The sequence below is a fragment of the Coregonus clupeaformis genome, unplaced genomic scaffold (genome assembly GCF_020615455.1).
Source record: "Coregonus clupeaformis isolate EN_2021a unplaced genomic scaffold, ASM2061545v1 scaf1120, whole genome shotgun sequence".
In the NCBI taxonomy this organism is placed as follows: domain Eukaryota; kingdom Metazoa; phylum Chordata; class Actinopteri; order Salmoniformes; family Salmonidae; genus Coregonus; species Coregonus clupeaformis.
In genome coordinates this window covers 1-143038 of record NW_025534574.1, presented here as the reverse complement: position 1 = coordinate 143038, position 143038 = coordinate 1, and the positions used below count along the sequence as shown (strand labels likewise).

The 143038-nt window shown below is 51.7% G+C and overlaps 1 protein-coding gene, 2 non-coding genes and 1 pseudogene across 3 annotated transcripts; all 4 read right to left on the bottom strand.

Moving 5' to 3' along the window:
- Positions 1-29606: 29606 nt before the first annotated feature.
- LOC121565121 lies at positions 29607-90664 on the bottom strand (annotated as a pseudogene).
- Positions 90665-104010: 13346 nt separating this feature from the next.
- Positions 104011-137009, bottom strand: LOC123486301 (nucleolar protein 58-like). The gene is made up of 12 exons (XM_045217564.1): positions 136911-137009; positions 136181-136257; positions 135983-136035; positions 115085-115346; positions 114737-114801; positions 113280-113687; positions 112916-113079; positions 112666-112800; positions 108380-108441; positions 105397-105539; positions 104580-104713; positions 104011-104495 (listed from the first exon to the last, which is right to left on the bottom strand). The coding sequence occupies exons 1-12, from the start codon at positions 136953-136955 to the stop codon at positions 104439-104441; spliced, it is 1605 nt and encodes a 534-aa protein (XP_045073499.1). The 5' UTR covers positions 136956-137009; the 3' UTR covers positions 104011-104438.
- Positions 112535-112617, bottom strand: LOC123486304. Its single transcript, XR_006659330.1, has one exon. It is a non-coding gene; the product is annotated as a small nucleolar RNA SNORD11B (small nucleolar RNA).
- LOC123486303 lies at positions 113160-113239 on the bottom strand. Its single transcript, XR_006659329.1, has one exon. It is a non-coding gene; the product is annotated as a small nucleolar RNA SNORD11B (small nucleolar RNA).
- Positions 137010-143038: the final 6029 nt, after the last annotated feature.

Below are 143038 nucleotides of genomic sequence, written 5' to 3'. Positions count from 1 at the left end.
ATCATCACGAACTTCAAGGAGAGAGGTTCAATTGTTGTGAAGAAGGCTTCAGGGCGCCCAAGAAAGTCCAGCAAGCGCCCGGACCGTCTCCTAAAGTTGATTCAGCTGCAGGATCGGGGCACCACCAGAGCAGAGCTTGCTCAGGAATGGCAGCAGGCATCTGCACGCACAGTGAGGCAAAGACTTTTGGAGGATGGCCTGGTGTCAAGAAGGGCAGCGAGGAAGCCACTTCTCTCCAGGAAAAACATCAGGGACAGACTGATATTCTGCAAAAGGTACAGGGATTGGACTGCTGAGGACTGGGGTAAAGTCATTTTCTCTGATTAATCCCCTTTCCGATTGTTTGGGGCATCCGGAAAAAGCTTGTCCGGTGAAGACAAGGTGAGCGCTACCATCAGTCCTGTGTCATGCCAACAGTAAAGCATCCTGAGACCATTCATGTGTGGGGTTGCTTCTCAGCCAAGGGAGTGGGCTCACTCACAATTTTGCCTAAGAACACAGCCTTGAATAAAGAATGGTACCAACACATCCTCCGAGAGCAACTTCTCCCAACCATCCAAGAACAGTTTGGTGACGAACAATAACTGTCCATTTTCCAGCATGATGGAGCACCTTGCCATAAGGCAAAAGTGATAACTAAGTGGCTCGGGGAACAAAACATCGAAATTTTGGGTCCATGGCCAGGAAACTCCCCAGACCTTAATCCCATTGAGAACTTGTGGTCAATCCTCAAGAGGCGGGTGGACAAACAAAAACCCACAAATTCTGACAAACTCCAAGCATTGATTATGCAAGAATGGGCAGCCATGAGTCAGGATGTGGCCCAGAAGTTAATTGACTGTCACGGTTCAGACAGACGACAAGAGGACCACAATTGCGTCACACCAGAAAGTTTATTTAAACTTAAGGGGAAAGGGATGTAGGGAGTGAGTGAAGGCTCCAGGGGTTATCCCGTCCGATGTGCTGGGTCTGTGCCTCCCCCCAGTGGCAGCGATGCGTCCGATGACGCCGGTGGTTGGTGGTCCAGAAGTCCTGGGGGGGGGAGGAAACACAGACACAACGGGGCGGATGAAAACAGGCAGAAGTACAGTTCAAGGGAAATCCAAATACGTTGTAGCAAGGCAGAAGGCTGGTCAGAGTTACCGGGGTCGAAGAGTAGTCAGGAGTCGTAATGGCAGGAAGCAGGTCTGGTTCTCCTGGGGCAGAAGAGTATCCAGGAATCAGGCAGGTCCGGGGTCACAAAACAGGGGTGAGCCAAAGCGCGAGCACACAGGTTCGGGTGTGAGCTTTGCAGACGATCTGACAAAGGAGAGCTGAAAGACAGGGCTATAAATACTGGGAGAGGTTAGTGGGTAATGCAGCGCAGCTGGCAGAGTAATTAGAGCCGAGCAGAGCAGGGACAGGTGGAGCTAGTTAGGCTGAGTAGAGAGAGAGTGGTGAGCAGAGTGGAAACAACTTAAGGTGGTAACCCAGTGGAGTGAGAGGGCTCATGACAGAACCCCCCAAGGGACGGCCCAGAAGTCCCAAGAGCAACACCACGCCGGGCGGGAGGAGGGGAGCCGGAGGAGGGCTAGAACTCCTCCGAACGGTCCGAGCGAACGTCCTCATCCTCGGAGGAAGCCGGAGGGCCGTGGTCGGGAGATGGGACAGGTCCCGAGACAGGATCAGGCACAGGACAGGAAGCCGAGCGGGCAGGACGGTTAGGGATCCCTCTGGGGCGGCCCCTACGGATTGCAGGTTGATCAGGATGCCGTTGGTGGAAAGCGGTGATGAGAGTCCTATCCACAATCCGACTAGCTGGCACCCAGGTCCTTTCCTCAGGTCCATAGCCCTCCCAGTCAATGAGGTACTGGAGACCCCTACCCTTCCGTCTGGACCGAAGCAGGCGGCGGACGGTGTAAACCAGACCACCATCGACGAGCCGTGGAGGAGGAGGACAAGGCGCAGCAGGGACCAGCGGACTCTCATGGACGGGCTTAATCTTAGACACATGGAAAGTGGGGTGCACCCTCAGGGAATTAGGCAGTTGGAGCCGGACAGCAGTAGGGCTAATCACTCTTATGATAGGGAATGGGCCAATGAACCGAGGTGCCAGCTTCTGCGACTCCACCCTGAGTGGCAGGTTCTTCGATGACAACCACACCCTTTGACCAACATGGTAGGTGGGAGCAGGAATTCTCCGACGGTTGGCCCCGGTAGTGTAGCTGGCAACGGATCTGAGGAGTGTGGCTCTAGCTTTGTTAAACACCTCTCTGAGACCATGGTAGCATTCTGGGACATTGGAGAGGTCAGGAGCGGAGTTAGTAGGTACTGGCCGAGGGGGTAGTGCGGCAGCAAGCAGGCAGGTTCGGTGGCAGTCCTCTCCCCCACTCCCTGATCACCCCGGTCACCCAGTCGAGCTGAGGGTTGTGCCGGGCGGAGCCATGGGTAACCCAGGATGAGGGGTTGGCCTGGAGAGGGGAGCAGGTGAAACTGGATAGTTTCTTGATGGTTTCCGGACAGACCCATCGAGACCGGGGCCGTGACATGAGTGACCGATCCGAGTAAGTGTCCGTCCAGTGCCCGGGCAGGAATAGGAGGTGTCAAACGGAGGTTCTCCAGTCCCAGTTGGCGTGCCAGCTTGATGTCCATTATGTTGGCTTCGGCGCCAGAATCCACCAGAGCAGCCAGGGTGTGAGTTGAGTCAGAGAGGCGGAGGTGAACTTGCAGCAGGGGTTTGCGGTCGGAGGACTGGATGGTCATTGAACTCAACCGGACTCCCCCTATGCCCGGTGAGCTTCGGCCCTTTAAAGGGCAGGTTACCACCACGATGTCCGTCACCTCCACAATAGAGGCAGAGGTTTGAGGTGAAGCGTCGCTGGCGCTCTGCAGGAGTGAGAGAGGCTCGCCCAATCTCCATAGGCTCAGACTGATCAAGCTGACCTGGGTGAGTGGCAGTAGATGACAGGAACCCAGTCGGATCTCTCTCGAATGCCGGTAGTAGGTGGACCTTGGCGCCCCCCTCTCACGACGACGGGTCTGTATCCTTCTGTCGATCCTGACAGTCAGTGCGATGGCTTCATCAAGAGTGGAAGGCAGTTCCTGGGAGACCAACTCGTCCTTGATATTGTCAGCCAAACTATGGAAGAACGCGTCCACCAACGATGGTGTGTTCCAAGAACTTCGTCTAGCCAGGGTTCGGAAGTCGATGGAATGGTCTGCGACTGTACGTCTGCCTTGTCGAATACTGAACAGTTCACGAGACGCCTCTGCGGTTGGTGAATCCAGGTCAAACACCTTCAGCATCTCCTCAGCAAACAGGTCGAAGGTTGCACATGCGGGGGTTTGACGTTCGAACTCTGCTGTTCCCCAGAGTCGAGCTCGGCCCGTCAGGTGAGTGATGGCATACCCAACCTTAGCCCCCTCCGTGGCGAAGGTCCTTGGCTGCAAGGAGAACTGAAGTCGGCAGCTAGTCAGGAATGGCCGGACCTGGGTAGAATCGCCGTTGAACCGCTCGGGGTTTCCAATCTTGGGTTCGAGCAGCGGCTGCAATGACCGGGGCAGGTAACTCGGGGGGCAGGGCTGGTGGGCAGACTGGCTGGGGTCAGGTTGGTGAGGAGTTGAATGATCATGGCGAGTTGTTGTTGCTGCTGCTGGGACTGCTGCTGGTGCTGCTGGAACTGCTGATGCTGTTGGTAGCCGGCCTGAAGCAGAGAGGTGATGTCGCCGCTCATGCGGCCTAGCTCTCTCTCAGTGTGTTCCAGGCGTAGCATGGCGGTGGGTTGCTCAGGTTCTTCGGTTTCCATGTCGGGGGAAGTGTGCGCTGAGTCCATAATGGTCAGATCGTACTGTCACGGTTCAGACAGACGACAAGAGGACCACAATTGCGTCACACCAGAAAGTTTATTTAAACTTAAGGGGAAAGGGATGTAGGGAGTGAGTGAAGGCTCCAGGGGTTATCCCGTCCGATGTGCTGGGTCTGTGCCTCCCCCCAGTGGCAGCGATGCGTCCGATGACGCCGGTGGTTGGTGGTCCAGAAGTCCTGGGGGGGGGAGGAAACACAGACACAACGGGGCGGATGAAAACAGGCAGAAGTACAGTTCAAGGGAAATCCAAATACGTTGTAGCAAGGCAGAAGGCTGGTCAGAGTTACCGGGGTCGAAGAGTAGTCAGGAGTCGTAATGGCAGGAAGCAGGTCTGGTTCTCCTGGGGCAGAAGAGTATCCAGGAATCAGGCAGGTCCGGGGTCACAAAACAGGGGTGAGCCAAAGCGCGAGCACACAGGTTCCGGGTGTGAGCTTTGCAGACGATCTGACAAAGGAGAGCTGAAAGACAGGGCTATAAATACTGGGAGAGGTTAGTGGGTAATGCAGCGCAGCTGGCAGAGTAATTAGAGCCGAGCAGAGCAGGGACAGGTGGAGCTAGTTAGGCTGAGTAGAGAGAGAGTGGTGAGCAGAGTGGAAACAACTTAAGGTGGTAACCCAGTGGAGTGAGAGGGCTCATGACATTGACAGCATGCCAGGGCGGATTGCAGAGGTCTTGAAAAAGAAGGGTCAACACTTCAAATATTGACTCTTTGCATAAACTTAATGTAATTGTCAATAAAAGCCTTTGACACTTATGGAATGCTTGTAATTATACTTCAGTATACCATAGTAACATCTGACAAAAATATCTAAAAACACTGAAGCAGCAAACTTTGTGAAGACCAATACTTGTGTCATTCTCAAACTTTTGACCACGACTGTATACAGCAATAGTTGAATAGGATGGACATGACTAGAATACAGGATATACATATGAAATTAGTTTAAAAGGATGTAAACATTATTAAAGTGACCAGTGTTCCATTATTTAAATGTACCAGTGATACCATGTCTATGTACATAGGGCAGCAGCCTCTAAGGTGCAGGGTTGAGTAACCGGGTGGTAGCCGGCTAGTGACAGTGGCTAAGTTCAGGGCAGGGTACTGGGTGGAGGCCGGATAGTGATGGCTATATAACAGTCTGATGGCCTTGAGATAGAAGCTGTTTTTCAGTCTCTCGGTCCCAGCTTTGATGCACCTTTACTGATCTCGCCTTCTGGATTATAACGGGGTGAACAGGCCGTGGCTCGGGTGGTTGATGTCCTTGATAATCTTTTTGGCCTTCCTGTGACATCGGGTGCTGCAGATGTCCTGGAGGGCGGGTAGTGTGCCCCCCGGTGATGCGTTGGGCAGACTGCACCACCCTCTGCAAAGCCCTGCGGTTGCGGGCGGTGCAGTTGCCGTACCAGGCGGTGATACAGTCTGACAGGATGCTCTCAATGGCGCATTTGTTAAAGTCTGTGAGGGTCTTAGGGGCCAAGCCAAATTTCTTCAGCCTCCTGAGGTTGAAGAGGCGCTATTGCGCCTTCTTCACCACATTGTCTGTGTGGGTGGACCATTTCAGATTGTCAGTGATGTGTACGCCGAGGAACTTGAAGCTTTTCACCTTCTCTACTGCGGCCCCGTCGATGTAGATGGGGGGGTGCACCCTCTGCTGTTTCCTGAAGTCCACGATCATCTCCTTTGTTTTGTTGATGTTGAGTGAGAGGTTATTTTTCCTGGCACCACACTCCCAGAGCCCTCACCTCCTCCCTGTAGGCTGTCTCGTCATTGTTGGTAATCAAGCCTACTACTGTTGTGTCGTCTGCAAACTTGATGATTGAGTTGGAGGCGTGCGTGGCCACGCAGTCATGGGTGAACAGGGAGTACACCCACTTTGCTTTCCTGGGTACAGGAACAATGGTGGACATCTTGAAGCAAGTGGGGTCAGCAGACTGGGATAGGGAGAGATTGAATATGTCCGTAAACACTCCAGACAGCTGGTCTGCGCATGCTTTGAGGACGGGGCTAGGGATGCCGGAAGCCTTGCGAGGGTTAACACGCTTAAATGTCTTACTCACGTCGGCCACGGAGAACGAGAGCCCACAGTCCTTCGTAGCTGGTCGCGTCGGTGACTCTGTGTTATCCTCAAAGCGTGTGAAGAAGGTGTTTAGCTTGTCTGGGAGCAAGACGTCGGTGTCCGCGACGGAGCTGGTTCTCCATTTATAATCCGTGATTGTCTGGAGTCCCTGCCACACACGTCTTGTGTCTGAGCCGTTGAATTGCGACTGCACTTTGTCTCTATACTGATGTTTGATTGCCTTGCGGAGTGAGTAGCTACACTGTTTGTATTCTGCCATATTCCCAGTCACCTTGCCGTGGTTAAATGCGGTGGTTCGCGCTTTTCAGTTTTTGCGCGAATGCTGCCATCTATCCACGGTTTTTGGTTTGGGTAGGTTTTAATAGTCACAGTGGGAACAACATCCTTTATACACTTCCTGATGAACTCAATCACCGTGTCATTGTATACGTCAATGTTATTCTCAGAGGCAACCCAGAACATATCCCAGTCCGCGTGATCAAAACAATCTTGAAGCATGGATTCCGATTGGTCAGACCAGCGTTGAATAGACCTTAGCACAGGTATTTCCTGTTTGAGTTTGTGCCTATAGGAAGGGAGGAGCAGAATGGAGTCGTGATCTGATTTGGTGCAGGGAGAGTCGGGGGAGGGCCTTGTAGGAAGGGAGAGTAACAATGGGCGCGAGTACTACAGGCAATGTGTTGATAGAACTTCGGTAGCGTTTTCCTCAAATTTGATTTGTTAAAATCCCCAGCTACAATAAATGCGGCCTCAGGATATGTGGTTTCCAGTTTGCACAAAGTTGAGTGTAGTGCCTTGAGGGCCGTCGTGGTATCGGCTTGAGGGGGAATATACACACCTGTGAAGATAACTGAATAAAATGATCTTGGGAGGTAATAGTGTCGGCTTTCATTGGGAGGTATTCTAGGTTGGGTAAACAAAAGGACTTGAATTCCTGTACGTTATCACAAGAGTAATTAATCATGAAACATATACCTCCGCCTTTCTTCTTCCCGGAGAGTTCTTTATTCCTGACTGTGCGATGTACTAAGAACCCAGATGGCTGTATGGACGGGGACAGTATATGCAGAGACAGTCATGATTCTGTCAAACAAAGTACGTTACAATCCCTGATGTCTCTCTGGAAGGAGATCCTCGCCCTGAGCTCATCTACTTTATTTTCCAGGGACTGAACGTTAGCGAGTAATATACTTGGAAGCGGTATATGGTGTGCATGCCTCTTGATTCGGACTAGAGAAAAACAAAGAAAAACAAAGACAGACAGAGACAGAGAAAGACAGAGACAGAGAGACACAGAAAGACAGAGGCAGAGAAAGACAGAGAGAGACAGAAAGACAGAGGCAGAGACAAAGACAGAAAGACAGACAAAGACAGAAAGACAGAGACAGAAAGCGGTAGAGAAAGACAGAAAGACAGAAACAGAGACAGAAAGACAGAGAGAGACAGAAAGAAAGAAAGAAAGAAAGAAAGAAAGAAAGAAAGAAAGAAAGAAAGAAAGAAAGAAAGAAAGAAAGAAAGAAAGAAAGAAAGAAAGAAAGAAAGAAAGAAAGAAAGAAAGAAAGAAAGAAAGAGAGAGAAATACAGAGACACACAGAGACAGATAGAAAGACAGAGAGACACAGAAAGACAGAGAGAGACAGAAAGACAGAGGCAGAGACAAAGACAGAAAGACAGACAAAGACAGAAAGACAGAGAAAGACAGAGACAAAGACAGAGACAGAAAGACAGAGACAGAAAGACAGAGACACATTGATAAGAAACTACAAAAAGCCTTCATAGTGTGATTCCACAGGGAAAACTCTCAAAGCAAAGAGTCAGGTTGCATGAGGCCATCTGATCCCTGGCTGCAGCACAAAGCTGATCTAATGTACTATACAGACAGAACTGCAGACCTCCTGTTATACCTGCTAATGTACTATACAGACAGAACTGCAGACCTCCTGTTATACCTGCTAATGTACTATACAGACAGAACTGCAGACCTCCTGTTATACCTGCTAATGTACTATACAGACAGAACTGCAGACCTCCTGTTATACCTGCTAATGTACTATACAGACAGAACTGCAGACCTCCTGTTATACCTGCTAATGTACTATACAGACAGAACTGCAGACCTCCTGTTATACCTGCTAATGTACTATACAGACAGAACTGCAGACCTCCTGTTATACCTGCTAATGTACTATACACACAGAACTGCAGACCTCCTGTTATACCTGTCTGCTAATGTACTATACAGACAGAACTGCAGACCTCCTGTTATACCTGCTAATGTACTATACAGACAGAACTGCAGACCTCCTGTTATACCTGCTAATGTACTATACAGACAGAACTGCAGACCTCCTGTTATACCTGCTAATGTACTATACAGACAGAACTGCAGACCTCCTGTTATACCTGCTAATGTACTATACAGACAGAACTGCAGACCTCCTGTTATACCTGTCTGCTAATGTACTATACAGACAGAACTGCAGACCTCCTGTTATACCTGCTAATGTACTATACAGACAGAACTGCAGACCTCCTGTTATACCTGCTAATGTACTATACAGACAGAACTGCAGACCTCCTGTTATACCTGCTAATGTACTATACAGACAGAACTGCAGACCTCCTGTTATACCTGCTAATGTACTATACAGACAGAACTGCAGACCTCCTGTTATACCTGCTAATGTACTATACAGACAGAACTGCAGACCTCCTGTTATACCTGCTAATGTACTATACAGACAGAACTGCAGACCTCCTGTTATACCTGCTAATGTACTATACAGACAGAACTGCAGACCTCCTGTTATACCTGCTAATGTACTATACAGACAGAACTGCAGACCTCCTGTTATACCTGTCTGCTAATGTACTATACAGACAGAACTGCAGACCTCCTGTTATACCTGCTAATGTACTATACAGACAGAACTGCAGACCTCCTGTTATACCTGCTAATGTACTATACAGACAGAACTGCAGACCTCCTGTTATACCTGCTAATGTACTATACAGACAGAACTGCAGACCTCCTGTTATACCTGCTAATGTACTATACAGACAGAACTGCAGACCTCCTGTTATACCTGCTAATGTACTATACAGACAGAACTGCAGACCTCCTGTTATACCTGTCTGCTAATGTACTATACAGACAGAACTGCAGACCTCCTGTTATACCTGCTAATGTACTATACAGACAGAACTGCAGACCTCCTGTTATACCTGTCTGCTAATGTACTATACACACAGAACTGCAGACCTCCTGTTATACCTGCTAATGTACTATACACACAGAACTGCAGACCTATTCTACTCTGATCCAGACAACAGTTAGTAACACAGAGAGAGAATTGGATAGGAAACAGAACGCTTGAGACTCTCACTCTCTCTGACTGAGTAACAGTGGGTGAAGCCACCACGTTAGGGTTAGGGGTTTAACAGTGGGTGAAGCCACCACGTTAGGGTTAGGGGTTTAACAGTGGGTGAAGCCACCACGTTAGGGTTAGGGGTTTAACAGTGGGTGAAGCCACCACGTTAGGGTTAGGGGTTTAACAGTGGGTGAAGCCACCACGTTAGGGTTAGGGGTTTAACAGTGGGTGAAGCCACCACGTTAGGGTTAGGGGTTTAACAGTGGGTGAAGCCACCACGTTAGGGTTAGGGGGTTTAACAGTGGGTGAAGCCACCACGTTAGGGTTAGGGGTTTAACAGTGGGTGAAGCCACCACGTTAGGGTTAGGGGTTTAACAGTGGGTGAAGCCACCACGTTAGGGTTAGGGGGTTTAACAGTGGGTGAAGCCACCACGTTAGGGTTAGGGGTTTAACAGTGGGTGAAGCCACCACGTTAGGGTTAGGGGTTTAACAGTGGGTGAAGCCACCACGTTAGGGTTAGGGGTTTAACAGTGGGTGAAGCCACCACGTTAGGGTTAGGGGTTTAACAGTGGGTGAAGCCACCACGTTAGGGTTAGGGGTTTAACAGTGGGTGAAGCCACCACGTTAGGGTTAGGGGTTAGAGGTCAGGGTCCTACCTCCAGCTTGGCGTCGAGGTCGGCATCAGAAGCCACCACGTACTCATCCTCCTTCTTCCCTGTGGCCTTGATCAGAACCTGCTTTGTCTTCCAGAACTTCTTCTGCATGCGGGCCATGACCGAGCTGTCGTCGCCTAGCAACGCCCGGCCACCACTCAGTATCTCACCTGCTAACCTGGAGGGGCGTGGTCAGGGTTTCCCCTAGATTAGAGTCTAGGCATCTTCTTTAACTGATTTAACACTTTTAAAGACAGTGACTTAAGTAATGATTAGCTGCTTCATACCCGTCCATCTAATCTTCAGCTCTGTTCTGTTCCGGTTGTTCTGTGACATCAACACACAGCCTGAAATAGTGGAGATTGAGAACATTGTGAATGTCAGATGCGTATTGTTTTATCCCCACACTGTAAGATAGCCTTAGCTAGTTGGCAAGATACGAGAGGTCATTGTTGTGGTGGTTGTGGTGCAAAACTTCTTCAGTAGGCAAAAATACAAAAGGGTGCGGGCACACGCTTATTGACCTAACCCTAACCCTTATTGACAGGTTAACTGCTGTGGCCGTGGTATTAAAATAAACAGGTGAAATAACTGTCCATTACGGGGCGCACGCAAGATGGCGATCAGTGCAGATGCCCATATATGACCATTTGGTCATTTCTAAGGTCATAAAACCTTGTATGAATATGATTGAGTTTGTTTACCAAAGTCATTGATTACTTTCTGCAAGTTATTCACCTCTAAAACTCTTAAGTTAGCGACAAAACTAGATAGCCAGATCAGCTAGCTAGCTCAAAAACTAGCTTGTCTACATGGAAACTTCCACGACCAGAACCAAAAGAAAAGAAACTGAGAAATCATCAGATGGACAATTAACAGGTGGTTTGGTCTTGGGAACTCCTCTTCAGAATGTAACTGTGGGGGAAATACTGCTGTGGGTGATGAAAATGTGGTGTGCACGGACAACAATGCTGACAACCTGCGCCCAACCAGTCCCCAGTGTAGTGTTTAAACACTTTATGACTTTGCTAATGGTTTCAAGTGGTTTTAGAGGATGTTGACTAAGCTTAAGGGGAGCATCTGGAGAGTAGCTCTATAGGGGCACCCTAAAGGCGAGGGAGTCTGTTAGGTGCAGTCCTGGGATTGGTTTATGGGAAAACACCCATATTATGTTACATAGGGCATAGGATATAAATACCACAGTTAAGACAAAGGAGGTCAGAACAACTTATTATTTTGGGTCGTTGGTCTGCAGATGCCTGCAGACGTCTGTAAACTTATGCTGAAATCTTGTGATATAAATAAACCTTTATAATCAAAGTACAGTGTAAGCGGACTCCTTGGTCTCACAGCAAAGATTAGCATAATTTTTTAGATACAACACCAGCTCAGGCCATTACGTTACGACCCCGACACTCCAGCCAAGCCCCAGGGGAAAAAGATGAGGGCAAGAGGGCATGTCACTTCTTGAGATGCAAAACAATATTGTGATGCTTTTGACAGCTAAGATGAATGAAAGGGCAGATGGCTTGGAGGACATGGTTAGGAGGAATACCATGAAAACTGAGGCCATAAACAAATCTGTTGACTTTATCTCTGGAGAAGTGAAAACCCTCAAAAGTGACATGAAGAAGGTGGAAGTTATCTGCCAGGAAAATGAAAAGAAGGTGGCTGAACTCGAGCAAAAGGTGAATGATGCGGAGAGATACCAGGTGGAACCTGAGGCTCCATGGAATTCCAGAGAGATACCAGGTGGAACCTGAGGCTCCATGGAATTCCAGAGAGATACCAGGTGGAACCTGAGGCTCCATGGAATTCCAGAGAGATACCAGGTGGAACCTGAGGCTCCATGGAATTCCAGAGAGATACCAGGTGGAACCTGAGGCTCCATGGAATTCCAGAGAGATACCAGGTGGAACCTGAGGCTCCATGGAATTCCAGAGAGATACCAGGTGGAACCTGAGGCTCCATGAAATTCCAGAGCTGGCGGGTGGTCTAAGGCGCTGCATCGCAGTGCTAGCTGTGCCACTAGAGATCCTGGTTCGAATCCAGGCTCTGTCGTAGCCGGCCGCGACCGGGAGACCCATGGGGCGGCGCACAATTGGCCCAGCGTCGTCCAGGGTAGGGTAGGGAATGGCCGGCAGGGATGTAGCTCAGTTGATAGAGCATGGCGTTTGCAACGCCAGGGTTGTGGGTTCGATTCCCACGGGGGGCCAGTATGAAAAATAAAAAATAATGTATGCACTCACTAACTGTAAGTCGCTCTGGATAAGAGCGTCTGCTAAAATGACTTTTTTTTTTAATGAGGACATCAAACGCAGAGTTGTTGACATCTGTGGAGCTGTCATTCCCGAATCGAAAGCCAAACTTCAGGAAAATGTGAACATCGTTCATCATTTGGGAAGACTCAAGGATCAAAACAAGAGTCAGAGGACAACAATCATCCGGTTCACCAACAGATCTACACGGGATCTTCTCTGGAGGCGAGCAAAGAACTGTGAGTTCTTCATCAAGCAAAACTGGAGGTTCACGGAGGATCTGACCTCTGCGGACAAAGTGACACGGGAGAAACTGTGGCCGATGGTGGCTGCAGCTCGAAAGGCAGGGAAAACTGAATTTTTTTGTTGGTGCAAGAGTGATCATCGATGGGAAAGAAATGCGGCCAAATCAGATCATTTGAGCGAGAGCCAGAGTCTAACTGGGACAGAACTGATACGGCTAAACACTGCCTAACTGCCAGGTGAACAGCAGCCTTTTATAGGAAAACATGGACACAAACACTTGAATAAGAAAAGGCTGACCTGAAAACTGGTCAACTAAACACTAACTATTGGTGAATAACTGCTTATTGTAAGGTCTACACAATGTCTCCCCCTTGTTACTTTGGTAACTTTAATGACCAGTATTTTTTAGTTTTTTGTTGGAGGGTTAAATAATGGGATGTAAATCCTTTGTGTTCCATATCCTTGGGAAAAGCTTATAATAGCATAACAAGGTTGTTGGTTGAACTTTATGTCTTTATCTCTTTGTTCAATTAATGTCAGGGGTATTTGTAATTTACTCAAACGTAAGGCTATTTTCCTGTATTGCAAACGGTTTAATGCAGACTTTTACATTCTACAAGAGACTCATGCTTGTTCTTCCGATCTAGCATTTTGGAAAAATCTATGGGGTGATATCTGGTAATCATATGGCAACAACCAGGATATCTGGTTTTCATATGGCAACAACCAGGATATCTGGTTATCATATGGCAACAACCAGGATATCTGGTTATCATATGGCAACAACCAGGATATCTGGTTATCATATGGCAACAACCAGGATATCTGGTTATCATATGGCAACAACCAGGATATCTGGTTATCATATGGCAACAACCAGGATATCTGGTTATCATATGGCAACAACCAGGATATCTGGTTATCATATGGCAACAACCAGGATATCTGGTAATCATATGGCAACAACCAGGATATCTGGTTATCATATGGCAACAACCAGGATATCTGGTTATCATATGGCAACAACCAGGATATCTGGTTATCATATGGCAACAACCAGGATATCTGGTTATCATATGGCAACAACCAGGATATCTGGTAATCATATGGCAACAACCAGGATATCTGGTTATCATATGGCAACAACCAGGATATCTGGTTATCATATGGCAACAACCAGGATATCTGGTAATCATATGGCAACAACCAGGATATCTGGTAATCATATGGCAACAACCAGGATATCTGGTTATCATATGGCAACAACCAGGATATCTGGTAATCATATGGCAACAACCAGGATATCTGGTTATCATATGGCAACAACCAGGAAATCTGGTAATCATATGGCAACAACCAGGATATCTGGTTATCATATGGCAACAACCAGGATATCTGGTAATCATATGGCAACAACCAGGATATCTGGTTATCATATGGCAACAACCAGGATATCTGGTAATCATATGGCAACAACCAGGATATCTGGTTATCATATGGCAACAACCAGGATATCTGGTTATCATATGGCAACAACCAGGATATCTGGTTATCATATGGCAACAACCATGATATCTGGTTATCATATGGCAACAACCATTCTGCAGGTGTAGCAGTTTTAAGAGGTGCATTTAAAGGGAAGGTCATCAAATCAAATCACGTTTTATTTGTCACATGCACCTAAAACAACAGGTGTAGACCTTACCGTGAAATGCTTACTTACAAGCCCTTAACCAACAATGCAGTTCAAGAAATAGAGTTAAGAAAATATTTACTAAATAAAGTAAAGTAAAAAATAAAATAAAAAGTAACACAATAAAATAACAATAACGAGGCTATATACAGTGGCTACCGGTACCAAGTCAATGTACAGGTTAGTCCAGGTAATAATGAGGCTATATACAGGAGGTACCGGTACCGAGTCAATGGGCTGGGGTACAGGTTAGTCCAGGTAATAATGAGGCTATATACAGTGGCTACCGGTACCAAGTCAATGTGCAGGTTAGTCCAGGTAATAATGAGGCTATATACAGGAGGTACCGTGCACCGAGTCAATGGGCTGGGGTACAGGTTAGTCCAGGTAATAATGAGGCTATATACAGGGGTACCGGTACCGAGTCAATGGGCTGGGGTACAGGTTAGTCCAGGTAATAATGAGGCTATATACAGGGGGTACCGGTACCGAGTCAATGGGCTGGGGTACAGGTTAGTCCAGGTAATAATGAGGCTATATACAGGGGGTACCGGTACCGAGTCAATGGGCTGGGGTACAGGTTAGTCCAGGTAATAATGAGGCTATATACAGAGGGTACCGGTACCGAGTCAATGTGCGGGGGTACAGGTTAGTCTAGGTAATAATGAGGCTATATACAGGGGGTACCGGTACCGAGTCAATGGGCTGGGGTACAGGTTAGTCCAGGTAATAATGAGGCTATATACAGGGGGTACCGGTACCGAGTCAATGGGCTGGGGTACAGGTTAGTCCAGGTAATAATGAGGCTATATACAGGGGGTACCGGTACCGAGTCAATGGGCTGGGGTACAGGTTAGTCTAGGTAATTTGTACATGTAGGTAGGGGTAAAGTGACTATGCATAGATAATAGACAGCGAGTAGCAGCAGTGTAAATAGTCCGGGTGGCCATTTGATTAATTGTTCAGCATCTTATGGCTTGGGGGTAGAAGCTGTTAAGGAGCCTTTTTTGACCTAGACTTGGTGCTCCGGTACCGCTAAAATATGAGGTTGGAAAAACATTTAACAAAATATGGGAGTATTCTTGCCAAGACAAGAAGAGCTGAAGAAGGAAGTGTAATTACAAAGATCACCTCTCTTGTTCAAAAGCCTGTTGAAAGTCTTTCAGAGGAGGACAAATCTGTTCTGTTTGAGCTACAACACAAGGTGGATGATATGTGTAAACTAAAAGCAGAGGGAGCCTTTGTCAGATCTAGGAAGAAATGGCTCGAGGAGGGTGAACAAAATTCATCTTATTGTTTCAGGTCAGAAAAATACCACTCAGTGAGACTTCATAGAATGAATACAGACATTTCTCCTGATTGGAAAAGATGAACCTCTGAAAGGAACCTATATGCATCCAGTTTGATATGACCCTGTGTCTCTGTCTTCAATCTATACCTACTGCTACACAGAACATATTAGATGTCCAGTTAGATATGACCCTGTGTCTCTGTCTTCAATCTATACCTACTGCTGCACAGAACATATTAGATGTCCAGTTAGATATGACCCTGTCTCTCTGTCTTCAATCTATACCTACTGCTACACAGAACATATTAGATGTCCAGTTAGATATGACCCTGTCTTCAATCTATACCTACTGCTACACAGAACATATTAGATGTCCAGTTAGATATGACCCTGTGTCTCTGTCTTCAATCTATACCTACTGCTACACAGAACATATTAGATGTCCAGTTAGATATGACCCTGTCTCTCTGTCTTCAATCTATACCTACTGCTACACAGAACATATTAGATGTCCAGTTAGATATGACCCTGTCTTCAATCTATACCTACTGCTACACAGAACATATTAGATGTCCAGTTAGATATGACCCTGTGTCTCTGTCTTCAATCTATACCTACTGCTACACAGAACATATTAGATGTCCAGTTAGATATGACCCTGTGTCTCTGTCTTCAATCTATACCTACTGCTACACAGAACATATTAGATGTCCAGTTAGATATGACCCTGTCTTCAATCTATACCTACTGCTACACAGAACATATTAGATGTCCAGTTAGATATGACCCTGTGTCTCTGTCTTCAATCTATACCTACTGCTACACAGAACATATTAGATGTCCAGTTAGATATGACCCTGTGTCTCTGTCTTCAATCTATACCTACTGCTACACAGAACATATTAGATGTCCAGTTAGATATGACCCTGTCTTCAATCTATACCTACTGCTACACAGAACATATTAGATGTCCAGTTAGATATGACCCTGTCTCTCTGTCTTCAATCTATACCTACTGCTACACAGAACATATTAGATGTCCAGTTAGATATGACCCTGTCTTCAATCTATACCTACTGCTACACAGAACATATTAGATGTCCAGTTAGATATGACCCTGTCTCTCTGTCTTCAATCTATACCTACTGCTACACAGAACATATTAGATGTCCAGTTAGATATGACCCTGTCTTCAATCTATACCTACTGCTACACAGAACATATTAGATGTCCAGTTAGATATGACCCTGTGTCTCTGTCTTCAATCTATACCTACTGCTACACAGAACATATTAGATGTCCAGTTAGATATGACCCTGTCTTCAATCTATACCTACTGCTACACAGAACATATTAGATGTCCAGTTAGATATGACCCTGTCTCTCTGTCTTCAATCTATACCTACTGCTACACAGAACATATTAGATGTCCAGTTAGATATGACCCTGTCTTCAATCTATACCTACTGCTACACAGAACATATTAGAGGTCCAGTTAGATATGACCCTGTCTTCAATCTATACCTACTGCTACACAGAACATATTAGATGTCCAGTTAGATATGACCCTGTGTCTCTGTCTTCAATCTATACCTACTGCTACACAGAACATATTAGATGTCCAGTTAGATATGACCCTGTCTCTCTGTCTTCAATCTATACCTACTGCTACACAGAACATATTAGATGTCCAGTTAGATATGACCCTGTCTTCAATCTATACCTACTGCTACACAGAACATATTAGATGTCCAGTTAGATATGACCCTGTCTTCAATCTATACCTACTGCTACACAGAACATATTAGAGGTCCAGTTAGATATGACCCTGTCTTCAATCTATACCTACTGCTACACAGAACATATTAGATGTCCAGTTAGATATGACCCTGTCTTCAATCTATACCTACTGCTACACAGAACATATTAGATGTCCAGTTAGATATGACCCTGTGTCTCTGTCTTCAATCTATACCTACTGCTACACAGAACATATTAGATGTCCAGTTAGATATGACCCTGTGTCTCTGTCTTCAATCTATACCTACTGCTACACAGAACATATTAGATGTCCAGTTAGATATGACCCTGTCTTCAATCTATACCTACTGCTACACAGAACATATTAGATGTCCAGTTAGATATGACCCTGTCTCTCTGTCTTCAATCTATACCTACTGCTACACAGAACATATTAGATGTCCAGTTAGATATGACCCTGTCTTCAATCTATACCTACTGCTACACAGAACATATTAGATGTCCAGTTAGATATGACCCTGTGTCTCTGTCTTCAATCTATACCTACTGCTACACAGAACATATTAGATGTCCAGTTAGATATGACCCTGTCTTCAATCTATACCTACTGCTACACAGAACATATTAGAGGTCCAGTTAGATATGACCCTGTCTTCAATCTATACCTACTGCTACACAGAACATATTAGATGTCCAGTTAGATATGACCCTGTCTTCAATCTATACCTACTGCTACACAGAACATATTAGATGTCCAGTTAGATATGACCCTGTCTCTCTGTCTTCAATCTATACCTACTGCTACACAGAACATATTAGATGTCCAGTTAGATATGACCCTGTCTTCAATCTATACCTACTGCTACACAGAACATATTAGATGTCCAGTTAGATATGACCCTGTCTTCAATCTATACCTACTGCTACACAGAACATATTAGATGTCCAGTTAGATATGACCCTGTGTCTCTGTCTTCAATCTATACCTACTGCTACACAGAACATATTAGATGTCCAGTTAGATATGACCCTGTCTTCAATCTATACCTACTGCTACACAGAACATATTAGATGTCCAGATTGACATGACCCTGTGTCTCTGTCTTCTTAATGTCCAGCAGGACTTTGTTCTTGATCCAGACAGAGAAAATGTGTTTATGACTTTCACCTACTTTGCTAAGAAACGTATTCTCCTGCTGCAGGCTTCTAATTCTTCTTGACCAGATTGTTGACTTTCTTCCTCTTGAAAAGCTCACCTCTGACCTCCGCAAGAGACAGGCCAGGTTTGATAGCCTCTGGTCTCCACTACTCAACTAGATTTCAAATTGGACAGAGTGAATGTGCTTTTAGGGACGTCGGTGTATATTCATGTGGTGTAAAAACTAATGATTTGCTCGTTGTCTCAGCTAAAGCTGGAAATCGCTAACATGATCACAGATAGTGCTGCTGCAAACCCTAACCCTAACCTAGACAACACAATAGGTAAAGCAGCCCAGTCCCTACATCTAGACAACACAATAGGTAAAGCAGTCCCTACATCTAGACAACACAATAGGTAAAGCAGTCCAGTCCCTACATCTAGACAACACAATAGGTAAAGCAGTCCAGTCCCTACATCTAGACAACACAATAGGTAAAGCAGTCCCTACATCTAGACAACACAATAGGTAAAGCAGTCCAGTCCCTACATCTAGACAACACAATAGGTAAAGCAGTCCAGTCCCTACATCTAGACAACACAATAGGTAAAGCAGTCCAGTCCCTACATCTAGACAACACAATAGGTAAAGCAGTCCAGTCCCTACATCTAGACAACACAATAGGTAAAGCAGTCCCTACATCTAGACAACACAATAGGTAAAGCAGTCCAGTCCCTACATCTAGACAACACAATAGGTAAAGCAGTCCAGTCCCTACATCTAGACAACACAATAGGTAAAGCAGTCCAGTCCCTACATCTAGACAACACAATAGGTAAAGCAGCCCAGTCCCTACATCTAGACAACACAATAGGTAAAGCAGTCCCTACATCTAGACAACACAATAGGTAAAGCAGTCCAGTCCCTACATCTAGACAACACAATAGGTAAAGCAGTCCAGTCCCTACATCTAGACAACACAATAGGTAAAGCAGTCCAGTCCCTACATCTAGACAACACAATAGGTAAAGCAGTCCAGTCCCTACATCTAGACAACACAATAGGTAAAGCAGTCCAGTCCCTACATCTAGACAACACAATAGGTAAAGCAGTCCAGTCCCTACATCTAGACAACACAATAGGTAAAGCAGCCCAGTCCCTACATCTAGACAACACAATAGGTAAAGCAGTCCAGTCCCTACATCTAGACAACACAATAGGTAAAGCAGCCCAGTCCCTACATCTAGACAACACAATAGGTAAAGCAGTCCAGCCCCTACATCTAGACAACACAATAGGTAAAGCAGTCCAGTCCCTACATCTAGACAACACAATAGGTAAAGCAGTCCAGTCCCTACATCTAGACAACACAATAGGTAAAGCAGTCCAGTCCCTACATCTAGACAACACAATAGGTAAAGCAGTCCAGTCCCTACATCTAGACAACACAATAGGTAAAGCAGTCCAGTCCCTACATCTAGACAACACAATAGGTAAAGCAGCCCAGTCCCTACATCTAGACAACACAATAGGTAAAGCAGCCCAGTCCCTACATCTAGACAACACAATAGGTAAAGCAGCCCAGTCCCTACATCTAGACAACACAATAGGTAAAGCAGCCCCTACATCTAGACAACACAATAGGTAAAGCAGTCCAGTCCCTACATCTAGACAACACAATAGGTAAAGCAGCCCAGTCCCTACATCTAGACAACACAATAGGTAAAGCAGTCCAGTCCCTACATCTAGACAACACAATAGGTAAAGCAGCCCAGTCCCTACATCTAGACAACACAATAGGTAAAGCAGCCCAGTCCCTACATCTAGACAACACAATAGGTAAAGCAGTCCAGTCCCTACATCTAGACAACACAATAGGTAAAGCAGCCCAGTCCCTACATCTAGACAACACAATAGGTAAAGCAGCCCCTACATCTAGACAACACAATAGGTAAAGCAGTCCAGTCCCTACATCTAGACAACACAATAGGTAAAGCAGCCCAGTCCCTACATCTAGACAACACAATAGGTAAAGCAGCCCCTACATCTAGACAACACAATAGGTAAAGCAGCCCAGTCCCTACATCTAGACAACACAATAGGTAAAGCAGCCCCTACATCTAGACAACACAATAGGTAAAGCAGTCCAGTCCCTACATCTAGACAACACAATAGGTAAAGCAGCCCAGTCCCTACATCTAGACAACACAATAGGTAAAGCAGTCCAGTCCCTACATCTAGACAACACAATAGGTAAAGCAGCCCAGTCCCTACATCTAGACAACACAATAGGTAAAGCAGTCCCTACATCTAGACAACACAATAGGTAAAGCAGTCCAGTCCCTACATCTAGACAACACAATAGGTAAAGCAGCCCAGTCCCTACATCTAGACAACACAATAGGTAAAGCAGTCCAGTCCCTACATCTAGACAACACAATAGGTAAAGCAGTCCAGTCCCTACATCTAGACAACACAATAGGTAAAGCAGTCCAGTCCCTACATCTAGACAACACAATAGGTAAAGCAGCCCAGTCCCTACATCTAGACAACACAATAGGTAAAGCAGCCCTACATCTAGACAACACAATAGGTAAAGCAGCCCAGTCCCTACATCTAGACAACACAATAGGTAAAGCAGTCCAGTCCCTACATCTAGACAACACAATAGGTAAAGCAGTCCCTACATCTAGACAACACAATAGGTAAAGCAGCCCCTACATCTAGACAACACAATAGGTAAAGCAGCCCAGTCCCTACATCTAGACAACACAATAGGTAAAGCAGTCCAGTCCCTACATCTAGACAACACAATAGGTAAAGCAGTCCAGTCCCTACATCTAGACAACACAATAGGTAAAGCAGTCCAGTCCCTACATCTAGACAACACAATAGGTAAAGCAGTCCAGTCCCTACATCTAGACAACACAATAGGTAAATCAGCCCAGTCCCTACATCTAGACAACACAATAGGTAAAGCAGTCCAGTCCCTACATCTAGACAACACAATAGGTAAAGCAGTCCCTACATCTAGACAACACAATAGGTAAAGCAGCCCAGTCCCTACATCTAGACAACACAATAGGTAAAGCAGTCCAGTCCCTACATCTAGACAACACAATAGGTAAAGCAGTCCAGTCCCTACATCTAGACAACACAATAGGTAAATCAGCCCAGTCCCTACATCTAGACAACACAATAGGTAAAGCAGTCCAGTCCCTACATCTAGACAACACAATAGGTAAAGCAGTCCAGTCCCTACATCTAGACAACACAATAGGTAAAGCAGTCCCTACATCTAGACAACACAATAGGTAAAGCAGTCCAGTCCCTACATCTAGACAACACAATAGGTAAAGCAGTCCAGTCCCTACATCTAGACAACACAATAGGTAAAGCAGTCCAGTCCCTACATCTAGACAACACAATAGGTAAAGCAGCCCAGTCCCTACATCTAGACAACACAATAGGTAAAGCAGCCCCTACATCTAGACAACACAATAGGTAAAGCAGTCCAGTCCCTACATCTAGACAACACAATAGGTAAAGCAGCCCAGTCCCTACATCTAGACAACACAATAGGTAAAGCAGTCCAGTCCCTACATCTAGACAACACAATAGGTAAAGCAGCCCAGTCCCTACATCTAGACAACACAATAGGTAAAGCAGCCCAGTCCCTACATCTAGACAACACAATAGGTAAAGCAGTCCAGTCCCTACATCTAGACAACACAATAGGTAAAGCAGCCCAGTCCCTACATCTAGACAACACAATAGGTAAAGCAGCCCCTACATCTAGACAACACAATAGGTAGGTAAAGCAGCCCAGTCCCTACATCTAGACAACACAATAGGTAAAGCAGCCCCTACATCTAGACAACACAATAGGTAAAGCAGTCCAGTCCCTACATCTAGACAACACAATAGGTAAAGCAGCCCAGTCCCTACATCTAGACAACACAATAGGTAAAGCAGTCCAGTCCCTACATCTAGACAACACAATAGGTAAAGCAGCCCAGTCCCTACATCTAGACAACACAATAGGTAAAAGCAGTCCCTACATCTAGACAACACAATAGGTAAAGCAGTCCAGTCCCTACATCTAGACAACACAATAGGTAAAGCAGCCCAGTCCCTACATCTAGACAACACAATAGGTAAAGCAGTCCAGTCCCTACATCTAGACAACACAATAGGTAAAGCAGTCCAGTCCCTACATCTAGACAACACAATAGGTAAAGCAGTCCAGTCCCTACATCTAGACAACACAATAGGTAAAGCAGCCCAGTCCCTACATCTAGACAACACAATAGGTAAAGCAGTCCCTACATCTAGACAACACAATAGGTAAAGCAGCCCCTACATCTAGACAACACAATAGGTAAAGCAGCCCAGTCCCTACATCTAGACAACACAATAGGTAAAGCAGTCCAGTCCCTACATCTAGACAACACAATAGGTAAAGCAGTCCCTACATCTAGACAACACAATAGGTAAAGCAGCCCCTACATCTAGACAACACAATAGGTAAAGCAGCCCAGTCCCTACATCTAGACAACACAATAGGTAAAGCAGTCCAGTCCCTACATCTAGACAACACAATAGGTAAAGCAGTCCAGTCCCTACATCTAGACAACACAATAGGTAAAGCAGTCCAGTCCCTACATCTAGACAACACAATAGGTAAAGCAGTCCAGTCCCTACATCTAGACAACACAATAGGTAAATCAGCCCAGTCCCTACATCTAGACAACACAATAGGTAAAGCAGTCCAGTCCCTACATCTAGACAACACAATAGGTAAAGCAGTCCCTACATCTAGACAACACAATAGGTAAAGCAGCCCAGTCCCTACATCTAGACAACACAATAGGTAAAGCAGTCCAGTCCCTACATCTAGACAACACAATAGGTAAAGCAGTCCAGTCCCTACATCTAGACAACACAATAGGTAAATCAGCCCAGTCCCTACATCTAGACAACACAATAGGTAAAGCAGTCCAGTCCCTACATCTAGACAACACAATAGGTAAAGCAGTCCAGTCCCTACATCTAGACAACACAATAGGTAAAGCAGTCCCTACATCTAGACAACACAATAGGTAAAGCAGTCCAGTCCCTACATCTAGACAACACAATAGGTAAAGCAGTCCAGTCCCTACATCTAGACAACACAATAGGTAAAGCAGTCCAGTCCCTACATCTAGACAACACAATAGGTAAAGCAGCCCAGTCCCTACATCTAGACAACACAATAGGTAAAGCAGTCCCTACATCTAGACAACACAATAGGTAAAGCAGCCCAGTCCCTACATCTAGACAACACAATAGGTAAAGCAGTCCAGTCCCTACATCTAGACAACACAATAGGTAAAGCAGTCCAGTCCCTACATCTAGACAACACAATAGGTAAAGCAGCCCAGTCCCTACATCTAGACAACACAATAGGTAAAGCAGTCCAGTCCCTACATCTAGACAACACAATAGGTAAATCAGCCCAGTCCCTACATCTAGACAACACAATAGGTAAAGCAGTCCAGTCCCTACATCTAGACAACACAATAGGTAAAGCAGTCCCTACATCTAGACAACACAATAGGTAAAGCAGCCCAGTCCCTACATCTAGACAACACAATAGGTAAAGCAGTCCCTACATCTAGACAACACAATAGGTAAAGCAGTCCAGCCCCTACATCTAGACAACACAATAGGTAAAGCAGTCCCTACATCTAGACAACACAATAGGTAAAGCAGTCCAGCCCCTACATCTAGACAACACAATAGGTAAAGCAGCCCCTACATCTAGACAACACAATAGGTAAAGCAGTCCCTACATCTAGACAACACAATAGGTAAAGCAGTCCAGCCCCTACATCTAGACAACACAATAGGTAAAGCAGTCCCTACATCTAGACAACACAATAGGTAAAGCAGTCCAGCCCCTACATCTAGACAACACAATAGGTAAAGCAGCCCCTACATCTAGACAACACAATAGGTAAAGCAGTCCAGTCCCTACATCTAGACAACACAATAGGTAAAGCAGTCCCTACATCTAGACAACACAATAGGTAAAGCAGTCCAGTCCCTACATCTAGACAACACAATAGGTAAAGCAGTCCCTACATCTAGACAACACAATAGGTAAAGCAGCCCAGTCCCTACATCTAGACAACACAATAGGTAAAGCAGTCCAGTCCCTACATCTAGACAACACAATAGGTAAAGCAGTCCAGTCCCTACATCTAGACAACACAATAGGTAAAGCAGCCCAGTCCCTACATCTAGACAACACAATAGGTAAAGCAGTCCAGTCCCTACATCTAGACAACACAATAGGTAAAGCAGTCCAGTCCCTACATTTAGACAACACAATAGGTAAAGCAGCCCAGTCCCTACATCTAGACAACACAATAGGTAAAGCAGCCCAGTCCCTACATCTAGACAACACAATAGGTAAAGCAGTCCCTACATCTAGACAACACAATAGGTAAAGCAGTCCAGTCCCTACATCTAGACAACACAATAGGTAAAGCAGTCCAGTCCCTACATTTAGACAACACAATAGGTAAAGCAGCCCAGTCCCTACATCTAGACAACACAATAGGTAAAGCAGCCCAGTCCCTACATCTAGACAACACAATAGGTAAAGCAGTCCCTACATCTAGACAACACAATAGGTAAAGCAGTCCAGCCCCTACATCTAGACAACACAATAGGTAAAGCAGCCCAGTCCCTACATCTAGACAACACAATAGGTAAAGCAGTCCCTACATCTAGACAACACAATAGGTAAAGCAGTCCAGTCCCTACATCTAGACAACACAATAGGTAAAGCAGTCCAGTCCCTACATCTAGACAACACAATAGGTAAAGCAGCCCAGTCCCTACATCTAGACAACACAATAGGTAAAGCAGTCCAGTCCCTACATCTAGACAACACAATAGGTAAAGCAGTCCAGTCCCTACATCTAGACAACACAATAGGTAAAGCAGTCCCTACATCTAGACAACACAATAGGTAAAGCAGTCCAGTCCCTACATCTAGAAAACACAATAGGTAAAGCAGTCCAGCCCCTACATCTAGACAACACAATAGGTAAAGCAGTCCAGTCCCTACATCTAGACAACACAATAGGTAAAGCAGTCCAGTCCCTACATCTAGACAACACAATAGGTAAAGCAGTCCAGTCCCTACATCTAGACAACACAATAGGTAAAGCAGTCCAGTCCCTACATCTAGACAACACAATAGGTAAAGCAGTCCAGTCCCTACATCTAGACAACACAATAGGTAAAGCAGTCCAGTCCCTACATCTAGACAACACAATAGGTAAAGCAGCCCAGTCCCTACATCTAGACAACACAATAGGTAAAGCAGCCCAGTCCCTACATCTAGACAACACAATAGGTAAAGCAGCCCAGTCCCTACATCTAGACAACACAATAGGTAAAGCAGTCCAGTCCCTACATCTAGACAACACAATAGGTAAAGCAGTCCCTACATCTGGACAACACAATAGGTAAAGCAGTCCCTACATCTAGACAACACAATAGGTAAAGCAGTCCAGTCCCTACATCTAGACAACACAATAGGTAAAGCAGTCCAGTCCCTACATCTAGACAACACAATAGGTAAAGCAGTCCAGTCCCTACATCTAGACAACACAATAGGTAAAGCAGTCCAGTCCCTACATCTAGACAACACAATAGGTAAAGCAGTCCCTACATCTAGACAACACAATAGGTAAAGCAGTCCAGTCCCTACATCTAGACAACACAATAGGTAAAGCAGTCCAGCCCCTACATCTAGACAACACAATAGGTAAAGCAGCCCAGTCCCTACATCTAGACAACACAATAGGTAAAGCAGCCCAGTCCCTACATCTAGACAACACAATAGGTAAAGCAGTCCAGTCCCTACATCTAGACAACACAATAGGTAAAGCAGCCCAGTCCCTACATCTAGACAACACAATAGGTAAAGCAGTCCAGTCCCTACATCTAGACAACACAATAGGTAAAGCAGCCCAGTCCCTACATCTAGACAACACAATAGGTAAAGCAGTCCAGTCCCTACATCTAGACAACACAATAGGTAAAGCAGTCCAGTCCCTACATCTAGACAACACAATAGGTAAAGCAGTCCAGTCCCTACATCTAGACAACACAATAGGTAAAGCAGTCCAGTCCCTACATCTAGACAACACAATAGGTAAAGCAGTCCCTACATCTAGACAACACAATAGGTAAATCAGTTGACCTGATGCTTTTCAACTTCATCTGTAAAAATCGTACACATTATATTAGTAAATCTGTCGTTATGAACACATATGAATATGGTGGTCTACATTTTTTAGATTTTCCTACTTTGAATAATACTTTTAAGATAAATTAGGCTAAACATTTCTTAAAGAATCCAACTTCAATTTGGAATTTCATCCCTCATATCTTCTCCCGTTTTGGTGGCTTCAATTTGGAATTTCATCCCTCATATTTTCTCCCGTTTTGGTGGCTTCAATTTGATGTAACTTTGTAATTATAACATTGATAAGATTACTACAAAACAATCTGCTTTTCATAGACAAGTATTCTTAGCGTGGTCATTAATATATAAACATAATTTTTCTCCGCATAGGTATTTCATTTGGAACAATAAGGATATTTTGTATAGAAATGTCTTTATTTTTTAAGAACTGGTTTAATAATCATATCCTGCTGTTGAGTCAACTTTTTAATGCAGAAGGATTATTACATTTACATTTACGTCATTTAGCAGACGCTCTTATCCAGAGCGACATTACAAATTGGTGCATTCACCTTATAGCCAGTGGGTTAACCACTTTACAATGTTATTACTCTATTATGAGGACTTTTTATCTCGTTCCAATATCCCTGTTAAACCTAGAGAGTTCGCCATAGCCATCGGGAACTCTCATGTTGTTTAGAGGTGTAACCAGACCTCACCTTCTAGAGCTACCCTCGCTTATTATTCCAGTTGACTCTCCATGAGGAACAATGTGTTTCTCCTTGCTCCCTCAGAACAACAGATCTCTACGTGCTGTATTTCAAAGGGATATTGTTTCTATTCCTTATGTCACAACTTACTGGAATACATGTGTCAATAATATCGCACTGCTTTGCTTTATCTTGGCCAGGTCGCAGTTGTAAATGAGAACTTGTTCTCAACTGGCTTACCTGGTTAAATAAAGGTTAAATAAAATAAAATAAAAAATATCGGTTGGAAAAAGGTTTGTTATTAACACACAAATACCTGCTTGTTAACAAAGTCAGATTCAGAACGATCCATCAGTATTACCCTGCAAAATATTACCTGAAGAAACTCAAAGAATACATTAACATTAACTGTACTTTTGTGTTGAGCATCCAGAAACAGTTTTGCATTTATTTTGGCATTGTCTACATGTAAAATAAATTATGGCAAGATATTTATAGTTTTATAATTGTTAATATTCTTGACGACTTTTGTTTATTATGGGAGAATGTGCTGCTCGGTTTCCTTAACTATAATAAGGATAAAGAAAAACTATTTGACCTCTTAAATCTAATTGTGCTATTGGCAAAATGTCATATTCATAAATGTAAATTCACTAATAAAAAACCACTGTTCCATGTTTTCTATAAATAGTTCGAGCAGTACATTAGGACCATTCTACATTCTTCCAATAAGAAAGCTGTTAAAACAATCAATACGTGTGTATCTTTTAAAGTATTTGTATAATCTGTAATTTGTTGTACCCCCTAGCATTTATCATTGTCTGTTAGTATACTTCTTGTATGTATAGTGGTGTTTCTGCAATAAAAAATATGAATACAAAATAAAGGATAAACGGATCGACACCTGCCAGCGTCAACCAGAAGGCAGACTGGGAGACGTCGCCAGCAGGTTGGTTACCAGGTGTCCAGTAACCAGCAGGTTGGTTACCAGGTGTTCAGTAACCAGCAGGTTGGTTACCAGGTGTTCAGTAACCAGCAGGTTGGTTACCAGGTGTTCAGTAACCAGCAGGTTGGTTACCAGGTGTTCAGTAACCAGCAGGTTGGTTACCAGGTGTTCAGTAACCAGCAGGTTGGTTACCAGGTGTTCAGTAACCAGCAGGTTGGTTACCAGGTGTTCAGTAACCAGCAGGTTGGTTACCAGGTGTTCAGTAACCAGCAGGTTGGTTACCAGGTGTTCAGTAACCAGCAGGTTGGTTACCAGGTGTTCAGTAACCAGCAGGTTGGTTACCAGGTGTTCAGTAACCAGCAGGTTGGTTACCAGGTGTTCAGTAACCAGCAGGTTGGTTACCAGGTGTTCAGTAACCAGCAGGTTGGTTACCAGGTGTTCAGTAACCAGCAGGTTGGTTACCAGGTGTTCAGTAACCAGCGGTTGGTTACCAGGTGTTCAGTAACCAGCAGGTTGGTTACCAGGTGTTCAGTAACCAGCAGGTTGGTTACCAGGTGTTCAGTAACCAGCAGGTTGGTTACCAGGTGTTCAGTAACCAGCAGGTTGGTTACCAGGTGTTCAGTAACCAGCAGGTTGGTTACCAGGTGTTCAGTAACCAGCAGGTTGGTTACCAGGTGTTTAGTAACCATTATGAGGTAGCTAGCTGCTATTGCTAATTTATGGCGAGCTAGCTACGTGTAGGTGCCAAAGCCAAGTGATCTCCATGCAGTTATTCCACCCCTCACAACATCAAACCTGTTTCTTCTCAACGTGTGTGTTTAGTAAATAACTACATGTTGCTAGTTCCTGTTCCAGCTAGCTAGCTAATGTTTGCAACGTTTTCCAGGATGCGCCGCTAACCTACGGAAGTATAACCTGCTAATTCTAACCAACGTAACGTTAGCTAGTCCAAATGACTTTGTCTACGGATAAAATGTTGCCCATATAAACGCAATACGCAGACGTCTTGCATTATCACATTGTTTTGTCTTTACCGTTGAATGAAGCTCTGTCAAGAAGTCCCTTTGTCCGGCAGTCAGGGTATCCAGCTAGCTAACGTTAGCAGCACTAGCCACCAAGCAACAACTGACTCACAGAAACGGGATATGCAAAGTGTCTGTCCTCTGTCCGGCCGCTGTGGGGACGTCTCAACATCACAGATCAAACCGGTTGGAGAAACATTATAGTTTAAAACGTCTGAAGGACACTAACCCCAACCTCACTCGATGAGGTGCAGGAGAAATGTGGAATGTTTGCAGGGCACATCATGTACTAGTGAAACCGGCATCTTCAAGAATACAACCCTAATAAAAGGTGCAGCAGTAAAATACAAAGTTCTTTCATCAGAAAAACTGATGACAGGGTGGTTATTGTATTTAAATACTGGTATATCATGGATGTAGACAGACATTCTGAGTAACAACCACAGTAGGAATGATGTCGCATTATGAACCCAGTAGGCCTGTATCTATTCATCTATCCCAACAGAGGGCAGTATAGAGAATTGAGACCTGCCACTGATGGTTCTCAATACACTAGTTCAATCTGTAAACTGTGGTTACATTCATACGCAGTATTAAATGGAGACTATCTGTATCTTAGAAAACAGTATGTCATCTTGGCTATCTTATGTCATGAAGAACATCTATCAACACAACTGTAGCAGTTCATAAATAAACATATCTACATCAGGAAATGCTTCAATCAACAGGCAATACATCTGAGAGAAATAAAAAGTAACATTAAGAAAACAAAAATAAAACAAATTATAATTCAGAATAAGCACAAAGACTGGATACTGCATTTCAATAATATCCAATAAAGAACACTGGTGCTATATCTATACTGTCTGTCTCTAGTCTATGCTCCAGCGTCCGTCTCGCAGGCTGTGTATCTGTATGTGTACAGCTTGTTGTCAGCTCCTCCACTCAACACCAACTGCAAGAGGAGAGGAGGTACACCAGTTAGAAGAGATGGATGGAACACAAAACCTTGGACAGAATACAGGTTAATACAGGCTAGATGGTGTCTCTGCAGGTTAATACAGGCTAGATGGTGTCTCTGCAGGTTAATACAGGCTAGATGGTGTCTCTGCAGGTTAATACAGGCTAGATGGTGTCTCTACAGGTTAATACAGGCTAGATGGTGTCTCTGCAGGTTAATACAGGCTAGATGGTGTCTCTGCAGGTTAATACAGGCTAGATGGTGTCTCTACAGGTTAATACAGGCTAGATGGTGTCTCTACAGGTTAATACAGGCTAGATGGTGTCTCTTCAGGTTAATACAGGCTAGATGGTGTCTCTGCAGGTTAATACAGGCTAGATGGTGTCTCTACAGGTTAATACAGGCTAGATGGTGTCTCTACAGGTTAATACAGGCTAGATGGTGTCTCTGCAGGTTAATACAGGCTAGATGGTGTCTCTGCAGGTTAATACAGGCTAGATGGTGTCTCTACAGGTTAATACAGGCTAGATGGTGTCTCTACAGGTTAATACAGGCTAGATGTGTGTTGGTGTCTCTACAGGTGAATCCAGGCTAGATGTGTGTTGGTGTCTCTACAGGTGAATCCAGGCTAGATGTGTGTTGGTGTCTCTACAGGTGAATCCAGGCTAGATGGTGTCTCTACAGGTGAATCCAGGCTAGATGTGTGTTGGTGTCTCTACAGGGGAATCCAGGCTAGATGTGTGTTGGTGTCTCTACAGGTGAATACAGGGTGTCTCACCCTGCTGTCAGTCCAGTCCACACAGAGCACCTTGTCCTCATGGGCAGACACATCATACAGAGGAGTCTTGCAGCTGGAACACAAACACACTTTTAGTAAACACTAGATCCTCTGACCTCTAACCTCTAACCCTATCCCCTACCTCCTCTAACCTCTAACCCCTAACCTCTAACCCTACCTCCTCTAACCCTACCCCCTACCTCCTCTAACCCTACCCCCTACCTCCTCTAACCCTACCCCCTACCTCCTCTAACCCTACCCCCTACCTCCTCTAACCCTACCCCCCTACCCCCTCTAACCCTACCCCCTACCTCCTCTAACCCTACCCCCCTACCTCCTCTAACCCTACCCCCTACCCCTCTAACCCTACCCCTCTAACCCTACCCCCCTACCTCCTCTAACCCTACCTCCTCTAACCCTACCCCCCTCTAACCCTACCCCCTACCTCCTCTAACCTCTAACCCTAACCTCTAACCCTACCTCCTCTAACCCTACCCCCTACCCCCTCTAACCCTACCCCCTACCTCCTCTAACCCTACTCCCTCTAACCCTACCCCCCTCTAACCCTACCCCTCTAACCCTACCCCCTACCCTCTCTAACCCCCTACCTCCTCTAACCTCTAACCTCTAACCCTACCCCCTCTAACCCTACCCCCCTACCTCCTCTAACCCTACCCCTACCTCCTCTAACCCTACCCCCTACCTCCTCTAACCCTACCCCCTCTAACCCTACCCCCTACCCCCTCTAACCCTACCTCCTCTAACCCTACCCCCTACCTCCTCTAACCCTACCTCCTCTAACCCTACCCCCTCTAACCCTACCCCCCTACCTCCTCTAACCTCTAACCCCTAACCTCTAACCCTACCCTCTAACCCTACCCCCTACCTCCTCTAACCCTACCCCCTACCCTCTAACCCTACCCCCTACCTCCTCTAACCTTACCCACCACAGCCTCTAACCCTACCCCTACCTACCAGACTCTAACCCTACCCCTACCCTCTAACCCTACCCCCCTACCTCCTCTAACCTCTAACCCCTAACCTCTAACCCTACCCTCTAACCCTACCCCCTACCTCCTCTAACCCTACCCCCTACCTCCTCTAACCTTACCCACCAGCCTCTAACCCTACCCCCTACCTACCAGACTCTAACCCTACCCCCTACCCCCTCTAACCCTACCCCCTACCTCCTCTAACCCTACCCCTCTAACCCTACCCCCTACCTCCTCTAACCCTACCCCCCTACCTCCTCTAACCCTACCCCCTACCTCCTCTAACCCTACCCACAGCCTCTAACCCTACCCCCTACCCCCCTCTAACCCTACCCCCTACCTCCTCTAACCCTACCCCCTCTAACCCTACCCCCCTACCTCCTCTAACCTCTAACCCCTAACCTCTAACCCTACCCCTCTAACCCTACCCCCTACCTCCTCTAACCCTACCCCTCTAACCCTACCCCCTCTAACCCCTACCCCCCTACCTCCTCTAACCCTACCCCCTAACCCTACCCCCTCTAACCCTACCCCCTACCTCCTCTAACCCTACCCCTCTAACCCTACCCCCTACCTCCTCTAACCCTACCCCTCTAACCCTACCCCCTACCTCCTCTAACCCTACCCCCTACCCCTCTAACCCTACCCCCTACCTCCTCTAACCCTACCCCTCTAACCCTACCTCCTCTAACCCTACCCCCTACCTCCTCTAACCCTACCCCCTACCCTCCCTCTAACCCTACCCCCTACCTCCTCTAACCCTACCCCCTCTAACCCTACCCCCTACCCCCTCTAACCCTACCCCCTACCTCCTCTAACCCTACCCCCTCTAACCCTACCTCCTCTAACCCTACCCCCTACCTCCTCTAACCCTACCCCCTACCCCCTCTAACCCTACCCCCTACCTCCTCTAACCCCTACCCCTCTAACCCTACCCCCTACCTCCTCTAACCCTACCCCCCTACCCCCTCTAACCCTACCCCCTACCTCCTCTAACCCTACCCCCTCTAACCCTACCCCCTACCTCCTCTAACCCTACCTCCTCTAACCCTACCCCCTACCTCCTCTAACCCTACCTCCTCTAACCCTACCTCCTCTAACCCTACCTCCTCTAACCCTACCCCTCTAACCCCTACCCCCTACCTCCTCTAACCCTACCCCCTCTAACCCTACCCCCTACCTCCTCTAACCCTACCCCCACTACCCCTCTAACCCTACCCCCTACCCCCTCTAACCCTACCCCCTACCTCCTCTAACCTTACCCACCAGCCTCTAACCCTACCCCCCTACCCCCTCTAACCCTACCCCCCTACCTCCTCTAACCCTACCTCCTCTAACCCTACCCCCCTACCTCCTCTAACCCTACCCCCTACCTCCTCTAACCTTACCCACCAGCCTCTAACCCTACCCCCCCACCCCCTCTAACCCTACCCCCTACCTCCTCTAACCCTACCCCCTCTAACCCTACCCCCTACCTCCTCTAACCTCTAACCCCTAACCCCTCTAACCCTACCCCCTCTAACCCTACTCCCCTACCTCCTCTAACCCTACCCCCCTACCTCCTCTAACCCTACCCCTCTAACCCTACCCCCAACCTCCTCTAACCCTACCCCCTCTAACCCTACCCTCCTCTAACCCTACCCCCTCTAACCCTACCCCCTACCTCCTCTAACCCTACCCCCTACCTCCTCTAACCTCTAACCCCCTAACCTCTAACCCCTACCTCCTCTAACCCTACCCCCTACCTCCTCTAACCCTACCCCCTCTAACCCTACCCCCCCTACCTCCTCTAACCCTACCCCCTACCTCCTCTAACCCTACCCCTCTAACCCTACCCCCTACCTCCTAACCCTACCTCCTCTAACCCTACCCCCTACCTCCCTCTAACCCCTACCCCCTACCCCCTCTAACCCTACCCCCTACCTCCTCTAACCCTACCCTCCTCTAACCCTACCCCCTACCCTCCTCTAACCCTACCCCCTCTAACCCTACCCCCTCTAACCCTACCCCCCTACCCCCTCTAACCCTACCCCCCTACCTCCTCTAACCCCTACCCCTCTAACCCTACCCCCTACCTCCTCTAACCCTACCCCCTCTAACCCTACCCCCTACCTCCTCTAACCCTACCCCCTCTAACCCTACCCCCCTACCCCCTCTAACCCTACCCCCCTACCTCCTCTAACCCTACCCCTCTAACCCTACCCCCTACCTCCTCTAACCCTACCCCCTCTAACCCTACCCCCTACCTCCTCTAACCCTACCTCCTCTAACCCTACCTCCTCTAACCCTACCCCCTACCTCCTCTAACCCTTACCCACCAGCCTCTAACCCTACCCCCCTACCCCCTCTAACCCCTACCCCCTACCTCCTCTAACCCTACCTCCTCTAACCCTACCCCCCTACCTCCTCTAACCTTACCCACCAGCCTCTAACCCTACCCCCTACCCCCTCTAACCCTACCCCCCTACCTCCTCTAACCCTACCCCCTCTAACCCTACCCCCCTACCTCCTCTAACCCTACCCTCTAACCCTACCTCCTCTAACCCTACCTCCCTCTAACCCTACCCCCTACCTCCTCTAACCCTACCCCCTCTAACCCTACCCCCTCTACCTCCTCTAACCCTACCCCCTACCTCCTCTAACCCTACCCCCTCTAACCCTACCCCCTACCTCCTCTAACCCTACCCCCTCTAACCCTACCCCCCTACCTCCTCTAACCTCTAACCCTACCCCCTCTAACCCTACCCCCTACCTCCTCTAACCCTACCCCCTCTAACCCTACCTCCTCTAACCCTACCCCCTACCTCCTCTAACCCTACCCCTCCTAACCCTACCCCCTACCTCCTCTAACCCTACCCCCTACCTCCTCTAACCCTACCCCTCTAACCCTACCCCCCTACCCTCCTCTAACCCTACCCCTCTAACCCTACCCCCCTACCTCCTCTAACCTCTAACCCTACCCCCTCTAACCCTACCCCCTACCTCCTCTAACCCTACCCCTCTAACCCTACCCCCAACCTCCTCTAACCTTACCCACCAGCCTCTAACCCTACCCCCTACCTCCCAGCCTCTAACCCTAACCGCCCATCTCTACCCTACCCCTTACCCCCAGACTCTAACCCTACCCCCAGACTCTAACCCTACCCCCTACCTCCCAGCCTCTAACCCTACCGCCCAGCCTCTAACCCTAACCGCCCATCTCTACCCTACCCCTTACCCCCCAGACTCTAACCCTACCTCCCAGCCTCTAACCCTTACCCCCTACCTCCCAGCCTCTAACCCCTACCTCCCAGCCTCTAACCCTAACCCCTACCTCCCATTCTCTAACCCTAACCCCTACCCCCCAGCCTCTAACCCTACCCCCTACCTCCCAGCCTCTAACCCTACCCCCTACCTACCAGCCTCTAACCCTACCCCCCTACCGCCCAGCCTCTAACCCTACCCCCTACCGCCCAGCCTCTAACCCTACCCCCTACCGCCCAGCCTCTAACCCTACCCCCCTTATCGCCCAGTCTCTACCCTACCCCTACCCCCCAGACTCTACCCTACCCCTTACCCCCAGCCTCTAACCCTACCCCCTACCTCCCAGCCTCTAACCCTACCCCCTACCTCCCAGCCTCTATTCCTACCCCCTACCTCCCAGCCTCTAACCCTACCCCCTATCTCCCAGCCTCTAACCCTATCTCCCAGCCTCTAACCCTACCTCCCAGCCTCTAACCCTACCTCCCAGCCTCTAACCCTACCTCCCAGCCTCTAACCCTACCTCCCAGCCTCTAACCCTACCTCCCAGCCTCTAACCCTACCCCCTACCTCCCAGCCTCTAACCCTACCCCCTACCTCCCAGCCTCTAACCCTACCCCCTACCTCCCAGCCTCTAACCCTACCCCCTACCTCCCAGCCTCTAACCCTACCCCCTACCTCCCAGCCTCTAACCCTACCCCCCTACCTCCCAGCCTCTAACCCTACCCCCACCTCCCAGCCTCTAACCCTACCCCCTACCTCCCAGCCTCTAACCCCTACCCCCCTACCTCCCAGCCTCTAACCCTACCCCCTACCTCCCAGCCTCTAACCCCTACCCTCTACCTCCCCAGCCTCTAACCCTACCCCCTACCTCCCAGCCTCTAACCCTACCCCCTACCTCCCAGCCTCTAACCCTACCCCTTACCACCCAGCCTCTAACCCTCACCCCTACCTCCCAGCCTCTAACCCCTACCCCCTACCTCCCAGCCTCTAACCCTACCCCTACCACCCAGCCTCTAACCCTACTCCCCTACCACCCAGTCTCTAACCCTACCCCCTATCTCCCAGCCTCTAACCCTACCCCTTACCACCCAGTCTCTACCCCCTACCTCCCAGCCTCTACCCCCTACCTCCCAGCCTCTACCCCCCTACCTCCCAGCCTCTACCCCCTACCTCCCAGCCTCTACCCCCTACCTCCCAGCCTCTACCCCCTACCTCCCAGCCTCTACCCCCAGCCTCTACCCCCTACCTCCCAGCCTCTACCCCCCTACCTCCCAGCCTCTACCCCCTACCTCCCAGCCTCTACCCCCACCTCCACCCCCTACCTCCCAGCCTCTACCCCCCTACCTCCCAGCCTCTACCCCCTACCTCCACCCCCTACCTCCCAGCCTCTACCCCCTACCTCCCAGCCTCTACCCCCTACCTCCCAGCCTCTACCCCCTACCTCCACCCCCTACCTCCCAGCCTCTACCCCCTACCTCCCAGCCTCTACCCCCTACCTCCCAGCCTCTACCCCCTACCTCCCAGCCTCTACCCCCTACCTCCCAGCCTCTACCCCCTACCTCCCAGCCTCTACCCCTAACCCCCCCAGCATACAGACCTCCTGGTGTCCCAGAGTTTGACCACGTTGTCGAGGGAACCAGACACCAGCTGGTGCTCATGGGAAGGAGCCCACTTCACCGCCGTGACCCAGCCGCTGTGAGAGGTTAGAGACAGCAGCACCAACGACCCGTCTACACACACACACAAGATAAAACACACACCTTATGGAACAGCAGCACCAACGACCCGTCTACACACACACACAAGATAAAACACACACCTTATGGAACAGCAGGGACTGTGAAGAGACACACACTCTACACACACGTACACATGGATGTTGTATTGTAAATATGTGGTAGTGGAGTAGTGGCCTGAGGGAACACACTAAATGTATTGGGTAAAGTGTTATATTTTAAATTATAACTGCCTTAATGTTGCTGGACCCCCAGGAAGAGTAGCTGCTGCCTTGGCAGGAACTAATGGGGATCCATAATAAACCCCAGGAAGAGTAGCTGCTGCCTTGGCAGGAACTAATGGGGATCCATAATAAACCCCAGGAAGAGTAGCTGCTGCCTTGGCAGGAACTAATGGGGATCCATAATAAACCCCAGGAAGAGTAGCTGCTGCCTTGGCAGGAACCAATGGGGATCCATAATAAACCCCAGGAAGAGTAGCTGCTGCCTTGGCAGGAACTAATGGGGATCCATAACAAACCCCAGGAAGAGTAGCTGCTGCCTTGGCAGGAACTAATGGGGATCCATAATAAACCCCAGGAAGAGTAGCTGCTGCCTTGGCAGGAACTAATGGGGATCCATAATAAACCCCAGGAAGAGTAGCTGCTGCCTTGGCAGGAACTAATGGGGATCCATAACAAACCCCCAGGAAGAGTAGCTGCTGCCTTGGCAGGAACTAATGGGGATCCATAATAAACCCCAGGAAGAGTAGCTGCTGCCTTGGCAGGAACTAATGGGGATCCATAATAAACCCCAGGAAGAGTAGCTGCTGCCTTGGCAGGAACTAATGGGGATCCATAATAAACCCCAGGAAGAGTAGCTGCTGCCTTGGCAGGAACTAATGGGGATCCATAATAAATACAAATACACACACGTAAGAGAGATGTTCTAATGTACATTGGAAAGTGCAAGGAGATGTTTAAATGAAGTGATGTGATTTAGTTGTTACCTTTGGAGCGAGGGTCCCACAGCCTGACGTGTCTGTCAGTGCTGCCAGAGGCCAGGCGCCGACACAGTGGAGAGTAGGAGACATGGTTAAACACCTTACTGCCCGTCTATAGAGAAGAAGAGAAGGGGAGATCAACCTATCAGTCATCAACTAAGAGGTTGTGAGGGGAGTCTCTCCCCAGTGGGGTCTAGGGAGTCTCTCCCCAGTGGGGTCTAGGGTTAGGGAGTCTCTCCCCAGTGGGGTCTAGGGTTAGGGAGTCTCTCACCAGTGGGGTCTAGGGAGTCTCTCCCCAGTGGGGTCTAGGGTTAGGGAGTCTCTCACCAGTGGGGTCTAGGGTTAGGGAGTCTCTCACCAGTGTGGTCGTCACGCCTCCGGTCTCGGCGTTCCAGAGTCGGATGGTGTGGTCCCAGGATGCACTGCAGATCTCCTCGCTGTCCAACCAGAGGACAGACGACACCGCCTCGTTGTGACCAGACAATGTCATGAGGGGAGTCTAGGGGAGGAAGATGATTAATACACTACTGATCAACTGTATAGGAGCCCTGGGAGCCCCTAACCCTGGGAGCCCCTAACCCTGGGAGCCCCTAACCCTGGGAGCCCCTAACCCTGGGAGCCCCTAACCCTGGGGGAGCCCCTAACCCCTGGGAGCCCCTAACCCTGGGTAACATCATGAGGGGTATCTAGAGGGAGGAAGATGAGGGACCTGGGAGCCCCTAACCCTGGGTAACATCATGAGGGGTATCTAGAGGAGGAAGATGAGAGACCTGGGAGCCCCTAACCCTGGGTAACATCATGAGGGGTATCTAGAGGAGGAAGATGACATGGGAGCCCCTAACCCTGGGTAACATCATGAGGGGTATCTAGAGGAGGAAGATGAGGGACCTGGGAGCCCCTAACCCTGGGTAACATCATGAGGGGTATCTAGAGGAGGAAGATGAGGGACCTGGGAGCCCCTAACCCTGGGTAACATCATGAGGGGTATCTAGAGGAGGAAGATGAGGGGACCTGGGAGCCCCTAACCCTGGGTAACATCATGAGGGGTATCTAGAGGAGGAAGATGAGGGACCTGGGAGCCCCTAACCCTGGGTAACATCATGAGGGGTATCTAGAGGAGGAAGATGACCTGGGAGCCCCTAACCCTGGGTAACATCATGAGGGGTATCTAGAGGAGGGAAGATGAGGGACCTGGGAGCCCCTAACCCTGGGTAACATCATGAGGGGTATCTAGAGGAGGAAGATGACCTGGGAGCCCCTAACCCTGGGTAACATCATGAGGGGTATCTAGAGGAGGAAGATGAGGGACCTGGGAGCCCCTAACCCTGGGTAACATCATGAGGGGGTATCTAGAGGAGGAAGATGACCTGGGAGCCCCTAACCCTGGGTAACATCATGAGGGGTATCTAGAGAGGAAGATGAGGGACCTGGGAGCCCCTAACCCTGGGTAACATCATGAGGGGTATCTAGAGGAGGAAGATGAGGGACCTGGGGAGCCCCTAACCCTGGGTAACATCATGAGGGGTATCTAGAGGAGGAAGATGAGGACCTGGGAGCCCCTAACCCTGGGTAACATCATGAGGGGTATCTAGAGGAGGAAGATGAGGGACCTGGGAGCCCCTAACCCTGGGTAACATCATGAGGGGTATCTAGAGGAGGAAGATGAGGGACCTGGGGAGCCCCTAACCCTGGGTAACATCATGAGGGGTATCTAGAGGAGGAAGATGAGGGGACCTGGGAGCCCCCTAACCCTGGGTAACATCATGAGGGGTATCTAGAGGAGGAAGATGAGGGACCTGGGAGCCCCCTAACCCTGGGTAACATCATGAGGGGTATCTAGAGGAGGAAGATGAGGGACCTGGAAGCCCCTAACCCTGGGTAACATCATGAGGGGTATCTAGAGGAGGAAGATGAGGGACCTGGGAGCCCCCTAACCCTGGGTAACATCATGAGGGGGTATCTAGAGGAGGAAGATGAGGGACCTGGGAGCCCCTAACCCTGGGTAACATCATGAGGGGTATCTAGAGGAGGAAGATGAGGGACCTGGGAGCCCCTAACCCTGGGTAACATCATGAGGGGTATCTAGAGGAGGAAGATGAGGACCTGGGAGCCCCTAACCCTGGGTAACATCATGAGGGGTATCTAGAGGAGGAAGATGAGGGACCTGGGAGCCCCTAACCCTGGGTAACATCATGAGGGGTATCTAGAGGAGGAAGATCACTACCACAGAACAAAACATAGCTATAACCCATCGCTAACGCTCCTCACCCTGGTCAGTCTGATAGGGTTAGTCTGGGTTAAGGTAAGGGTTAGGCTGCTCTCCTCACCCTGGTCAGTCTGATAGGGTTAGTCTGGGTTAAGGTAAGGGTTAGGCTGCTCTCCTCACCCTGGTCAGTCTGATAGGGTTAGTCTGGGTTAAGGTAAGGGTTAGGCTGCTCTCCTCACCCTGGTCAGTCTGATAGGGTTAGTCTGGGTTAAGGTAAGGGTTGGGCTGCTCTCCTCACCCTGGTCAGTCTGATAGGGTTAGTCTGGGTTAAGGTAAGGGTTAGGCTGCTCTCCTCACCCTGGTCAGTCTGATAGGGTTAGTCTGGGTTAAGGTAAGGGTTAGGCTGCTCTCCTCACCCTGGTCAGTCTGATAGGGTTAGTCTGGGTTAAGGTAAGGGTTAGGCTGCTCTCCTCACCCTGGTCAGTCTGATAGGGTTAGTCTGGGTTAAGGTAAGGGTTAGGCTGCTCTCCTCACCCTGGTCAGTCTGATAGGGTTAGTCTGGGTTAAGGTAAGGGTTAGGTTGCTCTCTCACCCTGGTCAGTCTGATAGGGTTAGTCTGGGGTTAAGGTAAGGGTTAGGCTGCTCTCCTCACCCTGGTCAGTCTGATAGGGTTAGTCTGGTTAAGGTAAGGGTTAGGCTGCTCTCCTCACTCCTGGTCAGTCTGATAGGTTAGTCTGGGGTTAAGGTAAGGTTAGGCTGCTCTCCTCACTCCTGGTCAGTCTGATAGGGTTAGTCTGGGTTAAGGTAAGGGTTGGGCTGCTCTCCTCACCCTGGTCAGTCTGATAGGGTTAGTCTGGGTTAAGGTAAGGGTTAGGCTGCTCTCTCACCCTGGTCAGTCTGATAGGTTAGTCTGGGTTAAGGTAAGGGTTAGGCTGCTCTCCTCACCCTGGTCAGTCTGATAGGGTTAGTCTGGGTTAAGGTAAGGGTTAGGCTGCTCTCCTCACCCTGGTCAGTCTGATAGGGTTAGTCTGGGTTAAGGTAAGGGTTAGGCTGCTCTCCTCACCCTGGTCGGTCTGATAGGGTTAGTCTGGGTTAAGGTAAGGGTTGAGGCTGCCTCTCCTCACCCTGGTCAGTCTGATAGGGTTAGTCTGGGTTAAGGTAAGGGTTAGGCTGCTCTCCTCACCCTGGTCAGTCTGATAGGGTTAGTCTGGGTTAAGGTAAGGGTTAGGCTGCTCTCCTCACCCCTGGTCAGTCTGATAGGTTAGTCTGGGTTAAGGTAAGGGTTAGGCTGCTCTCTCACCCTGGTCAGTCTGATAGGGTTAGTCTGGGTTAAGGTAAGGGTTAGGCTGCTCTCCTCACCCTGGTCGAGTCTGATAGGGTTAGTCTGGGTTAAGGTAAGGGTTAGGCTGCTCTCCTCACCCTGGTCAGTCTGATAGGTTAGTCTGGGAAGGTAAGGGTTAGGCTGCTCTCCTCCTCACCCTGGTCAGTCTGATAGGGTTAGTCTGGGTTAAGGTAAGGTTAGGCTGCTCTCCTCACCCTGGTCAGTCTGATAGGGTTAGTCTGGGTTAAGGTAAGGGTTAGGCTGCTCTCCTCACCCTGGTCAGTCTGATAGGGTTAGTCGCGGGTTAAGGTAAGGGGTTAGGCTGCTCTCCTCACCCTGGTCAGTCTGATAGGGTTAGTCTGGGTTAAGGTAAGGGTTAGGCGCTCTCTCACCCTGGTCAGTCCGAAGGGTTAGTCTGGGTTAAGGTAAGGGTTAGGCTGCCTCTCACCCCTGGTCAGTCTGATAGGGTTAGTCTGGGGTTAAGGCAAGGGGGTGAGGCTGCCTCTTACCTGGTCAGTTGATAGGTTAGATCTGGGGTAGGGTTGAGCGCTCTCTCCTTTACCTTGGTCAGTCGAGGTTAGTTCTAAGTAAGGGTTAGGTTGCTCTACTCTTTCCCTGGTCAGTCTGATAGGCTCGTTAAGTAGGCTTCTCTCCTCACCCTGGTCAGTCCCAGTTGTTCAGTCTTCTTGTTTCCTTTCTGGGTCTGCTGCGAGCCTCCTCTTCCTCCTCCTCCTCCTCCTCCGTGGGCCACTGGCACGACACAACAGAACAGTAGCAGGGATAATACAGGAGATCCACAGTTAACATGGATCCTATGAGACCAGGGAGCTCGTGAACCAATCCACAGGACTGCTACCTGCTGACCAGATCTTCAGCATCTTGTCCCAGGAACCACTGCAGAACTGAGAGGAATGAAGACAAAACCCATCTATTAGTTCCTGAGCAGTGATGTAGACCGCTGCATATCTAGAATAATAAGAATAATAATATCCCCCCCTAACCCTAACCCATCTATTAGTTCCTGAGCAGTGATGTAGACCGCTGCATATCTAGAATAATAAGAATAAATCATATTTTCCCCCCCCCCTTCTCCTTCCTGTCTTCTCCCCCCTTCCCTTCTGTCTTCTCCTTCCTGTCTTCTCCCCTCTTCCCCTTCCTGTACTTCCCCCTCCTGTCTTTCCTTCCTGTCTTCTCCCCTCTTCTCCTTCCTGTCTTCTCCCCTCTTCCTTCTTGTTTCTTTCTCCTCCTCTGTTTGTCTTCTCCTTTCTGTCTCTCCCCCTCTTCCCCTTCCTGTCTCCTCTTCTTTCTGTCTTCTCTCCCCCTCTTCCTCCCCTGTCTTCTCCCCCCCTCTTCTCCTTCCTGTCTTCTCCCCCCCTCTTCCCCTTCCTGTCTTCTCCCCCCCTCTTCCCCTTCCTGTCTTCTCCCCCTCTTCTCCTTCCTGTCTTCTCCCCCCTCTCCCCCCCTGTCTTTCCCTTCCCTCTTCTTCCTGTCTTCTCCCCCTCTTCTCTTCGTATCTTCTCCCCCTCTTCTCCTTCTGTCTTCTCTCCCCTCTTCTCCTTCCCCTTCCTCCCTCTTCCCCTTCCTGTCTTCTCCCCCTCTTCCTTCTGTCTTCTCCCCCTCTTCTCCTTCCTGTCTTCTCCCCCTCTTCCTTCCTGTCCCTCCCCCTTCCTTCCTGTCTTCTCCCCCTCTTCTCCTTTCCTGTCTTCTCCCCCTCTCTTTCTGTCTTCTCTCCCTTTCCTTCCCCCTGTCTTCTCTCCCTCTTCCTGTCTTCTCCCCCTCTTCTCCTTCCTGTCTTCTCCCCCCTTCTGCCTTCCTGTCTTCTCCCCTCCTTCCTCCCTTCCTTCTTCTGTCTTCCTCCCTCCCTTCCTGTCTTCTCTTCCCTCCTCCTTCCTTTCTCCTCCCTTCTCCTGTCTTCCCCCTCCTTCCTGTCTTCTCCTCCCTCCTCCTTCCTGTCTTCTCCTCCCTCTCTCCTTCTTCCTGTCTCCCCCCATCTTCTCCTTCCTGTCTTCTCCCTCTTCCACTCCTTCCCCTCTTCTCCTTCCTGTCTTCTCCCCTTCTCCTTTGTCTTCTCCCCTCTTCTCCTTCCTGTCTTCTCCCCCTCTTCTCCTTCCTGTCTTCTCCCCCCTCTCTCCCCTGTCTTCTCCCTCCTCTCCCTGTCTTCTCCCACCCTCTTCTCCTTTCCCTGCCTTCCTTCTTCTCCCCCCTCCTCCTTCTGTCTTCTCCCCTCCTCCTTCCTGTCTTCTCCTCCTCCTTCTTTCTCCTCCTTCCTGTCTTCTCCCTCCTCCTTCCCTGTCTTCTCCCCCTCCTTCTCTGTCTTCTCCCCCTCCCTGTCTTCTCCCTCCTCCCTTTCTCTTCTCCCCTTCCTCCTTCTCTTCCCCCTTCTCCTTCCTGTCTTCTCCCCTTCTCTTCCTGTCTTCTCCCCCTTCTCCCTGTCTTCCTCCCCCCTCCTTCCTGTTCCTCCTTCCTGTCTTCTCACCCCTCTCTCCTTTCCTGTCTTCTCCTCCCGCTCACCCTTAGTGCGTGTGGGATCAGTGGCGATAATGTCAACGCTCTGCGCGTCCACGGCAAACAGTGTCTAGCTTTCAGCCTTTCTCTCAGAGTTCCACCCCACAGCAGAATGGTTTGGTCCAGAGAAGCCGAGAGCAGGGAGGTGGGACCATCAGACAAAAATAGGGGTGTCAGGATGAGACCATCTAGACCAGGGTTCCCCAACTGGCCGCCCTCAGGCCAAAATTTGGCCCGCAGTGATTTATTTCCCTAACCCAAGTTGGAGCAATTTTTATTTTAAAATTGTTGGAAATAAAAAACTGTAAAAAACACCAGCAAATCAGCTCCAAAGTGACCCAGACCCTCCCCCTCACCTCTTACATTTCACGTTCATTTAGCAGACGCTCTTATCCAGAGCGACTTACATTATTTAATTTTTATTTTTTCATACCCCCCGGGGAATCGAACCCACAACCCTGGTGTTTGCCACGCCTATGCTCTACCAACTGAGCCACATCCCTGCCGGCCATTCCACTCCCCTACCCCAGACGACGCCATGGCACCTGGTGCGCCGCCCATTGGTCTCCCGGTCACGGCCGCTACGACAGAGCCTGGATTCAACCAGGATCTCTAGTGGCACAGCTAGCTTCACTGAGACCACTCACTCTCTTGACGCCTCCCCCCACTCCTCTTGACCCAGACCCTCCCCTCACTCTCTTGGACCCCCCCCCACCCCCTCTCTTGACCCAGACCCTCCCTCACCTCTCTTGACTTCAGACCCTCCCCTCTCTACTCAGACCCCTCACCCTCCTCTCTTCGGACCCAGACCCCCTCACCTCTCTTAGATCCATCCCCTCACCTCTCTTGACTCCAGACTCCCTCCCCCTCCCTCTGACTCCAGACCCTCCCCTCACCTCCTCTTGAGCCAGACCCCTCCCCTCACCTCTCTTGACCCAGACCCTCCCACCTCCTCTTGACCCAGACCCTCACCTCTCTTGACCCAGACCCTCACCTCACCTCTCTAGACCCAGACCCTCCCCTCACTCTCTTGACCCAGACCCTCCCCCTCACTCCTCTTGACCCAGGCCACGTCCTTCACCACGTCCGTGTGTCGGCCACCGTCATCACAGCCTTGCTCCCTCCAGAGACCAGATCCTGGCCGTCTTATCGTAGGAACCCGTCAGGATCCTGGAGCAGACATCATTAACATAGGGTATCTGGGTTAGGGCCTCTTACCAATCAGAGTCTGGGTTAGGGCCTCTTACCATTCAGAGTCTGGGTTAGACATCATGTCTCTTACCATTCAGAGTCTGGGTTAGACATCATGTCTCTTACCATTCAGAGTCTGGGTTAGACATCATGTCTCTTACCATTCAGAGTCTGGGTTAGACATCATGTCTCTTACCATTCAGAGTCTGGGTTAGACATCATGTCTCTTACCATTCAGAGTCTGGGTTAGACATCATGTCTCTTACCATTCAGAGTCTGGGTTGGACATCATGTACTCACCACATTCAGAGTCTGGATTAGACATCATGTCTCTTCACCATTCGCAGAGTCTGGGTTAGACATCATGTCTCTTACCATTCAGAGTCTGGGTTAGACATCATGTCTCTTACCATTCAGAGTCTGGGTTATGGGTTAATGAAGCATGGTGAAGCCCCAAAATTGCCCTCGCTAGAAGCCTGTGTTTCAGACATAAGAAAGTGGATGGCTGAAAACTTTTTACTTTTAAACTCGGACAAAACAGAGATGCTTGTACTAGGTCCCAAGAAACAAAGAGATCTTCTGTTAAATCTGACAATTCATCTTGATGGTTGTAAAGTCGTCTCCAAATAAAACTGTGAAGGACCTAGGAGCGTTACTCGACCCTGATCTCTCTTTGACGAACATATCAAGACTGTTTCAAGGACAGCTTTTTTCCATCTACGTAACATTGCAAAATCAGGGAAATTTTCTGTCCAAAAATGATGCAGAAAAAATTAATCCATGCATTTGTTACTCCTAGATTAGACTACTGCAATGCTCCTATTTTCCGTACCCGGATAAAGCACTAAATAAACTTCAGTTAGCTAAATACGGCTGCTAGAATCCTACTAGAACCAAGAAATTTGATCATATTACTCCAGTGCTAGCTTCCCCTACACTAGCTTCCCTGTTAAGGCAAGGGCTGATTTCAAGGTTTTACTGTTAACCTATAAAGCGTTACATGGGCTTGCTCCTACCTATCTTTCCGAGTTGGTCCTGCCGTACATACTAATACGTACGCCACGGTCACAAGACGCAGGCCTCCTAATTGTCCCTAGAATTTCTAGCAAGCAAACAGCGGGAGGCAGGGCTTTCCTATAGATCTCCATTTTTATGGAACAGTCTGCCCTACCCATGTGAGAGGCAGACTCGGTCTCAACCTTTAAGTCTTTACTGAAGACTTATCTCTTCAGTAGGTCATATGATTGAGTGTAGTCCGGCCCAGGAGTGTGAAGGTGAACGGGAAAGGCTGGAGCAACGAACAGCCCTTGCTGTCTCTGCCGGGCCGGTCCCCTCTCCACTGGGGTTCTCTCTGCCTCTAACCCTGTTGCAGGGGCTGAGTCACTGGCTTGCTGGTGCTCTTTCATGCCGTCCCTGGGAGGGGTGCGTCACTTGAGTGGGTTGAGTTACTGACGTGATCTTCCTTGTCTGGGTTGGCGCCCCCCTGGTTTGTGCTGTGGTGGAGACCTCTGTGGGCTATACTGGCCTTGTCTCAGGATTGTAAGTTGGTGGTTGGGGATATCCTCTAGTGGTGTGGGGCTGTGCTTTGGCGGAGTGGGTGGGGTTATATCCTTCCTGTTTGGCCCTGTCCGGTTTCGGATGGGGCCACAGTGTCTCCGGACCGCTCCTGTCTCAGCCTCCAGTATTTATGCTGTAGTAGTTTATGTGTCGGGGGTGGGGTTAGTTAGTTATACCTGGAGTACTTCTCCTGTCTTATCCAGTGTCCTGTGTGAATTTAAGTATGTCTAATTCTCTCGATTCTCCTCTTTCTCTCTGAGAACCTGAGCCCTAGGACCATACGTGCCAGGACTACCGGGCATGATGACACCTTGCTGTCCCCAGTCCGCCTGGCCTTGCTGCCTAATTCCAGTTTCAACTGTTCTGCCTGCGTGTTACGAAACCCCCTACCTGTCCCAGACCTGCTGTTTTCAACTCTAAATGATCGGCTATGAAAGCCAACCGAGAGACCTGAGCCCTAGGACCATACGTCGGACTACCGGCCGTGGTGACTCTTTGCTGTCCCCAGTCCGCCTTCTGGCCTTGCTGCTATTCCAGTTTAAACTGTTCTGCCTGGTTAGGAACCCCTACCTGTCCCAGACCCTGCTGTTTTAAACTCCCATGATCGGAAAAGCCAACTGAGATTTATTCCTGATTATTATTTGACCATGTTTGTCACTTGAACATTTTTGAACATCTTGGCATGGTTCTGTTATAATCTCCACCCGCACAGCCAGAAGAGGACTGGCCACCCTCATTAGCCTGGTTCCTCTCTAGGTTTCTTCCTAGGTTTTGCCTTTCTAGGGAGTTTTTCCTAGCCACCGTGCTTCTACACCTGCATTACTAGCTGTTTGGGGTTTTAGGCTGGGTTTCTGTACAGCACTTCGAGATATTAGCTGATGTAAGAAGGGCTATATAAAATAAAATTGATTGATTGATTGATTGGGTTAGACATCATGTCTCTTACCATTCAGAGTCTGGGTTAGACATCATGTCTCTTACCATTCAGAGTCTGGGTTAGACATCATGTCTCTTACCATTCAGAGTTGGGTTGACATCATGTCTCCATCTTACCATTCAGAGTCTGGGTTAGACATCATGTCTCTCACCATTCAGAGTCTGGGTTAGACATCATGTCTCTTACCATTCAGAGTCTGGGTTAGACATCATGTCTCTTACCATTCAGAGTCTGCCTCCACTGAGCTGATCCAGTCATCATGCATCATACACTCCTCTGGTTGGGGAGCGGTGAACCTCTCCACATACTCGATCTCCACCACATCTTCCTGTAACACACACACACACACACACACACACACACACACAAGTCAAAACACGCTTCAAGTCATATTGTCATACTAAGCAGGCTACTGGTAAACCCTACTGTTCAGAGGTCCTACTGTCCAGAGGTCCTACTCACCGTTGAGATGCCTTCAGCCTCCATGTGATTGGACAACGACGTCCGCAGGAACTGACCTCGCACCAGGAAGTCAAATTCAATCTGGCTGTGAGACCCTTCAACAACAAAACACACACAAAGATGAGACACCCAATATGATGCTAATACATTAGTCAACAGTGATCTTCAACCAGTCCTGAAATAATGCAATTTGAGAATAATAGTTAAAAGGACAAACAATATGTTTAATGTGACATAAGGCCAGATATGATCAATATGTTTAATGTGACATAAGGCCAGATATGATCAATATGTTTAATGTGACATAAGGCCAGATATGATCAATATGTTTAATGTGACATAAGGCCAGATATGATCAATATGTTTAATGTGACATAAGGCCAGATATGATCAATATGTTTAATGGACATAAGGCCAGATGTGATCAATATGTTTAATGTGACATAAGGCCAGATATGATCAATATGTTTAATGTGACATAAGGCCAGATAAGGAATGGACAACGGCAGCAGGTGAATATTGGTCTCCTGGAGTGTAGACATGTCTTCATAGACTTCGGGGCCTCAGATGTCTCTGAATATAGAACGGAGGACCTTGTATCTCCTGTTATTAGGGATCAACGAGTTGAAGAGAATGAGGAAGAGTCTGAAGAGCGAAAAGGAAACAGAGTCGGGAAAGAGGAAATCCGCGACGTGTCCACGAGGACATTGCTGGTTGGAGTAGGATTCAAGGGAAAAGTCAAGCATGGGGTTTTGTCTGGTCCGTTTGGGGTATCGGGGCGGGTGGAGAGTAAGCTAGGGAAGGTGCAGTCAGTCAAGGCAGCATGAAATGGATTCATTATGATTGATGTCAGTGGGGGCTGCTGAGGGGAGGACGGTCATAATAATGTCCGAAGGAGCCAATGGAATGGCATCACCATGGAAACCATGTGTTTGATACCATTCCACTGATTCAGCTCCAGCCATTACCACCAGTCAGTCCTCCCCAATTAAGGTGCCACCAACCTCCTCTGATATATGTACACCCTATCTCCCAGAGGGATGGAGCTTTGTTCAACTGGGGGAACAAGAGGTTTTAGTCTACGGAACAGAGCTCCTCTCAAGGGGTTATAACAGCGTCTCCAAGTGTAGAGGTGTCTGGAGGGAGGAGAGTCTGGCCCTGATGCTGTGCCCCGAGGGCTGGAGGGAGGAGAGTCTGGCCCTGATGCTGTGCTTTGAGGTGGCTGGAGGGAGGAGAGTCTGGCCCTGATGCTGTGTCTTGAGGTGGCTGGAGGGGAGGAGAGTCTGGCCCTGATGCTGTGCTGTGAGGTGGCTGGAGGGAGGAGAGTCTGGCCCTGATGCTGTGCTGTGAGGTGGCTGGAGGGAGGAGAGTCTGGCCCTGATGCTGTGCTGTGAGGTGGCTGGAGGGAGGAGAGTCTGGCCCTGATGCTGATCGCCCCGAGGGCTGGAGGGAGAGAGTCTGGCCCTGATGCTGCTGCCCGAGGGCTGGAGGGAGGAGAGTCTGGGCCCTGATGCTGTGCCCGAGGGCTGGAGGGAGGAGAGTCTGATGCTGTGCCCCCGAGGGCTGGAGGGAGGAGAGTCTGGCCCTGATGCTGCTGTGAGGTGGCTGGAGGGAGGAGAGTCTGGCCTGATGCTGTGCTGTGAGGAAGAGTCTGGCCCTGATGCTGTGCCCCGAGGGCTGGAGGGAGGAGAGTCTGGCCCTGATGCTGCACCGAGGGCTGGAGGGAGGAGAGTCTGGCCCTGATGCTGTGCCCGAGGGCTGGAGGGAGGAGAGTCTGGCCCTGATGCTGTGCTGTGAGGTGGCTGGAGGGAGGAGAGTCTGGCCCCTGATGCTGTGCCCCCAAGGGCTGGAGGAGGAGAGTCTGGCCCTGATGCTGTGCTGTGAGGTGGCTGGAGGGGAGGAGAGTCTGGCCCTATGCTGTGCCCCGAGGGCTGGAGGGAGGAGAGTCTGGCCCTGATGCTGTGCCCGAGGGCTGGAGGGAGAGAGTCTGGCCCTGATGCTGTGCTGTGAGGTGGCTGGAGGGAGAGAGTCTGCCCTGATGCTGTGCTGTGAGGTGGCTGGAGGGAGGAGAGTCTGGCCTGATGCTGTGCTGTGAGGTGGCTGGAGGGAGGAGAGTCTGGCCCTGATGCTGTGCTGTGAGGTGGCTGGAGGGGAGAGAAGAGTCTGGCCCTGATGCTGTAGCCCGAGGGCTGGAGGGAGGAGAGTGGCCCTGATGCTGTGCTGAGGTGGCTGGAGGGAGGAGAGTCTGGCCCTGATGCTGTGCTGTGAGGTGGCTGGAGGGAGGAGAGTCTGGCCCTGATGCTGTGCTGTGAGGTGGCTGGAGGAGGAGAGTCTGGCCCTGATGCTGTGCTGTGAGGTGGCTGGAGGGAGAAGAGTCTGGCCCTGATGCTGTGCCCCGAGGGCTGGAGGGAGGAGAGTCTGGCCCTGATGCTGTGCCCCCGAGGGGCTGGAGGAGGAGAGTTTGGCCCTGATGCTGTGCTTTGAGGTGGCTGGAGGGGAGGAGAGTCTGGCCCTGATGCTGTGCTATGAGGTGGCTGGGGGAGGAGAGTCTGGCCCTGATGCTGTGCCCGAGGGCTGGAGGGAGAGTCTGGCTCCTGATGCTGCAGAGACCCCGAGGGCTGGAGGGAGGAGAGTCTGGCCCTGATGCTGTGCTGTGAGGTGGCTGGAGGGAGGAGAGTCTGGCCCTGATGCTGTGCTGTGAGGTGGCTGGAGGGAGGAGAGTCTGGCCCTGATGCTGTGCTGTGAGGTGGCTGGAGGGAGGAGAGTCTGGCCCTGATGCTCTGCCCCGAGGGCTGGAGGGAGGAGAGTCTGGCCCTGATGCTGCTGCCCGAGGGCTGGAGGAGGAGAGTCTGGCCCTGATGCTGTGCTGTGAGGTGGCTGGAGGGAGGAGAGTCTGGCCCTGATGCTGTGCTGTGAGGTGGCTGGAGGAGGAGAGTCTGGCCCTGATGCTGTACTTGAGGGCTGGAGGAGGAGAGTCTGGCCCTGATGCTGTGCCCCGAGGGCTGGAGGAGGAGAGTCTGGCCCTGATGCTGTGCTGTGAGGTGGCTGGAGGGAGGAGAGTCTGGCCCTGATGCTGTAGCCCCGAGGGGAGGAGAGAGAGTCTGGCACTGATGCTGTGCTGTGAGGTGGCTGGAGGGAGGAGAGTCTGGCCTTGATGCTGTGCTGTGAGGTGGCTGGAGAGAGAAGAGTCTGGCCCTGATGCTGTGCTTTTGGGTGGCTGGAGGGAGAGAGTCTGGCCCTGATGCTGATAACCCCGAGGGCTGGAGGGAGGAGAGTCTGGCCCTGATGCTGTGTCTGTGAGGTGGCTGGAGGAGGAGAGTCTGGCCCTGATGCTGTGCTGTGATGTGGCTGGAGGGAGGAGAGTCCGGCCCATGATGCTGTGCGTGAGGTGGCTGGAGGAGGAGAGTCTGGCCCTGATGCTGTGCCCCGAGGGCTGGAGGGAGGAGAGTCTGGCCCTGATGCTGTGCCCCGAGGGCTGAGGGAGGAGAGTCTGGCCCTGATGCTGTGCTGTGAGTGGCTGGAGGGAGGAGAGTCTGGCCCTGATGCTGTGCTGTGAGGTGGCTGGAGGGAGGAGAGTCTGGCCCTGATGCTGTGCTTTGAGGTGGCTGGAGGGAGAGAGTCTATGCTGTGCTTTGAGGTGGTTGGAGGAGGAGAGTCTGGCCCTGATGCTGTGCTGTGAGGTGGCTGGAGGAGGAGAGTCTGGCCCTGATGCTGTGCTGTGAGGTGGCTGAGGGAGGAGAGTCTGGCCCTGATGCTGTGCTGTGAGGTGGCTGGAGGGAGGAGAGTCTGGCCCTGATGCTGTGCTGTGAGGTGGCTGGAGGGAGGAGAGTCTGATGCTGTGCTTGAGGTGGCTGGAGGAGGAGTCTGGCCCTGATGCTGCGCTGTGAGGTGGCTGGAGGGAGGAGAGAGTCTGGCCCTGATGCTGTGCTATGAGGTGGCTGGAGGGAAGAGAGTCTGGCCCTGATGCTATGCTCCCGAGGGCTGGAGGGAGGAGAGTCTGGCCCTGATAATGTGCTGCTGGGGTGGCTGGAGGGAGGGGAGAGTCGGGCCCTGATGCTGTGCTGTGAGGTGGCTGGAGGAGGAGAGTATGGCCCTGATGCTGTGCTGTGAGGTGGCTGGAGGGAGGAGAGTCTGGACCTGATGCTGTGCTGTGAGGTGGCTGGAGGGAGGAAGAGTCTGGCCCTTGATGCTGTACACCCCGAGGGCTGGAGGGAGGAGAGTCTGGCCCTGATGCTGTGCCCCGAGGGCTGGAGGGAGTGAGAGTCTGGCCCTGATGCTGTGCTGTAGGTGGCTGGAGAAGAGTCTGGCCCTGATGCTGTGCTGTGAGGTGGCTGGAGGGAGGAGAGTCTGGCCCTGATGCTGTGCTATGAGGGGTGGCTGGAGGGAGGAGAGTCTGGCCCTGATGCTGTGCTGTGAGGTGGCTGGAGGGAGGAGAGTCTGGCCCTGATGCTGTGCTGTGAGGTGGCTGGAGGGGGAGAGAGTCTGGCCCTGATGCTGTGCTCGAGGCTGGAGGGAGAGAGTCTGGCCCTGATGCTGCGCCCCGAGGGCTGGAGGGAGAGAGTCTGGCCCTGATGCTGTGCTGTGAGGTGGCTGGAGGGAGGAGAGTCTGGCCCTGATGCTGTGCTGTGAGGTGGCTGGAGGGAGGAGAGTCTGGCCCTGATGCTGTGCTGTGAGGTGGCTGGAGGGGGAGGAGAGTCTGGCCCTGATGCTGTGCTTTGAGGTGGCTGGAGGGGAGGAGAGTCTGGCCCTGATGCTGTGCTGTGAGGTGGCTGGAGGGAGGAGAGTCTGGCCCTGATGCTGTGCTTGAGGTGGCTGGAGGGAGGAGAGTCTGGCCCTGATGCTGTGCTTTGAGGTGGCTGGAGGGAGGAGAGTCTGGCCCTGATGCTGTGCTGTGAGGTGGCTGGAGGGAGGAGAGTCTGGCCCTGATGTTGTGCTGTGAGGTGGCTGGAGAGAGAATAGTCTGGCCCTGATGCTGTGCTGTGAGGTGGCTGGAGGGAGGAGAGTCTGGCCCTGATGCTGTGCTGTGAGGTGGCTGGAGGGAGAGAGTCTGGCCTGATGCTGTGCTTTTGGTGGCTGGAGGAGGAGAGTCTGGCCCTGATGTTGCTGTGCAGGTGGCTGAGGGAGGAGAGTTTGGGCCCTGATGCTGTGCTATGAGGTGGCTGGAGGGGAGAGTCTGGCCCTGATGCTGTGCTGTGAGGTTGTGGAGGGAGGAGAGTCTGGCCCTGATGCTGTGCTGTGAGGTGGCTGGAGGGAGGAGAGTCTGGCCCTGATGCTGTGCGAGGGCTGGAGGGAGGAGAGTCTGGCCCTGATGCTGTGCCCCGAGGGCTGGAGGGAGAGAGAGTCTGGCCCTGATGCTGTAGAAGCCCTTAGTGGCTGGAGGAGGAGAGTCTGGCCCTGATGCTGTGCTGTGAGGTGTCTGGAGGAGGAGAGTCTGGCCCTGATGCTTTGCTGTGAGGTGGCTGGAGGGAGGAGAGTCTGGCCCTGATGCTGTGGAGGTGTCTGGAGGGAGGAGAGTCTGGCCCTGATGCTGTGGGGTGGCTGGAGGGAGGAGAGAGTCTGCCCTGATGCTGTGCTGTGAGGTGGCTGGAGGAGGAGTCTGGCCCTGATGCTTTGCCTGTGAGGTGGCTGGAGGAGGAGAGTCTGGCCCTGATGCTTTGCTGTGAGGTGGCTGGAGGAGGAGAGTCTGGCCCTGATGCTGCTCCCGAGCTGGAGGGAGGAGAGTCTGGCCCTGATGCTGTCCCCGAGGGCTGGAGGGAGGAGAGTCTGGCCCTGATGCTGTGCTGTGAGGTGGCTGGAGGGAGGAGAGTCTGGCCCTGATGCTGTGCTGTGAGGTGGCTGGAGGGAGGAGAGTCTGGCCCTGATGCTGTGCTGTGAGGTGGCTGGAGGGGAGGAGAGTCTGGCCCCTGATGCTGTGCTGTGAGGTGGCTGGAGGGAGGAGAGTCTGGCCCTGATGCTGTGCTGTGAGGTGGCTGGAGGGAGGAGAGTCTGGCCCTGATGCTGTGCCCCGAGGGCTGGAGGGAGGAGAGTCTGGCCCTGATGCTGTGCCCCGAGGGCTGGAGGGAGGAGAGTCTGGCCCTGATGCTGTGCTATGAGGTGGCTGGAGGGAGGAGAGTCTGGCCCTGATGCTGTGCTGTGAGGTGGCTGGGAGGGAGGGAGAGAGGTCTGGCCCTGATGCTGTGCTTTGAGGTGGCTGGAGGGAGAGAGAGTCTGGCCCTGATGCTGTGCTGTGAGGTGGCTGGAGGGAGGAGAGTCTGGCCCTGATGCTGTGCTTTGAGGTGGCTGGAGGGAGGAGAGTCTGATGCTGTGCTTTGAGGTGGCTGGAGGGAGGAGAGTCTGGCCCTGATGCTGTGCTGTGAGGTGGCTGGAGAGAGAAGAGTCTGGCCCTGATGCTGTGCTGTGAGGTGGCTGGAGGGAGGAAACTCTGGCCCTGATGCTGTGCTGTGAGGTGGCTGGAGGGAGGAGAGTCTGGCCCTGATGCTGTGCTTTTTGGTGGCTGGAGGGAGGAAGTCTGGCCCCTGATGCTGTGCTGTGAGGTGGCTGGAGGGGGGAGGAGAGTCTGGCCCTGATGCTGTGCTATGAGGTGGCTGGAGGGAGAGAGTCTGGCCTGATGCTGTGCTGTGAGGTGGCTGGAGGAGAGAGTCTGGCCCTGATGCTGTGCTGTGAGGTGGCTGGAGGAGGAGAGTCTGGCCCTGATGCTGTGCTGTGAGGCTGGAGGGAGGAGAGTCTGGCCCTGATGCTGTGCTTTGAGGTGGCTGGAGGGAGGAGAGTCTGGCCCTGATGCTGTGCTGTGAGGTGGCTGGAGGGAGGAGAGTCTGGCCCTGATGCTGTGCTTTGAGGTGGCTGGAGGGAGGAGAGTCTGATGCTGTGCTGTGAGGTGGCTGGAGGGAGGAGAGTCTGGCCCTGATGCTGTGCTTTGAGGTGGCTGGAGGGAGGAGAGTCTGATGCTGTGCTTTGAGGTGGCTGGAGGGAGGAGAGTCTGGCCCTGATGCTGTGCTGTGAGGTGGCTGGAGGGAGGAGAGTCTGGCCCTGATGCTGTGCTGTGAGGTGGCTGGAGAGAGAGAGAGTCTGGCCCTGATGCTGTGGCTGTGAGGTGGCTGGAGGAGGAAACTCTGGCCCTGATGCTGTGCTGTGAGGTGGCTGGAGGGAGAGAGTCTGGCCCTGATGCTGTGCTTTTGGTGGCTGGAGGAGGAGAGTTCTGGCCCTGATGCTGTGCTGTGAGGTGGCTGGAGGAGGAGAGTCTGGCCCTGATGCTGTGCTATGAGGTGGCTGGAGGGAGGAGAGTCTGGCCCTGATGCTGTGCTGTGAGGTGGCTGGAGGAGAGAGTCTGGCCCTGATGCTGTGCTGTGAGGTGGCTGGAGGGAGGAGAGTCTGGCCCTGATGCTGTGCCCCGAGGGCTGGAGGAGGAGAGTCTGGCCCTGATGCTGTGCCCGAGGCTGGAGGGAGGAGAGTCTGGCCCTGATGCTGTGCTGTGAGGTGTCTGGAGGGAGGAGAGTCTGGCCCTGATGCTTTGCTGTGAGGTGGCTGGAGGGAGGAGAGTCTGGCCCTGATGCTGTGGGGTGTCTGGAGGAGAGAGTCTGGCCCTGATGCTGTGCTGTGAGGTGGCTGGAGGGAGGAGAGTCTGGCCCTGATGCTGTGCTGTGAGGTGGCTGGAGGGAGGAGAGTCTGGCCCTGATGCTTTGCTGTGAGGTGGCTGGAGGGAGGAGAGTCTGGCCCTGATGCTGTGGGGTGTCTGGAGGGAGGAGAGTCTGGCCCTGATGCTGTGCCCCGAGGGCTGGAGGGAGGAGAGTCTGGCCCTGATGCTGTGCCCCGAGGGCTGGAGGGAGGAGAGTCTGGCCCTGATGCTGTGCTGTGAGGTGGCTGGAGGGAGGAGAGTCTGGCCCTGATGCTTTGCCCCGAGGGCTGGAGGAGGAGAGTCTGGCCCTGATGCTTTGCCCGAGGGCTGGAGGGAGGAGAGTCTGGCCTGATGCTGTACCGAGGCTGGAGGAGGAGACGTTTAGCCCTGATGCTGTGCCCCGAGGTGGCTGGAGGAGGAGAGTCTGGCCTGATGCTGTGCTATGAGGTGGCTGGAGGGAGGAGAGTCTGGCCCCTGATGCTGTGCTCCGAGGCTGGAGGGAGGAGAGTCTGGCCCTGATGCTGTGCTCCGAGGCTGGAGGGAGGAGAGTCTGGCCCTGATGCTGTGCTCGAGGTGGCTGGAGGAGGAGAGTCTGGCCCTGATGCTGTGCTGTGAGGTGGCTGGAGGAGGAGAGTCTGGCCCTGATGCTGTGCTGTGAGGTGGCTGGAGGGAGGAGAGTCTGGCCCTGATGCTGTAGCCCCGAGGGGCTGGAGGGAGGAGAGTCTGGCCCCTGATGCTGTGCTGTGAGGTGGCTGGAGGGAGGAGAGTCTGGCCCTGATGCTGTGCCCGAGGCTGGAGGGAGGAGAGTCTGGCCCTGATGCTGTGCTGAGGCTGGAGGGAGGAGAGTCTGGCCCTGATGCTGTGCTGTGAGGTGGCTGGAGGGAGGAGAGTCTGGCCCTGATGCTGTGCTGTGAGGTGGCTGGAGGGGAGGAGAGTCTGGCCCTGATGCTGTGCTTTGAGGTGGCTGGAGGAGGAGAGTCTGATGCTGTGCTTTGAGGTGGCTGGAGGGAGGAGAGTCTGGCCCTGATGCTGTGCTTGAGGGTGGCTGGAGGGAGGAGAGTCTGGCCCTGATGCTGTGCTGTGAGGTGGCTGAAGGGAGGGGGAGAGTCTGGCCCTGATGCTGTGCTGTGAGGTGGCTGGAGGGAGGGAGAGTCTGGCCCTGATGCTGTGCCCCGAGGGCTGGAGGGAGGAGAGTCTGGCCCTGATGCTGTGCTGTGAGGTGGCTGGAGGGAGAAGAGTCTGGCCCTGATGCTGTGCTGTGAGGTGGCTGGAGGGAGGAGAGTCTGGCCCTGATGCTGTGCTATGAGGTGGCTGGAGGAGGAGAGTCTGGCCCTGATGCTGTGCTGTGAGGTGGCTGGAGGAGGAGAGTCTGGCCTGATGCTGTGCTGTGAGGTGGCTGGAGGAGGAGAGTCTGGCCCTGATGCTGTGCCCCAGGCTGGAGGGAGGAGAGTCTGGCCCTGATGCTGTGCCCGAGGGCTGGAGGGAGGGAGAGTCTGGCCCTGATGCTGTGCTGTGAGGTGGCTGGAGGGAGGAGAGTCTGGCCCTGATGCTGTGCTGTGAGGTGGCTGGAGGGAGGAGAGTCTGGCCTTGATGCTGTGCTTGGAGGTCGCTGGAGGGAGGAGAGTCTGGCCCTGATGCTGTGCTGTGAGGTGGCTGGAGGGAGGAGAGTCTGGCCCTGATGCTGTGCTGTAGGTGGCTGGAGGGAGGAGAGTCTGGCCCTATGCTGTGCTTTGAGGTGGCTGAAGGGAGGAGAGTCTGGCCCTGATGCTGTGCTGTGAGGGTGGCTGGAGGGAGGAGAGTCTGGCCCTGATGCTGTGCTGTGAGGTGGCTGGAGGGAGAAGAGTCTGGCCCTGATGCTGTGCCCCGAGGGCTGGAGGAGGAGAGTCTGGCCCTGATGCTGTGCTGTGAGGTGGCTGGAGGGAGGAGAGTCTGGCCCTGATGCTGTGCTGTGAGGTGGCTGGAGGGAGGAGAGTCTGGCCCTGATGCTGTGCTGTGAGGTGGCTGGAGGGAGGAGAGTCTGGCCCTGATGCTGTGCTTTTGAGGTGGCTGGAGGGAGGAGAGTCTGGCCCTGATGCTGTGCTGTGAGGGCTGGAGGGAGGAGAGTCTGGCCCTGATGCTGTGCTATGAGGTGGCTGGAGGGAGGGAGAGTCTGGCCCTGATGCTGTGCTGTGAGGTGGCTGGAGGGAGGAGAGTCTGGCCCCTGATGCTGTGCTGTGAGGTGGCTGGAGGGAGGAGAGTCTGGCCCTGATGCTGTGCCCCGAGGGGCTGGAGGGAGGAGAGTCTGGCCCTGATGCTGTGCCGCGAGGCTGGAGGGAGTGAGAGTCTGGCCCTGATGCTGTGCTGTGAGGTGTCTGGAGGAGGAGAGTCTGGCCCTGATGCTGACCTGAGGTGTCTGGAGGGAGGAGAGTCTGGCCCTGATGCTGTGCTGTGAGGTGGCTGGAGGGAGGAGAGTCTGGCCCTGATGCTGTGCTGGGGTGTCTGGAGGGAGGAGAGTCTGGCCCTGATGCTGTGCCGAGGGTGGCTGGAGGAGGAGAGTCTGGCCCTGATGCTGTGCTGTGAGGTGGCTGGAGGGAGGAGAGTCTGGCCCTGATGCTGTGCTGTGAGGTGGCTGGAGGGAGGAGAGTCTGGCCCTGATGCTGTGGGAGTGTCTGGAGGGAGGAGAGTCTGGCCCTGATGCTGTGCTGTGAGGTGGCTGGAGGGAGGAGAGTCTGGCCCTGATGCTGTGCTGTGAGGTGGCTGGAGGAGGAGAGTCTGATGCTGTGCCCCGAGGTGCTGGAGGGAGGAGAGTCTGGCCCTGATGCTGTGCTATGAGGTGGCTGGAGGGAGGAGAGTCTGGCCCTGATGCTGTGCTATGAGGTGGCTGGAGGGAAGAGAGTCTGGCCCTGATGCTATGCCCCGAGGGCTGGAGGGAGGAGAGTCTGGCCCTGATAATGTGCTGTGGGGTGGCTGGAGGGAGGAGAGTCTGGCCCTGATGCTGTGCTGTGAGGTGGCTGGAGGGGGGAGAGTATGGCCCTGATGCTGTGCTGTGAGGTGGCTGGAGGAGGAGAGTCTGGACCCTGATGCTGTGCTGTGAGGTGGCTGGAGGGAGGAGAGTCTGGCCCTGATGCTGTTCCCGAGGGCTGGAGGGAGGAGAGTCTGGCCCTGATACTGTGCCCGAGGGCTGGAGGGAGAGAGTCTGGCCCTGATGCTGTGCTGTGAGGTGGCTGGAGGGAGGAGAGTCTGGCCCTGATGCTGTGCTGTGAGGTGGCTGGAGGGAGAAGAGTCTGGCCCTGATGCTGTGCTATGAGGTGGCTGGAGGGAGGAGAGTCTGGCCCTGATGCTGTGCTGTGAGGTGGCTGGAGGAGGAGAGTCTGGCCCTGATGCTGTGCTGTGAGGTGGCTGGAGGGAGGAGAGTCTGGCCCTGATGCTGTGCCCGAGGGCTGGAGGGAGGAGAGTCTGGCCCTGATGCTGTGCCCTGAGGGCTGGAGGGAGAGAGAGTCTGGCCCTGATGCTGTGCTGTGAGGTGGCTGGAGGGAGGAGAGTCTGGCCCTGATGCTGTGCTGTGAGGTGGCTGGAGGGAGAGAGTCTGGCCTTGATGCTGTGCTGTGAGGTGGCTGGAGGGAGAGAGTCTGGCCCTGATGCTGTGCTCGTGAGGTGGCTGGAGGGAGGAGAGTCTGGCCCTGATGCTGTGCTGAGGTGGCTGGAGGGAGGAGAGTCTGCCCTGATGCTGTGCTTTGAGGTGGCTGGAGGAGGAGAGTCTGGCCCTGATGCTGTGCTGTGAGGTGGCTGGAGGAGGAGAGTCTGGCCCTGATGCTGTGCTGTGAGGTGGCTGGAGGGAGAAGAGTCTGGCCCTGATGCTGTAGGCCCCGAGGGCTGGAGGGAGGAGAGTCTGGCCCTGATGCTGTGCTGTGAGGTGGCTGAAGGAGAGAGTCTGGCCCTGATGCTGTGCTGTGAGGTGGCTGGAGGAGGAGAGTCTGGCCCTGATGCTGTGCTTTGAGGTGGCTGGAGGGAGGAGAGTCTGGCCCTGATGCTGTGCTGTGAGGTGGCTGGAGGGAGGAGAGTCTGGCCCTGATGCTGTGCTATGAGGTGGCTGGAGGGAGGAGAGTCTGGCCCTGATGCTGTGCTGTGAGGTGGCTGGAGGGAGGAGAGTCTGGCCCTGATGCTGTGCTGTGAGGTGGCTGGAGGGAGGAGAGTCTGGCCCTGATGCTGTGCCCCGAGGGCTGGAGGAGGAGAGTCTGGCCCTGATGCTGTGCTGCGAGGGCTGGAGGGAGGAGAGTCTGGCCCTGATGCTGTGCTGTGAGGTGTCTGGAGGAGGAGAGTCTGGCCCTGATGCTGTGCTGGAGTGTCTGGAGGAGGAGTGTCTGGCCCTGATGCTTTGCTGTGAGGTGGCTGGAGGAGGAGAGTCTGGCCCTGATGCTGTGGGGTGTCTGGAGGGAGAGAGTCTGGCCCTGATGCTGTGCTGAGGTGGCTGAGAGGAGGAGAGTCTGGCCCTGATGCTGTGCTGTGAGGTGGCTGGAGGGAGGAGAGTCTGGCCCTGATGCTGTGCTGTGAGGTGGCTGGAGGGAGGAGAGTCTGGCCCCTGATGCTGTGGGAGTGGCTGGAGGGAGAGAGTCTGGCCCTGATGCTGTGCTGTGAGGTGGCTGGAGGGAGGAGAGTCTGGCCCTGATGCTTTGCCCGAGGGGCTGGAGGAGGAGAGTCTGGCCCTGATGCTTTGCCCGAGGGCTGGAGGGAGGAGAGTCTGGCCCCTGATGCTGTGCTGTGAGGTGGCTGGAGGAGGAGAGTCTGGCCCTGATGCTGTGCCCGAGGCTGGAGGGAGGAGAGTCTGGCCCTGATGCTGTGCCCCGAGGCTGGAGGAGGAGAGTCTGGCCCTGATGCTGTGCTTTGAGGTGGCTGGAGGGAGTAGAGTCTGGCCCTGATGCTGTGGCCCGAGGGGCTGGAGGGAGGAGAGTCTGGCCCTGATGCTGTGCCCCGAGGCTGGAGGGAGGAGAGTCTGGCCCTGATGCTGTGCTTTGAGGTGGCTGGAGGGAGGAGAGTCTGGCCCTGATGCTGTGCTGTGAGGATCTGGCCCTGATCTGTGCCCCACGGCTGGAGGGAGGAGAGTCTGGCCCTGATGCTGTGCTGTGAGGTGGCTGGAGGGAGGAGAGTCTGGCCCTGATGCTGTGCTGTGAGGTGGCTGGAGGGAGGAGAGTCTGGCCCTGATGCTGTGCCCCGAGGCTGGAGGGAGGAGAGTCTGGCCCTGATGCTGTGCTTTGAGGTGGCTGGAGGGAGGAGAGTCTGGCCCTGATGCTGTGCCCGAGGGCTGGAGGGAGGAGAGTCTGGCCCTGATGCTGGGTGCTGTGAGGAGAGAGTCTGGCCCTGATGCTGTGCCCCAACGGCTGGAGGGAGGAGAGTCTGGCCCTGATGCTGTGCTGTGAGGTGGCTGGAGGGAGGAGAGTCTGGCCCTGATGCTGTGCTGTGAGGTGGCTGGAGGGAGGAGAGTCTGGCCCTGATGCTGTGCTGTGAGGTGGCTGGAGGGGAGGAGAGTCTGGCCCTGATGCTGTGCTGCGAGGTGGCTGGAGGGAGGAGAGTCTGGCCCTGATGCTGTGCCCCGAGGGCTGGAGGGAGGAGAGTTTGGCCCTGATGCTGTGCTTTGAGGTGGCTGGAGGGAGGAGAGTCTGGCCCTGATGCTGTGCTGTGAGGTGGCTGGAGGGAGGAGAGTCTGGCCCTGATGCTGTGCTGTGAGGTGGCTGGAGGGAGGAGAGTCTGGCCCTGATGCTGTGCTGTGAGGTGGCTGGAGGGAGGAGAGTCTGGCCCTGATGCTGTAGGAGGTGTCTGGAGGGAGGAGAGTCTGGCCCTGATGCTGTGCCCCGAGGGCTGGAGGGAGAGAGTCTGGCCCTGATGCTGTACCCCGAGGGCTGGAGGGAGGAGAGTCTGGCCCTGATGCTGTGCTGTGAGGTGGCTGAAGGGAGGAGAGTCTGGCCCTGATGCTGTGCTGTGAGGTGGCTGGAGGGAGGAGAGTCTGGCCCTGATGCTGTGCTATGAGGTGGCTGGAGGGAGGAGAGTCTGGCCCTGATGCTGTGCTGTGAGGTGGCTGGAGGGAGGAGAGTCTGGCCCTGATGCTGTGCTGTGAGGTGGCTGGAGGGAGGAGAGTCTGGCCTGATGCTGTGCTCCGAGGGCTGGAGGGAGGAGAGTCTGGCCCTGATGCTGTGCCCGAGGCTGGAGGGAGAAGAGTCTGGCCCTGATGCTGTGCTATGAGGTGGCTGGAGGGAGAGAAAGTCTGGCCCTGATGCTGTGCTGTGAGGTGGCTGGAGGGAGGAGAGTCTGGCCCTGATGCTGTGCTTTGAGGTGGCTGGAGGAGGAGAGTCTGGCCCTGATGCTGTGCTGTGAGGTGGCTGGAGGGAGGAGAGTCTGGCCCTGATGCTGTGCTTTGAGGTGGCTGGAGGGAGAGAGTCTGATGCTGTGCTGTGAGGTGGCTGGAGGAGGAGAGTCTGGCCCTGATGCTGTGCTGTGAGGTGGCTGGAGAGAGGAGAGTCTGGCCCTGATGCTGTGCTGTGAGGTGGCTGGAGGGAGAAACTCTGGCCCTGATGCTGTGCTGAGGTGGCTGGAGGAGGAGAGTCTGGCCCTGATGCTGTGCTTTGGTGGCTGGAGGGAGGAGAGTCTCGCCCTGATGCTGTGCTGTGAGGTGGCTGGAGGGAGGAGAGTCTGGCCCTGATGCTGTGCTATGAGGTGGCTGGAGGGAGGAGAGTCTGGCCCTGATGCTGTGCTGTGAGGTGGCTGGAGGGAGGAGAGTCTGGCCCTGATGCTGTGCTATGAGGTGGCTGGAGGGAGGAGAGTCTGGCCCTGATGCTGTGCTGTGAGGTGGCTGGAGGGAGGAGAGTCTGGCCCTGATGCTGTGCTTTGAGGTGGCTGGAGGGAGGAGAGTCTGGCCCTGATGCTGTGCTGTGAGGTGGCTGGAGGGAGAGAGTCTGGCCCTGATGCTGTGCTGTGAGGTGGCTGGAGGGAGGAGAGTCTGATGCTGTGCTGTGAGGTGGCTGGAGGGAGGAGAGTCTGGCCCTGATGCTGTGCTTTGAGGTGGCTGGAGGGAGGAGAGTCTGATGCTGTGCTTTGAGGTGGCTGGAGGGAGGAGAGTCTGGCCCTGATGCTGTGCTGTGAGGTGGCTGGAGGGAGGAGAGTCTGGCCCTGATGCTGTGCTGTGAGGTGGCTGGAGAGAGAAGAGTCTGGCCCTGATGCTGTGCTGTGAGGTGGCTGGAGGGAGGAAACTCTGGCCCTGATGCTGTGCTGTGAGGTGGCTGGAGGGAGGAGAGTCTGGCCCTGATGCTGTGCTTTTTGGTGGCTGGAGGGAGGAGAGTCTGGCCCTGATGCTGTGCTGTGAGGTGGCTGGAGGGAGGAGAGTCTGGCCCTGATGCTGTGCTATGAGGTGGCTGGAGGGAGGAGAGTCTGGCCCTGATGCTGTGCTGTGAGGTGGCTGGAGGGAGGAGAGTCTGGCCCTGATGCTGTGCTGTGAGGTGGCTGGAGGGAGGAGAGTCTGGCCCTGATGCTGTGCCCCGAGGGCTGGAGGGAGGAGAGAGTCTGGCCCTGATGCTGTGCCCGAGGGCTGGAGGGAGGAGAGTCTGGCCCTGATGCTGTGCTGTGAGGTGTCTGGAGGGGAGGAGAGTCTGGCCCTGATGCTTTGCTGTGAGGTGGCTGGAGGAGGAGAGTCTGGCCCTGATGCTGTGGGGTGTCTGAGAGGAGGAGAGTCTGGCCCTGATGCTGTGCTGTGAGGTGGCTGGAGGGAGGAGAGTCTGGCCCTGATGCTGTGCTGTGAGGTGGCTGGAGGAGGAGAGTCTGGCCCTGATGCTTTGCTGTGAGGTGGCTGGAGGGAGGAGAGTCTGGCCCTGATGCTGTGGGGTGTCTGGAGGGAGGAGAGTCTGGCCCTGATGCTGTGCCCGAGGGCTGGAGGAGAAGAGTCTGGCCCTGATGCTGTGCCCCGAGGGCTGGAGGGAGGAGAGTCTGGCCTGATGCTGTGCTGTGAGTGGCTGGAGGAGGAGAGTCTGGCCCTGATGCTTTGCCCAGGGCTGGAGGGAGGAGAGTCTGGCCCTGATGCTTTGCCCCGAGGGCTGGAGGGAGGAGAGTCTGGCCCTGATGCTGTGCCCCGAGGGCTGGAGGGAGGAGAGTTTGGCCCTGATGCTGTGCTTTGAGGTGGCTGGAGGGAGGAGAGTCTGGCCCTGATGCTGTGCTATGAGGTGGCTGGAGGGAGGAGAGTCTGGCCCTGATGCTGTGCCCCGAGGCTGGAGGGAGGAGAGTCTGGCCCTGATGCTGTGCCCGAGGGCTGGAGGGAGGAGAGTCTGGCCCTGATGCTGTGCCCCGAGGGCTGGAGGGAGGAGAGTCTGGCCCTGATGCTGTGCTGTGAGGTGGCTGGAGGGAGGAGAGTCTGGCCCTGATGCTGTGCTGTGAGGTGGCTGGAGGGAGGAGAGTCTGGCCCTGATGCTGTGCCCGAGGGGCTGGAGGGAGGAGAGTCTGGCCCTGATGCTGTGCTGTGAGGTGGCTGGAGGGAGGAGAAGTCTGGCCCTGATGCTGTGCCGAGAGGCTGGAGGGAGGAGAGGTCTGGCCCTGATGCTGTGCCCCGAGGGCTGGAGGGAGGAGAGTCTGGCCCTGATGCTGTGCTGTGAGGGTGGCTGGAGGGAGGAGAGTCTGGCCCTGATGCTGTGCTGTGAGGTGGCTGGAGGGAGGAGAGTCTGGCCCTGATGCTGTGCTTTGAGGTGGCTGGAGGGAGGAGAGTCTGATGCTGTGCTTTGAGGTGGCTGGAGGGAGGAGAGTCTGGCCCTGATGCTGTGCTTTGAGGTGGCTGGAGGGAGGAGAGTCTGGCCCTGATGCTGTGCTGTGAGGTGGCTGGAGGGAGGAGAGTCTGGACCTGATGCTGTGCTGTGAGGTGGCTGGAGGGAGGAGAGTCTGGCCCTGATGCTGTGCCCCGAGGGCTGGAGGGAGGAGAGTCTGGCCCTGATGCTGTGCTGTGAGGTGGCTGGAGGGAGAAGAGTCTGGCCCTGATGCTGTGCTGTGAGGTGGCTGGAGGGAGGAGAGTCTGGCCCTGATGCTGTGCTATGAGGTGGCTGGAGGGAGGAGAGTCTGGCCCTGATGCTGTGCTGTGAGGTGGCTGGAGGGAGGAGAGTCTGGCCCTGATGCTGTGCTGTGAGGTGGCTGGAGGGAGGAGAGTCTGGCCCTGATGCTGTGCCCCGAGGGCTGGAGGGAGGAGAGTCTGGCCCTGATGCTGTGCCCCGAGGGCCTGGGGGAGGAGAGTCTGGCCCTGATGCTGTGCTGTGAGGTGGCTGGAGGGAGGAGAGTCTGGCCCTGATGCTGTGCTGTGAGGTGGCTGGAGGGAGGAGAGTCTGGCCTTGATGCTGTGCGTTGAGGTGGCTGGAGGGAGGAGAGTCTGGCCCTGATGCTGTGCTGTGAGGTGGCTGGAGGGAGGAGAGTCTGGCCCTGATGCTGTGCTGTGAGGTGGCTGGAGGGAGGAGAGTCTGATGCTGTGCTTTGAGGTGGCTGGAGGGGAGGAGAGTCTGGCCCTGATGCTGTGCTGTGAGGTGGCTGGAGGGAGGAGAGTCTGGCCCTGATGCTGTGCTGTGAGGTGGCTGGAGAGAGAAGAGTCTGGCCCTGATGCTGTGCCCCGAGGGCTGGAGGGAGGAGAGTCTGGCCCTGATGCTGTGCTGTGAGGTGGCTGGAGGGAGGAGAGTCTGGCCCTGATGCTGTGCTGTGAGGTGGCTGGAGGGAGGAGAGTCTGGCCCTGATGCTGTGCTGTGAGGTGGCTGGAGGAGGGAGAGTCTGGCCCTGATGCTGTGCTTTTTGGTGGCTGGAGGGAGGAGAGTCTGGCCCTGATGCTGTGCTGTGAGGTGGCTGGAGGGAGGAGAGTCTGGCCCTGATGCTGTGCTATGAGGTGGCTGGAGGGAGGAGAGTCTGGCCCTGATGCTGTGCTGTGAGGTGGCTGGAGGGAGGAGAGTCTGGCCCTGATGCTGTGCTGTGAGGTGGCTGGAGGGAGGAGAGTCTGGCCCTGATGCTGTGCCCCGAGGGCTGGAGGGAGGAGAGTCTGGCCCTGATGCTGTGCCGCGAGGGCTGGAGGGAGGAGAGTCTGGCCCTGATGCTGTGCTGTGAGGTGTCTGGAGGGAGGAGAGTCTGGCCCTGGTGCTGTGAGGTGTCTGGAGGGAGGAGAGTCTGGCCCTGATGCTTTGCTGTGAGGTGGCTGGAGGGAGGAGAGTCTGGCCCTGATGCTGTGGGGTGTCTGGAGGGAGGAGAGTCTGGCCCTGATGCTGTGGGGTGGCTGGAGGGAGGAGAGTCTGGCCCTGATGCTGTGCTGTGAGGTGGCTGGAGGGAGGAGAGTCTGGCCCTGATGCTTTGCTGTGAGGTGGCTGGAGGGAGGAGAGTCTGGCCCTGATGCTGTGGGGTGTCTGGAGGGAGGAGAGTCTGGCCCTGATGCTGTGCTGTGAGGTGGCTGGAGGGAGGAGAGTCTGGCCCTGATGCTGTGCTGTGAGGTGGCTGGAGGGAGGAGAGTCTGATGCTGTGCTTTGAGGTGGCTGGAGGGAGGAGAGTCTGGCCCTGATGCTGTGCTATGAGGTGGCTGGAGGGAGGAGAGTCTGGCCCTGATGCTGTGCTATGAGGTGGCTGGAGGGTGGAGAGTCTGGCCCTGATGCTGTGCCCCGAGGGCTGGAGGGAGGAGAGTCTGGCCCTGATAATGTGCTGTGGGGTGGCTGGAGGGAGGAGAGTCTGGCCCTGATGCTGTGCTGTGAGGTGGCTGGAGGGGGGAGAGTATGGCCCTGATGCTGTGCTGTGAGGTGGCTGGAGGGAGGAGAGTCTGGACCTGATGCTGTGCTGTGAGGTGGCTGGAGGGAGGAGAGTCTGGCCCTGATGCTGTTCCCCGAGGGCTGGAGGGAGGAGAGTCTGGCCCTGATGCTGTGCCCCGAGGGCTGGAGGGAGGAGAGTCTGGCCCTGATGCTGTGCTGTGAGGTGGCTGGAGGGAGGAGAGTCTGGCCCTGATGCTGTGCTGTGAGGTGGCTGGAGGGAGAAGAGTCTGGCCCTGATGCTGTGCTATGAGGTGGCTGGAGGGAGGAGAGTCTGGCCCTGATGCTGTGCTATGAGGTGGCTGGAGGGAGGAGAGTCTGGCCCTGATGCTGTGCTGTGAGGTGGCTGGAGGGAGGAGAGTCTGGCCCTGATGCTGTGCTGTGAGGTGGCTGGAGGGGAGGAGAGTCTGGCCCTGATGCTGTGCCCCGAGGCTGGAGGGAGGAGAGTCTGGCCCTGATGCTGTGCCCCGAGGGCTGGAGGGAGGAGAGTCTGGCCCTGATGCTGTGCTGTGAGGTGGCTGGAGGGAGGAGAGTCTGGCCCTGATGCTGTGCTGTGAGGTGGCTGGAGGGAGGAGAGTCTGGCCTTGATGCTGTGCTTTGAGGTGGCTGGAGGGAGAGAGTCTGGCCCTGATGCTGTGCTGTGAGGTGGCTGGAGGGAGAGAGTCTGGCCCTGATGCTGTGCTTTGAGGTGGCTGGAGGGAGGAGAGTCTGATGCTGTGCTTTGAGGTGGCTGGAGGGAGGAGAGTCTGGCCCTGATGCTGTGCTGTGAGGTGGCTGGAGGAGGAGAGTCTGGCCCTGATGCTGTGCTGTGAGGTGGCTGGAGAGAGAAGAGTCTGGCCCTGATGCTGTGCCCCGAGGGCTGGAGGGAGGAGAGTCTGGCCCTGATGCTGTGCTGTGAGGTGGCTGGAGGGAGGAGAGTCTGGCCCTGATGCTGTGCTGTGAGGTGGCTGGAGGGAGGAGAGTCTGGCCCTGATGCTGTGCTTTTTGGTGGCTGGAGGGAGGAGAGTCTGGCCCTGATGCTGTGCTGTGAGGTGGCTGGAGGGAGGAGAGTCTGGCCCTGATGCTGTGCTATGAGGTGGCTGGAGGGAGGAGAGTCTGGCCCTGATGCTGTGCTGTGAGGTGGCTGGAGGGAGGAGAGTCTGGCCCTGATGCTGTGCTGTGAGGTGGCTGGAGGGAGAGAGTCTGGCCCTGATGCTGTGCCCCGAGGGCTGGAGGGAGGAGAGTCTGGCCCTGATGCTGTGCCGCGAGGGCTGGAGGGAGGAGAGTCTGGCCCTGATGCTGTGCTGTGAGGTGTCTGGAGGGAGGAGAGTCTGGCCCTGATGCTGTGCTGTGAGGTGTCTGGAGGAGGAGAGTCTGGCCCTGATGCTTTGCTGTGAGGTGGCTGGAGGGAGGAGAGTCTGGCCCTGATGCTGTGGGGTGTCTGGAGGGAGGAGAGTCTGGCCCTGATGCTGTGGGGTGGCTGGAGGGAGGAGAGTCTGGCCCTGATGCTGTGCTGTGAGGTGGCTGGAGGGAGGAGAGTCTGGCCCTGATGCTTTGCTGTGAGGTGGCTGGAGGGAGGAGAGTCTGGCCCCTGATGCTGTGGGGTGGCTGGAGGTAGGAGAGTCTGGCCCTGATGCTGTGCTGTGAGGTGGCTGGAGGGAGGAGAGTCTGGCCCTGATGCTTTGCCCCGAGGGCTGGAGGAGGAGAGTCTGGCCCTGATGCTTTGCCCGAGGGCTGGAGGGAGGAGAGTCTGGCCCTGATGCTGTGCTGTGAGGTGGCTGGAGGGGAGGAGAGTCTGGCCCTGATGCTGTGCCCCGAGGCTGGAGGGAGGAGAGTCTGGCCCTGATGCTGTGCCCGAGGGCTGGAGGGAGGAGAGTCTGGCCCTGATGCTGTGCTTTGAGGTGGCTGGAGGGAGTAGAGTCTGGCCCTGATGCTGTGCCCCGAGGGCTGGAGGGAGGAGAGTCTGGCCCTGATGCTGTGCCCCGAGGGCTGGAGGGAGGAGAGTCTGGCCCTGATGCTGTGCTTTGAGGTGGCTGGAGGGAGGAGAGTCTGGCCCTGATGCTGTGCTGTGAGGAGAGTCTGGCCCTGATGCTGTGCCCCAACGGCTGGAGGGAGGAGAGTCTGGCCCTGATGCTGTGCTGTGAGGTGGCTGGAGGGAGGAGAGTCTGGCCCTGATGCTGTGCTGTGAGGTGGCTGGAGGGAGAGAGTCTGGCCCTGATGCTGTGCCCGAGGCTGGAGGGAGGAGAGTCTGGCCCTGATGCTGTGCTTTGAGGTGGCTGGAGGGAGGAGAGTCTGGCCCTGATGCTGTGCCCGCGAGGCTGGAGGGAGGAGAGTCTGGCCCTGATGCTGTGCTGTGAGAGAGTCTGGCCCCTGATGCTGTGCCCCAACGGCTGGAGGGAGGGGAGAGTCTGGCCCTGATGCTGTGCTGTGAGGTGGCTGGAGGGAGGAGAGTCTGGCCCTGATGCTGTGCTGTGAGGTGGCTGGAGGGAGGAGAGTCTGGCCCTGATGCTGTGCTGTGAGGTGGCTGGAGGGAGGAGAGTCTGGCCCTGATGCTGTGCTGTGAGGTGGCTGGAGGGAGGAGAGTCTGGCCCTGATGCTGTGCCCCGAGGGCTGGAGGGAGGAGAGTTTGGCCCTGATGCTGTGCTTTGAGGTGGCTGGAGGGAGGAGAGTCTGGCCCTGATGCTGTGCTGTGAGGTGGCTGGAGGGAGGAGAGTCTGGCCCTGATGCTGTGCTGTGAGGTGGCTGGAGGGAGGAGAGTCTGGCCCTGATGCTGTGCTTTTTGGTGGCTGGAGGGAGGAGAGTCTGGCCCTGATGCTGTGCTGTGAGGGCTGGAGGGAGGAGAGTCTGGCCCTGATGCTGTGCTTTGAGGTGGCTGGAGGGAGGAGAGTCTGGCCCTGATGCTGTGCCCGAGGGCTGGAGGGAGGAGAGTCTGGCCCTGATGCTGTGCCCCGAGGGCTGGAGGGAGGAGAGTCTGGCCCTGATGCTGTGCTGTGAGGAGAGTCTGGCCCTGATGCTGTGCCCCAACGGCTGGAGGGAGGAGAGTCTGGCCCTGATGCTGTGCTGTGAGGTGGCTGGAGGGAGGAGAGTCTGGCCCTGATGCTGTGCTGTGAGGTGGCTGGAGGGAGGAGAGTCTGGCCCTGATGCTGTGCTGTGAGGTGGCTGGAGGGAGGAGAGTCTGGCCCTGATGCTGTGCCCCGAGGGCTGGAGGGAGGAGAGTTTGGCCCTGATGCTGTGCTTTGAGGTGGCTGGAGGGAGGAGAGTTTGGCCCTGATGCTGTGCTGTGAGGAGAGTCTGGCCCTGATGCTGTGCCCCAACGGCTGGAGGGAGGAGAGTCTGGCCCTGATGCTGTGCTGTGAGGTGGCTGGAGGGAGGAGAGTCTGGCCCTGATGCTGTGCTGTGAGGTGGCTGGAGGGAGGAGAGTCTGGCCCTGATGCTGTGCTGTGAGGTGGCTGGAGGGAGGAGAGTCTGGCCCTGATGCTGTGCCCCGAGGGCTGGAGGGAGGAGAGTTTGGCCCTGATGCTGTGCTTTGAGGTGGCTGGAGGGAGGAGAGTCTGGCCCTGATGCTGTGCTGTGAGGTGGCTGGAGGGAGGAGAGTCTGGCCCTGATGCTGTGCTGTGAGGTGGCTGGAGGGAGGAGAGTCTGGCCCTGATGCTGTGCTTTTTGGTGGCTGGAGGGAGGAGAGTCTGGCCCTGATGCTGTGCTGTGAGGGCTGGAGGGAGGAGAGTCTGGCCCTGATGCTGTGCTTTGAGGTGGCTGGAGGGAGAGAGTCTGGCCCTGATGCTGTGCCGAGGCTGGAGGGAGGAGAGTCTGGCCCTGATGCTGTGCCCCGAGGGCTGGAGGGAGGAGAGTCTGGCCCTGATGCTGTGCTGTGAGGAGAGTCTGGCCCTGATGCTGTGCCCCAACGGCTGGAGGGAGGAGAGTCTGGCCCTGATGCTGTGCTGTGAGGTGGCTGGAGGGAGGAGAGTCTGGCCCTGATGCTGTGCTGTGAGGTGGCTGGAGGAGAGAGTCTGGCCCTGATGCTGTGCTGTGAGGTGGCTGGAGGGAGGAGAGTCTGGCCCTGATGCTGTGCCCCGAGGGCTGGAGGGAGGAGAGTTTGGCCCTGATGCTGTGCTTTGAGGTGGCTGGAGGGAGGAGAGTTTGGCCCTGATGCTGTTCTTTGAGGTGGCTGGAGGGAGGAGAGTCTGGCCCTGATGCTGTGCCCGAGGGCTGGAGGGAGGAGAGTCTGGCCCTGATGCTGTGCGAGGCTGGAGTGAGAGAGTCTGGCCCTGATGCTGTGCTTTGAGGGGCTGGAGGGAGGAGAGTCTGGCCCTGATGCTGTGCTGTGAGGTGGCTGGAGGGAGGAGAGTCTGGCCCTGATGCTGTGCTGTGAGGTGGCTGGAGGGAGGAGAGTCTGGCCCTGATGCTGTGCCCCGAGGGCTGGAGGGAGGAGAGTCTGGCCCTGATGCTGTGCCCCGAGGGCTGGAGGGAGGAGAGTCTGGCCCTGATGCTGTGCTGTGAGGTGGCTGGAGGAGGAGAGTCTGGCCCTGATGCTGTGCCCGAGGCTGGAGGGGAGGAGAGTCTGGCCCTGATGCTGTGCCCGAGGGCTGGAGGAGGAGAGTCTGGCCCTGATGCTGTGCTTTGAGGTGGCTGGAGGGAGGAGAGTCTGGCCCTGATGCTGTGCTGTGAGGTGGCTGGAGGGAGGAGAGTCTGGCCCTGATGCTGTGCCCTGAGGGCTGGAGGGAGGAGAGTCTGGCCCTGATGCTGTGCTGTGGGGTGGCTGGAGGAGGAGAGTCTGGCCCTGATGCTGTGCTGTGAGGTGGCTGGAGGGAGGAGAGTCTGGACCTGATGCTGTGCTGTGAGGTGGCTGGAGGGAGGAGAGTCTGGCCCTGATGCTGTGCCCGAGGGCTGGAGGGAGGAGAGTCTGGCCCTGATGCTGTGCTGTGAGGTGGCTGGAGGGAGGAGAGTCTGGCCCTGATGCTGTGCTGTGAGGTGGCTGGAGGGAGGAGAGTCTGGCCCTGATGTTGTGCTTTGAGGTGGCTGGAGGGAGGAGAGTCTGATGCTGTGCTTTGAGGTGGCTGGAGGGAGGAGAGTCTGGCCCTGATGCTGTGCTGTGAGGTGGCTGGAGGGAGGAGAGTCTGGCCCTGATGCTGTGCTATGAGGTGGCTGGAGGGAGGAGAGTCTGGCCCTGATGCTGTGCTGTGAGGTGGCTGGAGGGAGGAGAGTCTGGCCCTGATGCTGTGCCCCGAGGGCTGGAGGGAGTGAGAGTCTGGCCCTGATGCTGTGCCCGAGGGCTGGAGGGAGGAGAGTCTGGCCCTGATGCTGTAGCCCCGAGGCTGGAGGGAGGAGAGTCTGGCCCTGATGCTGTGCTTTGAGGTGGCTGGAGGGAGGAGAGTCTGGCCCTGATGCTGTGCTGTGAGGTGGCTGGAGGGAGGAGAGTCTGGCCCTGATGCTGTGCTGTGAGGTGGCTGGAGGGAGGAGAGTCTGGCCCTGATGCTGTGCCCGAGGTGCTGGAGGGAGGAGAGTCTGGCCCTGATGCTGTGCCCCGAGGGGCTGGAGGGAGGAGAGTCTGGCCCTGATGCTGTGCTGTGAGGTGGCTGGAGGGAGGAGAGTCTGGCCCTGATGCTGTGCTGTGGGGTGGCTGGAGGGAGGAGAGTCTGGCCCTGATGCTGTGCTGTGAGGTGGCTGGAGGGAGGAGAGTCTGGCCCTGATGCTGTGCTGTGAGGTGGCTGGAGGGAGGAGAGTCTGGCCCTGATGCTGTGCCCCGAGGGCTGGAGGGAGGAGAGTCTGGCCCTGATGCTGTGCTGTGAGGTGGCTGGAGGGAGGAGAGTCTGGCCCTGATGCTGTGCTGTGAGGTGGCTGGAGGAGGAGAGTCTGGCCCTGATGCTGTGCCCGAGGGGCTGGAGGGAGGAGAGTCTGGCCCTGATGCTGTGCTGTGAGGTGGCTGGAGGAGGAGAGTCTGGCCCTGATGCTGTGCTGTGAGGTGGCTGGAGGGAGGAGAGTCTGGCCCTGAGTGCTGTGTGCCTGACGTGCCCAGGGCTGGAGGAGAGAGTCTGGCCCTGATGCTGTGCTGTGAGGTGGCTGGAGGGAGGAGAGTCTGGCCCTGATGCTGTGCTGTGAGGTGGCTGGAGGGAGGAGAGTCTGGCCCTGATGTTGTGCTTTGAGGTGGCTGGAGGGAGGAGAGTCTGATGCTGTGCTTTGAGGTGGCTGGAGGGAGGAGAGTCTGGCCCTGATGCTGTGCTGTGAGGTGGCTGGAGGGAGGAGAGTCTGGCCCTGATGCTGTGCTGTGAGGTGGCTGGAGGGGAGGAGAGTCTGGCCCTGATGCTGTGCTGTGAGGTGGCTGGAGGGAGGAGAGTCTGGCCCTGATGCTGTGCCCGAGGCTGGAGGGAGGAGAGTCTGGCCCTGATGCTGTGCCCCGAGGGCTGGAGGGAGGGAGAGTCTGGCCCTGATGCTGTGCCCGAGGGCTGGAGGAGGAGAGTCTGGCCCTGATGCTGTGCTTTGAGGTGGCTGGAGGGAGGAGAGTCTGGCCCTGATGCTGTGCTGTGAGGTGGCTGGAGGGAGGAGAGTCTGGCCCTGATGCTGTGCTGTGAGGTGGCTGGAGGGAGGAGAGTCTGGCCCTGATGCTGTGCCCCGAGGCTGGAGGGAGGAGAGTCTGGCCCTGATGCTGTGCTCCGAGGGCTGGAGGGAGGAGAGTCTGGCCCTGATGCTGTGCTGTGAGGTGGCTGGAGGGAGGAGAGTCTGGCCCTGATGCTGTGCTGTGGGGTGGCTGGAGGGAGGAGAGTCTGGCCCTGATGCTGTGCTGTGAGGTGGCTGGAGGGAGGAGAGTCTGGCCCTGATGCTGTGCTGTGAGGTGGCTGGAGGGAGGAGAGTCTGGCCCTGATGCTGTGCCCGAGGCTGGAGGGAGGAGAGTCTGGCCCTGATGCTGTGCTTTGAGGTGGCTGGAGGGAGGAGAGTCTGGCCCTGATGCTGTGCTGTGAGGTGGCTGGAGGGAGGAGAGTCTGGCCCTGATGCTGTGCCCGAGGGCTGGAGGAGGAGAGTCTGGCCCTGATGCTGTGCCCCGAGGGCTGGAGGGAGGAGAGTCTGGCCCTGATGCTGTGCCCTGAGGCTGGAGGAGGAGAGTCTGGCCCTGATGCTGTGCTGTGAGGTGGCTGGAGGAGGAGAGTCTGGCCCTGATGCTGTGCTGTGAGGTGGCTGGAGGGAGGAGAGTCTGGCCCTGATGCTGTGCTGTGAGGTGGCTGGAGGGAGGAGAGTCTGGCCCTGATGCTGTGCCCGAGGGCTGGAGGGAGGAGAGTCTGGCCCTGATGCTGTGCCCCGAGGGCTGGAGGGAGGAGAGTCTGGCCCTGATGCTGTGCTGTGAGGTGGCTGGAGAGAGGAGAGTCTGGCCCTGATGCTGTGCTGTGGGTGGCTGGAGGGAGGAGAGTCTGGCCCTGATGCTGTGCTGTGAGGTGGCTGGAGGGAGGAGAGTCTGGCCCTGATGCTGTGCTGCGAGGGCTGGAGGGAGGAGAGTCTGGCCCTGATGATGTGCTGTGAGGTGGCTGGAGGGAGGAGAGTCTGGCCCTGATGCTGTGCCCCGAGGTGGCTGGAGGGAGGAGAGTCTGGCCCTGATGCTGTGCTGTGAGGTGGCTGGAGGGAGGAGAGTCTGGCCCTGATGCTGTGCTGTGAGGTGGCTGGAGGGAGGAGAGTCTGGCCCTGATGCTGTGCTGTGAGGTGGCTGAGGAGGAGAGTCTGGCCCTGATGCTGTGCTGTGAGGTGGCTGGAGGGAGGAGAGTCTGGCCCTGATGCTGTGCTGTGAGGTGGCTGGAGGGGAGGAGAGTCTGGCCCTGATGCTGTGCTGTGAGGTGGCTGGAGGGAGGAGAGTCTGGCCCTGATGCTGTGCCGCGAGGGCTGGAGGGAGGAGAGTCTGGCCCTGATGCTGTGCTGTGAGGTGTCTGGAGGGAGGAGAGTCTGGCCCTGATGCTGTGCTGTGAGGTGTCTGGAGGGAGGAGAGTCTGGCCCTGATGCTTTGCTGTGAGGTGGCTGGAGGGAGGAGAGTCTGGCCCTGATGCTGTGGGGGTGTCTGGAGGAGGAGAGTCTGGCCCTGATGCTGTGCGGGTGGCTGGAGGAGGAGAGTCTGGCCCTGATGCTGTAGCTGTGAGGTGGCTGGAGGGAGGAGAGTCTGGCCCTGATGCTTTGCTGTGAGGTGGCTGGAGGGAGGAGAGTCTGGCCCTGATGCTGTGGGGTGTCTGGAGGGAGGAGAGTCTGGCCCTGATGCTGTGCCCGAGGGCTGGAGGGAGGAGAGTCTGGCCCTGATGCTGTGCTGTGAGGTGGCTGGAGGGAGGAGAGTCTGGCCCTGATGCTTTGCCCCGAGGGCTGGGGGAGGAGAGTCTTGCCCCTGATGCTTTGCCCGAGGCTGGAGGGAGGAGAGTCTGGCCCTGATGCTGTGCTGTGAGGTGGCTGGAGGGAGGAGAGTCTGGCCCTGATGCTGTGCCCGAGGGCTGGAGGGGGGAGAGTCTGGCCCTGATGCTGTAGCCCCGAGGGCTGGAGGGAGGAGAGTCTGGCCCTGATGCTGTAGCTTTGAGGTGGCTGGAGGGAGTAGAGTCTGGCCCTGATGCTGTAGCCCGAGGCTGGAGGAGGAGAGTCTGGCCCTGATGCTGTGCCCGAGGGCTGGAGGGAGGAGAGTCTGGCCCTGATGCTGTGCTGTGAGGTGGCTGGAGGGAGGAGAGTCTGGCCCTGATGCTGTGCTGTGAGGAGAGTCTGGCCCTGATGCTGTGCCCCAACGGCTGGAGGGAGGAGAGTCTGGCCCTGATGCTGTGCTGTGAGGTGGCTGGAGGGAGGAGAGTCTGGCCCTGATGCTGTGCTGTGAGGTGGCTGGAGGAGAGAGTCTGGCCCTGATGCTGTGCCCCGAGGGCTGGAGGGAGGAGAGTCTGGCCCTGATGCTGTGCTTTGAGGTGGCTGGAGGGAGGAGAGTCTGGCCCTGATGCTGTGCCCGAGGGCTGGAGGGCGGAGAGTCTGGCCCTGATGCTGTGCCCGAGGCTGGAGGGAGGAGAGTCTGGCCCTGATGCTGTGCTGTGAGGAGAGTCTGGCCCTGATGCTGTGCCCCAACGGCTGGAGGGAGGAGAGTCTGGCCCTGATGCTGTGCTGTGAGGTGGCTGGAGGGAGGAGAGTCTGGCCCTGATGCTGTGCTGTGAGGTGGCTGGAGGGAGGAGAGTCTGGCCCTGATGCTGTGCCCCGAGGGCTGGAGGGAGGAGAGTCTGGCCCTGATGCTGTGCTTTGAGGTGGCTGGAGGGAGAGAGTCTGGCCCTGATGCTGTGCCCCGAGGCTGGAGGGAGGAGAGTCTGGCCCTGATGCTGTGCCCCGAGGCTGGAGGGAGGAGAGTCTGGCCCTGATGCTGTGCTGTGAGGGAGAGTCTGGCCCTGATGCTGTGCCCCAGCGGCTGGAGGGAGGAGAGTCTGGCCCTGATGCTGTGCTGTGAGGTGGCTGGAGGGAGGAGAGTCTGGCCCTGATGCTGTGCTGTGAGGTGGCTGGAGGGAGGAGAGTCTGGCCCTGATGCTGTGCTGTGAGGTGGCTGGAGGGAGGAGAAGTCTGGCCCTGATGCTGTGCCCCGAGGGCTGGAGGAGGAGAGTTTGGCCCCTGATGCTGTGCTTTGAGGTGGCTGGAGGGAGGAGAGTCTGGCCCTGATGCTGTGCTGTGAGGTGGCTGGAGGGAGGAGAGTCTGGCCCTGATGCTGTGCTATGAGGTGGCTGGAGGGAGAAGAGTCTGGCCCTGATGCTGTGCCCCGAGGGCTGGAGGGAGGAGAGTCTGGCCCTGATGCTGTGCCCCGAGGGCTGGAGGGAGGAGAGTTTGGCCCTGATGCTGTGCTTTGAGGTGGCTGGAGGGAGGAGAGTCTGGCCCTGATGCTGTGCTATGAGGTGGCTGGAGGGAGGAGAGTCTGGCCCTGATGCTGTGCCCGAGGGCTGGAGGGAGGGAGTCTGGCCCTGATGCTGTGCCCGAGGCTGGAGGAGGAGAGTCTGGCCCTGATGCTGTGCTTTGAGGGGGCTGGAGGAGGAGAGTCTGGCCCTGATGCTGTGCTGTGAGGGGGCTGGAGGAGGAGAGTCTGGCCCTGATGCTGTGCTGTGAGGTGGCTGGAGGGAGGAGAGTCTGGCCCTGATGCTGTGCTGTGAGGTGGCTGGAGGGAGGAGAGTCTGGCCCTGATGCTGTGCCCCGAGGGCTGGAGGAGGAGAGTCTGGCCCTGATGCTGTGCCCCGAGGGCTGGAGGAGGAGAGTCTGGCCCTGATGCTGTGCTATGAGGTGGCTGGAGGGAGGAGAGTCTGGCCCTGATGCTGTGCCCCGAGGGCTGGAGGGGAGGAGAGTCTGGCCCTGATGCTGTGCCCCGAGGGCTGGAGGGAGGAGAGTCTGGCCCTGATGCTGTGCTTTGAGGTGGCTGGAGGGAGGAGAGTCTGGCCCTGATGCTGTGCTGTGAGGTGGCTGGAGGGAGGAGAGTCTGGCCCTGATGCTGTGCTGTGAGGTGGCTGGAGGGAGGAGAGTCTGGCCCTGATGCTGTGCCCGAGTGCTGGAGGAGGAGAGTCTGGCCCTGATGCTGTGCCCCGAGGGCTGGAGGGAGGAGAGTCTGGCCCTGATGCTGTGCCCCGAGGGCTGGAGGGAGGAGAGTCTGGCCCTGATGCTGTGCTGTGAGGTGGCTGGAGGGAGGAGAGTCTGGCCTTGATGCTGTGCTGTGAGGTGGCTGGAGAGAGAAGAGTCTGGCCCTGATGCTGTGCTTTTTGGTGGCTGGAGGGAGGAGAGTCTGGCCCTGATGCTGTGCTGTCGAGGTGGCTGGAGGGAGGAGAGTCTGGCCCTGATGCTGTGCTATGAGGTGGCTGGAGGGAGGAGAGTCTGGCCCTGATGCTGTGCTGTGAGGTGGCTGGAGGGAGGAGAGTCTGGCCCTGATGCTGTGCTATGAGGTGGCTGGAGGGAGGAGAGTCTGGCCCTGATGCTGTGCCCTGAGGGCTGGAGGGAGGAGAGTCTGGCCCTGATGCTGTGCTGTGGGGTGGCTGGAGGGAGGAAAGTCTGGCCCTGATGCTGTGCTGTGAGGTGGCTGGAGGGAGGAGAGTCTGGACCTGATGCTGTGCTGTGAGGTGGCTGGAGGGAGGAGAGTCTGGCCCTGATGCTGTGCCCGAGGGCTGGAGGGAGGAGAGTCTGGCCCTGATGCTGTGCTGTGAGGTGGCTGGAGGGAGGAGAGTCTGGCCCTGATGCTGTGCCCCGAGGGCTGGAGGGAGGAGAGTCTGGCCCTGATGCTGTGCTGTGAGGTGGCTGGAGGGAGGAGAGTCTGGCCCTGATGCTGTGCTGTGAGGTGGCTGGAGGGAGGAGAGTCTGGCCCTGATGCTGTGCTTTGAGGTGGCTGGAGGAGAGTCTGGCCCTGATGCTGTGCTGTGAGGTGGCTGGAGGGAGGAGAGTCTGGCCCTGATGCTGTGCTGTGAGGTGGCTGGAGGGAGGAGAGTCTGGCCCTGATGCTGTGCTTTGAGGTGGCTGGAGGGAGGAGAGTCTGATGCTGTGCTTTGAGGTGGCTGGAGGGAGGAGAGTCTGGCCCTGATGCTGTGCTGTGAGGTGGCTGGAGGGAGGAGAGTCTGGCCCTGATGCTGTGCTATGAGGTGGCTGGAGGGAGGAGAGTCTGGCCCTGATGCTGTGCTGTGAGGTGGCTGGAGGGAGGAGAGTCTGGCCCTGATGCTGTGCCCCGAGGGCTGGAGGGAGGAGAGTCTGGCCCTGATGCTGTGCCCCGAGGGCTGGAGGAGGAGAGTCTGGCCCTGATGCTGTGCCCGAGGGCTGGAGGGAGGAGAGTCTGGCCCTGATGCTGTGCTGTGAGGTGGCTGGAGGAGGAGAGTCTGGCCCTGATGCTGTGCTGTGGGGGGGCTGGAGGGAGGAGAGTCTGGCCCTGATGCTGTGCTGTGAGGTGGCTGGAGGGAGGAGAGTCTGGCCCTGATGCTGTGCCCCGAGGGCTGGAGGGAGGAGAGTCTGGCCCTGATGCTGTGCTGTGAGGTGGCTGGAGGGAGGAGAAGTCTGGCCCTGATGCTGTGCCCGAGGGCTGGAGGGAGGAGAGTCTGGCCCTGATGCTGTGCTGTGAGGTGGCTGGAGGAAGGAGAGTCTGGCCCTGATGCTGTGCTATGAGGTGGCTGGAGGGAGGAGAGTCTGGCCCTGATGCTGTGCTTTGAGGTGGCTGGAGAGAGAGTCTGGCCCTGATGCTGTGCTGTGAGGTGGCTGGAGGAGGAGAGTCTGGCCCTGATGCTGTGCTGTGAGGTGGCTGGAGGGAGGAGAGTCTGGCCCTGATGCTGTGCTTTGAGGTGGCTGGAGGAGGAGAGTCTGATGCTGTGCTTTGAGGTGGCTGGAGGGAGGAGAGTCTGGCCCTGATGCTGTGCTGTGAGGTGGCTGGAGGGAGGAGAGAGTCTGGCCCTGATGCTGTGCTATGAGGTGGCTGGAGGGAGGAGAGTCTGGCCCTGATGCTGTGCTGTGAGGTGGCTGGAGGGAGGAGAGTCTGGCCCTGATGCTGTGCCCCGAGGGGCTGGAGGGAGGAGAGTCTGGCCCTGATGCTGTGCCCCGAGGGCTGGAGGGAGAGAGTCTGGCCCTGAGGCTGTGCCCCGAGGGCTGGAGGGAGAGAGTCTGGCCCCTGATGCTGTGCTGTGAGGTGGCTGGAGGGAGGAGAGTCTGGCCCTGATGCTGTGCTGTGAGGTGGCTGGAGGGAGGAGAGTCTGGCCCTGATGCTGTGCTGTGAGGTGGCTGGAGGGAGGAGAGTCTGGCCCTGATGCTGTGCCCGAGGGCTGGAGGGAGGAGAGTCTGGCCCTGATGCTGTGCCCCGAGGGGCTGGAGGGAGGAGAGTCTGGCCCTGATGCTGTGCTGTGAGGTGGCTGGAGGAGGAGAGTCTGGCCCTGATGCTGTGCTGTGGGGTGGCTGGAGGGAGGAGAGTCTGGCCCTGATGCTGTGCTGTGAGGTGGCTGGAGGGAGGAGAGTCTGGCCCTGATGCTGTGCCCCGAGGGCTGGAGGAGGAGAGTCTGGCGCTGATGCTGTGCTGTGAGGTGGCTGGAGGGAGGAGAGTCTGGCCCTGATGCTGTGCTGTGAGGTGGCTGGAGGGAGGAGAGTCTGGCCCTGATGCTGTGCTGTGAGGTGGCTGGAGGGAGGAGAGTCTGGCCCTGATGCTGTGCCCCGAGGCTGGAGGGAGGAGAGTCTGGCCCTGATGCTGTGCTGTGAGGTGGCTGGAGGGAGGAGAGTCTGGCCCTGATGCTGTGCCCGAGGCTGGAGGGAGGAGAGTCTGGCCCTGATGCTGTGCTGTGAGGTGGCTGGAGGAGGAGAGTCTGGCCCTGATGCTGTGCTGTGAGGTGGCTGGAGGGAGGAGAGTCTGGCCCTGATGCTGTGCTGTGAGGTGGCTGGAGGGAGGAGAGTCTGGCCCTGATGCTGTGCTGTGAGGTGGCTGGAGGGAGGAGAGTCTGGCCCTGATGCTGTGCTGTGAGGTGGCTGGAGGGAGGAGAGTCTGGCCCTGATGCTGTGCTGTGGGGTGGCTGGAGGGAGGAGAGTCTGGCCCTGATGCTGTGCTGTGAGGTGGCTGGAGGGAGGAGAGTCTGGCCCTGATGCTGTGCCCCGAGGGCTGGAGGAGGAGAGTCTGGCCCTGATGCTGTGCTGTGAGGTGGCTGGAGGAGAGAGTCTGGCCCTGATGCTGTGCTGTGAGGTGGCTGGAGGGAGGAGAGTCTGGCCCCTGATGCTGTGCTGTGAGGTGGCTGGAGGGAGGAGAGTCTGGCCCTGATGCTGTGCCCCGAGGGCTGGAGGGAGGAGAGTCTGGCCCTGATGCTGTGCTGTGAGGTGGCTGGAGGGAGGAGAGTCTGGCCCTGATGCTGTGCCCCGAGGGCTGGAGGGGCGGAGAGTCTGGCCCTGAGGCTGTGCCCCGAGGGCTGGAGGGGAGGAGAGTCTGGCCCTGATGCTGTGCTGTGAGGTGGCTGGAGGGAGGAGAGTCTGGCCCTGATGCTGTGCTGTGAGGTGGCTGGAGGGAGGAGAGTCTGGCCCTGATGCTGTGCCCGAGGGCTGGAGGGAGGAGAGTCTGGCCCTGATGCTGTGCCCGAGGGCTGGAGGGAGGAGAGTCTGGCCCTGATGCTGTGCTGTGAGGTGGCTGGAGGGAGGAGAGTCTGGCCCTGGTGCTGTGCTGTGAGGTGGCTGGAGGGAGGAGAGTCTGGCCCTGATGCTGTGCCCCGAGGGCTGGAGGGAGGAGAGTCTGGCCCTGATGCTGTGCTGTGAGGTGGCGGGAGGAGGAGAGTCTGGCCCTGATGCTGTGCCCCGAGGGCTGGAGGAGAGAGTCTGGCCCTGATGCTGTGCTGTGAAGTGGCTGGAGGGAGGAGAGTCTGGCCCTGATGCTGTGCTGTGAGGTGGCTGGAGGGAGGAGAGTCTGGCCCTGATGCTGTGCTGTGAGGTGGCTGGAGGGAGGAGAGTCTGGCCCTGATGCTGTGCTGTGAGGTGGCTGGAGGGAGGAGAGTCTGGCCCTGATGCTGTGCTGTGAGGTGGCTGGAGGGAGGAGAGTCTGGCCCTGATGCTGTGCCCCGAGGTCTGGAGGGAGGAGAGTCTGGCCCTGATGCTGTGCTGTGAGGTGGCTGGAGGGAGGAGAGTCTGGCCCTGATGCTGTGCTGTGGGGTGGCTGGAGGGAGGAGAGTCTGGCCCTGATGCTGTGCTGTGAGGTGGCTGGAGGGAGGAGAGTCTGGCCCTGATGCTGTGCCCCGAGGGCTGGAGGGAGGAGAGTCTGGCCCTGATGCTGTGCCCCGAGGGCTGGAGGGAGGAGAGTCTGGCCCTGATGCTGTGCTGTGAGGTGGCTGGAGGGAGGAGAGTCTGGCCCTGATGCTGTGCTGTGAGGTGGCTGGAGGGAGGAGAGTCTGGCCCTGATGCTGTGCCCCGAGGGCTGGAGGGAGGAGAGTCTGGCCCTGATGCTGTGCTGTGAGGTGGCTGGAGGGAGGAGAGTCTGGCCCTGATGCTGTGCTGTGAGGTGGCTGGAGGGAGGAGAGTCTGGCCCTGATGCTGTGCTGTAAGGTGGCTGGAGGGAGGAGAGTCTGGCCCTGATGCTGTGCTGTGAGGGTGTTCTATATGCAGAGGCATTGGGAAGGGGCCAGGGTGTTTATATATGCAGAAGCATTGGGAAGGGGCCAGGGTGGTTATATATGCAGAGGCATTGGGAAGGGGCCAGGGTGTTTATATATGCAGAGGCATTGGGAAGGGGCCAGGGTGTTTATATATGCAGAGGCATTGGGAAGGGGCCAGGGTGTTTATATATGCAGAGGCATTGGGAAGGGGCCAGGGTGTTTATATATGCAGAGGCATTGGGAAGGGGCCAGGGTGTTTATATATGCAGAGGCATTGGGAAGGGGGAAGGGGCCAGGGTGTTTATATATGCAGAGGCATTGGGAAGGGGCCAGGGTGTTTATATATGCAGAGGCATCGGGAAGGGGCCAGGGTGTTTATATATGCAGAGGCATTGAGAAGGGGCCAGGATGTTTATATATGCAGAGGCATTGGGAAGGGGCCAGGGTGGTTATATATGCAGAGGCATTGGGAAGGGGCCAGGGTGTTCTATATGCAGAGGCATTGGGAAGGGGGCCAGGGTGTTTATATATGCAGAGGCATTGGGAAGGGGCCAGGGTGTTTATATATGCAGAGGCATTGGGAAGGGGCCAGGGTGTTTATATATGCAGAGGCATTGGGAAGGGGCCAGGGTGGTTATATATGCAGAGGCATTGGGAAGGGGCCAGGGTGGTTATATATGCAGAGGCATTGGGAAGGGGCCAGGGTGTTTATATATGTAGAGGCATTGGGAAGGGGGAAGGGGCCAGGGTGTTTATATATGCAGAGGCATTGGGAAGGGGCCAGGGTGTTTATATATGCAGAGGCATTGGGAAGGGCCCAGGGTGGTTATATATGCAGAGGCATTGGGAAGGGGCCAGGGTGTTTATATATGCAGAGGCATTGGGAAGGGGGAAGGGCCAGGGTGTTTATATATGCAGAGGCATTGGGAAGGGGCCAGGGTGTTTATATATGCAGAGGCATTGGGAAGGGGCCAGGGTGGTTATATATGCAGAGGCATTGGGAAGGGGCCAGGGTGTTTATATATGCAGAGGCATTGGGAAGGGGCCAGGGTGTTTATATATGCAGAGGCATTGGGAAGGGGCCAGGGTGTTTATATATGCAGAGGCATTGGGAAGGGGCCAGGGTGTTTATATATGCAGAGGCATTGGGAAGGGGCCAGGGTGTTTATATATGCAGAGGCATTGGGAAGGGGGAAGGGGCCAGGGTGTTTATATATGCAGAGGCATTGGGAAGGGGCCAGGGTGTTTATATATGCAGAGGCATTGGGAAGGGGCCAGGGTGTTCTATATGCAGAGGCATTGGGAAGGGGCCAGGGTGTTTATATATGCAGAGGCATTGAGAAGGGGCCAGGGTGTTTATATATGCAGAGGCATTGGGAAGGGGCCAGGGTGTTTATATATGCAGAGGCATCGGGAAGGGGCCAGGGTGTTTATATATGCAGAGGCATTGAGAAGGGGCCAGGATGTTTATATATGCAGAGGCATTGGGAAGGGGCCAGGGTGGTTATATATGCAGAGGCATTGGGAAGGGGCCAGGGTGTTCTATATGCAGAGGCATTGGGAAGGGGCCAGGGTGTTTATATATGCAGAGGCATTGGGAAGGGGCCAGGGTGTTTATATATGCAGAGGCATTGGGAAGGGGCCAGGGTGTTTATATATGCAGAGGCATTGGGAAGGGGCCAGGGTGTTCTATATGCAGAGGCATTGGGAAGGGGCCAGGGTGGTTATATATGCAGAGGCATTGGGAAGGGGCCAGGGTGTTTATATATGTAGAGGCATTGGGAAGGGGGAAGGGGCCAGGGTGTTTATATATGCAGAGGCATTGGGAAGGGGCCAGGGTGTTTATATATGCAGAGGCATTGGGAAGGGGCCAGGGTGGTTATATATGCAGAGGCATTGGGAAGGGGCCAGGGTGTTTATATATGCAGAGGCATTGGGAAGGGGGAAGGGGCCAGGGTGTTTATATATGCAGAGGCATTGAGAAGGGGCCAGGGTGTTTATATATGCAGAGGCATTGAGAAGGGGCCAGGGTGTTTATATATGCAGAGGCATTGAGAAGGGGCCAGGGTGTTTATATATGCAGAGGCATTGGGAAGGGGCCAGGGTGTTCTGTATGCAGAGGCATTGAGAAGGGGCCAGGGTGTTTATATATGCAGAGGCATTGGGAAGGGGCCAGGGTGTTTATATATGCAGAGGCATTGGGAAGGGGGAAGGGGCCAGGGTGTTTATATATGCAGAGGCATTGGGAAGGGGCCAGGGTGTTTATATATGCAGAGGCATTGAGAAGGGGCCAGGGTGTTCTATATGCAGAGGCATTGGGAAGGGGCCAGGGTGTTTATATATGTAGAGGCATTGGGAAGGGGCCAGGGTGTTTATATATGCAGAGGCATTGGGAAGGGGCCAGGGTGTTCTATATGCAGAGGCATTGGGAAGGGACCAGGGTGTTCTATATGCAGAGGCATTGGGAAGGGGCCAGGGTGTTTATATATGCAGAGGCATTGGGAAGGGGCCAGGGTGTTCTATATGCAGAGGCATTGGGAAGGGGCCAGGGTGTTTATATATGCAGAGGCATTGGGAAGGGGCCAGGGTGTTTATATATGCAGAGGCATTGGGAAGGGGCCAGGGTGTTTATATATGCAGAGGCATTGGGAAGGGGCCAGGGTGTTTATATATGCAGAGGCATTGGGAAGGGGCCAGGGTGTTTATATATGCAGAGGCATTGGGAAGGGGCCAGGGTGTTTATATATGCAGAGGCATTGGGAAGGGGCCAGGGTGTTTATATATGCAGAGGCATTGGGAAGGGGCCAGGATGTTTATATATGCAGAGGCATTGGGAAGGGGCCAGGATGTTTATATATGCAGAGGCATTGGGAAGGGGCCAGGGTGTTTATATATGCAGAGGCATTGGGAAGGGGCCAGGGTGTTCTATATGCAGAGGCATTGGGAAGGGGCCAGGGTGGTTATATATGCAGAGGCATTGGGAAGGGGCCAGGGTGTTTATATATGCAGAGGCATTGAGAAGGGGCCAGGGTGTTTATATATGCAGAGGCATTGGGAAGGGGCCAGGGTGTTTATATATGCAGAGGCATTGGGAAGGGGCCAGGGTGTTTATATATGCAGAGGCATTGGGAAGGGGCCAGGGTGTTTCTATATGCAGAGGCATTGAGAAGGGGCCAGGGTGTTTATATATGCAGAGGCATTGAGAAGGGGCCAGGGTGTTTATATATGCAGAGGCATTGGGAAGGGGCCAGGGTGTTTATATATGCAGAGGCATTGGGAAGGGGCCAGGGTGGTTATATATGCAGAGGCATTGGGAAGGGGCCAGGGTGGTTATATATGCAGAGGCATTGGGAAGGGGCCAGGGTGTTTATATATGCAGAGGCATTGGGAAGGGGCCAGGGTGTTTATATATGCAGAGGCATTGGGAAGGGGCCAGGATGGTTATATATGCAGAGGCATTGAGAAGGGGCCAGGGTGTTTATATATGCAGAGGCATTGGGAAGGGGCCAGGGTGTTTATATATGCAGAGGCATTGGGAAGGGGCCAGGGTGTTTATATATGCAGAGGCATTGGGAAGGGGCCAGGGTGGTTATATATGCAGAGGCATTGGGAAGGGGCCAGGATGTTTATATATGCAGAGGCATTGGGAAGGGGCCAGGGTGTTTATATATGCAGAGGCATTGGGAAGGGGCCAGGGTGTTTATATATGCAGAGGCATTGGGAAGGGGCCAGGGTGTTCTATATGCAGAGGCATTGGGAAGGGGCCAGGGTGTTCTATATGCAGAGGCATTGGGAAGGGGCCAGGGTGTTTATATATGCAGAGGCATTGGGAAGGGGCCAGGGTGTTTATATATGCAGAGGCATTGGGAAGGGGCCAGGGTGTTTATATATGCAGAGGCATTGGGAAGGGGCCAGGGTGTTTATATATGCAGAGGCATTGGGAAGGGGGAAGGGGGCCAGGGTGTTTATATATGCAGAGGCATTGGGAAGGGGCCAGGGTGTTTATATATGCAGAGGCATTGGGAAGGGGCCAGGGTGTTTATATATGCAGAGGCATTGGGAAGGGGCCAGGGTGTTTATATATGCAGAGGCATTGGGAAGGGGCCAGGGTGTTTATATATGCAGAGGCATTGGGAAGGGGGAAGGGGCCAGGGTGTTTATATATGCAGAGGCATTGGGAAGGGGCCAGGGTGGTTATATATGCAGAGGCATTGGGAAGGGGCCAGGGTGTTTATATATGCAGAGGCATTGGGAAGGGGCCAGGGTGGTTATATATGCAGAGGCATTGGGAAGGGGCCAGGATGTTTATATATGCAGAGGCATTGGGAAGGGGCCAGGGGCCAGGGTGTTTATATATGCAGAGGCATTGGGAAGGGGCCAGGGTGGTTATATATGCAGAGGCATTGGGAAGGGGCCAGGGTGTTTATACAGTGGGGAAAAAAAGTATTTAGTCAGCCACCAATTGTGCAAGTTCTCCCACTTAAAAAGATGAGAGAGGCCTGTCATTTTCATCATAGGTACACGTCAACTATGACAGACAAAATTAGAAAAAAAAATCCAGAAAATCACATTGTAGGATTTTTATGAATTTATTGGCATATGATGGTGGAAAATAAGTATTTGGTCAATAACAAAAAGTTTCTCAATACTTTGTTATATACCCTTTGTTGGCAATGACACAGGTCAAACGTTTTCTGTAAGTCTTCACAAGGTTTTCACACACTGTTGCTGGTATTTTGGCCCATTCCTCCATGCAGATCTCCTCTAGAGCAGTGATGTTTTGGGGCTGTCGCTGGGCAACACAGACTTTCAACTCCCTCCAAAGATTTTCTATGGGGTTGAGATCTGGAGACTGGCTAGGCCACTCCAGGACCTTGAAATGCTTCTTACGAAGCCACTCCTTCGTTGCCCGGGCGGTGTGTTTGGGATCATTGTCATGCTGAAAGACCCAGCCACGTTTCATCTTCAATGCCCTTGCTGATGGAAGGAGGGTTTCACTCAAAATCTCACGATACATGGCCCCATTCATTCTTTCCTTTACACGGATCAGTCGTCCTGGTCCCTTTGCAGAAAAACAGACCCAAAGCATGATGTTTCCAACCCCATGCTTCACAGTAGGTATGGTGTTCTTTGGATGCAACTCAGCATTCTTTGTCCTCCAAACATGACGAGTTGAGTTTTACCAAAAAGTTATATTTTGGTTTCATCTGACCATATGACATTCTCCCAATCCTCTTCTGGATCATCCAAATGCACTTCAGACGGGCCTGGACATGTACTGGCTTAAGCAGGGGGACACGTCTCGCACTACAGGATTTGAGTCCCTGGCGGCGTAGTGTGTTACTGATGGTTGGCTTTGTTACTTTGGTCCCAGCTCTCAGCAGGTCATTCACTAGGTCCCCCCGTGTGGTTCTGGGATTTTTGCTCACCGTTCTTGTGATCATTTTGACCCCACGGGGTGAGATCTTGCATGGAGCCCCAGATCGAGGGAGATTATCAGTGGTCTTGTATGTCTTCCATTTCCTAATAATTGCTCCCACAGTTGATTTCTTCAAACCAAGCTGCTTACCTGTTGCAGATTCAGTCTTCCCAGCCTGGTGCAGGTCTACAATTTTGTTTTTGGTGTCCTTTGAAAGCTCTTTGGTCTTGGCCATTGTGAAGTTTGGAGTGTGACTGTTTGAGGTTGTGGACAGGTGTCTTTTATACTGATAACAAGTTCAAACAGGTGCCATTAATACAGGTAACGAGTGGAGGACAGAGGAGCCTCTTAAAGAAGAAGTTACAGGTCTGTGAGAGCCAGAAATCTTGCTTGTTTGTAGGTGACCAAATACTTATTTTCCACCATAATTTGCAAATAAATTCATTAAAAATCCTACACAGGGATTTTCTGGATTTTTTTTTCTCAATTTGTCTGTCATAGTTGACGTGTACCTATGATGAAAATTACAGGCCTCTCTCATCTTTTTAAGTGGGAGAACTTGCACAATTGGTGGCTGACTAAATACTTTTTTGCCCCACTGTATATGCAGAGGCATTGGGAAGGGGCCAGGGTGGTTATATATGCAGAGGCATTGGGAAGGGGCCAGGGTGTTCTGTATGCAGAGGCATTGGGAAGGGGCCAGGGTGTTTATATATGCAGAGGCATTGGGAAGGGGCCCAGGGTGTTTATATATGCAGAGGCATTGGGAAGGGGCCAGGGTGTTTATATATGCAGAGGCATTGGGAAGGGGGCCAGGGTGTTTATATATGCAGAGGCATTGGGAAGGGGCCAGGGTGTTTATATATGCAGAGGCATTGGGAAGGGGGCCAGGGTGTTTATATATGCAGAGGCATTGGGAAGGGGCCAGGGTGTTTATATATGCAGAGGCATTGGGAAGGGGCCAGGGTGTTTATATATGCAGAGGCATTGGGAAGGGGCCAGGGTGTTTATATATGCAGAGGCATTGGGAAGGGGCCAGGGTGTTTATATATGCAGAGGCATTGGGAAGGGGCCAGGGGCCAGGGTGTTTATATATGCAGAGGCATTGGGAAGGGGCCAGGGTGTTTATATATGCAGAGGCATTGAGAAGGGGCCAGGGTGTTTATATATGCAGAGGCATTGGGAAGGGGCCAGGGTGGTTATATATGCAGAGGCATTGGGAAGGGGCCAGGGTGTTTATATATGCAGAGGCATTGGGAAGGGGCCAGGGTGGTTATATATGCAGAGGCATTGGGAAGGGGCCAGGGTGTTTATATATGCAGAGGCATTGGGAAGGGGCCAGGGTGTTTATATATGCAGAGGCATTGGGAAGGGGCCAGGGTGGAGAGGGAGGGAATGCTCCATCCGTCCCTTGTAGCTCAGTTGGTAGAGCATGGCGCTTGCAACGCCAGGGTTGTGGGTTCGTTTCCCACGGGGGGCCAGTATGAAAAATGTATGCACTCACTAACTGTAAGTCGCTCTGGATAAGAGTGTCTGCTAAATGACTAAAATGTAAAAATGTTGTGCTAGAAGAGCCTACGGCAACAGTGAACGTTCCCGTGTCAGCGTGTGAAACCCAGAATATGTACCTTGATATATCCAGGTTCTTGGCCTTCATCGCGATAGTCATGAATTGTGCTGTGCAAGTAGAAAGCAGGTCAGAGATAACTGCCATTATTGGGAAAGCAGGTCAGAGATAACTGCCATTATTGGGAAAGCAGGTCAGAGATAACTGCCATTATTGGGAAAGCAGGTCAGAGATAACTGCCATTATTGGGAAAGCAGGTCAGAGATAACTGCCATTATTGGGAAAGCAGGTCAGAGATAACTGCCATTATTGGGAAAGCAGGTCAGAGATAACTGCCATTATTGGGAAAGCAGGTCAGAGATAACTGCCATTATTGGGAAAGCAGGTCAGAGATAACTGCCATTATTGGGAAAGCAGGTCAGAGATAACTGCCATTATTGGGAAAGCAGGTCAGATGTTTTCTGGAAGTTGGAGACATAACTGCAGAGGATCTACAGAAGATGTTGGAAGGAGTTCCGCCCTCCCAGGCCGAGGACGGATTCATTTACCTGAACTCTGTAGTATAGATAGTGGGCTAAGGGACCTGAACTCTGTAGTATAGATAGTGGGCTAAGGGACCTGAACTCTGTAGTATAGATAGTGGGCTAAGGGACCTGAACTCTGTAGTATAGATAGTGGGCTAAGGGACCTGAACTCTGTAGTATAGATAGTGGGCTAAGGGACCTGAACTCTGTAGTATAGATAGTGGGCTAAGGGACCTGAACTCTGTAGTATAGATAGTGGGCTAAGGGACCTGAACTCTGTAGTATGGATAGTGGGCTAAGGGACCTGAACTCTGTAGTATGGATAGTGGGCTAAGGGACCTGAACTCTGTAGTATAGATAGTGGGCTAAGGGACCTGAACTCTGTAGTATAGATAGTGGGCTAAGGGACCTGAACTCTGTAGTATGGATAGTGGGCTAAGGGACCTGAACTCTGTAGTATGGATAGTGGGCTAAGGGACCTGAACTCTGTAGTATAGATAGTGGGCTAAGGGACCTGAACTCTGTAGTATGGATAGTGGGCTAAGGGACCTGAACTCTGTAGTATAGATAGTGGGCTAAGGGACCTGAACTCTGTAGTATAGATAGTGGGCTAAGGGACCTGAACTCTGTAGTATGGATAGTGGGCTAAGGGACCTGAACTCTGTAGTATAGATAGTGGGCTAAGGGACCTGAACTCTGTAGTATAGATAGTGGGCTAAGGGACCTGAACTCTGTAGTATGGATAGTGGGCTAAGGGACCTGAACTCTGTAGTATAGATAGTGGGCTAAGGGACCTGAACTCTGTAGTATAGATAGTGGGCTAAGGGTAGGTAGTGTAGTATATTTAGTTTGGGGTGAGGTTTGGGGGCTGTGTTTATTTCTAGTTAAATTTTTTGAACAGATGAAGTAGATATACAGTTGGTGGCTGTAATGCAACATTATATTGGATGCCAACCACCATTAAACCCCAACGAGGAAGGAATGGAAAGCACCATTTTAAACTCTATTCTCACCATGCTTTGCTTCCAGCAGCTTGTTGATGACGTTGCTGAGTTCCTGCACCTCTGAGGCAGCAGGGATGGAGAAAGGGACGTCATCTACGGAATATCTGAGGGACAACGTTGGTAGGTTGTTATATAAATAACTTAACATGACTAAGTCACTGCTTACAGACAAATAGATCGTTGGCTAGGTAACTTCAAACTTGTTGTAGTTATCAGCTAGGCTAGCACACATAACAACCCATAGGATTTGTATTCACAATCTCCCTTGGTCACGCTAGCTAACACTAACTTCAATAAGTCAACATTGTCGAAGCACCTTTATGCAGCTCGCCAGCTAAGGATACAATATGATTAACAACAGCATGGCTAACACTCCCATAGAGTTCTCCTTCGTGCTCGCTAGCAAGTTAGCTAGCTAGCTTACTGGCAAAAGAGAACGCTAACTGGCTATCTTCACAATTCAGCAATAAATACTTACTTTTTGTTGTCCGTAAAGAACCTTGTTTGTAACTGAGACATGTCTCTTCTGGTGTTGAATACTAACTCTATAAAACTGCTTCCTAGACTGCGTTGCTATACACATCAAGCAGTACGTCATGCCATGTGGTTCAGAATCAGCGTGCCTGCGTCAGCTGTGGCAGACATATTAGTGGATCACAGAAAAGTTAAAAGTCGATAACTTTTCCCTACTCCTCTAGTAATGTCTTGGGGGGTGGGTAGGCCTAAACATAAAATAGTTGTTTTTGTCCTGAGAGCAGCCATCGAGCATCCCTTAGCATATTTAGGGACATTTTCTGTCCATACACCGTATATTATAGACGAGAGGATAGCCAGCAATGCATGTTAAAAGGCCTTTTCACACTGCATTGTTCCTAACCCCAGGCTATCTAAGAATGGCTCTGGGCTAGCATATCCAGTGTTCACACAAGCGTTTGTTAACCCTGGGCTAAACTCAGCCCTCAGCTGATGATTCACACTTGTATTCCAAAGCCCTGGGCTTACGGACAAACACATTTGTGACCAATGTTAAGCAATAAGGCATTCATTAACATTCTTTCCTCTTGCTTCTAAATCAAATCAAATGTATTGGTCACATACACATGGTTAGCAGATGTTGTTGCGAGTGTAGCGAAAGGCTTGTGCTTCTAGTTCCGACAGTGCAGCAATATCTAGCAAGTAATATCTAACAGTTCCACAACCAATACCTAATACACACAAATCTAACTAAAGGAATGGAATAAGAATATATAAATATATGGATGAGCAATGTCATTATCAGAGCAGCATAGGCTAAGATGCAATAGATAGTATAGAATACAGTATATACATATGAGATGGGTAAAGCAAGATATGTAAACATTATTAAAGTGACTAGTGTTCCATTTATTAAAGTGGCCAGTGATTTTCAAGTCTGTATGTAGGCAGCAGCCTCTCTGTGCTAGTGATGGCTGTTTAACAGTCTGATGGCCTTGAGATAGAAGCTGTTTTTCAGTCTCTCGGTCCCAGCTTTGATGCACCTGTACTAACCTCGCCTTCTGGATGATAGCGGGGTGAACAGGCAGTGGCTCGGGTGGTAGTTGTCCTTGATGATCTTTTTGGCCTTCCTGTGACATCGGGTGCTGTAGGTGTCCTGGAGGGCAGGTAGTTTGCCCCCGGTGATGCGTTGGGCAGACCGCACCACCCTCTGGAGAGCCCTGCGGTTTTGGGCGGTACAGCTGCCGTACCAGGCGGGGATACAGCCCGACAGGATGCTCTCAATTGTGCATCTGTAAAAGTTTGTGAGGGTTTTAGGTGAAAGGCCAAATTTCTTCAGCCTCCTGAGGTTGAAGAGATGCTGTTGCGCCTTCTTCACCACACTGTCTGTGTGGGTGGACTATTTCAGTTTGTCAGTGATATGTACGCTGAGGAACTTAAAACTTTCTACCTTCTCCACTGCAGTCCCGTCGATGTGGATAGGGGGGTGCTCCCTCTGCTGTTTCCTGAAGTCCACGATCATCTACTTTGTTTTGTTGACGTTGAGTGAGAGGTTATTTTCCTGACACCACACTCCGAGAGCCCTCACCTCCTCCCTGTAGGCGGTCTCATCATTGTTGGTAATCAAGCCTAGTACTGTTGTGTCGTCTGCAAACTTGATGATTGAGTTGGAGGCGTGCTTGGCTACGCAGTCATGGGTGAACAGGGAGTAAAGGAGGGGGCTGAGCACACACCCTTGTGGGGCCCCAGTGTTGAGGATCAGCGAAGTGGAGATGTTGTTTCCTACCTTCACCACCTGGGGGGGGGCCGTCAGGAAGACCAGGACCCAATTGCACAGGGCGGGGTTCAGACCCAGGGCCTCGAGCTTAATGATGAGGGCACTCCGGGAACTCGGGAGCCTGATTCCCATTACATAACAGGGCTATATAAAATAAAATTGATTGATTGATTGATTGATGAGCTTGGAGGGTACTATGGTGTTGAATGCTGAGCTATAGTCAATGAACAGCATTCTTACATAGGTATTCCTCTTGTCCTGATGGGATAGGGCAGTGTGCAGTGTGATGGCGATTGCATCGTCTATGGATCTATTGAGGCAGTAAGCAAATTGAAGTGGGTCTAGGGTGACAGGTAAGGTAGAGGTGAAATTATCCTTGACTAGTCTCTCAAAGCACTTCATGATGACAGAAGTGAGTGCTACAGGGCGATAGTCATTTAGTTCAGTTACCTTTGCATTCTTGGGTACAGGAACAATGGTGGCCATCTTGAAGCATGTGGGGACAGCAGACTGGGATAGAGGGAGAGATTGACTATGTCCGTAAACACACCAGCCAGCTAGCCTGCGCATGCTCTGAGGACGTGGCTAGGGATGCCGTCTGGGCCGGCAGCCTTGCGAGGGTTAATGCCTTTAAATGTCTTACTCACGTCGGCCACGGAGAAGGAGAGCCCACAGTCCTTAGTAGCTGGCAAATAACTTCTTTAGCTTGTCTGATAGCAAGACGTCGGTGTCCTAGCCTTTTATTTCCATCAGTCAGTACGTTTACATGCACAGTAATAATTTGATATTAAACTGATTATGGCAGTAGGCAGATTATGCTGTAGTCATGGAAACACCTTACTCTGCTTATCTTAATAGACATAAGCTCAAACTCTAAGGAAGCATACACCGATTAAAACACCTGGTTTTCTGAGCAGTCTTTCCAATTAATAGGACATGTAAACACCTTAATTGTTGTTCCAGCAGTGTATTTAATCTTAGCATGTGCTAGCACCAGCCGAGAGTGCCTCCCTCCTTAGTCAAAGTGAAGTGAGTTCGGAGCAACTGAATGTATGCGTCTTAGAAGTAGTCGTCACATAGAAACTTCATATGTCCGAACTCATAACCAAATATGCTTCCCAAAAATAACATGGTCGCTGTGGTAGAATTTTCATTTTCATTTTAATTTTCTGCATTTATCAGTCCCATGATGACAAAGCGAAAACAGGTTTAGCCATTTTTGCAAATGTATTAGAAATAAAAAACAGATACCTTATTTACATAAGTATGCAGACCCTTTGCTATGAATCTCGTAAATTTGCTCAGGTCAATCCTGTTTCCATTGATCTTCCTTGAGATGTTTCTACAACTTGATTGGAGTCCACCTGTGATAAATTCAATTTGGAAAGGCACACACCTGACTATATAACATCCCACAGTTGACATTTCATGTCAGAGCAAAAACCAAGCCATGAGGTCGAAGGAATTGTCCGTAGAGCTCCGAGACAGGATTGTGTTGAGGCACAGATCTGGGGAAGGGTACCAAAAAATGTCTGCAGCATTGAAGGTCCCCAAGAACACAGTGGCCTCCTCCATTCTTAAATAGAAGAAGTCGCTCTGGATAAGAGCGTCTGCTAAATGACCAATAATTTAATAATTTAATAAAAAGTTTGGAACCACCAAGACTCTTCCTAGAGCTGTCCGCCCGGCCAAACTGAGCAATCGGGGGAGAAGGGCCTTTGTCAGGGAGGTGACCAAGAACCCGATGATCACTTTGACAGAGCTCCAGAGTTCAGCCCGCTTGGAGTTTGCCAAGAGGCACCTAAACGACTCTGACCATGACAAACAAGGTTATCTGGTCTGATGTTACCTAGATTGAACTCGGGAGCGTGATTCCCATTACATAACAGGGCACTCCGGGAACTCGGTAGCCTGATTCCCATTACATAACAGGGCACTCCGGGAACTCGGGAGCCTGATTCCCATTACATAACAGGGCACTCCGGGAACTCGGGAGCCTGATTCCCATTACATAACAGGGCACTCCGGGAACTCGGGAGCCTGATTCCCATTACATAACAGGGCACTCCGGGAACTCGGGAGCCTGATTCCCATTACATAACAGGGCACTCCGGGAACTCGGGAGCGTGATTCCCATTACATAACAGGGCACTCCGGGAACTCGGTAGCCTGATTCCCATTACATAACAGGGCACTCCGGGAACTCGGGAGCCTGATTCCCATTACATAACAGGGCACTCTGGGAACTCGGGAGCCTGATTCCCATTACATAACAGGGCACTCCGGGAACTCGGGAGCCTGATTCCCATTACATAACAGGGCACTCCGGGAACTCGGTAGCCTGATTCCCATTACATAACAGGGCACTCCGGGAACTTGGGAGTGTGATTCCCATTACATAACAGGGCACTCCGGGAACTCGGGAGCCTGATTCCCATTACATAACAGGGCACTCCGGGAACTCGGTAGCCTGATTTCCATTACATAACAGGGCACTCTGGGAACTCGGGAGCCTGATTCCATTACATAACAGGGCACTCCGGGAACTCAGAGCGTGATTCCCATTACATAACAGGGCACTCCGGGAACTCGGGAGCCTGATTCCCATTACATAACAGGGCACTCCGGGAACTCGGGAGCCTGATTCCCATTACATAACAGGGCACTCCGGGAACTCGGGAGCGTGATTCCCATTACATAACAGGGCACTCCGGGAACTCAGAGCCTGATTCCCATTACATAACAGGGCACTCCGGGAACTCGGGAGCCTGATTCCCATTACAAATACAGCACCGACTCTTCAACAACAACATATTTGTTTCTTCTGCAAACACTTGCCATGTGCCACTACGTTCATCCACCTCTGGCCTGCTAGCCCCCCTACCTCTACGGAAGCACAGTTCCCGCTCAGCCCAGTCACTTGCCATGTGTTCAAACACTTTCTAGGTTCAAAATATGTTGAAAAGCTGTCAACTACCTTATCCATTTCCCATCTGAGAAGGCCTATGTATTAGGCTAGGTCACATGTAGGGTTAAGGAGTGGTTTCACAGACTACACCTAGTTCTGGACTAGAAAGACATTTGTCTGGAGATTTTCCATTGATCTGGCTTTATAGTCCAGGACAAGGCTCAATCTGTGTCTGGGACACCTCATAAATGAGTGGAATGGTATGATGTCTTACATGAAAAAACACCTTTACAATACCAAGTACATTCATGGGGTAAATCTATTCTAAGAGAATGTATTAGGCTGTTTGAGAGAAGGTTTGAATCCTAATCAACTCATCCAATGTGAGTACATCTGTTGTTGAAGTACAGCAGATCAATAAAGCTACAGTACTCAAGCAGTAGTCAAGCTGCTTATGCTGAAAAGCCTTGTTAGTGCATAGGTGAAATTAGCATAGGAATTTCCTGTCTTTCAGCTTCAGACTAAAGCTAATATTAATATATATATATAATATTTCACTTAAAACCATTTTTTTTGTATGAATACATATGAATGATAGTAAAAAGCCTTAAATTAAATTTTGGGAAAAAAGGCAAACTCAGCTCCATCATTCACTGAATCAGATGGCTCATTCATCACAAAGCCAACTGATATTGCCAACTACTTTAATACTTTTTTCATTGGCAAGATTAGCAAATGTAGGTATGACATGCCAGCAACAATTGCTGACACTACCATCCAAGTATATCTGACCAAATTATGAAAGACAAGCGTTGTAATTTTGAATTCCGTAAAGTGAGTGAGGAAGAGGTGAAAAAGTATTGTTGTCTGTTAACAATGACAAGCCACCGGGGTCTGACAACTTGGATGGAAAATTGCTGAGGATAATAGCGGACGATTTTGCCACTCCTATTTGTCATATTTTCAATTTAAGCCTACTAGAAAGTGTGTGCCCCCAGGCTTGGAGGGAAGCAAAATTCATTCTGCTACCTAAGAATAGTAAAGCCCCCTTTACTGGCTCAAACAGCCGACCAATCAGCCTGTTACCAACCCTTAGTAAACGTTTGGATAAAATGGTGTTTGACCAGATACAACGCTATTTTACAGTAAAGAAATTGACAACAAACTTTCAGCATGTTTATAGAGAAGGACATTCAACAAGCACAGCACTTACACAAATGACTGATGATTGGCTGAGAGAAATTGATGATAAAAAGATTGTGGGGGCTGTTTTGTTAGACTTCAGTGCGGCTTTTGACATTATCGATCATAGTCTGTTGCTGGAAAAACGTATGTGTTATGGCTTTACACCCCCTGCTATAATGTGGATAAAGAGTTACTTGTCTAACAGAACACAGAGGGTGTTCTTTAATGGAAGCCTCTCCAACATAATCCAGGTAGAATCAGGAATTCCCCAGGGCAGCTGTCTAGGCCCCTTATTTTTTTCAATCTTTACTAACGACATGCCACTGGCTTTGAGTAAAGCCAGTGTGTCTATGTATGCGGATGACTCAACACTATACACGTCAGCTACTACAGCAACTGAAATAACTGCAACACTTAACAAAGAGCTGCAGTTAGTTTCAGAATGGGTGGCAAGGAAGAAGTTAGTCCTGAATATTAACAAAACTAAAAGCATTGTATTTGAGTGAAATCATTCATTAAACCCTAAACCTCAACTAAATCTTGTAATAAATAATGTGGAAATTGAGCAAGTTGTGGTGACTAAACTGCTTGGAGTAATCCTGGATTGTAAACTGTCATGGTCAAAACATATTGATACAACAGCAGCTAGGATGGGGAGAAGTCTGTCCATAATAAAGCGCTGCTCTACCTTCTTAACAGCACTATCAACAAGGCAGGTCCTACAGGCTCTAGTTTTGTCACACCTGGACTACTGTTCAGTAGTGTGGTCAGGTGCCACAAAGAGGGACTTGGGAAAATTGCAGTTGGCTCAGAACAGGGCAGCACGTCTGGCCCTTAAAAGTACACGGAGAGCTAACATTAATGACATGCATGTCAGTCTCTCCTGGCTCAGAGTGGAAGAGAGATTTACTTTATCACTGCTTGTTTTTGTAAGAGGTGTTGACAAGCTGAATGTACTGAGCTGTCTGTTTAAACTACTATCACACAGCTCGGAAATCCATGCATACCCCACAAGACATGCCACCAGAGGTCTCTTCACAGTCCCCAAGTCCAGAACAGACTATGGGAGGCGCACAGTACTACATAGAGCCATGACTACATGGAACTCTATTCCACATCAAGTAACTGATGCAAGCAGTAAAATCAGATGTAAAAAACAAGTAAAAATAGGGTATAGACACATGCATCCACACACATTGTGATATTGTTGTATGGTGGTATTAAACATTTTGTATTGTAGATAGGTAGTGGTGTAATAATGTCATATGATGTACTGTTTTATATGTAATGTAAGTGCTTTAATATGTTTGGACCCCAGGAAGAGTAGCTGCTGCCTTGGCAGGAACTAATGGGGATCCATAATAAACCCCAGGAAGAGTAGCTGCTGCCTTGGCAGGAACTAATGGGGATCCATAATAAACCCCAGGAAGAGTAGCTGCTGCCTTGGCAGGAACTAATGGGGATCCATAATAAACCCCAGGAAGAGTAGCTGCTGCCTTGGCAGGAACTAATGGGGATCCATAATAAACCCCAGGAAGAGTAGCTGCTGCCTTGGCAGGAACTAATGGGGATCCATAATAAACCCCAGGAAGAGTAGCTGCTGCCTTGGCAGGAACTAATGGGGATCCATAATAAACCCCAGGAAGAGTAGCTGCTGCCTTGGCAGGAACTAATGGGGATCCATAATAAACCCCAGGAAGAGTAGCTGCTGCCTTGGCAGGAACTAATGGGGATCCATAATAAACCCCAGGAAGAGTAGCTGCTGCCTTGGCAGGAACTAATGGGGATCCATAATAAACCCCAGGAAGAGTAGCTGCTGCCTTGGCAGGAACTAATGGGGATCCATAATAAACCCCAGGAAGAGTAGCTGCTGCCTTGGCAGGAACTAATGGGGATCCATAATAAACCCCAGGAAGAGTAGCTGCTGCCTTGGCAGGAACTAATGGGGATCCATAATAAACCCCAGGAAGAGTAGCTGCTGCCTTGGCAGGAACTAATGGGGATCCATAATAAACCCCAGGAAGAGTAGCTGCTGCCTTGGCAGGAACTAATGGGGATCCATAATAAACCCCAGGAAGAGTAGCTGCTGCCTTGGCAGGAACTAATGGGGATCCATAATAAACCCCAGGAAGAGTAGCTGCTGCCTTGGCAGGAACTAATGGGGATCCATAATAAACCCCAGGAAGAGTAGCTGCTGCCTTGGCAGGAACTAATGGGGATCCATAATAAACCTCAGGAAGAGTAGCTGCTGCCTTGGCAGGAACTAATGGGGATCCATAATAAACCCCAGGAAGAGTAGCTGCTGCCTTGGCAGGAACTAATGGGGATCCATAATAAACCCCAGGAAGAGTAGCTGCTGCCTTGGCAGGAACTAATGGGGATCCATAATAAACCCCAGGAAGAGTAGCTGCTGCCTTGGCAGGAACTAATGGGGATCCATAATAAACCCCAGGAAGAGTAGCTGCTGCCTTGGCAGGAACTAATGGGGATCCATAATAAACCCCAGGAAGAGTAGCTGCTGCCTTGGCAGGAACTAATGGGGATCCATAATAAATACAAATAAAGGTTCTGTCCTCACTAGACTAGGCTACTTGAACAGTCCAGGCTCAGTCTCACCCCCTAACCCCAGTCTCCCCCCTAACCCCCGGCTCAGTCACACACCCTAACCCCAGTCTCCCCCCTAACCCCAGTCTCACCCCCTAACCCCAGGCTCACCCTAACCCCAGTCTCACCCCCCTAACCCCAGTCTCACCCCCTAACCCCAGGCTCAGTCTCACACCCTAACCCCAGTCTCACCCCCTAACCCCCGGCTCAGTCTCACACCCTAACCCCCTAACCCCAGGCTCAGTCTCACCCCCTAACCCCCGGCTCAGTCTCACCCCCTCACCCCAGGCTCACCCTAACCCCGGCTCAGTCTCACCCCCTAACCCCCGGCTCAGTCTCACCCCCTAACCCCCTAACCCCCTAACCCCAGGCTCAGTCTCACCCCCTAACCCCCGGCTCAGTCTCACCCCCTAACCCCCGGCTCAGTCTCACACCCTAACCCCGGCTCAGTCTCACCCCCTAACCCCGGCTCAGTCTCACCCCCTAACCCCCTAACCCCAGGCTCAGTCTCACCCCCTAACCCCCGGCTCAGTCTCACCCCCTAACCCCCGGCTCAGTCTCACACCCTAACCCCAGGCTCAGTCTCACCCCCTAACCCCCGGCTCAGTCTCACCCCCTAACCCCCGGCTCAGTCTCACCCCCTAACCCCCGGCTCAGTCTCACACCCTAACCCCAGGCTCAGTCTCACCCCCTAACCCCCGGCTCAGTCTCACCCCCTAACCCCCGGCTCAGTCTCACACCCCTAACCCCAGGCTCAGTCTCACCCCCTAACCCCCGGCTCAGTCTCACCCCCCTAACCCCCTAACCCCAGGCTCAGTCTCACCCCCTAACCCCAGGCTCAGTCTCACCCCCTAACCCCCGGCTCAGTCTCACCCCCTAACCCCAGGCTCAGTCTCACCCCCTAACCCCAGGCTCAGTCTCACACCCTAACCCCAGGCTCAGTCTCACCCCCTAACCCCAGGCTCAGTCTCACCCCCTAACCCCAGGCTCAGTCTCACCCCCTAACCCCAGGCTCAGTCTCACCCCAGGCTCAGTCTCACCCCCTAACCCCAGGCTCAGTCTCACCCCCTAACCCCAGGCTCAGTCTCACACCCTAACCCCAGGCTCAGTCTCACCCCCTAACCCCAGGCTCAGTCTCACCCCCTAACCCCAGGCTCAGTCTCACCCCCTAACCCCCGGCTCAGTCTCACACCCTAACCCCAGGCTCAGTCTCACACCCTAACCCCAGGCTCAGTCTCACACCCTAACCCCAGGCTCAGTCTCACCCCCTAACCCCAGGCTCAGTCTCACACCCTAACCCCAGGCTCAGTCACACCCCCTAACCCCAGGCTCAGTCTCATCCCCTAACCCCAGGCTCAGTCTCACACCCTAACCCCAGGCTCAGTCTCACACCCTAACCCCAGGCTCACACCCTAACCCCAGGCTCAGTCTCACCCCCTAACCCCCGGCTCAGTCTCACCCCCTAACCCCAGGCTCAGTCTCACACCCTAACCCCAGGCTCAGTCTCACACCCTAACCCCAGGCTCACACCCTAACCCCAGGCTCAGTCTCACCCCCTAACCCCCGGCTCAGTCTCACCCCCTAACCCCAGGCTCAGTCTCACCCCCTAACCCCCGGCTCAGTCTCACCCCCCTAACCCCAGGCTCAGTCTCACCCCCTAACCCCCAGGCTCAGTCTCACACCCTAACCCCAGGCTCAGTCTCACACCCCTAACCCCAGGCTCAGTCTCACCCCCTAACCCCAGGCTCAGTCTCACCCCCTAACCCCAGGCTCAGTCTCAGTCTCACCCCCTAACCCCAGGCTCAGTCTCACCCCCCCTAACCCCAGGTCTGTCTGTCAGAGTTTAATATACACTGCTCAAAAAAATAAAGGGAACACTAAAATAACACATCCTAGATCTGAATGAATGAAATAATCTTATTAAATACTTTTTTCTTTACATAGTTGAATGTGCTGACAACAAAATCACACAAAAATTATCAATGGAAATCAAATTTATCAACCCATGGAGGTCTGGATTTGGAGTCACACTCAAAATTAAAGTGGAAAACCACACTACAGGCTGATCCAACTTTGATGTAATGTCCTTAAAACAAGTCAAAATGAGGCTCAGTAGTGTGTGTGGCCTCCACGTGCCTGTATGACCTCCCTACAACGCCTGGGCATGCTCCTGATGAGGTGGCGGATGGTCTCCTGAGGGATCTCCTCCCAGACCTGGACTAAAGCATCTGCCAACTCCTGGACAGTCTGTGGTGCAACGTGGCGTTGGTGGATGGAGCGAGACATGATGTCCCAGATGTGCTCAATTGGATTCAGGTCTGGAGAAGGGGCGGGCCAGTCTATAGCATCAATGCCTTCCTCTTGCAGGAACTGCTGACACACTCCAGCCACATGAGGTCTAGCATTGTCTTGCATTAGGAGGAACCCAGGGCCAACCGCACCAGCATATGGTCTCACAAGGGGTCTGAGGATCTCATCTCGGTACCTAATGGCAGTCAGGCTACCTCTGGCGAGCACATGGAGGGCTGTGCGGCCCCCCAAAGAAATGCCACCCCACACCATGACTGACCCACCGCCAAACTGGTCATGCTGGAGGATGTTGCAGGCAGCAGAACGTTCTCCACGGCGTCTCCAGACTCTGTCACGTCTGCTCAGTGTGAACCTGCTTTCAACTGTGAAGAGAACAGGGCGCCAGTGGCGAATATGCCAATCTTGGTGTTCTCTGGCAAATGCCAAACGTCCTGCACGGTGTTGGGCTGTAAGCACAACCCACACCTGTGGACGTCGGGCCCTCATACCACCCTCATGGAGTCTGTTTCTGACCGTTTGAACAGACACATGCACATTTGTGGCCTACTGGAGGTCATTTTGCAGGGCTCTGGCAGTGCTCCTCCTTACACAAAGGCGGAGGTAGCGGTCCTGCTGCTGGGTTGTTGCCCTCCTACGGCCTCCTCCACGTCTCCTGATGTACTGGCCTGTCTCCTGGTAGCGCCTCCATGCTCTGGACACTACGCTGACAGACACAGCAAACCTTCTTGCCACAGCTCGCATTGATGTGCCATCCTGGATGAGCTGCACTACCTGAGCCACTTGTGTGGTAGACTCCGTCTCATGCTACCACTAGAGTGAAAGCACCGCCAGCATTCAAAAGTGACCAAAACATCAGCTAGGAAGCATAGGAACTGAGAAGTGGTCTGTGGTCACCACCTGCAGAACCACTCCTTTATTGGGGGTGTCTTGCTAATTGCCTATAATTTCCACCTGTTGTCTATTCCATTTGCACAACAGCATGTGACATTTGTCAATCAGTGTTGCTTCCTAAGTGGACAGTTTGATTTCACAGAAGTGTGATTGACTTGTAGTTACATTGTGTTGTTTAAGTGTTCCCTTTATTTTTTTGAGCAGTGTATATTGCATTTGGAAACTATTCAGACCCCTGGACTTTTTCCACATTACAGCCTTACTCTAAAATTGATTAAATAAATAGAAATCCTCAATCTACACACAAAACCCCATAATGACCCAACACCCCATAATGACCCTAAACCCCATAATGACCCTAAACCACATAATGACCCAAAACCCCATAATGACAAACCCAAAACCCCATAATGACCCAATACCCCATAATGACCCAAAACCCCATAATGACAAATCCAAAACCCCATAATGACAAATCCAAAACCCCATAATGACCCTAAACCCCATAATGACCCAATACCCCATAATGACCCAAAACAGTTTTGCCATTTTTGCTAATTTATTACAAATAAAATACCAGAAACAACTTATTTACAGGATTCAGACCCTTTGCTATGAGACTCAAAATTGAGCTCAGGTGCATCCTGTTTCCAGTGATCATCCTTGAGATGTTTCTACAACTTGATTGGAGTCCACCTGTGGTGAATTCAATTGATTGAATATGATTTGGAAAGGCACACACCTGTCTATATAAGGTCCCACAGTTGACAGTGCATGTCAGAGCAAAAACCAAGCTTATGAGGTCGAAGGAATTGTCCGTAGAGCTCCGAGACAGGATTGTGTCGAGGCACAGATCTGGGGAAGGGTACCAAAATATCTCTGCAGCATTGAAGGTCCCCAAGAACACAGTGGCCTCCATCATTCTTAAATGGAAAAAGTTTGGAACCACCAAGACTCTTCCTAGAGCTGGCCGCCCGGCCAAACTGAGCAATCGGTGGAGAAGGGCCTTGGTCAGGGAGGTGACCAAGAACCCGATGGTCACTCTGACAGAGCTCTAGAGTTCCTCTGTGGAGAACCTTCCAGAAGGAGAACCATCTCTGCAGCACTCCACTAAATCAGGCCTTTATGATAGAGTGGCCAGACGGAAGCCACTCCTCAGTAAAAGGCACATTCAAACACCCGCTTGGAGTTTGCCAAAAGCCACCTAAAGGACTCTCAGACCATGAGAAACAAGATTCTCTGGTCTGATGAAACCAAGATTGAACTCTTTGGCCTGAATGCCAAGCGTCACGTCTGGAAGAAACCTGGCACCATCCCTACGGTGAAGCAGGGTGGTGGCAGCATCATGCTGTGGGGATGTTTTTCAGTGGCAGGGACTGGGAGACTAGTCAGGATCGAGGAAAAGATGCATGGAGCAAAGTACAAAGAGATCCTTGATGAAAACCTGCTCCAGAGCGCTCAGGACCTCAGACTGGGGCAATGGTTCACCTTCATAGGAGTGGCTTCGGGACAAGTCTCTGAATGTTCTTGAGTGGCCCAGTCTGTCTCTGGAGACAAGACGAGGCTGTAATCGCTGCCAAAGGTGCTTCAACAAAGTACTGAGTAAAGGGTCTGAATACTTATGTAAATGTAATATTTCAGTTTTGAATTTTGAGTACATTTGCAAAATATCTAAAAACCTGTTTTTGCTTTGTCATTATGGGGTATTATGTGTAGATTGATGAGGGGGGGGGAAACGATTTAATCAATTTTAGAATAAGGCTGTAACGTAACAAAACGTAGAAAGGGGTCTGAACACACTATAGCTGGAATGAAGGGAAATACCATCGTCTGAGAAAATGGATTTAATCCACCAGAGCAGAAGTTGACTTATGGACAAAGACTTGTGGGAAACAGCAGACATCAAAACAGCTTTTAAAAATGGTATGTTGTTAAACCAGTGGAGAAATGAAATGTTTTAACATGAACATTGACAAGCTGATATTGTATACAATCCATTGGCTCTTTAGGTTACAGTATACTAAAAAAGGGTCATCTTTTTTAAACTCAAATCCACACAGTAGGATTTTTACACGATCATTAAGTCTCATTCCTAATCATATCAGATCAGCTGCTGGTCATTCTGAAATAACCTCCGTCTCCCGTTCTTCTCTCCGCTAGCCTTTAAAACGGCTAATACATGACAGTCAGGGCCCTGGTAGTGCAACGACAACTAAAAGTCCTAATATAATACAGTTTCTCCCCAACCAGAAGCAGATTATTCTCCCTCTTCCTCCTTGACCTTCTTCTTTTTCTTCTTCTTCTTCTTTGATGACTAAATCACAAGAAATAAGGTTAGTATGTTTGTTCAGACAGAACAGCTGAGATGAGCATGTCCCCATCATGCATTGCTACGTACTTCCTCTGTGGGAGAGACTGTGGCCTCCTCTTCCTCCTCCTTCACGTCCATCGCCTCCTCCGCTGCCTCGGCTTTCCTCGCCTTCTTTTTCTTCTTCTTGGGAGTTTCTTCTGCTGCCGTTGACGCCTCTGGTTCTGAATGAAAACAGAACGCACCGTGAGACAAGACAACTTAATACAGACTGCTGAGATTCTTTTATTTGATATGAATAGACGGCTGAGAACGGGTCTCATGTTATGGATTGTGTTATAGACGGCTGAGAACGGGTCTCATGTTATGGATTGTGTTATAGACGGCTGAGAACGGGTCTCATGTTATGGATTGTGTTATAGACAGCTGAGAACGGGTCTCATGTTATGGATTGTGTTATAGACGGCTGAGAACGGGTCTCATGTTATGGATTGTGTTATAGGCGGCTGAGAACGGGTCTCATGTTCTGGATTGTGTTATAGACGGCTGAGAACGGGTCTCATGTTATGGATTGTGTTATAGACGGCTGAGAACGGGTCTCATGTTATGGATTGTGTTATAGACGGCTGAGAACGGGTCTCATGTTATGGATTGTGTTATAGACAGCTGAGAACGGGTCTCATGTTATGGATTGTGTTATAGACGGCTGAGAACGGGTCTCATGTTATGGATTGTGTTATAGACGGCTGAGAACGGGTCTCATGTTATGGATTGTGTTATAGACAGCTGAGAACGGGTCTCATGTTATGGATTGTGTTATAGACGGCTGAGAACGGGTCTCATGTTATGGATTGTGTTTATATAAATAGGATGTTGTATTATGGCTAAGAGGAGGGAACCAACTGACCTTCCACAGGTTCTCTCTTGGGTTTCTTGGTTTTGACTGCCACCGGTGTGACCACCTCTTCCTCCTCCACCTCCTCAAACTTCCTCTTCTTGGAAACAGAGGGGAGGGTGGAGTCTCCGGAGGGGTCGTACACCTTCACGTCACTATGGAGACAACAGAATGTTAACATAGACATGACAAAACGTTAGTTACCAGTAGGGCTGGTAATTAGTCGACTGGTCGATTGTTTGGTCGCTAGGCTGTTAGTTGACCAAGACGTTTTTTAGTCGAGCAGTAGCAAATCATTTTAATTTTTTTGGAACAGTAGACACCCTTCTGATTCGCTCCCATTTCATTGCGGAGGCCGAGGCCAACCCTAGTGCGGAGGCCGAGGCCGACCCTAGTGCGGAGGCCGACCCTAGTGCGGAGGCCGAGGCTAGTGCGGAGGCCGAGGCTAGTGCGGAGGCCGGGGCTAGTGCGGAGGCCGGGGCTAACCCTAGTGCGGAGGCCGAGGCTAGTGCGGAGGCCGGGGCTAACCCTAGTGCGGAGGCCGAGGCTAACCCTAGTGCGGAGGCCAACCCTAGTGCGGAGGCCGAGGCCGACCCTAGTGCGGAGGCCGAGGCCGACCCTAGTGCGGAGGCCGAGGCCGACCCTAGTGCGGAGGCCGAGGCCGACCCTAGTGCGGAGGCCGAGGCTAGTGCGGAGGCCGAGGCTAGTGCGGAGGCCGGGGCTAACCCTAGTGCGGAGGCCGAGGCTAACCCTAGTGCGGAGGCCAACCCTAGTGCGGAGGCCGAGGCCGACCCTAGTGCGGAGGCCGACCCTAGTGCGGAGGCCGACCCTAGTGCGGAGGCCGACCCTAGTGCGGAGGCCGACCCTAGTGCGGAGGCCGACCCTAGTGCGGAGGCCGACCCTAGTGCGGAGGCCGACCCTAGTGCGGAGGCCGACCCTAGTGCGGAGGCCGACCCTAGTGCGGAGGCCGACCCTAGTGCGGAGGCCGACCCTAGTGCGGAGGCCGACCCTAGTGCGGAGGCCGACCCTAGGTGCGGAGGCCGACCCCTAGTGCGGAGGCCGAACCTAGTGCGGAGGCCGACCCTAGTGCGGGAGGCCGACCCTAGTGCGGAGGCCGACCCTAGTGCGGAGGCCGACCCTAGTGCGGAGGCCGACCCTAGTGCGGAGGCCGACCCTAGTGCGGAGGCCGACGCTAGTGCGGAGGCCGAGGCTAGTGCGGAGGCCGAGGCTAGTGCGGAGGCCGAGGCTAGTGCGGAGGCCGAGGCTAGTGCGGAGGCCGAGGCTAGTGCGGAGGCCGAGGCTAACCCTAGTGCGGAGGCCGAGGCTAACCCTAGTGCGGAGGCCGAGGCTAACCCTAGTGCGGAGGCCGAGGCTAACCCTAGTGCGGAGGCCGAGGCTAACCCTAGTGCGGAGGCCGAGGCTAACCCTAGTGCGGAGGCCGAGGCTAACCCTAGTGCGGAGGCCGAGGCTAACCCTAGTGCGGAGGCCGAGGCTAACCCTAGTGCGGAGGCCGAGGCTAACCCTAGTGCGGAGGCCGAGGCTAACCCTAGTGCGGAGGCCGAGGCTAACCCTAGTGCGGAGGCCGAGGCTAACCCTAGTGGGGAGGCCGAGGCTAACCCTAGTGGGGAGGCCGAGGCTAACCCTAGTGGGGAGGCCGAGGCTAACCCTAGTGCGGAGGCCGAGGCTAACCCTAGTGCGGAGGCCGAGGCTAACCCTAGTGCGGAGGCCGAGGCTAACCCTAGTGCGGAGGCCGAGGCTAACCCAGTGCGGAGGCTAACCCTAGTGCGGAGGCCGCAGGGATGGTACAGTCCAAGAAGGGGAGTAATTCCAATCATTTATAATCTACAATGTTTGTTCGGTTAATGCATTCAATATATTATTTTCCCAGTCTTTTACCGTTCTCATTGTCGGAGTGGACACCCTGGTATAGATGTGAGAAACAACTTTTGGTTAATTTCATTCCACTTACAAGTTTTGTCAATTTAGTCAGTGTCTTTTGTTTGGAGCTCCTGTCAATGTTGAGTAAAGACGCATAGAAGTAGGTCTATAGTCTACCTGGCCCGCGCTCAAATGTAGGCCTATAAATGTGCCCATTTGGGGATCTGATAGTATTTCTGATTGGCTTAACGCACCACTACTAATGACCTGTGGAGCTTCTCAAAGAAAACAAAGTCTGTTTTTACATCCATTGAGAATTACAATAGTTCCTCAATGTATTTGAAAAATCTTTCCTGTGTAGCTCAGTGTGGTCCTCTGTAGCTCAGCTGGTAGAGCACGGCGCTTGTAACGCCAAGGTAGTGGGTTCGATCCCCGGGACCACCCATACACGAAAAATGTATGCACGCATGACTGCAAGTCGCTTTGGATAAAAGCGTCTGCTAAATGGCATATTATTATTATTTTATTATTTTCCAGCTCTCCATTTCGATTACCACTCAGCGTGAAAGGGAAAAGTAATGCTCTGATCAATTCTTATCCAGACACGACAGACGGCTAGTTACCAGAGACACGACAGACGGCTAGTTACCAGAGACACGACAGACGGCTAGTTACCAGAGACACGACAGACGGCTAGTTACCAGAGACACGACAGACGGCTAGTTACCAGAGACACGACAGACGGCTAGTTACCAGAGACACGACAGACGGCTAGTTACCAGAGACACGACAGACGGCTAGTTACCAGAGACACGACAGACGGCTAGTTACCAGAGACACGACAGACGGCTAGTTACCAGAGACACGACAGACGGCTAGTTACCAGAGACACGACAGACGGCTAGTTACCAGAGACACGACAGACGGCTAGTTACCAGAGACACCGACAGACGGCTAGTTACCAGAGACACGACAGACGGCTAGTTACCAGAGACACGACAGACGGCTAGTTACCAGAGACACGACAGACGGCTAGTTACCAGACACGACAGACGGCTAGTTACCAGAGACACGACAGGTTAGTTACACAACACAGTAGTCTCCAGGTGTAACTCACCTCTTGTGTTGGTATTTGTCAGACTTGGCCATGGCTTTGCCTGTTCCACTGATTCTTCTGATCTGAAGGGAGAAACCAGGGTCAGTACAATATTAGGGGAGGAGTAGGGGACTAATAAGAGTAGGGGACCACAGTAGGGGACTAGTAGATTAGGGGACCACAGTAGGGGACTAGTAGATTAGGGGACCACAGTAGGGGACTAGTAGATTAGGGGAGCAGTAGATTAGGGGACCACAGTAGATTAGGGGACCACAGTAGGGGACTAGTAGATTAGGGGAGCAGTAGATTAGGGGACCACAGTAGATTAGGGGACCACAGTAGGGGACTAGTAGATTAGGGGACCAGTAGATTAGGGGACCAGTAGATTAGGGGACCAGTAGATTAGGGGACCACAGTAGGGGACTAGTAGATTAGGGGACAACAGTAGGGGACTAGTAGATTAGGGGACAACAGTAGGGGACTAGTAGATTAGGGGACCACAGTAGGGGACTAGTAGATTAGGGGACCACAGTAGGGGACTAGTAGATTAGGGGACCACAGTAGGGGACCAGTAGATTAGGGGACCACAGTAGGGGACCACAGTAGGGGACTAGTAGATTAGGGGACCACAGTAGGGGACCACAGTAGGGGACTAGTAGATTAGGGGACCACAGTAGGGGACTAGTAGATTAGGGGACCACAGTAGGGGACTAGTAGATTAGGGGACCACAGTAGGGGACCAGTAGATTAGGGGACCACAGTAGATTAGGGGACCAGTAGATTAGGGGACCACAGCAGGGGACCACAGCAGGGGACTAGTAGATTAGGGGACCACAGTAGGGGACCACAGTAGGGAACTAATAGATTAGGGGACCAGTAGATTAGGGGACCACAGTAGGGGATCAGTAGATTAGGGGACCAGTAGATTAGGGGACCACAGTAGGGGACTAGTAGATTAGGGGACCACAGTAGGGGATCAGTAGATTAGGGGACCACAGTAGGGGACTAGTGGATTAGGGGACCAGTAGATTAGGGGACTAGTAGATTAGGGGACCACAGTAGGGGACCACAGTAGGGGACCACAGTAGGGGACTAGTAGATTAGGGGACCACAGTAGGGGACTAGTAGATTAGGGGACCAGTAGATTAGGGGACCACAGTAGGGGACTAGTAGATTAGGGGACCACAGTAGGGGACTAGTAGATTAGGGGACCACAGTAGGGGACTAGTAGATTAGGGGACCAGTAGATTAGGGGACAACAGTAGGGGACTAGTAGATTAGGGGACCAGTAGATTAGGGGACCAGTAGATTAGGGGACCAGTAGATTAGGGGACCACAGTAGGGGACTAGTAGATTAGGGGACCAGTAGATTAGGGGACCACAGTAGGGGACTAGTAGATTAGGGGACCAGTAGATTAGGGGACCCGTAGATTAGGGGACCACAGTAGGGGACTAGTAGAGTAGGGGACCACAGTAGGGGACTAGTAGATTAGGGGACCACAGTAGGGGACTAGTAGATTTAGGGGACCAGTAAAGTAAGGGACCACAGTAGGGGACTAGTAGATTAGGGGACCACAGTAGGGGACTAGTAGATTAGGGGACCACAGTAGGGGACTAGTAGATTAGGGGACCACAGTAGGGGACTAGTAGATTAGGGGACCACAGTAGGGGACTAGTAGATTAGGGGACCACAGTAGGGGACTAGTAGATTAGGGGACCACAGTAGGGGACTAGTAGATTAGGGGACCACAGTAGGGGACTAGTAGATTTAGGGGACCAGTAAAGTAAGGGGACCACAGTAGATTAGGGGACCAGTAGGACTAGTAGATTAGGGAACCACAGTAGGGGACTAGTAGATTAGGGGACCACAGTAGGGACTAGTAGATTAGGGGACCACAGTAGGGGACTAGTAGATTAGGGGACCACAGTAGACTAGTAGATTGGGGACCACAGTAGAGGGGACTAGTAGAGTAGGGGACCACAGTAGGGGACTAGTAGAGTAGGGGACCACAGTAGGGGACCACAGTAGGGGACTAGTAGAGTAAGGGACCACAGTAGGGGGACTAGTAGAGTAGGGGACCACAGTAGGGGACTAGTAGAGTAGGGGACCAGTAGATTAGGGGACAACAGTAGGGGACTAGTAGATTAGGGGACCAGTAGATTAGGGGACCAGTAGATTAGGGGACCACAGTAGGGGACTAGTAGATTAGGGGACCAGTAGAGTAAGGGACCACAGTAGGGGGACTAGTAGATTAGGGGACCACAGTAGGGGACTAGTAGATTAGGGGACCAGTAGATTAGGGGACCACAGTAGGGGACTAGTAGATTAGGGGACCACAGTAGGGGATCAGTAGATTAGGGGACCACAGTAGGGGACTAGTAGATTAGGGGACCAGTAGATTAGGGGACAACAGTAGGGGACTAGTAGATTAGGGGACCAGTAGATTAGGGACCAGTAGATTAGGGACCAGTAGATTAGGGGACCACAGTAGAGACTAGTAGATTAGGGGACTAGTAGATTAGGGACCACAGTAGGGACTAGTAGATTAGGGGACCACAGTAGGGGACTAGTAGATTAGGGAGACCACAGTAGGGGACTAGCAGATTAGGGACCACAGTAGGGGACTAGTAGATTAGGGGACCACAGTAGGGGACTAGTAGATTAGGGACCACAGTAGGGAACTAGTAGATTAGGGGACCACAGTAGGGAGACTAGTAGATTAGGGGACCACAGTAGGGGACTAGTAGATTAGGGGACCACAGTAGGGGACTAGTAGATTAGGGGACCAGTAGAGTAAGGGACCACAGTAGGGGGACTAGTAGAGTAGGGGACCACAGTAGGGGACTAGTAGAGTAGGGGACCACAGTAGGGGACCACAGTAGGGGACTAGTAGATTAGGGGACCAGTAGAGTAAGGGACCACAGTAGGGGACTAGTAGATTAGGGGACCACAGTAGGGGGACTAGTAGAGTAGGGGACCACAGTAGGGGACTAGTAGAGTAGGGGACCAGTAGAGTAAGGGACCACAGTAGGGGGACTAGTAGAGTAGGGGACCACAGTAGGGGACTAGTAGATTAGGGGACCACAGTAGGGGACTAGTAGATTAGGGGACCACAGTAGGGGACCACAGTAGGGGACCACAGTAGGGGACTAGTAGATTAGGGGACCAGTAGAGTAAGGGACCACAGTAGGGGGACTAGTAGATTAGGGGACCACAGTAGGGGACTAGTAGATTAGGGGACCACAGTAGGGGACTAGTAGATTAGGGGACAACAGTAGGGGACTAGTAGATTAGGGGACCAGTAGATTAGGGGACCAGTAGATTAGGGGACCAGTAGATTAGGGGACCACAGTAGGGGATCAGTAGATTAGGGGACCACAGTAGGGGACTAGTAGATTAGGGGACCAGTAGATTAGGGGACAACAGTAGGGGACTAGTAGATTAGGGGACCAGTAGATTAGGGGACCAGTAGATTAGGGGACCACAGTAGGGACTAGTAGATTAGGGACCAGTAGAATAGGGACCACAGTAGGGAGACTAGTAGATTAGGGGACCAGTAGATTAGGGGACCCGTAGATTAGGGGACCACAGTAGGGGACTAGTAGAGTAGGGGACCACAGTAGGGGACTAGTAGATTTAGGGGACCAGTAAAGTAAGGGACCACAGTAGGGGACTAGTAGATTAGGGGACCACAGTAGGGGACTAGTAGATTAGGGGACCACAGTAGGGGACTAGTAGATTAGGGGACCACAGTAGGGGACTAGTAGATTAGGGGACCACAGTAGGGGACTAGTAGATTAGGGGACCACAGTAGGGGACTAGTAGATTAGGGGACCAGTAGAGTAAGGGACCACAGTAGGGGGACTAGTAGAGTAGGGGACCACAGTAGGGGACTAGTAGATTAGGGGACCACAGTAGGGGACTAGTAGATTAGGGGACCACAGTAGGGGACTAGTAGATTAGGGGACCACAGTAGGGGACTAGTAGATTAGGGGACCAGTAAAGTAAGGGACCACAGTAGGGGACTAGTAGATTAGGGGACCAGTAGATTAGGGGACCACAGTAGGGGGACTAGTAGATTAGGGGACCAGTAGATTAGGGGACTAGTAGGGGGACTAGTAGTGAGACTAGTAAGGGACTAGTAGTGAGACTAGTTGGATATCACTGTTGAATAATACAAGCTCAGATGAGGTAGTGACTGAAAAGCATCAGGTAGTTTCAGGACTGTTGACATTAGTCATCATCATCACTGCTTGGCATCTCATGTAGTCTGGTTGTTCTGGGCCTCCACCAGAGATCTACTTACTCCCTTCTCCTCTAGGTGGCGTAGTCTGGCCTCCAGCTTGGCACGGTTCTCAACTCCCATCTCAGCGTTGGTGTCCTCTCCCAGGGCATCGTAGCGGATCGCCAGAGATGCTTTGGCTGCCAGCATCCTGGAGATCTGAGAGGCAAGAAAGAAGCTGGATCAGAACTGTATCACCCCTGGAACATGACAGCAGTCCTGTAGTGTGAAGAGACATTCTACTTCTAGTGTTGGGATGGAACAAAAGCCTCACCTTGCCCTTGTTCTTGGCAGAGGTCTGCCCCACCAGAGAGGCGTGGTAGATGAGACCATATTTGGGCGTGTCCCTGCGGGTCTTCAGGGCTCTGAACAGGGCCTTCTCTGCTCCCAGGATCTGGACTGTGGAGGCCGGGTGCTTGGCCAGGTTCAACAGGGACCCTGTCAGAGAGAACCACAACATTTAGGAGCAGTTGGACTTTCCAGCTGCCTGCTACAGGTGTCCAGGTAAGAGGTCTCAATACAAGCTCAGATGAGGTAGTGACTGAAAAGCATCAGGTTTCAGGATTGTGACATATAGTCGTCATAATCACAGCTTGTTTTGTGTTGTGAATGATTCCTGCTGTTATATCATGACTCACCAGCGTGGGAGATGAGCCGCGCCCCCACCAGTTCCCCCACCATGACAGTCAGGTTGGGAGCGATAGCCATCATCCTGTTCTTCAGATAGTCGTACAGCTGGGTGCGGTACTCTGTGATCTCTATCACCTGGTCACACAGGTGCATGATGTTACCGATGTCCTCCTCTGACACCTCCGTTCCCATGGAGATCTCTGCAGCCAGTTTGACCTCTGCCTCAACCTCTTCAGGTAGATGTTCGGACAGGTCCGTGGTGGCCACGTTGGTACGGGCCCCTATCTTCCGGACACTCTTGCAGTAGGCCAGGTTGTCTGTGATGATCTTCCCCACCTCGGGGAAGTGCCAACCGTACCACTCCCTACAGCGCATGATGTAGTTGTTGAGCTCCTTGTCCAGGTCATCTAGTAGAGCTAGACAGACCATAATACTAGTTACAGAGCTAGACAGACCATAATACTAGTTACAGAGCTAGACAGACCATAATACTAGTTAGAGACAGACCATAACACTAGTTACAGAGCTAGACAGACCATAATACTAGTTACAGAGCTAGACAGACCATAACACTAGTTACAGAGCTAGACAGACCATAATACTAGTTACAGAGCTAGACAGACCATAACACTAGTTACAGAGCTAGACAGACCATAATACTAGTTACAGAGCTAGACAGACCATAATACTAGTTACAGAGCTAGACAGACCATAATACTAGTTACAGAGCTAGACAGACCATAATACTAGTTACAGAGCTAGACAGACCATAATACTAGTTACAGAGCTAGACAGACCATAATACTAGTTACAGAGCTAGACAGACCATAACACTAGTTACAGAGCGAGACAGACCATAATACTAGGTCCATTAGGTTGTGGCCCATAACACTAGGTACAGAGCTAGACAGACCATAACACTAGTTAGAGACAGACCATAACACTAGTTACAGAGCGAGACAGACCATAATACTAGGTCCATTAGGTTGTGGCCCATAACACTAGGTACAGAGCTAGACAGACCATAACACTAGTTAGAGACAGACCATAACACTAGTTACAGAGCGAGACAGACCATAATACTAGGTCCATTAGGTTGTGGCCCATAACACTAGGTACAGAGCTAGACAGACCATAACACTAGTTAGAGACAGACCATAACACTAGTTACAGAGCGAGACAGACCATAATACTAGGTCCATTAGGTTGTGGCCCATAACACTAGGTACAGAGCGAGACAGACCATAACACTAGTTAGAGACAGACCATAACACTAGTTACAGAGCGAGACAGACCATAATACTAGGTCCATTAGGTTGTGGCCCATAACACTAGTTACAGAGCGAGACAGACCATAATACTAGGTCCATTAGGTTGTGGCCCATAACACTAGGTACAGAGCGAGACAGACCATAATACTAGGTCCATTAGGTTGTGGCCCATCCCTGGTCTAAGAGGTACTTACAGATAGCTTGAACTATCATGGTATCCACTTTGTCAGGGCTGAACTTCAGCTTGTAACGGGACAAACTGTGGAAACAGAAACAGATCAGGATCTTCCATAGCAGCCCTTCAGGTCTTTGATGAATATGACAGAGGTGCTGCCTCAGGGGTAGTGACGAATGCTGAGGAAATCTACACCAGGTTTCAGACAGCAAGATATAATCATCGGCAACACACTTCATGTTAATGATTTTAAATGGAAGTAAATTATAAAGTGTTAGTCTAATGTATTTTTCGTTATAAGACTAGTTGTTGCCATTGGCGGCGTCTAATGGAGATCCTAATGAATCCAGTGTGTGATCCACCCTACCTGTGAGCCAGTCCCAGAGACATGGCGCTGATCTCCCGGGGGGGCAGGCCAGTGATCAGGGCCTCCATCTGTGTCCTGATCCCTCTCATCAGTTCAGCCACCGCAGGGCTGTGGACGCAGCTCAGGTTCAACTTCTCCTTGATCACGCCTCCCAGTTTAGCGTCGCTGATGGCCAGCTGTTCATGAGCTTCTTTAGCCACCACTTTCTTCAGGATCTTCTTCAGACTCTTCCCCATTTTCCCTTCTGTCATGGCAGTGGCCGCTGGGCACAGGAGAGGGAAGGTATGTTATAGATCCAACATGAAGACAGGAGAGAGAGATCCAACATGAAGACAGGAGAGAGAGATCCAACATGAAGACAGGAGAGAGAGAGAGAAGGTATGTTATAGATCCAACATGAAGACAGGAGAGAGAGATCCAACATGAAGACAGGAGAGAGAGAGAGAAGGTATGTTATAGATCCAACATGAAGACAGGAGAGAGAGATCCAACATGAAGACAGGAGAGAGAGAGAGAAGGTATGTTATAGATCCATCATGAAGACAGGAGAGAGAGATCCATCATGAAGACAGGAGAGAGAGAGAGAAGGTATGTTATAGATCCAACATGAAGACAGGAGAGAGAGATCCAACATGAAGACAGGAGAGAGAGAGAAGGTATGTTATAGATCCAACATGAAGACAGGAGAGAGAGAGAGAAGGTATGTTATAGATCCAACATGAAGACAGGAGAGAGAGATCCAACATGAAGACAGGAGAGAGAGAGAAGGTATGTTATAGATCCATCATGAAGACAGGAGAGAGAGAGAAGGTATGTTATAGATCCAACATGAAGACAGGAGAGAGAGAGAGAAGGTATGTTATAGATCCATCATGAAGACAGGAGAGAGAGAGAGAAGGTATGTTATAGATCCAACATGAAGACAGGAGAGAGAGATCCATCATGAAGACAGGAGAGAGAGAGAGAAGGTATGTTATAGATCCAACATGAAGACAGGAGAGAGAGATCCAACATGAAGACAGGAGAGAGAGAGAAGGTATGTTATAGATCCATCATGAAGACAGGAGAGAGAGAGAGAAGGTATGTTATAGATCCATCATGAAGACAGGAGAGAGAGAGAAGGTATGTTATAGATCCAACATGAAGACAGGAGAGAGAGATCCAACATGAAGACAGGAGAGAGAGAGAGAAGGTATGTTATAGATCCAACATGAAGACAGGAGAGAGAGGGAAGGTATGTTATAGATCCATCATGAAGACAGGAGAGAGAGAGAGAAGGTATGTTATAGATCCATCATGAAGACAGGAGAGAGAGAGAAGGTATGTTATAGATCCAACATGAAGACAGGAGAGAGAGAGGGAAGGTATGTTATAGATCCATCATGAAGACAGGAGAGAGAGAGAAGGTATGTTATAGATCCAACATGAAGACAGGAGAGAGAGAGAGAAGGTATGTTATAGATCCATCATGAAGACAGGAGAGAGCGAGAAGGTATGTTATAGATCCAACATGAAGACAGGAGAGAGAGAGGGAAGGTATGTTATAGATCCATCATGAAGACAGGAGAGAGAGAGAAGGTATGTTATAGATCCAACATGAAGACAGGAGAGAGAGAGAGAAGGTATGTTATAGATCCAACATGAAGACAGGAGAGAGAGATCCAACATGAAGACAGGAGAGAGAGAGAGAAGGTATGTTATAGATCCATCATGAAGACAGGAGAGAGAGATCCAACATGAAGACAGGAGAGAGAGAGAAGGTATGTTATAGATCCATCATGAAGACAGGAGAGAGAGATCCAACATGAAGACAGGAGAGAGAGAGAAGGTATGTTATAGATCCATCATGAAGACAGGAGAGAGAGATCCATCATGAAGACAGGAGAGAGAGAGAGAAGGTATGTTATAGATCCATCATGAAGACAGGAGAGAGAGAGAAGGTATGTTATAGATCCAACATGAAGACAGGAGAGAGAGAGAGAAGGTATGTTATAGATCCATCATGAAGACAGGAGAGAGAGAGAGAAGGTATGTTATAGATCCATCATGAAGACAGGAGAGCGAGAGAGAAGGTATGTTATAGATCCAACATGAAGACAGGAGAGAGAGTCCAACATGAAGACAGGAGAGAGAGAGAGAAGGTATGTTATAGATCCATCATGAAGACAGGAGAGAGAGAGAGAAGGTATGTTATAGATCCAACATGAAGACAGGAGAGAGAGATCCAACATGAAGACAGGAGAGAGAGAAGGTATGTTATAGATCCATCATGAAGACAGGAGAGAGAGATCCAACATGAAGACAGGAGAGAGAGAGGGAAGGTATGTTATAGATCCAACATGAAGACAGGAGAGAGAGATCCAACATGAAGACAGGAGAGAGAGATCCAACATGAAGACAGGAGAGAGAGATCCAACATGAAGACAGGAGAGAGAGAGGGAAGGTATGTTATAGATCCATCATGAAGACAGGAGAGAGAGATCCATCATGAAGACAGGAGAGAGAGAGAGAAGGTATGTTATAGATCCATCATGAAGACAGGAGAGAGAGATCCATCATGAAGACAGGAGAGAGAGAGAGAAGGTATGTTATAGATCCATCATGAAGACAGGAGAGAGAGAGAGAAGGTATGTTATAGATCCAACATGAAGACAGGAGAGAGAGATCCAACATGAAGACAGGAGAGAGAGAGGGAAGGTATGTTATAGATCCAACATGAAGACAGGAGAGAGAGATCCATCATGAAGACAGGAGAGAGAGATCCAACATGAAGACAGGAGAGAGAGATCCATCATGAAGACAGGAGAGAGAGATCCAACATGAAGACAGGAGAGAGAGAGGGAAGGTATGTTATAGATCCATCATGAAGACAGGAGAGAGAGAGAGAAGGTATGTTATAGATCCAACATGAAGACAGGAGAGAGAGATCCAACATGAAGACAGGAGAGAGAGAGAGAAAGGTATGTTATAGATCCAACATGAAGACAGGAGAGAGAGAGATCCATCATGAAGACAGGAGAGAGAGAGAGAAGGGATGTTATAGATCCAACATGAAGACAGGAGAGAGAGAGAGAAGGTATGTTATAGATCCAACATGAAGACAGGAGAGAGAGAGAGAAGGTATGTTATAGATCCAACATGAAGACAGGAGAGAGAGATCCAACATGAAGACAGGAGAGAGAGAGGAAGGTATGTTATAGATCCATCATGAAGACAGGAGAGAGAGAGAGAAGGTATGTTATAGATCCAACATGAAGACAGGAGAGAGAGATCCAACATGAAGACAGGAGAGAGAGAGAGAAGGTATGTTATAGATCCAACATGAAGACAGGAGAGAGAGATCCATCATGAAGACAGGAGAGAGAGATCCAACATGAAGACAGGAGAGAGAGAGGGAAGGTATGTTATAGATCCAACATGAAGACAGGAGAGAGAGATCCATCATGAAGACAGGAGAGAGAGATCCAACATGAAGACAGGAGAGAGAGATCCATCATGAAGACAGGAGAGAGAGATCCAACATGAAGACAGGAGAGAGAGAGGGAAGGTATGTTATAGATCCATCATGAAGACAGAGAGAGAGAGAGAAGGTATGTTATAGATCCAACATGAAGACAGGAGAGAGAGATCCAACATGAAGACAGGAGAGAGAGAGAGAAGGTATGTTATAGATCCAACATGAAGACAGGAGAGAGAGATCCATCATGAAGACAGGAGAGAGAGAGAGAAGGTATGTTATAGATCCAACATGAAGACAGGAGAGAGAGAGAGAAGGTATGTTATAGATCCAACATGAAGACAGGAGAGAGAGAGAGAAGGTATGTTATAGATCCAACATGAAGACAGGAGAGAGAGATCCAACATGAAGACAGGAGAGAGAGAGGGAAGGTATGTTATAGATCCATCATGAAGACAGGAGAGAGAGAGAGAAGGTATGTTATAGATCCAACATGAAGACAGGAGAGAGAGATCCATCATGAAGACAGGAGAGAGAGAGAGAGAAGGTATGTTATAGATCCAACATGAAGACAGGAGAGAGAGATCCAACATGAAGACAGGAGAGAGAGAGAAGGTATGTTATAGATCCATCATGAAGACAGGAGAGAGAGAGAAGGTATGTTATAGATCCAACATGAAGACAGGAGAGAGAGAGAAGGTGTGTTATAGATCCAACATGAAGACAGGAGAGAGAGAGAGAAGGTATGTTATAGATCCAACATGAAGACAGGAGAGAGAGAGAGAAGGTATGTTATAGATCCAACATGAAGACAGGAGAGAGAGAGAGAAGGTATGTTATAGATCCAACATGAAGACAGGAGAGAGAGAGAAGGTGTGTTATAGATCCAACATGAAGACAGGAGAGAGAGAGAGAAGGTATGTTATAGATCCAACATGAAGACAGGAGAGAGAGATCCAACATGAAGACAGGAGAGAGAGAGAGAAGGTATGTTATAGATCCATCATGAAGACAGGAGAGAGAGATCCAACATGAAGACAGGAGAGAGAGAGAAGGTATGTTATAGATCCAACATGAAGACAGGGAGAGAGAGAAGGTGTGTTATAGATCCAACATGAAGACAGGAGAGAGAGAGAGAAGGTATGTTATAGATCCAACATGAAGACAGGAGAGAGAGAGAAGGTGTGTTATAGATCCAACATGAAGACAGGAGAGAGAGAGAAGGTATGTTATAGATCCAACATGAAGACAGGAGAGAGAGATCCATCATGAAGACAGGAGAGAGAGATCCATCATGAAGACAGGAGAGAGAGAGAGAAGGTATGTTATAGATCCAACATGAAGACAGGAGAGAGAGATCCAACATGAAGACAGGAGAGAGAGAGAAGGTATGTTATAGATCCATCATGAAGACAGGAGAGAGAGAGAGAAGGTATGTTATAGATCCATCATGAAGACAGGAGAGAGAGATCCAACATGAAGACAGGAGAGAGAGAGAAGGTATGTTATAGATCCATCATGAAGACAGGAGAGAGAGATCCAACATGAAGACAGGAGAGAGAGAGAAGGTATGTTATAGATCCATCATGAAGACAGGAGAGAGAGATCCATCATGAAGACAGGAGAGAGAGAGAGAAGGTATGTTATAGATCCATCATGAAGACAGGAGAGAGAGATCCAACATGAAGACAGGAGAGAGAGAGAAGGTATGTTATAGATCCATCATGAAGACAGGAGAGAGAGATCCATCATGAAGACAGGAGAGAGAGAGAGAAGGTATGTTATAGATCCAACATGAAGACAGGAGAGAGAGAGAGAAGGTATGTTATAGATCCATCATGAAGACAGGAGAGAGAGAGAAGGTATGTTATAGATCCATCATGAAGACAGGAGAGAGAGAGAGAAGGTATGTTATAGATCCAACATGAAGACAGGAGAGAGAGATCCAACATGAAGACAGGAGAGAGAGAGAGAAGGTATGTTATAGATCCATCATGAAGACAGGAGAGAGAGAGAGAAGGTATGTTATAGATCCAACATGAAGACAGGAGAGAGAGATCCAACATGAAGACAGGAGAGAGAGAGGGAAGGTATGTTATAGATCCAACATGAAGACAGGAGAGAGAGATCCAACATGAAGACAGGAGAGAGAGATCCAACATGAAGACAGGAGAGAGAGATCCAACATGAAGACAGGAGAGAGAGAGAAGGTATGTTATAGATCCAACATGAAGACAGGAGAGAGAGGGAAGGTATGTTATAGATCCATCATGAAGACAGGAGAGAGAGATCCAACATGAAGACAGGAGAGAGAGAGAGAAGGTATGTTATAGATCCAACATGAAGACAGGAGAGAGAGATCCATCATGAAGACAGGAGAGAGAGAGAAGGTATGTTATAGATCCATCATGAAGACAGGAGAGAGAGAGGGAAGGTATGTTATAGATCCAACATGAAGACAGGAGAGAGAGATCCAACATGAAGACAGGAGAGAGAGAGAGAAGGTATGTTATAGATCCAACATGAAGACAGGAGAGAGAGAGAGAAGGTATGTTATAGATCCAACATGAAGACAGGAGAGAGAGAGAGAAGGTATGTTATAGATCCAACATGAAGACAGGAGAGAGAGAGAAGGTGTGTTATAGATCCAACATGAAGACAGGAGAGAGAGAGAGAAGGTATGTTATAGATCCAACATGAAGACAGGAGAGAGAGATCCAACATGAAGACAGGAGAGAGAGAGAGAAGGTATGTTATAGATCCATCATGAAGACAGGAGAGAGAGATCCAACATGAAGACAGGAGAGAGAGAGAAGGTATGTTATAGATCCAACATGAAGACAGGAGAGAGAGAGAAGGTGTGTTATAGATCCAACATGAAGACAGGAGAGAGAGAGAGAAGGTATGTTATAGATCCAACATGAAGACAGGAGAGAGAGAGAAGGTGTGTTATAGATCCAACATGAAGACAGGAGAGAGAGAGAGAAGGTATGTTATAGATCCAACATGAAGACAGGAGAGAGAGATCCAACATGAAGACAGGAGAGAGAGATCCATCATGAAGACAGGAGAGAGAGAGAGAAGGTATGTTATAGATCCAACATGAAGACAGGAGAGAGAATCCAACATGAAGACAGGAGAGAGAGAGAAGGTATGTTATAGATCCATCATGAAGACAGGAGAGAGAGAGAGAGAAGGTATGTTATAGATCCATCATGAAGACAGGAGAGAGAGATCCAACATGAAGACAGGAGAGAGAGAGAAGGTATGTTATAGATCCATCATGAAGACAGGAGAGAGAGATCCAACATGAAGACAGGAGAGAGAGAGAAGGTATGTTATAGATCCATCATGAAGACAGGAGAGAGAGATCCATCATGAAGACAGGAGAGAGAGAGAGAAGGTATGTTATAGATCCATCATGAAGACAGGAGAGAGAGATCCAACATGAAGACAGGAGAGAGAGAGAAGGTATGTTATAGATCCATCATGAAGACAGGAGAGAGAGATCCATCATGAAGACAGGAGAGAGAGAGAGAAGGTATGTTATAGATCCAACATGAAGACAGGAGAGAGAGAGAGAAGGTATGTTATAGATCCATCATGAAGACAGGAGAGAGAGAGAAGGTATGTTATAGATCCATCATGAAGACAGGAGAGAGAGAGAGAAGGTATGTTATAGATCCAACATGAAGACAGGAGAGAGAGATCCAACATGAAGACAGGAGAGAGAGAGAGAAGGTATGTTATAGATCCATCATGAAGACAGGAGAGAGAGAGAGAAGGTATGTTATAGATCCAACATGAAGACAGGAGAGAGAGATCCAACATGAAGACAGGAGAGAGAGAGGGAAGGTATGTTATAGATCCAACATGAAGACAGGAGAGAGAGAGATCCAACATGAAGACAGGAGAGAGAGATCCAACATGAAGACAGGAGAGAGAGATCCAACATGAAGACAGGAGAGAGAGAGAAGGTATGTTATAGATCCAACATGAAGACAGGAGAGAGAGGGAAGGTATGTTATAGATCCATCATGAAGACAGGAGAGAGAGATCCAACATGAAGACAGGAGAGAGAGAGAGAAGGTATGTTATAGATCCAACATGAAGACAGGAGAGAGAGATCCATCATGAAGACAGGAGAGAGAGAGAAGGTATGTTATAGATCCATCATGAAGACAGGAGAGAGAGGGAAGGTATGTTATAGATCCAACATGAAGACAGGAGAGAGAGATCCAACATGAAGACAGGAGAGAGAGAGAGAAGGTATGTTATAGATCCAACATGAAGACAGGAGAGAGAGATCCAACATGAAGACAGGAGAGAGAGAGAGAAGGTATGTTATAGATCCAACATGAAGACAGGAGAGAGAGATCCAACATGAAGACAGGAGAGAGAGAGAGGGAAGGTATGTTATAGATCCAACATGAAGACAGGAGAGAGAGATCCAACATGAAGACAGGAGAGAGAGAGAGAAGGTATGTTATAGATCCAACATGAAGACAGGAGAGAGAGAGAGAAGGTATGTTATAGATCCAACATGAAGACAGGAGAGAGAGAGGGAAGGTATGTTATAGATCCATCATGAAGACAGGAGAGAGAGATCCAACATGAAGACAGGAGAGAGAGAGAGAAGGTATGTTATAGATCCAACATGAAGACAGGAGAGAGAGAGAGAAGGTATGTTATAGATCCAACATGAAGACAGGAGAGAGAGATCCAACATGAAGACAGGAGAGAGAGAGAGAAGGTATGTTATAGATCCATCATGAAGACAGGAGAGAGAGATCCAACATGAAGACAGGAGAGAGAGAGAGAAGGTATGTTATAGATCCAACATGAAGACAGGAGAGAGAGATCCAACATGAAGACAGGAGAGAGAGAGAGAAGGTATGTTATAGATCCATCATGAAGACAGGAGAGAGAGATCCATCATGAAGACAGGAGAGAGAGAGAGAAGGTATGTTATAGATCCATCATGAAGACAGGAGAGCGAGAGAAGGTATGTTATAGATCCATCATGAAGACAGGAGAGAGAGAGAAGGTATGTTATAGATCCATCATGAAGACAGGAGAGAGAGAGGGAAGGTATGTTATAGATCCAACATGAAGACAGGAGAGAGAGAGAGAAGGTATGTTATAGATCCAACATGAAGACAGGAGAGAGAGATCCAACATGAAGACAGGAGAGAGAGAGAGAAGGTATGTTATAGATCCATCATGAAGACAGGAGAGAGAGATCCAACATGAAGACAGGAGAGAGAGAGAGAAGGTATGTTATAGATCCAACATGAAGACAGGAGAGAGAGAGAGAAGGTATGTTATAGATCCAACATGAAGACAGGAGAGAGAGATCCAACATGAAGACAGGAGAGAGAGAGAGAAAGGTATGTTATAGATCCATCATGAAGACAGGAGAGAGAGATCCAACATGAAGACAGGAGAGAGAGAGAGAAGGTATGTTATAGATCCAACATGAAGACAGGAGAGAGAGAGAGAAGGTATGTTATAGATCCATCATGAAGACAGGAGAGAGAGATCCAACATGAAGACAGGAGAGAGAGAGAGAAGGTATGTTATAGATCCATCATGAAGACAGGAGAGAGAGAGAGAAGGTATGTTATAGATCCATCATGAAGACAGGAGAGAGAGATCCAACATGAAGACAGGAGAGAGAGAGAGAAGGTATGTTATAGATCCAACATGAAGACAGGAGAGAGAGATCCAACATGAAGACAGGAGAGAGAGATCCAACATGAAGACAGGAGAGAGAGAGAGAAGGTATGTTATAGATCCATCATGAAGACAGGAGAGAGAGATCCAACATGAAGACAGGAGAGAGAGAGAAGGTATGTTATAGATCCAACATGAAGACAGGAGAGAGAGAGAGAAGGTATGTTATAGATCCAACATGAAGACAGGAGAGAGAGATCCAACATGAAGACAGGAGAGAGAGAGAGAAGGTATGTTATAGATCCATCATGAAGACAGGAGAGAGAGAGAAGGTATGTTATAGATCCATCATGAAGACAGGAGAGAGAGAGAAGGTATGTTATAGATCCAACATGAAGACAGGAGAGAGAGATCCAACATGAAGACAGGAGAGAGAGATCCAACATGAAGACAGGAGAGAGAGAGAAGGTATGTTATAGATCCATCATGAAGACAGGAGAGAGAGAGAAGGTATGTTATAGATCCATCATGAAGACAGGAGAGAGAGAGAAGGTATGTTATAGATCCAACATGAAGACAGGAGAGAGAGAGAGAAGGTATGTTATAGATCCATCATGAAGACAGGAGAGAGAGAGAAGGTATGTTATAGATCCATCATGAAGACAGGAGAGAGAGATCCAACATGAAGACAGGAGAGAGAGGGAAGGTATGTTATAGATCCATCATGAAGACAGGAGAGAGAGAGAGAAGGTATGTTATAGATCCAACATGAAGACAGGAGAGAGAGATCCATCATGAAGACAGGAGAGAGAGAGAAGGTATGTTATAGATCCATCATGAAGACAGGAGAGAGAGAGATCCAACATGAAGACAGGAGAGAGAGAGAAGGTATGTTATAGATCCAACATGAAGACAGGAGAGAGAGATCCAACATGAAGACAGGAGAGAGAGAGAAGGTATGTTATAGATCCAACATGAAGACAGGAGAGAGAGATCCAACATGAAGACAGGAGAGAGAGAGAAGGTATGTTATAGATCCAACATGAAGACAGGAGAGAGAGATCCAACATGAAGACAGGAGAGAGAGAGAAGGTATGTTATAGATCCAACATGAAGACAGGAGAGAGAGAGAAGGTATGTTATAGATCCATCATGAAGACAGGAGAGAGAGAGAGAAGGTGTGTTATAGATCCAACATGAAGACAGGAGAGAGAGAGAGAAGGTATGTTATAGATCCAACATGAAGACAGGAGAGAGAGAGAAGGTGTGTTATAGATCCAACATGAAGACAGGAGAGAGAGAGAGAAGGTATGTTATAGATCCAACATGAAGACAGGAGAGAGAGATCCAACATGAAGACAGGAGAGAGAGAGAAGGTATGTTATAGATCCATCATGAAGACAGAGAGAGAGATCCAACATGAAGACAGGAGAGAGAGAGAAGGTATGTTATAGATCCAACATGAAGACAGGAGAGAGAGAGAAGGTGTGTTATAGATCCAACATGAAGACAGGAGAGAGAGAGAGAAGGTATGTTATAGATCCAACATGAAGACAGGAGAGAGAGAGAAGGTGTGTTATAGATCCAACATGAAGACAGGAGAGAGAGAGAGAAGGTATGTTATAGATCCAACATGAAGACAGGAGAGAGAGATCCAACATGAAGACAGGAGAGAGAGAGAGAAGGTATGTTATAGATCCATCATGAAGACAGGAGAGAGAGATCCATCATGAAGACAGGAGAGAGAGATCCATCATGAAGACAGGAGAGAGAGAGGGAAGGTATGTTATAGATCCAACATGAAGACAGGAGAGAGAGATCCATCAGAAGACAGGAGAGAGAGATCCATCATGAAGACAGGAGAGAGAGAGGGAAGGTATGTTATAGATCCAACATGAAGACAGGAGAGAGAGATCCAACATGAAGACAGGAGAGAGAGAGAGAAGGTATGTTATAGATCCAACATGAAGACAGGAGAGAGAGAGAAGGTGTTATAGATCCAACATGAAGACAGAGAGAGAGAAGGTGTGTTATAGATCCAACATGAAGACAGGAGAGAGAGATCCAACATGAAGACAGGAGAGAGAGAGAGAAGGTATGTTATAGATCCATCATGAAGACAGGAGAGAGAGATCCAACATGAAGACAGGAGAGAGAGAGAGAAGGTATGTTATAGATCCATCATGAAGACAGGAGAGAGAGATCCAACATGAAGACAGGAGAGAGAGAGAAGGTATGTTATAGATCCATCATGAAGACAGGAGAGAGAGATCCATCATGAAGACAGGAGAGAGAGAGAGAAGGTATGTTATAGATCCATCATGAAGACAGGAGAGAGAGATCCAACATGAAGACAGGAGAGAGAGAGAAGGTATGTTATAGATCCATCATGAAGACAGGAGAGAGAGATCCATCATGAAGACAGGAGAGAGAGAGAGAAGGTATGTTATAGATCCATCATGAAGACAGGAGAGAGAGAGAGAAGGTATGTTATAGATCCAACATGAAGACAGGAGAGAGAGAGAGAAGGTATGTTATAGATCCAACATGAAGACAGAGAGAGAGATCCAACATGAAGACAGGAGAGAGAGAGAGAAGGTATGTTATAGATCCATCATGAAGACAGGAGAGAGAGAGAGAAGGTATGTTATAGATCCAACATGAAGACAGGAGAGAGAGATCCAACATGAAGACAGGAGAGAGAGAGGGAAGGTATGTTATAGATCCAACATGAAGACAGGAGAGAGAGATCCAACATGAAGACAGGAGAGAGAGATCCAACATGAAGACAGGAGAGAGAGATCCAACATGAAGACAGGAGAGAGAGAGAAGGTATGTTATAGATCCAACATGAAGACAGGAGAGAGAGGGAAGGTATGTTATAGATCCATCATGAAGACAGGAGAGAGAGATCCAACATGAAGACAGGAGAGAGAGAGAGAAGGTATGTTATAGATCCAACATGAAGACAGGAGAGAGATCCATCATGAAGACAGGAGAGAGAGAGAAGGTATGTTATAGATCCATCATGAAGACAGGAGAGAGAGAGGGAAGGTATGTTATAGATCCAACATGAAGACAGGAGAGAGAGATCCAACATGAAGACAGGAGAGAGAGAGAGAAGGTATGTTATAGATCCATCATGAAGACAGGAGAGAGAGATCCAACATGAAGACAGGAGAGAGAGAGAGAAGGTATGTTATAGATCCAACATGAAGACAGGAGAGAGAGAGAGAAGGTATGTTATAGATCCAACATGAAGACAGGAGAGAGAGATCCAACATGAAGACAGGAGAGAGAGAGAGAAGGTATGTTATAGATCCATCATGAAGACAGGAGAGAGAGATCCAACATGAAGACAGGAGAGAGAGAGAGAAGGTATGTTATAGATCCAACATGAAGACAGGAGAGAGAGATCCAACATGAAGACAGGAGAGAGAGAGAGAAGGTATGTTATAGATCCATCATGAAGACAGGAGAGAGAGATCCATCATGAAGACAGGAGAGAGAGAGAGAAGGTATGTTATAGATCCATCATGAAGACAGGAGAGAGAGAGAAGGTATGTTATAGATCCATCATGAAGACAGGAGAGAGAGAGAAGGTATGTTATAGATCCATCATGAAGACAGGAGAGAGAGAGGGAAGGTATGTTATAGATCCAACATGAAGACAGGAGAGAGAGAGAGAAGGTATGTTATAGATCCAACATGAAGACAGGAGAGAGAGAGAGAAGGTATGTTATAGATCCATCATGAAGACAGGAGAGAGAGATCCAACATGAAGACAGGAGAGAGAGAGAGAAGGTATGTTATAGATCCAACATGAAGACAGGAGAGAGAGAGAGAAGGTATGTTATAGATCCAACATGAAGACAGGAGAGAGAGATCCAACATGAAGACAGGAGAGAGAGAGAGAAGGTATGTTATAGATCCATCATGAAGACAGGAGAGAGAGATCCAACATGAAGACAGGAGAGAGAGAGAGAAGGTATGTTATAGATCCAACATGAAGACAGGAGAGAGAGAGAGAAGGTATGTTATAGATCCATCATGAAGACAGGGAGAGAGAGATCCAACATGAAGACAGGAGAGAGAGAGAGAAGGTATGTTATAGATCCATCATGAAGACAGAGAGAGAGAGAGAAGGTATGTTATAGATCCATCATGAAGACAGGAGAGAGAGATCCAACATGAAGACAGGAAGAGAGAGAGAAGGTATGTTATAGATCCAACATGAAGACAGGAGAGAGAGATCCATCATGAAGACAGGAGAGAGAGAGAGAAGGTATGTTATAGATCCAACATGAAGACAGGAGAGAGAGATCCAACATGAAGACAGGAGAGAGAGATCCAACATGAAGACAGGAGAGAGAGAGAGAAGGTATGTTATAGATCCATCATGAAGACAGGAGAGAGAGATCCAACATGAAGACAGGAGAGAGAGAGAGAAGGTATGTTATAGATCCATCATGAAGACAGGAGAGAGAGATCCAACATGAAGACAGGAGAGAGAGAGAGAAGGTATGTTATAGATCCAACATGAAGACAGGAGAGAGAGAGAGAAGGTATGTTATAGATCCAACATGAAGACAGGAGAGAGAGATCCAACATGAAGACAGGAGAGAGAGAGAGAAGGTATGTTATAGATCCATCATGAAGACAGGAGAGAGAGAGAAGGTATGTTATAGATCCATCATGAAGACAGGAGAGAGAGAGAAGGTATGTTATAGATCCAACATGAAGACAGGAGAGAGAGATCCAACATGAAGACAGGAGAGAGAGATCCAACATGAAGACAGGAGAGAGAGAGAAGGTATGTTATAGATCCATCATGAAGACAGGAGAGAGAGAGAAGGTATGTTATAGATCCATCATGAAGACAGGAGAGAGAGAGAAGGTATGTTATAGATCCAACATGAAGACAGGAGAGAGAGAGAGAAGGTATGTTATAGATCCATCATGAAGACAGGAGAGAGAGAGAAGGTATGTTATAGATCCATCATGAAGACAGGAGAGAGAGATCCAACATGAAGACAGGAGAGAGAGGGAAGGTATGTTATAGATCCATCATGAAGACAGGAGAGAGAGAGAGAAGGTATGTTATAGATCCAACATGAAGACAGGAGAGAGAGATCCATCATGAAGACAGGAGAGAGAGAGAAGGTATGTTATAGATCCATCATGAAGACAGGAGAGAGAGAGAGAAGGTATGTTATAGATCCAACATGAAGACAGGAGAGAGAGATCCAACATGAAGACAGGAGAGAGAGAGAAGGTATGTTATAGATCCAACATGAAGACAGGAGAGAGAGATCCAACATGAAGACAGGAGAGAGAGAGAAGGTATGTTATAGATCCAACATGAAGACAGGAGAGAGATCCAACATGAAGACAGGAGAGAGAGAGAAGGTATGTTATAGATCCAACATGAAGACAGGAGAGAGAGATCCAACATGAAGACAGGAGAGAGAGAGAAGGTATGTTATAGATCCAACATGAAGACAGGAGAGAGAGAGAAGGTATGTTATAGATCCATCATGAAGACAGGAGAGAGAGAGAGAAGGTATGTTATAGATCCAACATGAAGACAGGAGAGAGAGATCCAACATGAAGACAGGAGAGAGAGAGAAGGTATGTTATAGATCCATCATGAAGACAGGAGAGAGAGATCCAACATGAAGACAGGAGAGAGAGAGAAGGTATGTTATAGATCCATCATGAAGACAGGAGAGAGAGATCCATCATGAAGACAGGAGAGAGAGAGAGAAGGTATGTTATAGATCCAACATGAAGACAGGAGAGAGAGATCCAACATGAAGACAGGAGAGAGAGAGAGAAGGTATGTTATAGATCCAACATGAAGACAGGAGAGAGAGATCCAACATGTAAGGATCCGACGGCGAGCGAGTAAACTGCCTCTCCCATCAATACTATTAGCCAACGTTCAATCTTTTGAGAATAAAATTGACGATTTAAGATTACGGTTATCCTACCAACGGGACATTAAAAACTGTAATATCTTATGTTTCACGGAGTCGTGGCTGAACGACAACAATGATACCATTCAGCTAGCAGGCTACACGCTACATCGGCAGGACAGAACGGCTGGCTCGGTAAGACAAAGGGTGGCGGTCTCTGTATATTTGTAAACAACAGCTGGTGTACAAAATCAAATACTAAGGAAGTCTCGAGGTTTTGCTCGCCTGAGGTAGAGTATCTTATGATAAGCTGTAGACCACACTATTTACCAAGAGAGTTTTCAGCTATATTTTTCATAGCTGTCTATTTACCACCACAAACCAATGCTGGCATTAAGATTGCACTGAATGAGTTGTACAAGGCCATTAATCAACAGGAAAACGCTCATCCAGATGCAGCGCTCCTAGTGGCCGGGGACTTTAATGCAGGGAAACTTAAATCCGTTCTACCTAATTTCTACCAGCATGTCAAATGTGCAACCAGAGGGAAAAAAACTCTAGACCACCTTTACTCCACACACAGAGACGCAACAAAGCTCTCCCTCGCCTCCATTTGGCAAATCTGACCATAACTCTATCCTCCTGATTCCTGCTTATAAGCAAAAACTGAAGCAGGAAGCACCAGTGATTCGGTTAATAAAAAAGTGGTCAGATGACGCAGAGGCCAAGCTACAGGACTGTTTTGCTAGCACAGACTGGAACATGTTCCGGGATTCTTCAGACAGCATTGAGGAGTACACCACATCAGTCACTGGCTTCATCAATAAGTGCATCGATGATGTCGTCCCCACAGTGACCGTACGTACATACCCCAACCAGAAGCCATGGATTACAGGCAACATCCGCACTGAGCTAAAGGGCAGAGCTGCCGCTTTCAAGGAACGGGACTCTAACCCGGAAGCTTATAAGAAATCCCGCTATGACCTCCGACGAACCATCAAACAGGCAAAGAGTCAATACAGGTCTAAGATTGAATCATACTTCACTGGCTCTGACGCTCGTCGGATGTGGCAGGGCTTGAAAACTATTACAGACTACAAAGGGAAGCACAGCCGCGAGCTGCCCCAGTGACACAAGCCTACCAGACGAGCTAAACCACTTCTATGCTCGCTTCGAGGCAAGCAACACTGAAGCATGCATGAGAGCACCAGCTGTTCCGGACGACTATGTGATCACGCTCTCCGTAGCCGATGTGAGTAAGACTTTTAAGCAAGTCAACATTCACAAGGCCGCTGGGCCAGACGGATTACAGGGCGTGTACTCCGAGCATGTGCTGACCAACTGGCAAGTGTCTTCACTGACATTTTCAACATGTCCCTGACCGAGTCTGTAATACCAACATGTTTCAAGCAGACCACCATAGTCCCCGTGCCCAAGAACTCTAAGATAACCTGCCTAAATGACTACCGACCCGTAGCACTGACGCCTGTAGCCATGAAGTGCTTGAAAGGCTGGTCATGGCTCACATCAACAGTATAATCCCAGAAACCCTAGACCCACTCCAATTTGCATACCGCCCCAACAGATCCACAGATGATGCAATCTCTATCGCACTCCACACTGCCCTTTCCCACCTGGACAAGAGGAACACCTACGTGAGAATGCTATTCATTGACTACAGCTCAGCATTCAACACCATAGTGCCCTCTAAGCTCATCACTAAGCTAAGGATCCTGGGACTAAACACCTCCCTCTGCAACTGGATCCTGGACTTCCTGACGGGCCGCCCCCAGGTGGTAAGGGTAGGTAACAACACATCTGCCACACTGATCCTCAACACGGGGCCTCAGGGGTGCGTGCTCAGTCCCCTCCTGACTCTCTGTTCACCCATGACTGCATGGCCAGGCACGACTCCAACACCATCATTAAGTTTGCCGACGACACAACAGTGGTAGGCCTGATCACCGGCAACGATGAGACAGCCTATAGGGAGGAGGTCAGAGATCTGGCCGTGTGGTGCCAGGACAACAACCTCTCCCTCAACGTGACCAAGACAAAGGAGATGATTGTGGACTACAGGAAAAAAAGAGGACTGAGCACGCCCCATTCTCATCGACGGGGCTGTAGTGGAACAGGTTGAGAGCTTCAAGTTCCTTGGTGTCCACATCACCAACGAACTATCATGGTCCAAGCACACCAAGACAGTCGTGAAGAGGGCACGACAAAGCCTATTCCCCCTCAGGAGACTAAAAGATTTGGCATGGGTCCTCAGATCCTCAAAAAATTCTACAGCTGCACCATCGAGAGCATCCTGACTGGTTGCATCACCGCCTGGTATGGCAACTGCTTGGCCTCTGACCGCAAGGCACTACAGAGGGTAGTGCGTGACGCCCAGTACATCACTGGGGCAAAGCTCCCTGCCATCCAAGACCTCTATACCAGGCGGTGTCAGAGGAAGGCCCTCAAAATTGTCAAAGACTCCAGCCACCCTAGTCATAGACTGTTCTCTCTGCTACCGCACGGCAAGTGCAACGGAGTGCCAAGTCTAGGTCCAAAAGACTTCTCAACAGCTTCTACCCACAAGCCATAAGACTCCTGAACAGCTAATCATGGCTACCCGGACTATTTGCACTGCCCCCCACCCCCATCTTTTACGCTGCTGCTACTCTGTTAAGTATTTATGCATAGTCACTTTAACTCTACCCACATGTACATATTACCTCAACCCCCTCCTCAACTAGCCGGTGCCCCCGCACATTGACTCTGCACCGTTACCCCCTGTATATATAGCCTCCCTACTGTCACTTTATTTTACTTCTGCTCTTTGTTTTTCTCAACACTTTTTTTTGTTGTTGTTTTATTCTTACTTTTTTTGTTTAAAATAAACGCACTGTTGGTTAAGGGCTGTAAGTAAGCATTTCACTGTAATGTCTGCACTTGTTGTATTCGGCACATGTGACCAATAAAATTTGATTTGATTTGATTTGAACATGAAGACAGGAGAGAGAGAGAAGGTATGTTATAGATCCATCATGAAGACAGGAGAGAGAGATCCAACATGAAGACAGGAGAGAGAGAGAGAAGGTATGTTATAGATCCAACATGAAGACAGGAGAGAGAGATCCAACATGAAGACAGGAGAGAAGGTACACTACATGACCAAAAGTATGTGGACACCAACTCTAAATATGGAGTTGGTCCCCCCTTTGCTGCTATAACAGCCTCCACTCTTCTGGGAAGGCTTTCCACTAGATGTTGGAACATTGCTGCAGGGACTTGCTTCCATTCAGCCACAAGAGCATTAGTGAGGTCGGGCACTGATGTTGGGCGATTAGGCCTGGCTCACAGTCTGCGTTCCAATTCTTCCCAACAGTGTTCGACAGGGTTGCGGTGAGGACTTGATGCAGGCCAGTCAAGTTCTTCCACACCGATCTGGTACACTATAGTGAGAGCAGGAAGTGTATACTGGCTTCGGCTTCTCACGATGGACAAACAGCATTAACCTGCCTGGCAGAGTGTAACAGTGTTGCTTCCGTCCCCCTCCTCGCCCCTACCTGGGCTTGAACCAGGGACCCTCTGCACACATCCACAACAGTCACCCTCGAAGCACCGAGTACCCGTCGCTCCACAAAGCAGCAGCCCTTGCAGAGCAAAGGGGAAACAACTACTTCAAGGTCTCAGAGCGAGTGACATCACCGATTGAAACGCTACTAGTGCGAACCGCTAACTAGCTAGCCAGTTCACCTGGTTTCACTCACTCCCTTTGACCTTCTCCTTTTCCGCAGCAACCAGTGATCCGGTCAACAGCATCAACGTAACAGTGTTGCTAGTGTGTAACTAGCTGGTTCCATGGGCACTACCTGGTAGACTAATGTAACAGTGTTGCTAGTGTGTAACTAGCTGGTTCCATGGGCACTACCTGGTAGACTAATGTAACAGTGTTGCTAGTGTGTAACTAGCTGGTTCCATGGGCACTACCTGGTAGACTAATGTAACAGTGTTGCTAGTGTGTAACTAGCTGGGTTCCATGGGCACTACCTGGTAGACTAATGTAACAGTGTTGCTAGTGTAACTAGCTGGTTCCATGGGCACTACCTGGTAGACTAATGTAACAGTGTTGCTAGTGTGTAACTAGCTGGTTCCATGGGCACTACCTGGTAGACTAAAACAGTGTTGCTAGTGTGTAACTAGCTGGTTCCATGGGCACTACCTGGTAGACTAATGTAACAGTGTTGCTAGTGTGTAACTAGCTGGTTCCATGGGCACTACCTGGTAGACTAATGTAGCAGTGTTGCTAGTGTGTAACTAGCTGGTTCCATGGGCACTACCTGGTAGACTAATGTAACAGTGTTGCTAGTGTGTAACTAGCTGGTTCCATGGGCACTACCTGGTAGACTAATGTAACAGTGTTGTAGTGTGTAACTAGCTGGTTCCATGGGCACTACCTGGTAGACTAATGTAACAGTTTGCTAGTGTGTAACTAGCTGGTTCCATGGGCACTACCTGGTAGACTAATGTAACAGTGTTGCTAGTGTATAACTAGCTGTTCCATGGGCACTACCTGGTAGACTAATGTAACAGTGTTGCTAGTGTGTAACTAGCTGGTTCCATGGGCACTACCTGGTAGACTAATGTAACAGTGTTGCTAGTGTGTAACTAGCTGGTTCCATGGGGCACTACCTGGTAGACTAATGTAACAGTGTTGCTAGTGTGTAACTAGCTGGTTCCATGGGCACTACCTGGTAGACTAATGTAACAGTGTTGCTAGTGTGTAACTAGCTGGTTCCATGGGCACTACCTGGTAGACTAATGTAACAGTGTTGCTAGTGTGTAACTAGCTGGTTCCATGGGCACTACCTGGTAGACTAATGTAACAGTGTTGCTAGTGTGTAACTAGCTGGTTCCATGGGCACTACCTGGTAGACTAATGTAACAGTGTTGCTAGTGTGTAACTAGCTGGTTCCATGGGCACTACCTGGTAGACTAATGTAACAGTGTTGCTAGTGTGTAACTAGCTGGTTCCATGGGCACTACCTGGTAGACTAATGTAACAGTGTTGCTAGTGTGTAACTAGCTGGTTCCATGGGCACTACCTGGTAGACTAATGTAACAGTGTTGCTAGTGTGTAACTAGCTGGTTCCATGGGCACTACCTGGTAGACTAATGTAACAGTGTTGCTAGTGTGTAACTAGCTGGTTCCATGGGCACTACCTGGTAGACTAATGTAGCAGTGTTGCTAGTGTGTAACTAGCTGGTTCCATGGGCACTACCTGGTAGACTAATGTAACAGTGTTGCTAGTGTGTAACTAGCTGGTTCCATGGGCACTACCTGGTAGACTAATGTCAACAGTGTTGCTAGTGTGTAACTAGCTGGTTCCATGGGCACTACCTGGTAGACTAATGTAACAGTGTTGCTAGTGTAACTAGCTGGTTCCATGGGCACTACCTGGTAGACTAATGTAACAGTGTTGCTAGTGTTAACTAGCTGGTTCCATGGGCACTACCTGGTAGACTAATGTAACAGTGTTGCTAGTGTGTAACTAGCTGGTTCCATGGGCACTACCTGGTAGACTAATGTAACAGTGTTGCTAGTGTGTAACTAGCTGGTTCCATGGGCACTACCTGGTAGACTAATGTAACAGTGTTGCTAGTGTGTAACTAGCTGGTTCCATGGGCACTACCTGGTAGACTAATGTAACAGTGTTGCTAGTGTAAACTAGCTGGTTCCATGGGCACTACCTGGTAGACTAATGTAACAGTGTTGCTAGTGTGCAACTTAGCTGGTTCCATGGGCACTACCTGGTAGACTATAGTGAGAGCAACAGGAAAGGTGAAAGGATTCTGTACCTGCCAAAGCCTCTGTTGTGTCCTGGAATTTCTCAAAGTGCTTCAACTTCACTCTGGAAGGAGAAATGGTGCAACGTCTTATTTGACAACTCCAGAATCATGTTCGTTATGCTGATAATATGTAATATTACTGTTCATTGACAACGTATTCAATCGAATCTAAACACTCCTTTATCCAAACATGGGGCCAAAACTCACACTTTGTTGGCCTTCTCCGGCGTTTCGAACTCCTTCCATAAACTGTCCACCTCTTGGAGCTTTGACTCGTCGAGGACCTGGAACAAAAAAAAGGTTTAAAGATCTATCAAGTACACAGGCATTCCTTAAATTACCTTGATTTAACTAAACTCGGTTTACATGTGTTGTCATTCAAACTCCTCTGTCAACTGGGTCATGATCAGTAACGGGTGAGCCTGGCAAGAAAGCCAGCATGCGGTCCTTCCAAAATACCACGCACCAGCTATGCTAACTAGGCTAGGAAGAGTAGCCTATTTTAACTGTTGGGTAAGCATTGGCAGCAAATAAATAATTCAACTTTAAAAACGGCAAAACGGGTTCAAATAGTTGCACAGTTCCAAAAGTCCAGTCCAAGGTAGCAAAGTATCCGTGGCTATCCAGCAGATATCCGTAGCTTGTTAATCCGCCAACATGCAACGTGGTTGCTTGACTACTGCGTAAGTTGGATGAGAAGGCCCAGCTGCAGTGAAAGTAAGGATTGCACGCCAGAACTACCACGACGACCCGAATAGAGAACCAACGTGTACTGTAAACAAAGTGAAACAGTTCTTGACATCGAAATAGTTTGTATTTTAATGCAATAGATGGCTAGCTGCACTGCGAAAACGCGAACCCGGTTAGATTATTTAAAATGTCATGCATCCATCTAAAAATCTTAGAATTTAGAATATAACTTTAGCTAAATACTCACTTTAAATATTGCATAACCAGCAGCTGTTTCAAATAAAACAAGCATCTCTGACGCTTTTTCACCAAGTTTAAACAAAAAATGTATCTCCTTCTCTAGTCACCATGCCTAACTGAAGAGTGCTGCACGCGGTGATCTGTGTGCTGCATCCGGAAGCAACTTCTCTCTTCAACATCGCGAGAAGTTGCAGAATGAACCACCGAAACACGTTCTCTCTTTAACATCGGAGAAGTTGCAGAATGAACCACCCCGGAAACACGTTCTCTCTTCAGCATCGCGAGAAGTTGCAGAATGAACCTTTTGGAGGCATAAACAAATCAGACAATAACATTTTGGTCGCGTACCGCCAACACAAATTTAGCAGTTGTTATCGCGGGTGTAGAGAAATGCTTATGTTCCATACAGTAATACCTAGCAATACAAAACAATACGCGCAAATTCCCCCGAAATAAGACAGGAATTACGTTTTTTTTTAAGTATATATTGTAATGACCCAGCTGGGTCATAAAGTAAAAGAGAGACGGGCACCAGGTGTACAGGCAGAACACAGGTTTATTCCTAAATGGGCTATTGTTCAGGCCACAACCCACGCCGCTAAACCTCGAACATACACAAATAGAACATGTCAAAATCAAGGGTCCCGAACCGAAGAGAGAGATATGAGACCGTAACCCCTATTTAATCATTCCCAAAATCCCGCGGGATTACCCATCATACCCCCCAACCTTTCCATCTGTCCTGGCATATTTAACCCCTGCTAGTACCCATGAGAACGATAACACATCCATGAACACAGAACACAATACAGGGTCGTTACATAGCCCCCTCCTTCTCTAAACCCTAGCCCCTAGGGTTACAAAACAAAATCCTTAAAAACGACCCGGAGGTCGCATCAGTCTCTTGTGCCTCCCCTTGACTCCCACTGGTGGACCCCCAGAACACATCTGCCCCAATGTCGTTTCCAGCACCCCCGAAGAGGCAGCCCCGTCCCAGGCTCAGCTTGCATTAGAGTCTCCTCGCTAGACTGTCCCCGTGTGCTCAACATCAGAGTCCTCACTTCCATTCCCTACCGTTTTCCTCCCTCTGTAGGGCGCCTCGGTCCCGTGGACCACCACCTTCCTGCCCCGTGGGCGAACCTCCACCCGGTACGTCACCCCCCCACTCTCTCTATCACCAGGCACGGCCCCACCCAGGCACTGTCCAACTTTGGGCACCGCCCCTTCTTGCGCGGGGGTTGTGAAGCCACACTCGTTCTCCCGCTCCAAAGTGCCTCCCCCTGGCCGTGAGTCATAGTGGCGCTTTTTGGCGCATTCCTGCGTTCTCGAGTTGCTCTCTGCGAAGGTGGTGAGCCGCTTCTAACCGGGTTCTGCAGTCGACGAACATAGTTCGGGCCAGGCAAAACCCCGTCGTCGTTATCAGGAGGGTGGCCAAACGTCGTTCGGCTAAAAGTGCAACTCACGACCTAACATTGTAGCGCTGGGGAGCACGCAGTCGAATTCCTGAACAGCCGACCTACATGCCATGAGAATAAACGGTAAGTGGGTGTCCCAATCCTCTGGTGTTTTGAGGTAACCGATAGCCAGCTGTTGTGCTAATGTTCTGTTAAATCTTTCCACCAGCCCATCACTCTGGGGATGAAGCGGAGTAGTGCGCGTCTTCTCCCTGCCTAACCGTCCACACAACTCTGAGAACACCCGTGACTCAAAGTTTCTCCCCTGGTCATGTATAGACTGTGGCACCCCGAACCGACTGATTATTCCCCCTACCAATGCATCAGCTACTGTTTCTGCCTCCTGGTCTGGGAGAGCGTAAGCCTCTGGCCACTTGGTGAAGTAGTCCATAGCAGTTAGAATCCACCTGCACCGCCTGTGATTGGAAACGGTCCAACTATGTCTACCCCCAGTCCCTCCATGGGCTCCCCTACTGGGAATTGTTGTAGGAGGGCGTGTGACCGACCTGGAGGTCCTTTCTGTAGCAGCACACTCATCGCACTGCCTGCAAAAAGTCCTCCACATCCCTCCTGTGCCTGGCCCAATAGAAGCCTTTACGTACGCGCTTTAACGTTTGGAGACCCCAAAATGCCCTGCGCCTACTCCCCCGTGAAGCTGCTGTAACACGCTCCCTTGCAGCCTTTTGGGAACCACACCTGCCACGTCATTTCTCCAGTAGCTGGCTTTTTCCACCCCCTCTGAGCACTCCTCAGCCACTCTAAGGACTGAGAATTTAGCCCAGAGTCCTTTGGTGACTGGTGATAGAGGGGCTACTTCCCCATGGCGAAGTGTCGCCTCTCTCTTCCACCCACCCCAGCACAGACGGCAGCTCTCGCTCTCCTCCTGGCGACGCTCCACTCCCCCGACGTCCACAGCCTCAAGCTCCCGGCACTCTGTCACCCTCAGCTGACCACCGTGCGGTGACTCCCTCACCTCCATGCACAGTTCCCTCTCTCGCTTCCACCCGTTTGGCGCAGTACCCACAGCCGTCCTCAGCACACGGGCGGCGGGACAAGAGCGTCTGCATTGCTGTGGCGAAGGCCGGCTGCTCCACCTGGAAGTCGTAGGGTTGCAGCTCCTCCAACCAGCGCGGCGATCTGACCCTCTGGCTCCCCTTAGAAGGAGAGAAGCCACTGCAGGACGGAGTGATCCGTCCCGCACCACAAACGGCAGGCCCCCAGGTAGTACTTGAAATGGCGTACGCTGCCACAACAGCCAAAAGCTCCCTCCTTGTCACGCAGTAGCGTTTTTCAGCCTTATCAAAAGTTCTGCTGTAATGCTACTCACGTGCTCCCCGATCAGAACCACAGCTGAGCCAGCACGGCCCCCAAGCCCTCATTGCTTGCATCGGTGTCCAGAATAAACGGACGGGTTTGGGTCTGGTGAGGACAGGACAGGGCCTCCACCAGGGCACGTTTTGAGGCCTCAACGCCCCGCTGGTGCTCTTCGGTCCACTGAAAGACAGTGTCCTTCTTGAGAAGGTGGTTCAAAAGGAGCTGCTATCCCCAAGCCAAACCCCACAAACCTACGATAATAGGATGCCAGACCCAGGAAGCTCTTAACCTCTTTTTTTCCTTTGGAATTGGCCACCCCCTCACAGCCTCCACTTTGTCTGGCAACGTGCTGATACCCTCACCACCCAGCTGATGACCCAGGAACGCTCACACCTGCATGAAATGGCACTTTTCCGGGTGTAATTTTAGCCCCGCCCCGAGATCCTCTCCAGCACTCGCCTAAGTGCCCCCAGTGCCCCCTCAAACGACGTGCACGTGTACCAATATGCGTCCTAGGTACACGACACACTGCGTCTCTCGGAACCCCGCCAGCACTCTGTCCATGAGCCTCTCAAAGGTGGCAGGAGCATTACAAAGCCCGAAGCACAGCACCTTGAACTGCCAATGGCCCCTATCCGTGGAGAAGGCCGTTTCACGTGCCCCCAAGCCGAGAGGGGGCACCTGCCAGTAGCCACTGTCGCAGATCAAGGGGAAGAGAACCCGAGGGACCCTCTGACGTGGTCTAGCGACTCACGATCCCTCGGTATGGGGTAAGAGTCTTTAATGGTGACAGAATTTAGGCCCCTGTAGTCCGCACAAAACCTAAGTTTACCCCTTTCTTAGGCACCATGACGACCGGCGCGGACCACGGGCTGTCTGATGGCTCAATGAAATCAGCCCGCAACATGTCAGCAATAGCTGTGGCTGCTGCTTCCTCTTGGCAAGGGACGACCCGAACTTTAATGGGTTGGTTGTCCCCAGTGTCGATGTCGTTGCTGAACCAGGTGCGTTTGCCCTACCTCATCTTCCCCCAAGCGAAGCTATCTTTAAAGTCAAACAGCAGCTGCTTTCGAATTGTCTCTGTTGTCCCTCGTCCAGACCTTGACAGTTTTTCAGCCACACAGCCTCAACGAAGGCTCGATAACTTCCTCCTTCCCCGTCGGGCTGATGGGGTAAGGAGCCAGTGTGTTTTGGGCTACTGGGATGCCTGTGCTTGCAACCATTATGGGGAGTGAAGGTCGGTGCCGCCGGAGACAGCTGCTGGGATGGAACACCGACCAAGGGAGCAGCCGGACGACCAGTGGAGTTCCGCAAGCTTGGAGGAAAAGACGGAGGGGACAGCCCTGCCCCTGCTGGCCCTCCCGTGGGCGACATTCCCACTGTGGGCCCCCCCGACAGCCTCAAAGTGCCCGAAGCTAAGTCCAACTGGGAGCCCCACAGTTTTTCAAAAAGTCCATTCCTAGTATACAGGGTCCTGTACCGCTGCTACCCACACCGGACACCCACAGTTCTCCCCCCACAGTCACAGACACCCGACACTTCCCTAACATGGGGCTAGCTCCCCGTGACAGTCCGTCGCTGGACAAAGGTCGGCTCTACCCAAGCACCCCAACAGGTAGTATGTCTGGTCTCACCAGGGTTACTGTAGAGCCCGTGTTCGACCAGGGCCAAACATTTCCACCCCCTCTACCTTGACGATGACATTGCAGAAGTCCCCAATGGTGGTACGTCCCCACCACAACTACCGGACTAGGAAACACGGTGGCCGCTACACCCTGGGGGAAGCAGGTCCCCACCCTCTGCCTGCACTGCTGGGTACATCTTCTGCTTACTGTGTGGGTTCGGGGCGGAGGAATGGGCCCGTGCTGCCCCCTCTTGCTTGAGAACCCTGGGCTGTCGTTTCCCTGTTGACTGGAGAATCTGCCACACTCCCGCTGAATGTGGCCAGTCCAGCCACAACCCCAGCAGACAATGGAAGTTGAGCTGACACTGCGATGTTGTCTGGAGCCCTTCTCAATGACAAGCCGAAGCGGTCTTGACTAACCCTCCCAACTCGTCGACCCCACTCTGGTTTGCTGACCCCCAGCACCCGGCCGCCGCTGCTCTCACCTCTGGTTGACTGGCAACCTCCACTCTCACTCCCCCTCACCCCAGATCAGCTCCCTCTTCCGGCTATCTCCACTGCAGCCCGCAGAGATGCTGGGTCCGACATCTGCACATGCTTACCCAGTTCGGTGGAGGAGAGCGCTCTAATGAAACTGTCCCGTGCCAGCTCGTCTTGCACCCCAATCGACATATCTTGCATGAGCCCGCCTGGTCAGGCTCAGAATATCACTTGCCAACGCCTTTAGATCCCCCGAAGTCTCTTTTTGTTATTCAGTTCAATCCGCAGCATGTTGGGCTGTGCATCAAAGCTGCCGAAACGGCCCCCAATGCCTCCACTAGCGCACCGTAGTCGCCCTCTCGTCCGGGGCTAGCGTTAGCAGGCATTCCGACGCCTCCTCTGACAGGCTCAGGGCAACGCTGCAACCCTTCGGCCCCTCGTCAGACCACCTCCCGGCTCTAGCCAACAACTTCCGAATTGAGTGAAAAAACTTCCCATTTACCTTGTCCATTGAACTTTGGAAGTTTAGCCGTACCGTGGCTAATGGCCATAGGGCGCTGCCATCTCTGTTTACTAAGGAGGTCCAGCCATTTCCGCGCACGCGGTGACGTCGATATCTCCGTGCCTGACGTCTGTTCTGGTCGAGCGGTTTGGAAGGAAAACCCGCCCGTTCTGCCATCTTGCTGACTGACAATTTACTTCCCGCCATGTGGCTCTCCAGCTCTTCTACAGCCGTCCTCGCCCTGACCCTCCCGACCGGGTACACCCGAGCCCCCAACGGCCACTGTCCGACTCTTCCCTTTCCGCTTCGCCCGATCATCCTGACCGTAGATCCGAGTCACTGCTAAAGCTAACCCGGCTCCTGGAAACACTAACTCGCCTAATCTCGGTGATCTATCCCATCGTTCGAAAGCACTTCTGACACCGTAATGTAATGACCCAGCTGGGTCATAAAGTAAAAGAGAGACGGGCACCAGGTGTACAGGCAGAACACAGGTTTATTCCTAAATGGGCTATTGTTCAGGCCAGCAACCCACGCCGCTAAACCTCGAACATACACAAAATAGAACATGTCAAAATCAAGGTTCCGAACCGAAGAGAGAGAGATATGAGACCGTAACCCCCTATTTAATCATTCCCAAAATCCCGCGGAATTACCCATCATACCCCAACCTTTCCATCTGTCCTGGCATATTTAACCCCTCTAGTACCCATGGGAATCGATAACACTCCATGAACACAGAAGAACACAATACAGGGTCG

Bases quoted from the DNA above. Each gene is read 5' to 3' on its own strand.
- LOC123486301 (XM_045217564.1), bottom strand. From the start codon at position 136,955: ATGCTTGTTTTATTTGAAACAGCTGCTGGTTATGCAATATTTAAA. The intron at 108,442-112,665 runs GTAAGTAGATCT...TTCTCCCTTCAG, and splicing joins GCCACCTAGAGGAGAAGGGA to ATCAGAAGAATCAGTGGAAC. The intron at 105,540-108,379 runs GTGAGTTACACC...TTGTCTCCATAG, and splicing joins GACAAATACCAACACAAGAG to TGACGTGAAGGTGTACGACC.